The 123,274-nt window shown below is 52.1% G+C and overlaps 4 protein-coding genes and 1 non-coding gene across 20 annotated transcripts in view; all 5 read left to right on the top strand.

The window, feature by feature from the left end:
• Positions 1–11,883, top strand: part of FAM76A (family with sequence similarity 76 member A) — a 17,792-nt gene extending 5,909 nt beyond the window's left edge. For 2 of the 4 annotated variants that reach the window (XM_074807203.1, XM_074807205.1), the window contains 3 exons: positions 4,467–4,602; positions 5,065–5,166; positions 7,638–11,883. In XM_074807203.1, coding sequence (XP_074663304.1) covers positions 4,467–4,602; positions 5,065–5,166; positions 7,638–7,724 — 325 coding nt within the window. In that variant the 3' untranslated portion in view covers positions 7,725–11,883. The remainder of the gene's footprint in view (positions 1–4,466; positions 4,603–5,064; positions 5,167–7,637) is intronic. The other 2 variants (XR_012620979.1, XR_012620980.1) reach the window with 2 other exon arrangements.
• A 4,685-nt stretch (positions 11,884–16,568) lies between these two features.
• Positions 16,569–28,374, top strand: SESN2 (sestrin 2). Its single transcript, XM_074807197.1, has 10 exons — positions 16,569–16,720; positions 21,953–22,018; positions 22,895–23,092; positions 23,438–23,620; positions 24,211–24,420; positions 24,819–24,969; positions 25,154–25,269; positions 25,552–25,742; positions 26,792–26,936; positions 27,018–28,374. Exons 1-10 carry the CDS (start codon positions 16,661–16,663, stop codon positions 27,102–27,104), a joined length of 1,407 nt encoding a protein of 468 aa, XP_074663298.1. The 5' UTR covers positions 16,569–16,660; the 3' UTR covers positions 27,105–28,374.
• Positions 28,375–28,891: 517 nt separating this feature from the next.
• PHACTR4 (phosphatase and actin regulator 4) lies at positions 28,892–108,026 on the top strand. Of its 9 annotated transcripts, none has more exons than XM_074850652.1 (15): positions 39,344–39,373; positions 40,074–40,125; positions 64,372–64,418; positions 92,175–92,351; positions 92,775–92,855; positions 95,945–96,109; positions 96,227–96,586; positions 99,907–100,492; positions 101,176–101,396; positions 101,851–102,001; positions 102,690–102,745; positions 103,609–103,670; positions 104,448–104,585; positions 105,854–105,930; positions 106,538–108,026. In XM_074850652.1, exons 3-15 carry the CDS (start codon positions 64,403–64,405, stop codon positions 106,551–106,553), a joined length of 2,106 nt encoding a protein of 701 aa, XP_074706753.1. In that variant the 5' UTR covers positions 39,344–39,373; positions 40,074–40,125; positions 64,372–64,402; the 3' UTR covers positions 106,554–108,026. The 9 variants fall into 9 exon arrangements, with proteins under 9 accessions (XP_074706755.1, XP_074706752.1, XP_074706753.1 ...); XM_074850656.1 differs by lacking the exons at positions 39,344–39,373; positions 40,074–40,125 and adding exons at positions 41,519–41,607; positions 66,220–66,290; XM_074850654.1 differs by lacking the exons at positions 39,344–39,373; positions 40,074–40,125 and adding an exon at positions 28,892–28,986.
• A 303-nt stretch (positions 108,027–108,329) lies between these two features.
• RCC1 (regulator of chromosome condensation 1) lies at positions 108,330–120,871 on the top strand. 5 transcript variants are annotated; one of them, XM_074807199.1, is made up of 14 exons: positions 108,330–108,599; positions 109,023–109,065; positions 109,252–109,293; positions 112,558–112,642; positions 113,680–113,821; positions 113,908–113,992; positions 114,996–115,183; positions 115,476–115,655; positions 115,742–115,838; positions 116,896–117,018; positions 117,234–117,389; positions 117,774–117,893; positions 118,320–118,472; positions 119,371–120,871. In XM_074807199.1, the coding sequence occupies exons 6-14, from the start codon at positions 113,920–113,922 to the stop codon at positions 119,544–119,546; spliced, it is 1,266 nt and encodes a 421-aa protein (XP_074663300.1). In that variant the 5' UTR covers positions 108,330–108,599; positions 109,023–109,065; positions 109,252–109,293; positions 112,558–112,642; positions 113,680–113,821; positions 113,908–113,919; the 3' UTR covers positions 119,547–120,871. The 5 variants fall into 5 exon arrangements, with proteins under 5 accessions (XP_074663300.1, XP_074663299.1, XP_074663301.1 ...); XM_074807198.1 differs by lacking the exon at positions 113,680–113,821 and having other exon boundaries at positions 109,252–110,961; XM_074807200.1 differs by lacking the exon at positions 113,680–113,821.
• On the top strand, positions 108,690–108,894 carry LOC141915668 (small nucleolar RNA SNORA73 family). Its single transcript, XR_012621003.1, has one exon. It is a non-coding gene; the product is annotated as a small nucleolar RNA SNORA73 family (small nucleolar RNA).
• Positions 120,872–123,274: the final 2,403 nt, after the last annotated feature.

The raw sequence follows: 123,274 nt of genomic DNA on the forward strand, positions 1-123,274 counted from the left end.
CTCCTGTGCACCTACCGAAGCTGCTCTCCGGGCCGTAGGGCAGCACCAGGTATTTTTATCTGCCCACTAAAGCCTGGGCTGAGACCTAACAACTCATTGTAACCTGCCTGCTGGCTTGGAAGTAGCCAAGAAGCAAAAGGTCCCGTGCTCTGGCATCAATTCCTCAGGCATTCGTTTGCAAAACAGGAGTGTGTATTAGAAGAATCAAATGCCTTCACTTTGCTCTTGTGTCAGATGTTGTCAGGCTGGCTCCTGCCAAGGCTGTGGTCCTTGCCACAGACTTTTTTTGATGAATCCCAGTAACAAACTGTGTAATTTTAGCAACTACTGAAGAGCTCCAGCACTGTGCTGTAGAAAAGGCAAGCTGCAGCTGCCTTAAATAGATACATGGCTGTGTTTCTTGAGTAGAATAATAATGGTGGTTCGTTGCGTTGGTTTTTTAGAGTTGCTGGGGGGTTTTTTGTGAGGATGAACCCCCCAAACCCCTCCCCTCTTGCACCATTTTCTATGAGATTGGCCCCCCCAGAGTCAGCCTGCAGTCTGGCTCACAGCCCGAGTGTGGAGTTAGGGTCTGCCGCAGCGCAGGGCTGTTCTCAGCAGCAGCATAGTCTGGAGTGGGGTGATACACACCCAGCACCTCTTCGCTGCTGGCATCAGCCACAGTGTTCTGTACGGTGTGTCTTGGCTCCAGCCAAACTTCTGCTGCAGCCTTTAAGTGGGCAAAATTTGGGCATACTTGTGTTTTGCTGATTAAGGACACTAATTAAACTCGGAGCCCTAGCATTTCAACTTCAGCTCAGCTGACTTTGGCAACGCCTCCAACGGGGTCCTGCTTTTCTGAAATCATTGCTCCTTTTTGGATACAATAGGAATTCCTTTACCACGTCTCACTGAATTCCCTCTGTATGTTTTTGTTTACGTATTTCAGAGTGGCCGTTGCTCCCGATGACCGTGATAGGGGGACTGAGCCATTTCCAATGGTCACTTAATGGGTGGCATTGAGTGGTTCATTCTGGGTGAGCTCTATGAGGAGCTGACAGCACTGGCCCTGCTGCCCGTGGAGTAGTTTTCCCCCGCAGTGACTCTCAGCTCATCTTGCAGCAGACTTTGCCCTCCTAATCCCGCTGTCCCGCCAGTGCCCCTCAGTCCTGGGCTGCCCCTGCCTGTGTGAGCACCCCAGCTTCACCTCCAGCCTCTGGTGCTGCCCTGTCCTGATTCGGACAGCGCTGGGTATCGCCAACGCTGCCACAAGTGCTTTTATGTTACAGCCTCTGCAGATGAACACGCTGCAGTCCCTTCTGTGACTATAGACAAGGTGCTAAATTGTGCTTTTAACACCAGGCAGCGATGAGCTACTGACTGAGCTGGCTGGGGGAGGGCAGCGATGCTGGAGGATGCTAAGCTGCAAAGTTCATTTAGTAAAAAGATTCTCATTTGCATAGAAGAGTCCTGGCATACGCTTACAGCACTGGGACTTGGGCTGAACTGCGCCTGCTTTTGGTGGTGTTAGAGGGAGGGTAAGTCCAGATGCCTGGATGGATTTTTGCACATGGAGTATATTTTTTGTCTAGGGTGAAGCTTGGATGCAGGTTCAGTCAGCCTGGTCTGTGCCTCTTTACGCTGGCCTGACTTGAATAGCAAAATCTTTAAGCTTGGCATTTTTTTGCCTAATTTCAGCTATTTAACAGGTGTGGTGTTTAAGGTAGTCATTTTGGTTTCTTTTCCACTCAGTTGAGAGGCAGGTGTCTTTGGACGAGCTCCATCTTTCCTCTGTCTCCACTGAAAGCAATGGGAGCTCATCAGTTCACTTTAATTAGAGGCGTGCATTTTAGACTGTTCAAACATGGAGAGCACGTGCCCCCCTGACCTATCCCAAGGGGCTGGGGTCCTGGGTATGGAGTTTATATGTAGGGAAAATGGCTTTTTTTGTTGTCTGGTTGTTTTAATTTTTAATCTGTTTGTTAAAGGAATGGAGCGACTTGTATTTGGCAGTTTTCCTTCTAATTTTGGAGTCTCAGGCTGCTTCCTTAATGCAGGGTTAAAGACAGAGAAACCTTTCATTACTAACTTGTCAGTCTTTCAAAAAAAAGGGGGGGGGGAAAGCTGCTGCTTTAATTAGCACCTTGATCACATTTGAGGGTGCATTGTGCAGCAACTGGACAGGAAAATACCTGCCTGTGCTGACGTACCTGACAGAAGGGGGTGTCTGGGCACTCTGAGCCCACTGTTAGGACTTGGGGGTGCAGAGCCCAGGGGCAGGAGGAGGCCCCCGAAGCCCTGGGCTCGGTACTGGCCGCGCTGAGTGGCTCGGTGGGAGGCTGGTGGCCCGTCTGTCCCTTCTCCCCGCTGGGTGGCAGGGCTGGCTCTCACCTGCCCGGCTCCACAGTGTGCTCTGCAACAGGAGCTGCCAAGGAGGGAATTTTTCCTGCCAGAGCTGCTCAGAGAAGGAAATGTGCGCATCTCCCAGCACTCTTTATCACCCCAGGACACTGCAGGAGGGAAGCTTGCCTGGGCAAGGGAGTGGTGTAAGCGAGAGTTTGGGTTTAGCCAGAGGGAATCAGTGAAGAAGCCTTTTTTTTCCTCTGTGGAGGCTGCTTTTTTTTTTTCTTTTTTTCTTTCTTTCTTTCTCTCCTCCCCAGCATATTTGCACTGAGTGGGAAATTAAAGCTACTGTTAGGAACGTGCTTGCACACAGAAAGGTGCTGGAGCACCCACCATCATCTCGCACAGCTTCTACTTGGGCAAACCGTACTCAGGAACGGTTTTAAAATGGAGTTGTTCCCCCGTGTAGGAACCTCTTGTGCGCTCGCTTGCTGCCCAGTGTGACAAGCACAGTGCTCGATCCAGAGTACCCAGAGACCTGCCACGTTGTACGGTGTGGGCTCTGCTGTCAGCATGTTTTAACCACGCAAGACTCTTCCACCGTGGGCTGTCTCCTACAGACCCTCAGTTCTGAGTTTTCCTTTGCCAAGCTTTCTCTCCCAGTGCCGCAGGGCTATCCTGTGACTTTCAGATCTGTGAAGCTGCCTCTGCTTAGCTTCCCTCTGTAGATTCCCCAGCACAGTGGTGGAAAGAGCCTTTTCTTCTGCCGCATCCTTGCTAACCAGTCCAATCAATGCAGACTGCTTTTCATTAGAAAATAGATTATTTCCAGGCACTGAAGAGACCCCGGTGTGAGGTGAGCAGCCTGTCCTCTGCCTTGGTGTGCAGATGGGGGCTGGAAGGACGGAGGTGGCAGCGAACTTGAGAGGGGCAGTGGTTCGGGGTTCAGACCGTGCCTTCCCCAGTCCACTGCAGCTCCCAGCTTTAGAGCTGAATGCAGGCTTTAGGACATGTTGACCTACTCTGGAGGCTTTAAAAAAATGTCAGGCTTCAGGTAACCCTGGCTATTTATCTTTATAGCAGCAGTGCTGTCTGATAACAGCCAGACTTGAAGTAATCTTCTAGGTGAAGCTTTGTTGCCTTACTCCTGTTAAATTTTTATACAGCAATTTCAGGTGTGTGCGGCTGGGAGTGTGCTGCCCTTTTAGCACCAAGAGATAAAAACCAGGCTTACCATTACAGCAGTAAGGAACAGAAGGCAGGCAAAGATCAGGTGAGCTCCCTGGGCCTGTGGCTGCAGCTTAGTGTATCTTATGATCCAAAATACTCCTGTAGCGCAAGACTGTAGCGTGGCTGCCCGGATCACTGGGTATCTCGCAGGGAGATTGTGAATTACCAGCGTCCAGATAAGTTTTCAGCTGGTTGCTTAGGTTTAGAGTACCTGGTGCTGTACAAGTGGTGTGCTCAGCTATTTCTCTGTCCTCCTGGAGAGCCTTTCCTGCTCTGAAGTGATGATGAGGCTTCTTCCTAAATTGCTCTGTCGTGGTGGAATCAAAATACAAAAGTCCAGCATGTCTTTTTACCCCTTCTCCCTGCTGAGCAGTGCTGACTTTAATCGAGGTGTCTCCCTTTGCTTTGTTTTTTTAACTTGGAGGTTATTTGTTTCTCTTTCATGTTCCCTCCTTGCCAGAATGTTTGTTTACATTTAGTGAAAAGTTTTGCTGTACATCCAAGGACTGCCTGTGAGCAAAGAGAGTTCCTAAGTGCTTGCATAAAGTTTCGTTAGCTCTCTGATCGCTGTCCTCAGCGCTTTGGTTTGAAAAAGGATCCTTACTGTTTGAATGGTCACTGCAGACACTGGCCAGTGGTCACCCGTAGCCATTCCAGGTCCCTGCTGATCATGCAATAATACAACTTGATGTCACACGTGATCCCTGTTGTCTGTCATACCATGTGTTTCCCAAGTTCCATGTGGCATCCAGGGCAGGCATACAGGTAACACCTGCACTCAAGGAGCCTTTGGAGGACACAACATGTGTCGTGGAATGATTCCTATTCTCCTCTGAGTGCCATCTGTGGGAGTTCCCCTGCCTCGGTGAAGAGAAGGGGTCATGATGAGAGTGTTTCCCTCTTCTTTGCTGCAGTTTTTCTCCGGACCTCGCCCTGGACTCTCCTGGCACTGACCACTTCGTTATCATTGCCCAGCTGAAGGAGGAAGTGGCTACTTTAAAAAAGATGCTGCACCAGAAAGATCAGATGATTTTGGAGAAGGAGAAGAAGGTACAGCCCTTGGCTTGCTTCCCCTCACAGCATGCTGACATGTTCACACAGATCACACTCCAACGGAGCCTGGCTTTTTATCTTGAAGTGAGCAAGAGAGTCTCTGGCTGTTTCCAGGCTGCCTTCTTTCCAAAGTTAAAGAGACTTTCTGGACCCACCTAGGAGATCTCATTTCATAAAGTGTCATTTTCTGTCTCAGAGACCTCTATGTGGGGGCAAGACTGAGGAAAAAAAACATGCTGCTCCTTGCAGAAAGACAGTCCTGGCCGCTCCTGCTTCTCTGTGCTGCTCAGTGAGGTGGTTCTGGTCTTGCTGTGCTCCCCCAGCCCACCCCAGCATGTTTCTGAACTCATCCAGTCTCACACAACTTCTGCAGAGGCATTTTCTGTGGCAGGGTGCGTCTGGGGTGAAGGCATTAATTTCTTCTTCCAGCTCACTTGCTCCTTACTGGTTTATCTGCAGATCACAGAGCTGAAAGCCGACCTGCAGTACCAGGAGTCGCAGATGAGGGCAAAGATGAACCAAATGGAGAAGACACACAAGGAGGTCATGGAGCAGTTACAGGTGACAGCATTTTTGTTTTAATTTGCTGAGCTGTGCTGTACCCAGGAGTGACTGAGGACACTCCTGATCACAACACCCCATGAGCTTCTGCACTCACAGCTCTGCTAACGCTTCTCAGCCCTGTCCTACAGCCCCTCTGCTCTGCCAGGCCAGCACCTCCCCAGCTCTGTACCAGGCTGCAGTGCAGCTTAACCCCTCTTTATATCCTCCTTGCTGCTCTCTACCTGGGCTCAGACTTAACTGTATGGTCAAGTGCTGTGTTGTGTCCCCTACGGACTAGACAGGAACCATCAAAACTCATTTTACCTATTGCCAAAATCGAGTTTGAACCTGTTTCTCCAGACTGCAGAACTTTGTCAGCTCCCTGCGCCACGTAGCTCTTAATGTGATTTATGTGACCGGTAACTGGAGAGAACAAAGCTCAAGAAACAATTGGCAGTTCCTCTAGCACTGTATCTCTCTAGTCCAAATAAAGGAGTCCCTGAGCTCGAGGGAACAGGGAGAGCAGGATTCTTGTCATGGCCATGGAAACCCTGGGCATGAATACGCTCTGAGCCACTGAAGAGATCAGGTCAAAGAGGAGCTCGTTACAGGGAAGAAATCAGACACAAAAATGAACTTTGCACCCTTTGATTACTCTGGGGTATATAATGATCTAAAGCCCAAGCCATGAGAAGTGGGAGGGGATCAAACAAAAGGCTTATATTCCCCCTGAGAAAACAGCCCCTCCTCCATCAGCACACACCCAAGTTAATTCTCAGAGTGGAAGACGGGGTTTTGGAGACTCCAGCTGCTGTCAGAAAGCTGGTGCCTTTGTCACAGCGGGCATTCTTAAGCACTGTAAGCCTGCCTGAAGGTTGGAATATCTGTGGCGTGCAGCGGGCTGGATGCGCGTCCCACTCCTCGTGAGCGGTTGGTGTGCGAGGGGCTGACGACAGCCAGAGCCTTCTGTCTCTGTTCTGCTGTATTGCTCCCGCGCCGCCTCTGTCAGCCCAGAGCCGTTTCTATCTCGTAGCGCTGGGAGTCCTGCAAAGAACCAGGTGGTGTTTTGACTCCAGTTCTCAATAGACAATTTTCCGTTAGCGCAAACCACCGCTTTTTGGTTGCCTGGACAGCCTTGGCCGTGGGGTCAAGGGCTGAGTGGGAGACGCCCCCCCCTCCTCGCAGGGCAGAGCACGCTGGTTGCTGGGTGTGCGTGGGGACAGTGTTACCCTGCTGTAGCTCAAAGAGGACGTCCACCTTGAAAAGCTGTCGGACACCTTCCAACAGCCTTAAACTTGCTCAAATGGGAAAAGAAAGAGGAAGCGTCAGATCTGCGAGCAGGTTTGCCCGCAGCCACCTGCCTCTCCTGGCTGGAGAGGGTTTGCATGTCTGTGCTGTTCTGTACCTAGCTCGGACTGGGACTGCCCTGAACTCTTGCTCTCTGGTGTCCAAATGTTTTGGTATTGACTGAGGCTCTGGAAACTTTCTTCACTGATTCAAAAATAAAAGTTCAAATCCTCTCGGTGTATTGCAGGTGCCTTGAAGTGTTCATCTGGTTCACTTTTTCAACGTGCTCTTGGTTTTTATTATTTTGTCTTTGTCTTTTCATGGGGGGAAGCAGGGGTGCCTGTGTTCTTCCAGTCTGCAGGAGGCGAAAGAAGCTGCTTTACCACATGCAGCACTGGGGCAGAGGGTTTAATTCCTCTAATAACCCTTTGCGCATTCATTAATTCACTGGAAACTAATGCAGAAGACCTGTATCTGGCTTCACGTGGGTTTTACCCCATATCCTACAGCTGTAGCGTGATTTACTTCATAGGCTAGAGGAGAGTGAGCTCGGAAGTTTGGTAAAAGGGGCTACAGAGCCTTGTTCATAAGTTGCCATGATTGTTTAATTAGGTGCAAACCAGAGCGACTGTCAGTTGCTACGTGTTGGTGCTCTGATGGGTTTGGAAAACCCCTGGTAGAGGTGTGGGGTCAGTACAGAGCTGGAGCCGGGTAAAATGTTGGTGGCGCGTGAAGAAACCAAGGGTGAAGCAAAGCTGGAGAACGGTGAGCTGCTCCACCCTGCTTTTTGATATGTGAGAGCGTGGGGTAGGGGAAGTTGGCCTTCGACAAGAGTCAGGGTGGGGGCTTGAGGCACCAGAGCTGCTTCTCACGCTGCCAAAGCGTGGTGGCCGGTGAAAGGGGAAGGAAGTTTCCACAGTCCCCGCTGACTGTGGAGAGTGCCCTTGGCCGCTTTAATGCGAGTTGTGGAAGCTGTTCACTCTCAGCCCACTTCTCGGTTACAGCGGGGAGGGGGGGATGCGAGAGGGAGGGGACGGGCCCTTTTGAGGCGGTTAGAGGTGAGATGCCGGACTTGAGCTCGTGCTGCGATGCCGCGCAGCGACGTCTGCCTCCTGCTCTCACCTGCGCCAGCAGCTCCTGTCCAGGCAGGTCAACTAATGATGATCCCTGCCATTAAATACCCATTTTCACTGTGTTTCCAGGCCAAGAACAGAGAACTCCTGAAGCAAGCAGCTGCCCTATCGAAGGGCAAAAAGCCTGAGAAGTCGGGAGCAATAACCTCCCCTTAAAACCAAACCCCCACTCTGGGAGCTTTCCCCAGCATTAGCCAAGGAGTCTAGGAGGCCTGCCTGATCGCTGGAAGCCAAAACCTCAGTGTTGTCACTATCCCACTGCCGTGGACTCGATGGAAACGCCTGGTGTGTGTTGCTTTTCGACAGCAGGCTTGAGCATGTCTGGTTTCGATCTCAGTTGAATACCGGTCTGTATCACGGTGATCCACGGGGAGAGGTCCCAGCCATCCTAAATCCCCCCTGAAGTACTGCTTCCTGGAAGAAGGTGGTGGTTTTTTTTTTTTCCTAACCAGTTACTACCACTGCCAACCCTTTCTGTTAGCAAACAGGAACCTGCTGCATTAAAAGACTTCTTGCTGGTTCCCAACCTGCTGCTGTGAGGCAATAGCCGTGGCCAGTTGTTACGCAGATAAGACGGGAGCTGCGTGTGGTGGGAGCTTGATTTTTCTCGAACTGTTCCCTCTTCAAAAGGAAGCCGATAAATCACCAGCCCAACAGATGTTACTGGAAGGTTGTGCCACTGCTGAGAACGGTTGATCCAGCTTTTTGAAGATGCTTCCAAAATGGGGGCTATGTATTTATCTTGGAAGTTTTTTGTTTTGTTTTGTTTTGTTTCTTTTCTATGTCAACTTGGCAAACCCAACTGCCTGGTTTTGTGTTTTCTTGTTTTGTTATGATAGCTTTTGGGTTGGGAGCCAGAGGGGAACGATACAGACCCAAACCCACCCCCTATTCCCGCTGGTGCCCTGGTTACTTGGTGACCTCTGGGGCTTTGATGACTTCTGCAGCTTGATGTGATCAAGCGTCTCTTACTCCGTTTCTTTCCACGAGGAGAGTTCAAGGCTTGGATGTTCCCTCTGCTCCCCTCAGCCCCCGGATTGAGCTCGCCCTCTTCTCCCCAGAGCTCCCTTCCAGATGCAGAAGCAGGGGCCAGGTTGGCTCCAGGAAAGCACTTACTCAGGCAGCGCCCCAAGCCAGGGAGTGTTTCTTGGGGCTCTCCAGGGACATTTCTCACTGCTGATAAAAAGCCAGCAGAATAAAAGGGCTATGAAAGTTCCCTGTAACAGGGATGTGCTTCTCAGAAACAGCACAGAGACCACAGACCCTTCCAGCCAGACCAGCTGGGGTGGGCGCTCCCCAGGCTCTGTCTCTTGGGGTGAAGGGGGGGCAGGGGGGGGATAAAAAGCACTTGGCTGCTGCGGCGGGGGAAGCACCGCTCAGCTCTGGGCTGGCAGGAGCGTTCCTCGGCAGCCCGGCACCAAGCTCCTTTGAGGGGGGGGTGAAAAAACATCTCAGGGTTTGGAAACCCTCGGGGCGGAGGAGTAGGGGGTGAAACCTTAGTCTGGAGGGTTGGAAAGGTGGGTAGTGAAGAGGAGAAACCGCCCTTTTGAGGCAGGGCCAGCTGCTCTGTCAGGGTTTTTATTAAGATTTTAACTAGAGATTGTGATTTTTTTTTTTTTCATCCTTTTTTTTGTTACTAAAGATGACTTTACTCAAAGGCACTTTTTTTGATGATGTTGGCTTCCGGCATGGAAGGAGCACGCTGCAGCATCAGACACTCTGCCATGTGGTTTTTTGTTCTTTTTTTTTTTTTTTTTTTTAAGAGACTTCTCATGTGAAAACAAGAAAAAAAAAAAAGTTGTTACACTTTGCCAGAGTGTGACAGCAGAAAAATACTCACCTAATTTTATACTTCACACGTTTTTAGAAAATGAGGTGCATTGGTGGGATTTTTTTTTTAAATGGGGGCTTTGCTTTTTCGCTTCCCTCAAGATACAGAAATAAATAGAGGGAGAAAGGCCCTGTATATACTATTACGGGGGGTTTTTTTAATTGTGATAAATTGATTATGCAGTTGAGTAGCTGATAATTTGTAGTAATAACATTGTTTCTTTGTATGTTTGTAATAATGGAGATTTTAAAAGGGATGCTTTGATTTGTACAAAACTCTGACAACTGTAAAAGTGTTCTAAAAAATCCTCATCTGTGTCTGATACTATTTGCCTTAAAGAAAAAAAAAAAAAAAGCAACCAGAGCGCCCTTCCCCGCCTGGAACTGATTTATCTCCTGCTGGCTGGTCGAAGCATCCATCGCGCTGCTTCGGGGTCTGGTGCGTGTGAGAAGGAGACGGCATTTTTCTATTGTTTGGTTCGCTCCTACTTTTGTTTCTATCTTTAAATCCTCCCAATCAAGCCTGTTGCTAGGAGCCTCGTTACTTGGTTACATCCAGCTTCCCAGGACCCATCCGGCTGTATCCGACAAGATCTAGTCTCTGTTTTCTTCCCAACCACATGAATGAAGAGCAGAAACAATACGGTCTTGCTAGGAAAAAGACAAGAGGATGAGGGGGTTGTTTCTTTTAAGCTACAAATGAGGTGAGTAAACACCATTTGTGGCTCTGAAATCTTCCCCTTACCTTAGCCACGAGTCGGGAGCAAAAACAGGTTTGGGGTTGGGTTTGGTTTTTTTTTTTTTTAAAGCTTCTAATTTTCCAACAGAAATTTCATCGTGGAAAACTCTCCGCAGATTCCCATTTGGAAGTGCCCGGGTCCTCGGGGAGCGCTGTGCTCTCCTCGGGCGGCGCAGCTCCCCGGGGCACGCGCGGTGGCACGCCGTGCTTTCCTCACGTGGGGCGGAGGAGCTGCCCCGTCCTTGAACGTCTGTTCCCAACGCGCTGCCTGTAGTGCAGGGTGGGAAAAGGCAAACCCCAGCTCTGTTGGAACACCACAACAGCTTTTCCAGCTCAAAATTTATCTTTCCATGTTACATTTCTCAAAGCCTGGAGTTGCAGACAGAAAATAGTCAGTTTTCTGGGAATCATTAGTTGTGACAAACACCCAAATTCATAGTTAAATGCAGGGAAGAAAAATAGTTTCTATTAAATCTTTCTCCTCAGGGCTATTCTTCCACTCTATGGCTTCTCATGCTGGGAGGGCAGAGGCTGGTGTGCACTGGTCGGAGTTTCCATCCTGGCTTTGCCAGATTTCAGCCCCCTGACCTAGCTGAGAGCCCTGGCGGGGGAGGCACGTCCCGCTTCGAGCGCTGAAGCTGTTGCAGCCTCGCCGAATTTCTGCAATGCCCCATAACAGTGCCTGCGCTGGCTCAGACCAAAAACCTGGGCTAGCACCCTCGGCTCAGAGGGTGCCAAACCACGGTTTGTTCCATGTGCCCTCAGAGGCTCCCGGAGCTGAGCTTTGCCTCTGTGGCCTCAGGCAGCTCCTCGTCCCCCCTCTTTAGGCTCATTTTCAGCTGAAAGTGCCTAAATCACAAGCTCGCAGCCTGCCAAGGCCGGCCTGGTGCGCGAAGGTGAGCCTGGCACCTCTCCCCCGGGTAGCGCTGCCGAAGCGTGCGGGCGGTGCTTGGCGTTTACTGGGCGCTTTTTCTCTGCTGAGCGCAGCACAAACCTTGCCAGTCCCAGAACGTGCCCAGTTCGCCTCGTTTCCAGCATGTTCAGGAGAGAGGCGGGAGCTGAGCTACCAAAGGCTGGGCTCCCGGTCAGCGGGCAGAGCTGGAGCCAGCCGAAGATCCTCACACTCCTCCTCCTGTGCCGTGTCTCTGCCCCCGCAGAGCTGCAGGGAGGATTTCAAACAGGTCGTGGGCAATTTTTGCGTTTTCCAGCCAGACCTTGGGTAAGAAATGGCTGGCTCCTGCCTTTATCTACTAGCACATGCTTCCTTCTCTCTGTGGTTTATCCATACCTCTAAAGCAGTTTGAGTGTTTGCAGAAGGATATATATTTTTTAAATTTATTTTGGGTTGTGATTGCTTTATTTTAAAGCTTTAGGAAAATACGGTTTTGACAGTAACTGAACACACTTGAATATTACATACTGATCCCAGTCACCTGCTAGTAATGAAATCAAGGTCAAAAATGAGACTTCTTTTTTTTTTTTGTCAGTTTTTTTTCCCATTCCACTCGTTTCAGGTGAGCTGATGTTTGGCTGCCCCTTGCCTGCTTCCAACAGAAATCTCTCCTGAAGATGCAGAAGCTCAAAGTTTCCAGAGCGCTGACCTGGGAAGCTGGAGGCGGTGAGGTTTTCAGGGCACAATGAAAACCTCTTGCAAAGCATTTCCTGAGACCTACTAACCAAGAGGATTAGATTATTTTAATTTTTTTTAAGTAATTACTTGAATAAATATCTCTTTTCCATCTTGCAGGCCCCCTGGCAAGGATCTGAAACTTTAGTACGCAAATGAATATAAACTCTTTAGCAGCCTGACTGTGTGTACTCGCAGCTGAAGTAAACTGACTTAACCAGCCGGTGATTACCCACAAACATGCTCCCTTCCATTCCTCCCTAATTGCTGGGGCTTTCTGGGAGCACTGGCTGAGGCAGCACACCCTGGGGGCAACAGGCTTTAAAATTATCTTAAAGAAAAAAAAAAAAAACCTACTAAGGATCTTAAAATCCTTTAAAGCCTTAGTGGCCTGTGTTTTGTAGCTGAGCCAGGAGAGGTGAGCGCAGGCCTTGTTCCGGAGGGGAGGGCAGCAGGATGAGCTGGGCTGGGCAGAGAAGTGAAACGGGGAGATGGGGCTCCTTGTGAAGCCCGTGCAGAGCGTGGCGGGTGCTTCAGAGGCAGTTGGGAGCCCTGCAGAAAGCACGTGGGGGTTTAGGGCTGGGAAATGTTCAGCGTTGCCTACTGGTCTCAGGCATTTGCTACAGGGGTAAAACTGGTGCAGGCATTGAGACCTGCGCCTTTGGGATGGGGCTTTTCCCTTTTTCACGAGATTTCCATGAAGAAAACTTGGCTGCCCGTTGCCTTCTTCCAAAGGAAACCTCTAGAGGTCTGGGAGTCCAAAGGTGTTTTGGCTGTAACCCCCATCCTTATCGGGCTGCAATATTCAGTCCCTGCTCCTGGAGCACATGGGGATAGCAGCTCCCTCCTGCTATTCCCGGAGGCTCCAGAGCAAGGAGGGATCACTCACCAGTACAAACCAGTACAAACCATTGTTTCTAATGTGTTTACGCTGCTGAAGCCACATCCAGCTGCCTGTAGTGCAGAACCCCAGACGGAGCAGGGTGCTGAGCGTTGCAGCTCCCGCTGTCCCCGAGGCACGGGGAGGGGGGCGAGGACCTTCCCTGCAGCTCCAAACGATGCGGCTGCGGTGGAATCCCCTTCCCCACCCCACAAAGGCTCTGGGCTTCCCTTTTCCAGCCCACCAAGGCCAAGGGCTGGGGGGTTTTCCCACCGGAGGCTGTTAGTGGGGAGGTGGGGGGTGGGTGGCAATCCCGCTCCCTGATCTTCAGACAGGAGCAGGGCACGTAAAGAAAGGAAACGTTTAACGGTGCCCGTCTCCTCAGCGCCAGGGGCTCCTGCAGACAGTCCCTGCGTGGTCTCTGCTGCTTCCCTTTGTCCTCAGGGTCTGGGCTGGCCAAAACCACCGGGCTGGTGAATACCAGAAGGCTGGACAAGGCGACAGCTGTCCCCAGCCAACCTTGCTGTTTGCTCTAAGGTGACTTATCTTAAGCAATCGGCCTTGCCTTCCTGTTTAGCTTTCTTGCAGCGCACTGTTAAACTAAAGCAACAGACTTGTACAGTCAGCATCTTGATAACTAGGGCACTGTCAATCCCGAAGTAATTACTGAGCCGTTGCATGTTTCCCATGATTGGTGTTTCTGGAAACAGCGTGTTCGGGTTCAGCTCTTGGGTTCCTCTCTCGAGGAAATGTTGCCTCTCCTTTGCCGCCCTTTTTTCTGATGAATATTGTAATGAGCCCAGCTGCAACGCTGCTGTGTGCCCAAGTGAATCAGCCCGCACGGAGAAACCCTTCTGCACTTGTATTTCCTTGAAGAACAAGCTCTGCTGAGCTCAAGTTGGGACAAAAGGTGAGACCTCCAGCGCTCTGGGGTGAGGCTTGTGGGACGAAAGAACTTGAGATGCTGAAGCTGCCTGGTATCACCCAGCTCTGGCACGCAGCATGCGAGGGCACAAGCCCCGGGCGGCTCAGAGGTGGCGGCAGGTCACCTCCTTTTGCCAGGGAGCTGCTGCTGACAGCCCGAGCCAGCTGCCATGCAGGCAGGAGCGTTGCACACAGGCCAAGAAAAGTGCTGAGGCTGCGGGTAACGTGCCGGCTGCCTTTCACAGAATCCTTCAGGTTGGAAAAGACCCTCGTGATCAGCGAGTCCAACCCTCAGCCTGACTCTACAAAGTTCTCCCCTACACCACATCCCCCAACAGCTCACCCAAACGACCCTTAAACACACCCAGGGATGGGGACTCCACCCCCTCCCTGGGCAGCCTATTCCCCTCTCTGACCACTCTTTCTGGGAAAAATTTTTTCCTCATGTCCAGTCTGAACCTCCCCTGTTGCAGTTTAAAGCCGTTCCCTCTTGTTCTGTCACTAATCCCCTGGGAGAAGAGACCAGCACCAACCTCTCCACAACGTCCTTTCAGGGAGCTGTAGAGAGTGATGAGGTCTCCCCTCCCCTTCTCCTCCTCACACTGAACAGCCCCAGCTCCTTCAATCTCTCCTCACAGGATTTATTCTCCAGGCCCTTCCCCAGCTCGTTGCCCTCCTCTGCCCTCGCTCCAGCCCCTCGAGATCTCTCTCGTATTGAGGTGCCCAAAACTGGACACAACACTCCAGGTGTGGCCTCACCAGTGCAGAGCACAGGGGGACTGCCACCTCCCTGCTTCTGCTGGTCACACTATTTCTAATCCAAGCCAGGATGCCTCGGTGACCACCCAGCCATCCTCGGCCCCTCCTGGCCCTGCTCTGCACTCAGGGCCGTGGCACTGGCCAGCTCCGGGGCAAACAACCTCCTGGCGCAGCCCTCGGTGCCTTCCGATGGGATATTTTTATATTAAGTAGTTGGCAGCACGTCCAGCCCGTCTCTACAGCCGGGCCACTGCCTGACACACCCGCACAGCCCTGGGGTCCCCAGGTCCTTCTCAGCCTGTCCGGGGAGCAGAAAGGGGAGAACAGAAGCAGCCCCCCACCTCTGCTTTGCTTACACCACGTTGCCTTCGCTGCTGCAAAGCGAGAGACGGCTTTTCGTCTCCAGGCTGATGTGTTCAGCCAGAGCAAACACGGAGCTTGTGGCCTCAGGTAGCCACAGCGCCGGTGCTGGCCGGGGACCAGGCAGCCAGAGAGGCAGCTCCGGGCCTCTCTGTGGGGTGTGACAGGGGCGAAGGAGCAGGCGATGGAGTGGGGTGACAGGGGCTGAAACAGCAGCTCCAGGGGAGCGTGAGGCCGCGTTCCCCTTTGAGCAGATGCAATTAAAACCCCTAAATCCTTCCTCTCGAATGGCACGTGTCCAAGTTCAGAAGCGGACACCTCAGGGTAGCCAGAACCACCACAAACCCACACCCTCGGCGCAGAGCCGCGCTTGCAAAACACCCCTAAAAATAGCAGCGGGTGTTTGCAGGCTGCGCCGCAGCAGGAAGGGAACAAGGACAAGGGGCGGCCGACGCCGGGGCGGGGCGGGGGGGGACATCTGAAACGCTCTCTGTCCCTCTGTCCTCGCTCCCCCCGTGCTGGCCGCTGGTTCTGCTGCCGACGCAAAACCGGAGTTGTTTGTGCAGCGACTCCCGTTCGCTGGACTTTGCCACGCGCGGGCTGTCGAGCAGCACCGGGTTGTGATCAGCGCCGCTGGCTGGGGCTGCCTGTGCTTGTGGGATCGTTTTTATTTTTTTTAATTCTTTCTTTCACCTTCTTTTATTGGGTTTGGTGGTTGTTATTCCTAACGGCCGGGAGCTGGCCCAGGGCTGGTAGCGGGTGGGAGGGGAAAGCTGCTCTGGGGGCTCTGGTGCACCGGGTGAATCAAACGGCTCCGCGCAAAGCTGGGGGGAGCCTCGGGGAGCCGCGGGGCGGCGGGACAGGGGACACCGACTGCTCGTGGCCACGCTGGGGATGGGGACAGGCTCTGCGCACAGATGCCGCGGCCCGTAGGCGCACACGGGCCCCTCGCGGGCGTTTTCCATAAAGGTTCTTTTCCCCCTGGCCCCAGGAGCCGTGTCCTGGGTGTGGAGGCCCCGGCACAGCGTGCGCGGAAACCAGCGTTCGTCTGGGAGCAGAGGGGATGGCCAGGGGAGTGTGAGACCCCCACGGGAGTGTGAGACACACAGGGGAGTGTGAGACACACACAGACACACGGACACACAGACACAGAGACACACACACACAGACACACACAGACACACAGACACACAGACACCCCCCCTCCCCCATAGCACTCCCCAAACCCTGGGGTTGCTGGGCCGCCGGTGTGTGTGTCTGTGTGTGTGTGTGTGTGTGTGTGTGTGTGTGTGTGTGTGTCTGTCTGTCTGTCTGTGTGTGTGTCTGTGTGTCTGTGTGTGTGTGTGTCTGTGTGTGTGTCCGTGTGTCTGTGTGTGTGTGTGTCTGTGTGTCTGTGTGTCCGTGTGTCTGTGTGTGTCTGTGTGTGTCTGTGTGTGTGTCTGTGTGTCTGTGTGTGTGTGTGTATGTATGTATGTGTGTGTGTCTGTGTCTGTGTCTCTGTGTGTCTGAGTGTGTGTGTCTCTGTGTGTGTGTGCGTCTGTGTGTCCGTGTGACCGTGTGTCCGTGTCTGTCCGGGGTGTGTGTGTGTGTGTCTCTGTGTGTGTGTGTGTGTGTGTGTGTCCGTGTGTGTGTGTGTCCGTGTGTCCGTGTGTCCGTGTGTCCCGTTGCTGCCAGCCCGAGGTCCCGGCGCGGCCCCAGGGCCCCGCGGCGAACTACAACCCCCAGCATCCCCCGAGCCGCCGCTCTCTATTGGCTGACGGCCGCCGTGTTGGCCACGCCCCCGTGCTGCCACTGGTCGAGAGGCGGAGTGGGGGCGTGGCCTATCCCGGACCCGCCCTCCCGCCGCCGCGCTATGAGAGCGGGGCGGGCGCCGGCGGCCCCGGGCATGTCCGGGAGCCCGGGGGGGGCCGGGCACCCCCGTCCCGGCCGGGGGGGTCCCGGGGCCGTGCCCGCCGCTTAACCCCCGCGCTGCCATGCTGCTGGCCGGCTCGCCGTGCCGCCCCGCGGGGCCGGAGGAGTACCGGGGCTGTGAGGTAGGGGCTCGGCGCGGTGCTTCCCCCGCCGCTCCCCGGGATGGGATGGGTGCTGCCCGCCCGGGGGGGGCCCTCGGGGAGGGGCTGGTCGTGTCCCCTCGCCCAGGGCCACCCGCCCTTAGCCGCCTGCAGGGAGGGGAGAAGCCGGGACGTGCTGCAAAAATAACCGAAAAAAAAAAAAAAGGGTGGTGGGATGCGGGAGCGGGGCGGGGGGCTGGGAGCCCCCCCAGGGGGACATTGTGGGGGCTGGACGGGGAGATCGCGGGGTGTCCTGAACCTTCCATGTGCGGGGAGCGGGCAGGGCTCCTGCCTGCAGAAGCGAGCCGGGAGGTGACGGGAAACTGAGGCAGGGGCTGGCGATGGGACCTGCGATGGGGCTGGGGGCGAGGAGCTGGCGGGAGGCTGGGGGGGCGCCGGGGTCTCCAGCCAGTCCTGCAGCTCGTACTGCCCTTCCCGGGCCGGGTTTGGGATCTCTCTGATGTCCCCGTTAACCCAGAACTCTGGGAAACATCTCGCGTCACCCAGGGCTTTTGCATTTGGTGTCCAGTGTGTGAAAGTGGGGTCCTGAGGTGTCCGTGGAGCTTTGCGGGACCTCCCTGTCCCTCCCAGGCAACGTCAATCCACCAACCTGCTGAGTTCCCTGAAAAGTTGGGAATTGCCTCTATTTGTAAGACTTACTTTCCCCTCAAAAAAAAAAAAAAAAAATTGTAGTTTTTTCCCTGGCTCCTTCATTCCTGGGTTTCCCCCGGTGGGATTGCTCTGCAGCTCGGGGCTTTGCTTGTGGGGAGTTGCTGGCTCCCCAGATAGCTGTGCCACCTCGGTGTGGGTGCAGGGGTGGTTACCCCTGCCACGGGCTGGAAGCTGGAAAACCTGGGACAGCGGGTGGGAAAGGCCCCAAAGAGCCGAGCTGCTGGGAAATCCCCTCCGGCACTTGTCCAGGCATGAGCTGAAGCCTGAAATTGGTGCTTTGGAGCAGGCTGGGGGGAGGATGGCGGTGGTGGGGGTGCCACTGACCTCTAGCAGGTACCACGGAAATTCCTTCCGTGGGCTGGGACCTTCACACCCGCAGTGAAAGCACCTCGGTTTTGTTCCTGCGTGCTGTGGCCGTGGGGTTCGCACGGCGGCAGGGCTGTCTGCTCAGCGACAACTCCGCTCTTCTCCGTGAAACCTCTTCAGGTTTCCAGGATGAGGCAGGGAGTTGGGGTTTGGGGATCCCATTGTCCTTGCTGGAGTGTGGTGACCGCTGGGTTTGCTGCCCAGGAGCGGGTCTGGCTGGGGGGTGCAGCGGGGGCAGCTCATGCCAAGGGGGTTGCACTCACGCGTTGGCTCCCTGCGTCAGCGGGGCCGAGCCCCCCGTGCTGCGCTCGCCCCCCGGCACGGCCCAGGGACAACCTCGGTTACGAGGGGCAAACCCGTGATGGTGTTTGTTTAACCTCGCCTTATCAGGAATGATTTTCCAACACCTGACTAAGCACTGGCACCGGTGCAGGGGGCTCGGCACACCCGTCCTCCCGCTCCCGGGGGATTGACTCCTTCCCCCAGTGTCTCCGTCGAGACCCTCCGCCTGCCCTGTGCCCGCTGGAGCCTGGGAGCAGGTTGGGTGGCTGGTGTGGGTCAGAGCCTCGCCCCCGTGCCTCAGTTTCCCCTTCAGCAGAAGCAGGAGGTGATACCCTACGTGGTGGCGGTGCGGCGGGGGTTAACCACAGCGCCCCTGAGGATTGCTTAATGCAGCAAAACATAACGAGCCTCTGCTTAGTGATGATTAAAATGCACCTTCAAAGGTCACCCTGAGCTGTCACCAAAAAGCACGGGGCTGGGCTGGGCGTCGGGGTTGGAAGTCGTGCCGTGGAGTTGCTGTCCCCTCCCAGGGAGCCTCCTGGAGCCCCAAAGAAGCTCTTTCTCCCCAAACTGTGAGTCAGTGTGGAGCCAGCTCAGCACCCAGAGCAGCGATGGCATGAGCCTGCTCCCGCTGTCACCCTGTCTCGCTTCCGTGGTGACTCAGGGCAGGAGCATCCCTCACGCTCGGAGCCGTCGGAGCGTGCGGATGTGGCACTGCTGGCTTTGCCACGGTGGCTGCAGCCCAGTGCTGGCGAGAGCCCGCGGCGTGCCGTGACCCGACACGTGGGGAGCGTGTGGCCACGCTGCCGGCCACTGCGTGGTCCCCTCGTGCCATCCCGCACCCCTTCCCCGCTCGGGACAGGGTGCCAGGCTGCACCTCGGTGGTGATTTGAGGGCAGCCGGGAGAAGGCACCCGCCGTCACCTGGGCCGTGCCCAGCTCCAGCTCGCCGGTATCTCTCCCAGTGAAGCCCGGTGGCAGCCCTGGGGCTCATCCCTTCACCGGGCACCGCGGAAAAGTCCCCTGGGAGAAGCAGCTCCCTGCCCCGTTGCTGCACGGGTTGAGAGTGGGACGTACCGTCCTGCTGGTTGCGTGTGTCTGGGCACCTTCCTCCTCCTGCTGCTGCCACCCCCCCTGTGACGTGTCCCATCTCCCGCTCGCCACAGCCTCTCCTGCATGGTTGTGGGAGGCCGGGAGTGTGGTGCTGGGGATGCCACTGGGTGCTGAGCACGGGGGGAGAGCAGGTGTGGGGGCAAAGCTGCCCCTTAAGCTTCCCCATCATTAGTGTGTCCAACTGTGCCGTTGGGTTTGGAAGGCTCCTTGGGTTTGGAAAAGGCCACTGGGCACCGTGTTTGCTTTTCTCTACATTGGTGCTGTGGGTTTCACAGAATCTCAGAATCATCTCGGTTGGAAAAGCCCTTGAAGCTCCTCCAGTCCAACCATGAACCTCACCCTGACCGTTCCCAACTCCACCAGATCCCTCAGCGCTGGGTCAACGCGACTCTTCAACCCCTCCAGGGATGGGGACTCCCCCCCTGCCCTGGGCAGCCCATTCCAACGCCCAACAACCCCTTCTGCAAAGAAATCCTTCCTAAGAGCCAGTCTGACCCTGCCCTGGCGCAGCTTGAGGCCATTCCCTCTTGTCCTGGCGCTGGTTCCTTGGCTCAAGAGACTCATCCCCCCTCTCTGCACCCTCCTTTCAGGGAGCTGTAGAGGGCCATGAGGTCTCCCCTCAGCCTCCTCTTCTCCAGACTAAACCCCCCCAGTTCCCTCAGCCGCTCCCCATCAGACCTGTGCTCCAGACCCTTTTTTCCTGCGTTTCCAGCGCCTCCCCCAGTTGCAATGTGGGGAAAGGAGGAAGGGGGTCACTGGGAACTGCGGGAACTGCCCCCAGTGCAGCTCCTGCTCCGGCCAGTTCACCCAGTAACGGGGTGCTGTGGGAGCAAGCCTACCTGCTTCCAGCCATGCCGAGTGTGCAGGCAGCGCCCTGCCCTCCCTGCTGGGGATGAGCCATTTATTTTGGGGGCCGGGCATGCCTTGTGGCTTCGACTGGGCTGGCGCTGCCTTCACCTGCAGCCGCTGGGCCGGGGTGCCCGACTCCCTCCGTGTCCTCAGCAGTGCAGGTGGGGGTGACCGTTGCCATCGCTGTGTGTCCCTCCTTGCTGTGTCCCTCCCCGCACCCGGGGCAAAGCGGGGTGCAGCGCCGGCCGAGGTGTCCCTCCGGCGGGTGCTTTGCCGTGTCTGACCCCGCCGGTTCTCCGTGGCACCCCTGCTCCCCGCTGGGTTTGCACAGGGGCTGTGTGCCCTGGGATGGAGCCAGGGTGCTCGTGGGCATCCCGGGGGGCTCAGACCCTGCTCACTCCCTGGGCGGGCAGATCCAGACCCCGGGCTCGCATTCTGCCTGCACGGTTGGTGCTGGGCCCCTGTTCAAAAATCGCGGTGGAGCTGACCGAGGGGACAGGTCCCAGCCTCACGGTGCCACCCCAGCTCCCGCTGGCGGAGGGACGGGGCGGGGGGGGGCGGATTTCTACAGGGAATGGGAAGAGGAGGATGGTGCCCCCCAGCCTGGAGCGGGGTCCTGAGCCCCCACCCTGTGGCGGGTGCCACCGCTGGCACCTGTACCCAGAGCGTGGGTTAGAGGAAGCGATGCTGAGGGCATTTGTCTGCTGAACACCCTTTCTGCTACCGCCGCCCCGTCTCACTCCTGGTTTCACACAAACCCCCCCTGTATTTGGGGGGGACCATGCACTAGTCCCCCACCCCCTCACCTCCTTTCCAGGGCTGGGAGCGCTTGAACCTTTTCCCACCCTCTCTTCTCTCAGCCCCAAACCAGCTTCTGGGTTCTCTGTAGGTGTTCTGGAGGGATTATTTTAGCTCTTGGGGCTGGGTGCTGCGTGTGTGTCTCGCCCCCCCCCGTCTGCGGTTGACACCCGTGGGTGCTGCTGTGATGCAGGCAGAGAAATTTCCCCTGCACCACTGCAAACCTGCAAGCTGGTGGGATGCTGCGGTGCAAAAGTGGGTCGGGGGAGGATTCAGGTTCTGCTGCATCCCTGCGTTTCAGCTCTGGGGCTGGCTGGGGGGGTCTCTGTGAGCACCAGCAGGGCTGGGGGGGGTCCTGGTCCTGTTGTGCTCTGGACGGGGGGTCCCTGCTTGTGGCATCCCCATCACTGCCCCCCCGTGCACCCTCGTTGGGCGCAGCCGGCCCCCACCTGCCAGCGGAGAGGAGAAAAATATCTGCTTGGAGAAAATACAGCATAGAAACACTTGCTTTTGTTTGGGGAGCTGGGGGGGAGCTGAGGCATGGAAGGGGGGGGTCAGAAGGGAGCTGAACCCAGTGCAGAGAGCAGCAGCCGCCCTGTAACCGGGTGGCTCGTTCCTGTTTTAACTGCGTTAACGGATTTGGGGAGGGGGAAAAAGAAACTGGTGGAGATGTTTATGGGCATTTTGGGCCCCGGGGGGGTTAGTGGGAACCCTGGGCACCGTATTTATGCTGGTGATTGCAAACCGCAGTGCCCAGGGCCGTGGCTGGAGCCGTGCTGCTCCTGGGACCCGCCGCTGTCCTGTGGGACCCCCATGGAGGGGATAAACCGAGACCCCGGTGCCGGGGCTGCCTGCACTCTCCTGGCCCACGATGCCGCAGCTCCCGGTGTCCTGGCACGGTCCCAGCTCGTGTCTCAGCCCTCGGGGGTGCAGAGCAACACCCCTGCCTGATTTCATCAGGTGCTGCCAGGCCTGACGCAAGGGCGCGGGGGCGATGGCCGCGTGTCCCCGTGGCCCGTGTGGGGTGGCTGCCTGAGTCACCCTTTCCGGTGCCACCGCGCTCGTCCCGCGCCGCCGGTGGCTGCTTGGTGGCTCCCGGGGTGCCGGGCTAAAGCTGCTGCTCTTTCCTTCCTAGGACAGCGGGGTCAAGGTCCCCCGGCAGCTGGGGAAGGGCCCCAGCGCCTTTATCCCCCTCAGAGAGGTGAGAGTGGGGGGAATGGTCTTGGGTGGGTGCGTCCTGCCCTGCTGGGGGGCTCCTCTGCCTCTCCCTGCCCTGGGTGCGGGGCACAGGGGGCTGTTAAGGAAGGATTCCCACCCCCCACCCCAATTACTAGTGCCCAGCTGGGGTGGGATGCTGGGGGGGGGGAGGGTGGGATGGGGAAGGGTCACCCAGCCTGGGGGTACACCTGTGGCAGTGGGGGGGTGTCTTGTTTTGGAGAATGGGGGGGGCAGTTGTGTTGTTTCACCCTAGTGTTTTCCTGCCCCATGTCCCTGCCCTGCCCGTGCCTCAGTTTCCCCACTCATCCAAACGCAGCTCTGTCAAAGGCAGCCCCTGTGCTGCCCCCCCACCCCCCCAAAAAAAACTGTGCTCTGGAATCCCCGGGGCTCCCCATGCCGGGGCACCCTCAGCCCTATCTCGGCGCCCGGCGTCGGTGTCCCAGATGGTTCCTCCTTCGTCGGCGATAGCGCCTGGTTTCGTCACCGCCGGGGGTGGGGGGAGCTGAGCCCCATCTCCTCCCCGCTGCACACCAGCGCACAAACAAACAACCCAACCCGCAGGCTGAGGCGGCTGGGCTGTGCGGGGTCCGGCATGGAGACCCCCCATCACCCCCTGCCCCCCGGGGCCGGGAGGGGGGAGCAGGGCAGCAGGGGCTGCCGGCGGTGTCCGTACCGGGCGGCAGGGAGGAGGCTGGGCACCTCGGATGGGGTGAGCACCCAATACAGTGGGATGGGTGCTCCTGGATCCTGCTGGCCACCGCTGCTTGCCTGGGGGGGATCTCCCTCTAGCTTAGGGGGGGCTGTTGGGAAGAGTGGGGGGCTGCAGCGCACAGCCCTTCATCCCGTTCCTCTCCCCCAGGTCCCGCAGGAAGGTGCGGAGGGCAGCCTGCGCCAGCTCCTCATCGAGGCCTTCGTCTCGGCGGGCAGGGTGGACAACGTCGCCATGGTCATGGGGCTGCACCCCCAGTATCTCAGCAGCTTCTGGAAGACCCAGTACCTCCTGCTGCGCATGGACGGGCCCCTGCCCTACCACAAGCGTCACTACATCGCCATCATGGTGAGGATGGGGGTTACGGGGGGGTCCCAGCACCTCTGCTGGAGGCAGGAAGGTTTTTGGGACCCCAAAGATGAGCCCCCACTTCTGATCTGGGGTCCCAGAGGCTTGGAAGCTCCTTTGGGGTTGGTCCCACAGTGCCCACCCAGGGTACCCCAGCACCCCTGGGGCACCAGCATTAATTGGGGGGGGGCAGAGAGCCTCTTTGGACTCTCATCCCCAGGGGAAACCCTCCAAGAGCGATGTGGGGAGGGGGTGGCTCCCTGCCTTGACTTCTCCAAGGGCTTGGAGCAAGGTTGGGGGGCTCCTGGCTGGTGTTGGGGACTGACTGCCCGGCTCTCCCCACAGGCAGCAGCCCGGCACCAGTGCTCCTACCTGGTGGGCTTGCACATGGGGGAGTTCCTGAAGGTGGGGGGCAACCCAGCATGGCTGCAGGGGCTGCACTGTGCCCCCCAAAAACTCAGGAACCTCAACGAGATCAACAAACTGCTGGCGCATCGGCCCTGGCTCATCACCAAGGAGCACATCGAGGTGAGAGCTGATGCTGCTGGCACAGATCCCCCCCCTGTCCCCCAAACACTCTCTGGTTTTGGGGGCTTGACCCCAGGGGCCACATCCCTGCTTGCGCAAGCCCCCTCCCCGGTTTAACCCTTTCAGGGCTGAGGAATATTAGGATATTAGGAAGCATTTCTTTGCAGAAGGGGTTGTTGGGCGTTGGAATGGGCTGCCCAGGGCAGGGGGGGAGTCCCCATCCCTGGAGGGGTTGAAGAGTCGGGTTGACCCAGCGCTGAGGGATCTGGTGGAGTTGGGAACGGTCAGGGTGAGGTTCATGGTTGGGCTGGAGGAGCTTCAAGGGCTTTTCCAACTGAGATGATTCTGGGATTCTGTGAGTCTCTGGGCTGGAGGTCAGGGTCTGTGCTGCTCCTGGTGGGGAAGGGGTGATTTGTCCCCCGTGGCTGGGGACTGTCCTGCTGACAGTGGCTGGTCTGTGGGGGAGGCACATCCCAAACACCCTCCAGTCTCCCTGCCCTTGACTTCCCGCGGCTCTGGGGTGCAGTGGGGGGTACAGCACAGCGAGACGGGGGGCTGGGGGACTCCCTCCAACCCCATGTGCTTTGCAGGCCCTGCTGAAGACGGGGGAGAACAGCTGGTCACTGGCAGAGCTGGTGCAGGCCCTGGTGCTCCTCACGCACTACCACTCGCTCGCTTCCTTTGTCTTCGGCTGTGGCATCAACCCCGAGGAGGAGCAGGATGGGGGGCAGAGCTGCCAGCCCCCCTCGCCCCACAGCGACAGCAGCCCTGCCTCTGATGACAGCCTGGGGGGCTCTGGGGTAAGGAGTGGGGGGCTTTGCCTTGCAGGGGTGGGTGTATGGGGCGGGAAGAGAGGGCATGGTGGGGTGCTGGGCTGCCTTATGGTGCTTCCCTGGGAATTACCCCCAGGCTTATTGGGAACAGCAGATGCTTCAGGGCTGTGGAGTAGCATCCTCTGTGCAGTAGCATCATCCTCCGCAGGGCTTCCCCCTCCTCCTAGTCCCCAGGATGAGGCACAGGAGCAGCTCTGGGGGTCTGGGCAGGACAAACCCCGAGGCAAAATGCTCTTTAGAGCAGCCCTGTGGCTGCTCCAAGTGACAGCAGAGCTGAGAGCGGCTCTGTGCTGCTCTGAGCTTACAACCCCTCCGCAACCTTGCTGAGCCTGGGGCAGGGCTGACTCTGCCCTCTGCTTGGCCAGGGCAAAGATGCCATGCGGGAGGTGGAGGTGCTGATGGAGAGGATGAAGCTGCTGCAGGAGAGCCAGCTGGAGGAGGAGGGCGTCACGCAGGAGGAGATGGCAACGCGCTTTGAGCTGGAGAAGACGGAGAGCTTGCTGGTTGCTCCCGCGGGTGAGGAGGTGCAGGGGGTGCAGCCAGCTGGGGACGGGGTCCCTGTGGGCCAGGGATGTCACAGGGGAGGGGGTAGGAGCCAGCATCTGCCCAGGGCACAGCAGGATCAGGCACCCAGCTGCAGGGCTGGCTCTGTCCGGGGTCACACCGTGTCGCTCACGGCCGCTGCGGTGGTGCCTTGTAGATATTGCGGATCACTCCCTGCAGTCCAACGTCCTCTGCTTCGTGGAGGACCCCGAGTTCGGCTACAAGGACTTCACGCGGAGGGGCGAGCAGGCGCCCCCCACTTTCCGTGCGCAGGTGGGTGTTCGTGGTCCTGCGCCAGCCGGAGGGGAGGCAGGGTGCTGGGTGGCAGGTCCTGCTTGTCTCGGAGCGGGGATAGGGGCTCTTTCCAGGGTCTTGGCGCTGCAGGGGCAGTGTGGGTGCAGAGGGTGAAGGGCTGGGACCACGCTGGAGCTGTCTGAGCAGCGCAACCAGTTGTGGGGGTCAGCTTTGGGGGGAGACCCCAGTTTATGTCCCTGGCTTTGAAGGAACCCCGTGTTTCCCTGTCAAGCCCATACCCCAGCGTCCTTTCTCTGGCAGGATTACACCTGGGAGGACCACGGCTACTCGCTCATCAACCGCCTCTACCCTGATGTGGGGCAGCTCCTGGATGAGAAGTTCCAGGTCGTCTACAACCTGACGTACAACACCATCGCCATGCACTGCGGCGTGGACACCTCCATGCTGCGCCGGGCCATCTGGAACTACGTCCACTGCGTCTTCGGCATCCGGTACGTCCCCGAGCCACGGCCGGAGCCTGTTCTCTGCCCTGGGTAAAGTCTGGGAGCAACTCCAGCCTGGGAGCCTGCGACTTGGTCTTGCTGAGACTTGCTGTTGCTTAGAGCGAGGCAAAGCAAGGATCTGCTCTACAGAGAGATCTGGGCAGGCTGGAGCGATGGGCTGAGGGCAACTGGAGGAGTTTCAATAAGGCCAAATGCCGGGTGCTGCCCTTGGGCCACAATAACCCCCAGCAGCTACAGGCTTGGGGAGGAGTGGCTGGAGAGCTGCCAGTCAGAGAGGGACCTGGGGGGGATTGGTAATGAGCCAGCAGTGTGCCCAGGTGGCCAAGAAGGCCAATGGCATCCTGGCTTGTGTCAGCACTAGCATGGCCAGCAGGGACAGGGAAGGGATCTGACCCCTGTGCTCGGCACTGGTGAGGCCGCCCCTCGATGAGTGGGTTCAGTTTTGGGCCCCTCACTCCAAAAAGGCCATTGAATGACTCGAGCGTGTCCAGAGAAGGGCAACGGAGCTGGTGCAGGGTCTGGAGCACAGGTCTGATGGGGAGCGGCTGAGGGAACTGGGGGGGTTTAGTCTGGAGAAGAGGAGGCTGAGGGGAGACCTCCTGGCCCTCTACAACTCCCTGAAAGGAGGGTGCAGAGAGGGGGATGAGTCTCCTGACCCAAGGACCCAGCGCCAGGACAAGAGGGAATGGCCTCAAGCTGCGCCAGGGCAGGGTCAGACTGGCTCTTAGGAAGGATTTCTTTGCAGAAGGGGCTGTTGGGCGTTGGAATGGGCTGCCCAGGGCAGGGGGGGAGTCCCCATCCCTGGAGGGGTTGAAGAGTCGGGTTGACCCAGCGCTGAGGGATCTGGTGGAGTTGGGAACGGTCAGGGTGAGGTTCATGGTTGGACTGGAGGAACTTCAAGGGCTTTTCCAACCTTGATGATTCTGGGATTCTGTAAAAGCGATGCTGTTGGGCTCAGCTTAAGCCTGGAAAGACCCTGGGGTGTGCGAATGGGCAGGGGTTGTGCCCGCAGTAACGCACCCTCCTCTCTCCCCCAGCTATGACGACTACGACTACGGGGAGGTGAACCAGCTCCTGGAGCGCAGCTTGAAGATCTACATCAAGACGGTGGCTTGCTACCCAGAGAAGACAACCAAGCGGATGTACACGCAGTTCTGGAGACACTTCAAACACTCAGAGAAGGTGCTGCCCCATCCCTTCCCCTCCTGGCAGGGTGTGGGGGTAACTGAGCCCCCCAGGCCTGACCCCGCTCTCCCTGTGTAGGTGCACATCAACCTGCTCCTGCTGGAGGCTCGGATGCAGGCGGCTCTGCTCTACGCCCTGAGAGCCGTCACCCGCTACATGACCTGACCGGCCTCTGCTCCCTCCTCCTCCTCCTGCCCCAGGTTTGGGGGAAAGGCTGGGGGCAGCTGCTGCACTAAAGACTCTTCTGGAATATTGTCTCCCCCCTTAAGGGGCCTGGAGCTGTGGAAGGAAATGGGGAGCTTCCCTGCCCTCATCACGGGAGAGGGGACCCCAAAGAAGCCATCAGCGCCGGGAAGACCCCAGAGTGCTGCCCTGAGCTTGGCAGAGCTGGGGGTGCTCGTCTGCTCTGTGCCTTTCTTGGGATGAGCCCCAACAAAGCCAAAGCGGGGTGCCTGGGGGTGCTGCCTTCACCATGCAGTGCTGGTGTTACACCTCTGTGCCGCGTCCTGGCACCAAGGCTGCTGCCATGGAGGACTGTCCTCGTGCCAGAGATCACCAGAGGGTATCGTGGGCTTTGCCCCTGCTTCTTAGGGTCTGGACGACACGCAGCTGCTGCTGGGGATGCTGCCCTGGTGCCCCCTCCCCAGCTCTCTGCCTTGCACCCACCGCAGGAGTGGTGGGAAGGATCCGGCCATCCCCTCGCCCAGTCGGGCAGCCCCCAGTGCCACTCGTCTCCGAGCTCAGTCCCCCCACATCAGGGTCCGAATGGCTGGGGGAGAGGCTGCGGCTCCTTCCTGCCCTAGCCCGGGTGTTTCTGCTTTCAGTGCCTGCTGTGACACGGGGACGTCCCCTCCACGGCCCCTCGCTTCTCCCATGGACCCTGGCATGGCTGCACCCCAGCCCACCGCTCGGATGGGGGCTGGGGGGGCTGCAGAGGGGTTAAGCTCTGCCCCATCCTGCCCGCCCGAGCCCCCTGCAATTTGGGATGTGAAGTGCCTCTTAACCTGGGTCCTGGGGCAGGAGTAGCAGCGCCTGCGGTGTGTTTTACATCTTTTATTTGCGTCTTTTTCAGGCACTGGCACATCTGCACTGCCTCAGTGGCTGAGCGGGGAGCTGTGGCAGGGGGACAGGGTGGGACGTGGGGTGGCTGTAGCTTTCACCAGATGTGCCAGAGCATTTCCCAGCGGCGCGGGTCGCCGGGGAGGTGCTTGATTTGGGGAGCCCCTGCTCCCAGCTCTGCTGGAGTGTGGGTGCGGGTCCAGCAGCATCACGTGCCGCTCGGCCACTCTTGGTTTGTCTCTGCTGAACTGTAGCTCCAGTTAAGTTATTTCTATATTTTTTTGGGTGTATTTACTCCTGACTGGGCATGGAAGTGCCACTGACTTTGCTACAGATCTTGTTTGAAAAAATAAAATTGTTCTTTTTTTAGTTTTAATTCTTTTTTTCTTTTTCCAAATGCCTCCAAGCGAGCCGCTGTACGATCCAGTTTCCCTTTCCCCTTGCTCAGCCCCAGGGTCTGATCCTGTGTAGTGCAGTGGGGAGTGGGGGTGTCCCACTGCTCTGGGGGGTGGCTGGGAGCAGCCCTGGGTTGTCCAAGGGGACAAATGGGGGGGGCCATGCACTCCCCATTTTCCTGAGGGGGGTGGGCTCGGCTCCAGTGCACCCTCCTTGCAGTGACCATTCCCAGCCTCTCCTGGGTGTAGCACCCTCCTGGAAAGCCAGGATTTGGAGCACTGACACCCATCCCAGTGTGGGTGTCCAGTAGGATGCTCTGGTCCCGCTGCTGGGATGGAGCTGAGCAGGCTGCAGTGGAGCTGGGGGGTGAAGCAGCACTGGGGACACCCCGGCCCCATGATGTGGAGCCCAGCACTTATCAGGGTGCGGGCAGGAGCCCCTGGCAGCTGCCGATAAGATCCCTGAGGAGGGGCCAGCCCATCCCCCTGCTCCAGCAGATCGAGGTACATCCCTGCGCCGTGTGCCCAAGAAGCAGTGAGGAGCCTGATCCTGGCTCTGGGGCTGTCAGGGCCCCCCCAGCCCCTGCAGACAGGTAGGACCCTCTGTGCTGCCCCTCTGAGTGGGGACATGGAGCTGGGGACAGCGAGGCTGGATGGGGCTCGGGCACCACCGGTGTGGTAAGGGTTTGTGGGGGGATTTATAGGGTTTATTTGCACCATGCATGGGGGAAAAGTGCCCTTGGAGCGGCACAAGGGCACTGGGGAAACTGGGACAGGAGGGCGGGTCTCCTGTGGCTCTGCTGGTTGTGTCAAAGTCCCTGGGCTGGGGCCCCCATCCAGGCGTCTGTCCAGGTCCCCTCGCATAGCTGGTGACTGCAGGTGGGTTTAGCAAACATCTCGCAGAGGAGAGCTGCAAACCGCAGGTAAGGGTTAGCTCAACGCTTACAAGACACTGGAGAACCCCCTGGGGTGTGTGGGGGGCCCTGCCTGCGGGCTGAGCAGTTTTCCTACACTGAGTCACAACCTCCAAATATTTCCCAGCGTGTTTTTCCAGCCCTGGCCGAGGCAGCTGAGCCAACGGTGCTTTTGGCTGTGGAGAAAAGACACACACATCCCCCCCTCCCTGCAGAGGGTTGTATTTCCAGGGTGTCACCCTGTAACACCCAGCCAGCGAGGGGACAACACCATGCAGGGGCCTGTGGGTGCTTGGGGACCCCCAGCGTCCCTTGGGCAGCCCCAGGGTCCCTTGGGCAGCCCCCAGCCCCTGCCATGGTGACAGTTCCCCGCCCTGGGGGCTGGTGGATTTATTCCCTAAATATATTGGGAATGTCAACCATGAGCTTATTTTTAAGGGAGTGGCGTGATCTTAGGGAGGGGACTTTGAGATTTTTAATGCTGGTGGCTTTTCTACTTTATATATGGAGGGTCTTGGGGACCTGGCATGGCTGGAGGTCCCAGTGGGATGGCACCGGCCGATCAGCTGCAGAGAGGGGAAAATTGTGTCTGTGTGTTGTTTTTTTGAAAGAAGTGAGAAAATGTCATTTTTTTAGAGGCAGCTCAATGACAATCATTAGAAAAGGGTCAAGTCAAGGAGGAGATTCTGTCCAAGGAGGGATTTTTTTCCTGCTGCCTTCTGGCTCTCTTTAAGGCATACAAAATATTTTGTTCAAGTGGAAGAAATCCTCCAAGTAAAGGCGCTGTGTCTGATCACAAAGCCGTGGGGAGGGGCTGAGCCTTTGGGGGAAAAAAAAAAAAAAAAGAAAAGAAAAAAAATCCTTCTTTGCTGCAGTTTCACCCTGGCATGTCTGGTGAAATCATCACCATCTTGTGGGATCACCGCTCCGTGGCCCCACCCCGTCCCGCTTTTCCCAGTAATATCAAATAACTGGGATGAGACCGAGTCCAACCAGGTCCTGGGGCACCCAGGGAGCAGCGATGCCACCCCAGCACCCAACCTGCAACCCCAGGCCAGGCTCATGTTTAAACCCCTGCGCCTGGGTGATGCATCAGCGATTGCCAACCTGTCGGGGAGGGGGACGGGGGGAGGTTTTGGCGTGGACAGGGCTCCAAGCAGCCGGCTGGAGCTGGGTGCGTTGCTCACCCGTGAGGTGCAGGCTGGCGTGGTGGTTTTGGCTTGGGGAGCAGAAGGCACGAGCTCGGGTCACCTCCTCTGGTGCTTAAAAATACATTTGTACGTGTATTTTTACTTTTTTATATATATATAAATAAAATATATATACACACAGAGATATAGCTGTGCTTTTGGGGTGGCTGGCAGCAGCCTGAGCTCCAGCACCCCTCTGTACCCGCCTGGCATCCCCGGTTTTCTCCCCAGGAGAGGTTTGCAGCCCGTGGCATTGCCCACCCCGTGGCAAGGAAGGGATCGGGTGGGACGACTGCTCCATGCCCCTCATCCACCCCATCTTTGCTGCTCCTCTGCCCTTCTCCTCCAGCGAGGCCCTACTTAGGCAGCGTGAGGGGGGGTGTTACAGCCTCATGTTAAAGCAGATATTCAAGGGTGCTCGTGGACCCAAGGGCTGAGCCCACGGGCCGCCCAGGACCCAGCAGCTCCCCCCTCCTCAGGGTGCAGCCCAGGAGGGAGCTGGTGCCTGGAGCCAGCGCTGCTCTGAGCCTCACTTGGGAGCTGCAAAGCCGAAAGTCTTTTGAAAGTGTTATTTTTAATCCCTTTTTTTTCCCCCTCCCCTACAGTCTTGCAAAGCTCGGCCTTAGCAGCAAGTCCTGGGTTGGGCTCCAAATTTTCCTCCCTGGTTGCCCCAGGTTTATTTTAAATCCACAAAGGATTTACCACGGACATACAGCAATTCCTGTGCGTCTCCCAACAGACAGAACCCAGCAGAGAGGACACCTGGGAAGGACCTGTCTCCTGCTTTATTTTTCTCCCTCTTTATTTTTCTGTTATAGCATCAAAAAACTCACGGGTGAGCCGGTGCCATGGGCCTCCTTTAACTCATCGCCTGGGTCATTGTACCGGTTTAACGTCCTTCCTTTTTTCAGGCGGTCACAATTATAAACCAATAAATTCCTCACTCTGCGTTTAACCAAGGCCTGCAATTTGTATGCAGATATATAATTTATTGGCAGCTTTCACTGTCTGTCTTGCAGGGCAGAAGGAGCGTTAATAATCTCCCTACCTGTAGCTGATCGTTACGATCCCAATGTATGCAATTTTTTTGCACTGCAATTGCCCTCAATTTAAAAACATAACGTGTTAGCGGTGTTCAACATGCAGCAATGCAATGGGAAAATAATAATAATAATCGTGGGCTGTGCTGACTGAGCACTTGAAGGCTGATGGAGCCCAAAGTGCTTTGCAAAATGGGCATTTCTGGGGCTTGTCATCCCGTCATATGGGGAGGGGGCAGCGGTGGTGCCGGGCCGAGGGCTGTCTCTTGCCAAGCCCAGTGCCCAGAGCTGCAGGAGGGATTTGAGCTGCTGGGAAAGTCCCTACCCTGGAATTTGGCCGGGACAGGGCTCAGCACGTTCGAAGCTGGAGATGAGGAGGAATATCTGTGCCCTGAGCCCTGGCAGCTCGTTGCCCTACGGCTGCGAACAGCCACCTGGACCCACTTGCAGGGGCTGGAAATGGATAAATTCAGGCTGGAGACAAAGCAGCAATTCAAGGGTGAGGTGGAGGTGGAGGTCCAGCTCAAGCTGGTGGTGGTGGGTGCGGGCCTGTGCCTGGCTTTGCCCAGCACCCATGTCCACAGGACCTGCGCCATCCCCCGTGTCCCCCGTGGGATCACACATTTCCCAGCGATGAGCAGCTGCCTCGGCAAAGCCTCCCAGTCCCTCCCAGTCCCTTTTCAGCAGCGGAGCCCTGGAGCCACCCGGGGAGCCAGGTGAGGGTTTTGTGGGGCGGTGGGTGGGAGGGAAGGGACCGGCCCCCAGTCGCTGCCTTAGCTCATGGGAACAGAATGTGTCCTGCCCATGGAGCCCAAAATATCCCCTGGCACCCTCTGTGCCTGGCGCCAGCCCCGCTTCCTCATGTAACCCCCACCGTGCCCAGCCCCACCAGGGCTGCCAGCCCGTGGCCGGGCCACCGGGTCACCGCTGTGGGCCAGACACTGTCATCACGGAGCACACGCGGCGTCGCAGGGTCAGGACGCTGAGCACTGCTCTTGCAGCCGGGTTTTACCCAGACACGCAGGTTTTTCACCCGGTCAGCGCCCCGTTATGCACCGAGCTGGGCACCTCTGGGGCCCTGCAGTGCCAGGAGCCATCCTGCCGGTGGCTGGGAGCCAGAATCCCTCCACAAGCCCCTCCAAAATCAGCTCCATCCTCGCAGGCACAGAGGGAAAGCTTGGCAGGGTGGGGGTGGATAAACTCCCAGCCCTCTGCTCCTTCGCAGCACGTAATAATCTGGTTTTAAGAGTGACAATTTGGCTGTCACCGGGAAGTCGACTTGCTGTCCTTGCTGGGGACAAACTGGGCTTATCCCGGGGGAACTGCAGGCTCTGGGCACCGTGGGCTGTAAATCCCACCTGGCTGCTGGAATATTTTAGTCCTTGAAGAGCTGCCAGGCAGCAGGGATGGCGCGGTGGTGAGCGGAGGGCTGGGACCAGAGGCAGCTGTAATTCATGATGTGTCCCCGAGCTGCTGTCACCTCCCTCGCCCGGGCTCTGGGGTGCAATCCTGCACCCCCAGCTCAGAGCCAGCCGGGGGAGGAAGCACCCCAATGGGTGCAGAGGGGTCCCCATCACACGCCCGTGCAGCAGAGGGGACCGAACCAGCTCCCCCGGCACCGCTGCGGCTCAGCCCTCGGCGCTTTATTTCTTTGCCTGGCATCGGATTTTCAGCCCGAACGACCCGCGGCCGGCGGGGCCGGGGCTGGCAGGGGAGGGGCTGGGGGGGCCGGGGCCGGCGCTGGGGGGGCGCCGGGGCTGGCGGGGCAAGGGCTGTGGGGGGCCGGGACTCGCAGCTCCCGCTTGCCTGGATCGGCAGCGCCGCTCGCTGGGAGCCGAGAGCAGCGCTGAGAAACGGCCCTGCAGCCCCTCTGCAAACCAACCCCACTGCAACCCCCCACTGCAACCCCCCCACTGCAACCCAGCTCCACTGCAACCCCCCCCACTGCAAACCTGCCCCACTGCAACCCCCCCCTCTGCAAACCAACCCCACTGCAACCCCCCCACTGCAACCCAGCTCCACTGCAAGCCCCCCACTGCAAAACCCCCCACACTGCAAACCACCCCACTGCAAACCTGCCCCACTGCAACCCCCCTTCTGCAATCCAGCTCCACTGCAACCCCCACACTGCAACCCCCCCACACTGCAAACCATCCCACTGCAAACCATCCCACTGCAACCCCCCCACTGCAACCCCCCACTGCAAACCTGCCCTACTGCAAACGCCTCCACTGCAACCCCCCCCCCCCAACTGCAAACCATCCCACTGCAACCCAGCCCCACTGCAAGCCTGCCCTGCATCTCTGCTGCAAACCTGTCCTGCATCCAGGCTGCTAACCTGCCCCATTTCGAACCTGCCCGGCTGCAAACCTTCCCCACAGCCCCGCTGCTGGCCCCACTGTCCACCCTCCCTGTGTCCCTGCCACCCACCCCGCTGCAGACTGTCCCCATGTCCCTGCTGCCAGCCCCACTGCCAGCCCTGTCCTTGTTGCTGCCAGCTCCTCTGCGAAAAGCCCCCCTCACCCCATTTTCTTGCTGAGGGGCTGATCACAGGATGGCAGGAGACAAGGACCCACGCCGGGAAAGAGAAAATACAACTTGCAGTCTTCCTTCTCCCCTGAGGGATTTGGAGCATCCTCATCCCTCCTGGGAGATCAGCAGGAACTGGCTGCCCTCGCTGGGGGGGCAGTTTGGGTCTCAGAGCCCGTCCCCAGCACTCTCCCTGCTCTGCCCGTGCTGTGGCCGTTACACAAAGTGGGGACCAGAGCCAGGATGGCGACAGAGACCCCAACCTGCCCCTGCCAGTGGTGCCACGCGCCTGGCAGAGCCCACACTGTGCCTGCAGCCTGCCTGTTCCCTGTGTACCTGTTGGGGTACCTAGGGAAAGCGTGTTCTCCAAAGGCTGAAAGCTGAAGGCATGAAATCTTATCTAAAAACACCTGGAAGGAGAGGGGGAGCTCAAAGCAAAGGTGCTGGGCTCTGCAGAGGCTTCGCTGCTCCCCACAGGGGCCAGTTGCCTCCGAGCAAGCTCCAGAGCACACAGCGCTTTACAGGAGCAAAGCCTTTTCCTCTCATTATTTTCCTGACACCTCGAAAAGGTCCCTCTAACAGCCACGGGGTTTGGGGAGGAAGGTTTGACAGCCAGAGTCGGGGTTTTTAGCAGCTCCCACGGGCTGGAGGTGGGCTGCCACAGCAGCTTGTGCCTTGCTGGAGCCAGGACACAGCCCTTCAGCTCCGATTTTGCTCCTGCGAGGATGCTGCTCAGCATCCAGGAGCTGTTGTGGGGGTTTGTGCCCCCTGACCCCCTCGCAGGATAACGCCTCTGCTGTTTAATCACCCACCCGGTGGGCTCTGGGCACAACTCATAAAATATGGATGATCTTAAGCTGCTAATGCCAGCCAGCCCCTGGCTGAGTGGGGAAGGGGGGTGTGAGTGGGTGGCTCTGAGCACAGCACCCCAGGGTGGGCTCATCGCCTCCCCCCCCAGCACCTTTGCAGCGGTGGTGGCTCACCCACGAGTCACACGGGGACGGAGACACAAGGGTTTTCCCCGTGTGACAGACCCTTTTGGCATCATTGCCATCCCCATGTGCACGGGACGCTGCTCGTGCCGGTGCTGGGAAGGGCACATCGCCCGGCGGTGGCTTCTCTGGCTGATAAAAATCATTATTGCTGGCTGAGACATTACAGGAGGCTCCTTGTAAGCGCTGGCTTTGTCTTGCTTGCCCTCCAAGATGGTTTCTCCAGGGTTTCAAGGTGCTGTTGGAGCTGTTGGAGGAGGACGAACAGGCACAGGGAAGCTGATGATGTCCCTGGCCGTTCCTGCTGGGATGGAGGGCAAGCTGGTGAGCATCTCACCTCAGTCCTGGCGCGGCTGAAATCAGCAGGACTCCACCACGAGCTGCTTTATCATCCCTCATGTTTAATAAGGGTGTTTCGTGGCTTGACCCTCACTCCTGGGTCCATCCCAGGCAAGGCTGCCCTTGAGGTTTTGCTCCCCTGGGGCAAGCGGGGTGTTTGTGAGCACCCTCACCCCGTGCCACGAAGTCAGGCCGGTGCAGACACATGACAGCCATTTCCAGCCACCCCGGTGGCTTCTCTCTCCGTGGCTGAAATGGGAACCCCAACCATGACTGAAGGATGAGTCACATTTCCCAGCACCAGCTACGGAAGAAGGGAATTAAATACATATATTCACGCTGAAAAAGGGAAGAGGGAGCTCTGGGTTGCTTGGCGTGTTTCCAGAGGGGCTTAGCCAAAGATGTGACACCAAAAGTCTGGAGTTTGTCACGGAGGAAGGTGATCTGTGTGTCGTGAGGGGATGGCGGGAGCTGGGGCGGTGCGCTGACCCCCCCGCCTGGATGATGCAGCCTGATGGGGAGAAGTTGCTGAGCCGTGCCGGGATCTGCAGGAGTGATTTTGGTCACGGCTCCCACCGTTGTCTGCTTTCTCCCAGCATCCCGGTGGTGCGGGATGCCGGCACACTGCCTGCCCGGCTCCCAGCACTGGGATGCTCCTTGGCTCGCTTGGAGGGAGAGCTAATCCAAGTCAGGGAGCAGGAGAATGCAGCTCCAGGGTCGCCTTGTTGGCGTCCCACAGCTGCCAGGAGCACTGGTAAGACTTGAAAATAGTCTCAGCGTCACCAGGAGAGTAAAGGCTGCGGTTTCCCAGCTCAGGAGACAGCCCTGGTGCAGCTTTCCCTGCACAAAACCCTCACAGAGCCTTGAACATCCCAGGGTTTATTTGCCAGAGAGCTGGAGGTCACCAATTAACGAGCCTGCGATGGAAATGTTGCACAGAGGAACCCAAAGGTGGGGGAGAGGGGGGCTGGGGAAGGTGGGGGTGTCGCAGGAGATTGGAAATCCCTCGGAAACACCTGCCCTGTCCGGGTAAGCGACCTCAGCTCCCGCCCTGGCTGAGCTCCGCAGCGCGATCGATCGGGCAGGCAGCTGCCTGCAGCGCTGCCAGCACTGGGTGTCGCATGTGTGCGCGGTCGTGCCAGCAGCCCCCCAGGAACGCCGGGGTTTTGGGGGTGAGCTTTCCCTTGCCGGGGTGCTAAGGGCTAAATCCACCTCCCAGGTGACCCAGGCAACATCACCTCAGGCTTCTGCGGGCAAACCCCATCCCTCTCGCTGGGGCGTGGGAAGGCGAGTTCGGTGCTGGTCGAGGCAGAGATGCAGGGACGGGAGATTTCAGGTGGTTTTGCGATGATTTAGGGTTTGCATCACGGTGCTGGGAGGCAGGGACGATGGCTGGGTGCTGCCATGACCTGCGGGGCGAGGGCTCCCCACCCCAGGAGGGGTCTTAATGCCAACGGGAACCAACAGGCTTTGACATACGCCCCCGCTTCCAGCTCAGAAAACAGCAGAGAATAAAACAACCTGTGTTTTATTATTTGAAGGTTATGTTTTGCCTTAAGGGGATCTGACGCATGAGCCTCACCTCTGGATGGACATCAGGACCCACTAACAGGGGGGGAAGCTGAGAGAAACCAGCCCCACCGGGGCTCCCCGGAGAGGATTTAGGGCTGGGGTTTGGCACGGGAGCGCTCAGGGGTGCAGGGTGGGTGCCAGCGTGGGGAGATGCTGCGCCGGGGGGGGAACAGGGCAGCCAGACAAACAATGTGGCCAGAAAAACAACCGCTCACCAGGAATTGGACGAGCACATGGCTGGGCTCCCCCGGCACCGGGGTCTTGCTCATGCTGCAGCACCACCGGGTGTTGGGAAGTTGGTGTTAAGGTGTTGGTGAGAACGAGGGTTTTTTGGGTTTTTTTCAGTATAGCAAGTGTTTGTTTCTGTAATTTGATGTTTTACAGTGGTTGAAAACTTTATTATAAAAATTAATCCAAGGAAAACGGGGGTTTGTTGACATTTGAGCTTTCATTGGAGAGAAAGGAAATTAAAAATATATATATATTTAAAAATAAAAATTATTCTGTTTTGCTCGAGGACATTAAATACTCCCTCCCTCCAGCAGGTCAGATCTGAAGCCCTGCATTTCAAACCTGATTTTCTGTCCCTGGGCCAGCTCGTGGCCACATAAAAGCCCTTGCCCTGTGATTTAGGGCAATCACCCAGCAGGAAAGGGAAGGGGCAGTGGAGTTCGATGCCTCGTGGATGTACCGATGGCTCTGCCCCCGCCGCCCCGCGCCCCGGCTGTGCCCTGCTGCCTGAGAGCCTGTTTGGGGACGTGGATGTGTCACCCTGTTTCCCCAGGGGCTCCCATACAAGCTAACTTGAGCAATTAGAGAGTCAAATCTTCACCCCAGTAATTAGACAGACTCATGTGGCGGTTGGTGACAGTGTCAACAGTGTCACGTCTCTTTGGAGCCGGGCTATAGCCCCACCGGGGTTGGGGTGCAGGGAGGGGAGGAGGCCTGCCCAGCCTAGGTGGGAGATGCCTTCTGTAGGGTTTTCTCTTGCCCATCATCCCCAGCTCACCCCCAGTCTCTCCCCACTGCCCCCCAATACCCCACCCCACAGCACCCCATTGACATACTGGCCCCAGCTTCCCCCAGCCCCAAATCCCTCCATGCGATGCCCAAATTGATGTCAAGTCCCCACCCAGCAGTACCCCAAATCCCACCTGGCCCCCAATCCCCACCCCACAGCACCCTGCTATCCGGCTGACCCCCAATCCCCGTGTCACCCCTAATCCCTCCATCTGCAGTGCTGCAGTAACTGGCCCAAGACCCCACCCCACAATACCCCAACGCTGACCCCAAATCCCCACCCCACAGCACCCCGGCACCCTGCTTGAACCCAAATCCCTGCTGCACTCCTCACCCCTTCACAGCACCCCTGTACCCTGCTGACCCCAAAACTCCCTATTCCGAATCCCCACCCCACAGCACCCCAGCACCCTCTTGGCCCCCAGATCCCCCAACCCCAAGTCCCACAGCACCTGGTTACTGACCCTAACCCCAAATCCTTCCTGTGCGCAAATGCCCCCCCCCAGGGCACCCCATCACCCCCTGACCCCAAAGTCTCACTCACACCCCCTGGCACCCCATCATCCCCCACCCCAAACCCCCACAACCCGCCTCACCCCTGGACTCACTGCACCCCCCCCAGCACCCTACCACCCCTCACCCCAAATTCCCATGGACCGCCTCACCCCCATATCCTCACCCCCAACCTCCCCCAGCACCCCAACACCCCCCATCCCAACCCACCCCCAAATCTTGTCACTCTGTGACCCCAAATCCCCACCCCTAACCCCCCAGCACCCCAAAACCCGCACCCCAACCCCCCCAAACTCTGTCACTCTGTGACCCCAATTCCCCCCCAAGCCCCCCCCAGCACCCCAACACCCCCCCCAAATTCCCATGGACCTCTTCACCCCCAAATCCCCACCCCTACCCCCCCCCGAGCACCCAACACCCCCCATCCTGATCCACCCTCAAACCCTGTCACTCTGTGACCCCAAATACCCCCCCAACCCCCCCCAGCACCCCAACCCCCCTCCAAATTCCCACGGAACCCCTCACCCCCATATCCTCACCCTCAACCTCCCCCAGCACCCCAATACCCCCCACCCCAACCCCCCCCAAACCCTGTCACTCTGTGACCCCAAATCCCCACCCTAAGCCCCCCCAAATTCCCACGGACCCCCTCACCCCCAAATCCTCACCTCCACCCTCCATCTCCCTCCCACTGCCCCGTTCCACCGGGGGGGGGCGTGTCCTACCGGGGGGGGCGTGGCCTGTCGCGAGGGGGCGTGTCCTCCCGCGGGGCGGACTACAACTCCCGGCATGCTCCGCGCGCCCCTTCCCCCGAGGCTTCCGGCGGGGCCGGCCCGGGAGCGGCGGAGGAGCCGGCGGCCGCGGGCAGCAGGTGAGGGCGGGCGGCCCGGGGGGAGCCCCGCCGGGGGGTGCCCAGGCCCGGCCCGGCCCCTCTCCCCGGCGGCAGCGCTGCGGGTGGGGCGCGGAGTGTGAGCGCGGGGCTGTGAGGGGTGGCGGGGGGTGAGAGGGGCTGGGGGGGGCGGTGGCGGGGGGTGAGGGGTCAGTGAGGGGAAAGGGGGAGGCGAAGGGTCACTGCGGGCCGTGCTCGGCCCGGCTGGCCCGCAGGGGGCCCCCGGGGGTCCCTGGGGCTGGGGCTCTGCCCGCTGGGGCAGGCGGGCCGGGCCGGGCCTCCCGCGGCCGGGGGCTTGGGGGGCGGGGAGACCCGGCCGGGAGCCGGTCGCGGTTCAGACCCGCGTTATAAACCCGCGTTATAAACCCGCGTTATAAACCCGCGTTATAAACCCGCGTTATAAACCCGCGTTAAACCCCAACGCGCCGGCCGGAGCTTCAGCTTCTGGGCACCGCTGTCCTCTGAAGCGCCTGGGCTGTGACTAAAAGTAAAACCTGCTTTTTCATCTGTGTTGCCGTCCTGTTGCTTTCTGTGGGAGCGCTTTCACCTTTCTGTAATTTCTTTCTGAGGCAGCCCCTTTGGTATTTCTTTGTTTGATCTCTTGTCTTAATGTTGGCTGAAATTTGAAACGTCCCTGCTGTGCTTTCTCGTTTAATTGTTCTTTCCTTCTGTTTGCGTGCAGATGAATTATTTACCTCTTTGCCTTGCACTGGGTTGTGTTTGTCCAGGTGAAGGTAGGTGAGGCCTTGGTGCCCCTCTTTGGGGCTGAAGGTACTAAAAAAACAAAGTGAGTGATGTGAGAAGGTGCTTAATCGAGGCTGAAATGAAGTAAAAAGCTCCTCTCTCAAACGTTAGGATGTTTAAATGGGGCTTCCACAAGCTTGGAAAGAGAAGGGGGAGTGCTTGTGATCACTCCTCTAATGTGTAAAGAAACCTTGAATTGTATAGGAGTGAGTTTTAAACTTGAAGTTCACCTCTGAAAAAATAGGAACAGCAGCGAATCCTGGTCAGAATCAGGTTTGCTGGCAAAGGAAGGGGAATGATGAAGTTGCTGTGGTCGGTTCTTGGTGGGTAAAGGATTGGTTCAGCTGAATTAGCTTGATGTGACAGTGTTGTAGAAGTTGCTGGGAGTGTAATTAAATTCCCCTGCCTGCTCTGATTTCGGTATAAATGTCTGTTGCTCTTCAAACATACTGTTCACATGAATCCGAATTACTTTTAAGAGCAGACAAGACCTAAAATTGTACCTTTACATAGTTTAAATTCCTTTTGAAATGAGAGTGCAAAAAAGGGGTGAAATAAAGCCAAAATGAGGCCACGTCTGAGGGAATGTGGCTGGCACAGAGTTGACGTTAATACCTTGGATGGTGGTAACAAACCCCTTTTCCCGTTCAGAGTAGGTTTAAACTTGTTCTTCCCAACAGTGCTGGAAATGACAGCGCTGGTCTGTCCTCAATGACCGTGGTTTCAAGTGTGTCAGCTTGTACTTCACAGGGGTGGCTTTGTTATCGGATAATATCTCAAAGGGTGTTTTTGTAAGGAACGTTTCCTTTCTGGACTACCAAGAAATGGCTGGATGAGCTGTATCTGAGGCACAGAACATCTTCAAGTCCTGGAAGATGGGGAGGGGGAGTCCTGTTGGGAGTACGGGGCAGCGCAGAGAGGCTGCCACAAACAAGGGGAATGTGATTGCATCCTTGTGTTCATGCTGCTGGATCAGTAATCTGTGATTATACAGCCTTCTACTTCATTCAATCACTGGTTAATTTGATTTCCAGTTTAATTTGATGACAGTTTTGAGAGCCAAATCGCTTGTATTTAAACAAATGGCTTCTATTTTGATCAAATTTCATTGTGTTTGGCATGTGTTGGGGCATTATATGTATTAAAAATCGCTGACACTGCGGTTCCTGCAGGTCTATGAGTTGATGATGAATATTCAATTACGAGGGTACAAAACCTGTGTCTGGCAGGGAGTGGGGGGGGAGCTTAAAGCAAAACTCAGTGATGGAAGCTGCACTGATACTAGTTTTCTGTCACTGGTCTAAGTGATGCCACGCACGAAGCAAGCTGCAGATATCCTTGGGGTCATCAGGGTCACCTCAGAACATGTTCATTTTTCAGGCAAAACCAGAACTTTTGGCTACAGAGAGCGCGAGGAAGCTGGTACGGCTGTTGGGGGCAAAGATGTCATCTTGTTCCTGCTTCCATTAAAGGTGGGAGTGGAGTGTGCATAGTGAAGAGATGCTTCATGTCATTCAGAACTGGTTCCCGAATTTTGTTTAGTTCAGATTTTTCTCCATACAAATGCTGTGTGAGGTTTTTTTGTGAGTGTGAGAACTTTTTTTTTTTTGCTGGCGGGTTTGGAGCGCCCTGGAAAACTAATGGATGTGTGACTGCGGCAGTGTTAGGCCTCGGCTTTGTGTTGAGGGAAAAAAAGCCCTTTCAGAGATCTATTTTTATCATTTAATTAGTAGCTCTTGCTGACTTGTCAATGCTGTGGTGATAACTATTTCCAGTTTTTTCTGCGCAGTGGGGTCACGCATTAGTCAGGCAGTGAGCGCAGCAGCCAGCAGTCATACCCTTGGCTGGCTCTGGCTGGGGGGTTTTAACTCCTTCCAAACTGTGCCCCCAAATCCAAGGGCAGATTCCAGGTGAGGTGACAGCATATAGATATATACAGAATCTTGTGAATCTTCAGCTGAGGGTCTCAAAGTGCTTTCCAAATGGTGACTGTCCTTAATTTTTCTCTACCCTAGAGGACTTTTTGTATCTCCTAAGGAACTGAGGTGTGGAGGTTGGTGTGATTTGCTGATGGCTGAGTGACAGGCTTGGGATCTTAGGTAAAAGACTGCAGATTTCCTGATTCTGGCTCTTATCTGCTAGCTTTAAATGACTCGGGTAAATCTTTCGGGGTTGGAAGGTGACCATGCAAAACCTCTAGCGATGACTAATTATGCACTGGTATTTGTGCTCCTTGCAAATGAGGAATTGCTGTTTTCCTGATTTTTTAAATGACGAAGCCCTTTATCTATAGACACTGTTCTCATGTTGCTCGTTCTGTTGCTTGTGGTGCTGACTTGTTTTTGATTATCAGCTGTGCTGAGATATGGAGGTGAGAGGCAGCTTTCCTCCCCAGCTACGAGCCTGGTTGTCACACTGTTTGAATTTCTTTGTTTACTGATGACTGTATGCTCTTTCCACGTTGCACGGAGGAAGAGATGGGGGAGGGAGGACTAATTATCTCTAGAGAGAGGCTTTTAATGCTGTTAGTCAAAGGAACAGGCTTCATCTCATATCTGAATGAATTGTGTGAAATAACGTGAAGAACCGGTGGCAAAGATATGAAAATTGAGAGCAGTCCAAATGATTTCTCTCTGCTGAATCCTGGAAATAGATATTTTCCCCCCTCCCCAAGCCGTTGGCTAGCAGCAGCAATGGAGGAGGGGGGAATGGGTAAGCAGATTGTTAACTTTATTCTTTTGTATTTGTGCTTTTGGCATGCTGATTACAAAACACAGTTACGAACTGCTTACCTACCAGCCGCACAGCTAAGTTCAGAAGTCGTGATGGGCAATGCATTATCACGAACTAATTAACCATGTCTGCTGAATGTCATGGGGCAAAATAAGGTGCATACTGATGAGGTCAGTTTGTGCAAGCCTGGCACTTCTCTAGGTCCTGTGCTAAGCTCCTAGTCTACTCCAGCTGCGTGCCTTTTGAAACAGATTTGGTAAAGATCGTTGGACTTTGGTAAAGTCTAATGCACTTAAACGAGAGGTTTTGAACCTTTTCACTTTGTCGGCTCCAGAAAGCTTCTGCTACAAGTATGAACCTCTTTGTGGACAGGTCAGGTAGTGGCAGCCAGGTTTTCCTTTAGTTAACTAATCCACAGAAGTGAACCCCTTAATTAGAGATGTGTTGCCATAGATTTAGTTGTCTAAAATCAACCAACATTAATCCCCACCATCGATTTTAAACTGGAGGCAGCCCCTTTTGGGCTTCCTTCATTGCTTTACACTTGTCTGCAGGAGGGGTGAATCTCTGTGCCTACTTTTCTCCCCTAAAGACAGCTTTTAAGGGTGCAAGCAAGAAAAATTTGGCCCAAGTCCTACTGAGAAGCCTTGATTTGTAAACTCGGACCAAAGTCTGAGAGGCACTGTCTTGTTTGGTGTCTGCACAGTGTTTAGCACCAGGGTGTGCTCAGGGCTCCTGGTGTTAGAAACCCCATGGTGCAGAGGGTGTCTTAGCCAAAAAAAAAAAAAAAAAAAAAAGAGGTTATTGCTAGACATGGCCTTCAGGTAGGAGCTTAGGATCATAAGCCATGTCTCGGTGGGTTTGCAGAGATTGTGCTCGTGGAGGTGAAGTTTCCAGAGGCCCTTATGGATGGGGGAAAAGCCAGAGGTCGTTGCCTTCAGAGAATTTGAGCTTTGAACAAAGCATGTAACTGTCTAAGCCAATTTTAAGGGAACTTGGCATTTGCTGTACTCACATGCCTTTGAAGGTTGTGTTCTCTTGTCTAATTCTTGTCTCCTACTTAAAGTCAAATCAGCAATGTTTATGTCACGGACTAAATTTGCTGGTATAGGTCTGGGGTAATCGACTGTTCTAGCAGTGCCTGCTGGAAGTGTGATTTCTGTCAATATTATTTCTGCCTTGGCAAGAGCTCCCCTGCAGATGCATGAAAGTGCTGGTGGTGGTATGTTATTGATTACTGTCAGCTCCAGAGCTGTCTAAAAGTTTTTGCAGGTTTGCTGTGCTGCCAGGATCTGCAGGAAGCAGGTTTGCAGGTACCGCTATTACCAGCGAGCCTTTGTATCCTAGTGCAGGAGAGGCTTCAGTGGGTTTACACAGGGATAGAAGCAGGGTCAAGAGGGTTTGGACTGGTCTTTGCTGGCTGAACAGGCTCCTCAGCTTCAGTGGAAATGCATTTTTTTAAAGCTGCTCTGCTGCAATATTGACAATGGAAATCTGGGTGGACCCACTGAATTTCAGTTACTGATCTGTGCTCCTGTATGGAGTGGCCTTGTGCTGCTCATGTTATCAGCTGGGATGTAGAAAGAGGAGGATAATTACTGAAATAAGTGATAGGCTGTCTGATTTGTGCTAGCAAGGTTGGCCTTTTATTGTTGGGGATATTAAGTCTAGTCTGTCTTTTGCAAACCAGGGTGTAATTTACTGCTAGGTGGGAAATGAGAAAAGTAGGAAAAGGGCTGTTAAGTCCATTTGGGTTTGTTCCCCTGTAAAGGGTGTTTACGTGATGCCAAAAGAGAGAACAAATAATTAGAAGCAAAGTCTCTTTCGCTTACATTTTTTGAATTTTTTTTTTTTGATTAGTAGCAGGCGAGAAGTGGCATCTTCCCTGTAGGATCACTGAAGCTTCACTTACCTTGTGCTGAGAGTTAAATTAGTGCTTATATCCTGCTCCTAACTTGATCTGTATCCTGTTCCTCCTGGCTGTGGATCAGGGTCAGAGGTGAGCAAGGTCATAGAATTTTTGATCTTGTACTTCCAAATCAATTTTTGACATACAGTCCCACAATTATCAACAGAAAAAAGAGAGATTGCAGGCATGTTTAAACACGATTTCTCTTGGCTCAGCTGTGCCTGTTTAGAGTAATATCAGCCTTTGGGTGGAATTGTCAAATGAGTGCTGTCAGCCTCTCTTGGCTTGTGCTATTTTACAGCAGTTTTGAAATTAGCTATGGCTTTAGGCCATCTGGCTTTTCTGTTACCTGTTCAGAAGAAAGTGAAGACAGTTAATAGAGGGGCCAGCACTGTCAGAGAGGGGAAACTTGAGGAAAATTCATACCCGCCAACTCAACCTGACACCTAACGTTACAAGAAGTGTTTTTTACCGTTGTTAGGGTTCTGTTTCATTTGTCTTATAAATACTGGATTTTTTTTCTGAATATAAAGATAAATAGGGTTTGCAGGGAGGGAAGTTCCTGGGCTGGACCACTCTGCTCACGCATGGGCTGCTCATGCTGGTGCTGATACCTGAGTTCAGGCTGGCTCCTTCTGTACCTCGCCCAGCAAAGTTGTTGTTTGGGAGGGTTAGGAAAGTACCCAGCTTCTCTGGGGGGTGTTGGTGGGCTTACACAGAATGCATCTGCTGGAAGGAAACTGGGAAATTATCAAGATTAATTTATTAAGCAGGCTGAGGTGTCTTGAACGTGTTGCGGGGCGTGCAGTCCGGTCACCAGCGTTAGGCATGCAGAAACCTGTGTGAACACATCAGGCTTGGAAAGAAGAATGAAGGAGTGCTGCGAGACTGCTGGATCTCCAAACTCCATTTGACACTAGTGATTACATTAATTAGTACTACTTCTCATCTGCTTTTAGCTTCAAAATGAAGCCTTCAATTTATATTCTAATGACTGGGTTCCGTCTACCTATCAACTAGGCTGAGTACAGGGAAAATAAGGATGCTTGGCTGGACAGGAGGCCTGATTTAGCTCCCGGCTGTGTTGCTGCCGTGTTGTTTGATGTCAGGCAAGTCACTTTTTCCTGTACCTGTTTCATCCTCCTGTCTATCCTCTCTAATATTACATGTGTTTAGCGAGGGTGTAGTCATACTCGTGTTCATAGCTAGAGGGATCTATTAATGCATCTCAGCCTTAAGGGCTGTAATTAGCAGCCTGGTTATACTGGTCTGGGTCCCATCATACTACGTGTTGTACAGTGTGTAGATGGGGCCTTTAGTAAATAGAATATGAATAACAGGAGGAAGCATTTGTCTGAGTAGCAGGTATGCGTTGGGTAAGTCCGGCGATGCAGATGGGTATTGCTGTTGTGCTCTGGTTGAATCAGCAGGGTTCAAGTCATTTCTTAATTTGCCCCGTGTTCTGCATTTTGTGAACGTGTAATTTGAAGTTTTAGCTCCGCATTCGCTTTATTGGAATGGTTTTTCCAGGTTTCACACTGGGTTTTTCTGCCTGTGGATCTTGTTTTCTGTGTGAAGTTCCTTTGCAGGGGAGGATTTTTCAGAGCTTTCCTAATGTAATAGGAACAAGTTTGCCTTGATTCTTCAGTAAATTACTGCTGGTCTTGGAAAGTGGTATTTATAAAGCTGCTGTGCTACATTTCAGTGTGGAAAAGGAGGAGGGGGGAGAAACGAGCAGAAATCTGTTTCTCTTTTAATATAAAATTGTATAGGTGATGCTCTCGCATGGAGAGAGCAGCAGTCCTTGCATAAACACTGGGTATATTAACATTTTTAACTAGTAAATTTATGGATAATCTCTTCTTTTGGAGGATTTATTCTGATTTGAGAGCATTAGTCTCTGGGAAAATTAAACCTCCTTTAAATCCACTTTGTTCAGACTCTAGACTGGGGAACTGCAGGTAATCCCTGCCATCTTCCTCCAGCTTTTCTGCAAGCTTGATTGGAAATGCTGTGCAGGGAGACACAGCTGGTCCAGAGGCATCTGGGGTTTGGTTTTAGGTGCTTTATCCAGTTGTGTCAAAATGGATTTGGAAGCTGTTTGCTCTGTTCCTGTAATGAGCGCGCGCAGCTTTGAGCACTGCCAAAAAATAGAAAGGCCCTAAACCGAACAACCCCAAAGGTAAGAGAGGTTGTTCATGGGAACGGTGAAGTGTCTTAAAGCTGCTCGTCTGCATGGTGCTGCAGTTTTGGGATGCTGGGGGGTTGTTTTTGGTGCCCGAAGTGTCAGTCTGCCTGCTAGTGCTGGGCACGTCCATGGCTGCAGAGGTGTACCTTCATTTCAGGCAGCTGATTCATGGCCTCTATATTTAATCATAGTTTCTATAGCAGTTGAATCTTTAACGAGAGGGTGGAGTTCACTTTCAGTTCATTGCGGGTTTTTTCGTGAATATCATGGCCGATTCATTAATGTGTTCTGCTGATCAGAGTCATTTTTATAGGGGACTAATGTTGAAGGATATTCTGCATTTGTGGTGCGTATAATGAGTACTGAAACAACTCCAGCTTTTTTAATAATTGGCAGGAGCATTTCTTTAGGTTTGTTTGTACCGTGCTGTGTGGCTGCATTGCTAAGAACATGCAAATAGTAAGATTCCTTATGTAAATGAAATGGTGAGATTCCTTATGTTGGTGCGAGATGTTTAGCTTACTACCTTTTGATTATCACTTAAGATAGTAGAACTACCAGATCGTATGTATGTACGGGCGGAGGTGAGGCCTCCTGTGCTCTCCACAAATTGTTCCCTCAGGGTTTGACATTATCTCTTGTCTCATAACTTATTGGGACACTCTTTACAACTGCAGTGTAGTCCTGTCTTACTGAAAGCTCCAAGTCTTAGGTATTTCCAAGGTGACTTTGCTGCAGGAAGCTATTTGAGCCTTCATTCTTAATGCCAGTAGCAAGGGTTTTGATTTGCATAATCAAGATAATGCGGTGGATAGGGTTTCTCTGTGTGTTTAAAGCCACATGTCGTCTTGCTCTAGCGTCCTGTAAAAATATGGTGCGTTCTTGAACTTGGAGCACAACACAGATCCTGGAGAGGTGCGTGAGCTGAGTGGGTCCTCCGTGGGCAGCACTTCTGGGATGGCCCACCGTGCTGCTACTGAGCAGGGCTTCAGCAAAGCCTCGACTGAAGTTGGTGTTAGTGATTGCTCTCTAGAAAGTGTGATGCCTTGTGCCTGCATCGATCGTCCTTGTTCATCCTTGCACCCCTTTTGAGCATGAACGCTTTGAAAGCAAATATAAAGCTTTCTCGTCCAAAATTCTGGTTCTGATATGGCATGTGACTTGCCACTGAAAATGAGGGCAGTTGCAATGGGAGTCTGCTGGGAATGGATTTGTATCTGCATTAAACAGAAGGAGAACGTGTCCATTGCCAACAGTCTGTCAGGGAGATGCTGGTTAAAAAATCATTGAGCTTAACTTACTGTGTGCTGGGTTCACCAGCAGCGGGCTGACTTTTGCCCATGTCCCCAAGGTTGGGGATAAACTGCTGTTCAAAAATGGCCGGTAACGCGGTTGGGAATGTGGTGCACGAGGAGCTGGGTGGCACATGCCAGCATGCGGCTCGGCTCCATCAGTGACGTTAGTGTCTCACCCTCCGTGGTGATAGCTCCTGTGTTATTATTGTAGGTGTCCTTTCCACGCCTGTCCCTTGCAGGAGAAGATCAGAGAAGCTTTTCCTGCTACGCTGAAGCTGAGGTCCTGGATTATTTGCCTTTTCTGTTACAGCGTTGAAGGCAGAAACAGTTTGGTCCTTGCTTTCTGACTGTAGTAGTTGTGACATGAGATCTTCCAAACCTGCATTTATGGAGCTTTCTCGCAGTTACAGGCTTCAGTCTTAAATTCCCCACAGGCTCTGTCTTCCAAAAGAATTACTTGCCAGAAAGCTGTATTTCTGCTGGCTGATACTAACTGAGCTGCCTTGCGATTGCTGTTTGTGTTTGAAGTAGCCATTGTGGGGTGAAATGTTTGCAGTCTTTTATCAGAGTGCTTGTCAAATAGTTTCATTCAGTGCACTCAGCTTTTTAACAGATGGGATAGATTTTTGTGAGCCTGGGCAACCACAGCAATTGTTTTGCAAGGTGAGACATTTCTGTTTTGACGGGCGGGAGAAATAATAACGTTCTGTGATTCATAAGAGTGACGAGTCTTTGGTTTTGGATCAGTGAACCTTTTTTTAAAAGGATATTAACATTTGTCTTCAAAGAAATCTGAGTTGAAAGCCAAAAGTTAACAGAAACCATTTCTGAGCAGTGCTGATAGGATGGGGCTTGTGGATAGAGCTCCCAGAGTGCTTGAGGGGGCTGGAAGAGTTGGCGCTCAGGCAAGGTGAGGCGCACAGCACCACGCTCGCAAATTATTCCTTGGGGTGCAGAGAGGGAGGGTGGCACCCAGGGCAGCGCTGGGGGTGGATGAGGGCTCTGCCTGGATGCAGGGCCCGGGAGCTGTGGCGTGGCAGATCTGCTTCAGATCTGCTGGGGAAATGATTAACCACGCCAGGAATCCAGTCCTGTCAAGAGCCAGTGTTTCAAATGGAAGCGTACTGCTGATGGCCAGAGCCGCTGAGCAGCGTGTGGAGACCACAAGCAGGGGAGAAGGGAAGGAGATTTCAGTCTCCGGTGTGTGTTGTACTTGGTGTGCACTGCAGAGCTCTACAGGAGCGGCCTCTTGCACTGATTTTGTGTCTTGGCAAAGGCAGCGGCGAGTATCTGTTTGAATAATCGCCAGTCTCTGGTGGCTGGGAGCTCCATTTGCCTAGTGCAGCCCTGTTCCTGTTGAGAATCCAGGTCTAGCCTAAATACCTGCAGACTTGAGGGATGACGTGGTTGGGGGGCAGGTCCTGTGGGAGTGAGCAAGGCAGATCTGACTCCCATTTCAGCTTTTTATTGTCTGCCCTCAGGGCTATCACTTCCTTTGCAAAGGGGTTATTTCCTTCCTGTAACATGGTATTGAATGGGAGGAGGGTGTGCAAGAAAGTGAAAATCTGTAGCTGTCTGTGGTGGTGACTGAGCCATTGCACTTTAAATTTAGTCACAGTTACTATGTGGGGACATCTGGGGCAGGTAGTATGTCAGCTAGATTGCAGGGCCTGATCTGCCAGCTGAGAGTCCCCAGAAGTCAGAGAGAGTGCATGTGTGTTTTAGTGGATTGGAAGTTTAATTGGCCTGCATGTGAGTTTGAGCTGGTTTTGTGGCTGGAGGATTGCTGCTTTATGTTGTGATCCCTTAACAAAACAGTTCTTGTGGAGGCAGACTCTGCCATTAGGCTTTGTGTCTCGGACCGCTGCGGTACAAAGGCTTTTCTGGAAGCAGAGCGGGCTTTCTGTGCCCTGCGTGCCTGTTGTGTCCATCTGTCTGCGCTGGCTGAGGGAGAGCTGGAATTTGGAAATGCTTTTAATTGTGTGGGGGAGCAGGTGGCTTTCCATTGCATGGGTTTACAATGAATTGTTTATTCCGGTGTAGATTGGGGTAGGGTTTTGTAGCTGTTGTTCCAAACAGAAAATGGGAGGAATGAGGGACAGAAAGGGTGGAACTGGTTGAACTGGAATTCCCAGGTCATGCCTGGCCTTGGGCTATGAACAGCAAGGTCCTGCTCATTTCAAAACCTGGGGCTGGCAGGTCCTGGTGCATTGGGATCTGTTGGCATTTCAGGGTTTTGCTCCTAAGTGTATTGGAGGAGTTTAATAAGAGTTTTCCAGCAGAGGTCTCAAATAATACTATAAATATGAGTAAACAAGTTCTGTTTTGTCACAATATTAGATACTCTGAGAGTATGTAGCGTAGATACTCATGGCTTGGTGATCTAAGTGGCTCAAACAGCACGGAAAGATACGGATGGCACCTTTCCTTGGGTGTTTGCTGTGGGAAAAGGAATGATGATTCATGTTAGATTTTTGAAGCCTGTTTGTGATGATGAGGAGCCTGATTTGATGCCTTCCTAACCCAATCTTATTCCTTTCTCTGTAACAGCAGACCGCTCTCCAGTGCGAGACCTCTATTTTGGGCTGCAACTGTGTAAACACCCAAAACTGCTATAGCTGCTGAAGAAGAGGTCCTGTGTATTCACTCCCTTCCCTTATACTCAAACAACTGTTTGTGGGCCATGTGACAAACAAATTGAGGAACTGAATTGGATTTAAAGCAGCTGTTTCTGCACCAGGCTGGTTTTGTCTGGGGTCAGCTGCTGGATGAGATTCCTGATGCCAGCAGAGAGGAGGGCAGGCAGAGCTGCTCTGTGCGCTGCCAAGTGCCTGTGAAACTACAACTTTCATTGCCTTCTGCATGGAGCTGTCGTGGGGTTCAAGTGCAGTTGCTCTGGTCTGTGTTTGGTGGTTGTGCCTGCGTGCCCTTGCCCGGTGCTTGCCACTGAATTGCTCCCTCGAGGAAGCTTTCAGGTTTAGTTGTTTCTCCAGATTCGTTTTCAGTGCGAACTAACCCCAAAGAGCTGTGACGCTGCAGGCATAGAAGAGCTACACTCAACTCTACGGGTTTAGGGTGGTTTGTTACTGGGAGACTTTTACTTAGGCCTGTTATTTTTTGTGGGAAGCCTGTTCCTTCCTTTGGCTCACACAGATGAATGCTTTCTCCTGGAAAAAAAAAAGCTTATTTTATCCCAAATGCACTAGTGTTACATTTTTGCAAGACACCAGGCAAACTGGCCTGTTTTGGTTCTTTATGGTGCACTCCTTGCTGCAAATAGAGGTATGGGACATGGAGACTTCATTAGTGTGTGCTGCGGTAAAAGGCACTCAAAGCTTGACTCTGCAGCAAGATAGTTAATACCCAGACCTAACCTAAGACTGAAAGGAAGTCTTAGTGATGGGGAGGGCAGTTGAAAAAATCGGTCGCTTCATTCCCTTTGGCTGCTGAAACTGGGATGGAGGTAGGAAAGTGTTAGGGTTGAGTGGTCTGAGCTGGTCCCGGCTGCAGAGCAGTTACAGCTCTGTCCGTGAGCTGCCTTCCCCTGGAGCTCCCTGACCCATCTGGAGGGACAGGAGAGGCTGCAGAGAGGTGCAGTTACAGGTTCCAGCAAATAAATTTACAATGAAGCAGATGACTGGTAGTTGGCAGAGCTCCTGCAGCTTTCTGCATGCTCATTCCTCGCTGTTGGGATGCGAGAGTGCAAACCTGTTAGCTGAAGTCCCAGTGAAAGCTGCTGTAGGTTTGTGCTGGATTGTGTGTGGGCGTTTTACAGCTCAGTGTATTCTGGGGTAGCTGTTTTATTGCTGTTGTGTATCTAAACACTGTTTTTTGTGGACACCGCTTTGTGAATTGAAGTGTTCCTCAGATGAAGTCATTTAGGAAATCTCCATTTATAGGCAAACTCCAAAGCTGGCTTAAATACCCTCTGTGGCCTGCAAAGGAATTACATCATCTGTCCAACTTTGACTTATGTCAGAGGGGGAAAGAATATCTACTGATTCTGAAGATTGCTGTAGGCATCATTAATTTACAGAGTGAGGCTGGGTCAGATTGGATCAAGCTTCAGTTCCTTTTTACAACAAAATAGCTATTCTTCCATACCCTTTTTATTGCGGAACTGAGTTTCCCTTTAATAAACCTGTCACCGTAGGTCAGTGGAATCTGCACAAGCACTTCCTTTGGCCATCTTACTACGAGGTGTCCCCTTAGAACAGCTTGGCTTGACATTTGGAAGTGAGAAGTGACGGCGTGCTGAGCGTTCACATGCAGCGATGCAATCCCCACGTGCAGGGACCGAGCTCCTCGTCTCGCGTGGCAGCAAACCCCTTGAACGTGTGCCCTTGCCTGTGTGCCGAGTCGCAGTGTACGTGCTGGAGATGACTGTCAGCAGTGGCAAAGCGGTGGGTTTTGTTCCTTAGAAGGGCACGTTGTGCTGGGGTAGGGATGGAGAGGGCGTTTGGTGGTGTGGCTTTCTGTGGACACATCTAACAGGGTTAAGCGTTGAGCGTGAGTGGGGATGTGTTGGGCAGTCTCCCTGTGGCTGCCGACATCTCCTTGGAAGCATGGGCCATCGTGAAAAATCTTTCTTCTCCTTAAAATGGAGTATTTCACCACCTGCTACCTTCTGTAAGAACAGAACTAGGGTGTGTTTCGCACGACTGATGTCAGCTTCCGTTTAAAATGAGTACGTTTTCCAGCTGCAGGTAGGATACGATCCTAACATGATTTCAGCATATTTTTACATTTCCAGAAATGCTGTCAGCTTATACTTGTGGCTGCCTGATACAAATGCAGGTCCTTAACTCCTGGGGCTTACTCAGAGCTACCTTTGAAGTCTTAAAAGCGTAGCAAAGCACTTTTTGTTTATTTCTAGTTTATGTGGCTCAGCATGGATTTAGGTCCTGCTAGTGTTAACGTTTTTTAATATGTCTTTTCTATATTACATTTTGTAAGTAATCACATTCTCCTCCAGTTTCACTTCTTTTCATCTCTTTTGTTGTTCTGATAAGAGTTAAGTCCATTCCCAGAAAGCTGCTTGTTTTAAATTTGCTGGGAGCACTAGTGTAGGTGGAGGGAATGGGGGGTAATTTTGTAACCATTCCTCACGCTGGCACCTATCAAAAGGTCTTGTTTGCCGAGCAAACCAGCAGTTTCTGGCTGGTTGATAGCTGTGCTTGGGAGTGTGGGGGGGTCACGGGAGTGTGGTAACGAACCTGCTCTGATGGCCAAGGACACCGCAGTTGAACAGAACAGAAAGGCTGAAGCTGGCGTACAAGAGAGGTCATCAGAAAGTCATAACTTACAGTTCAAGTTGCTCAATTTTAAAGGATTTTTTTTGTTCGTGGGTTTTAATTCTCTTCTGAAGCTCCTAACAGGCTCTTTCTCATATTGGACTTCTCTTCTATAGCCTTGCAAGGTGGGTATCGTTCTCGCTTAGGTCTTGGATGGATTTATTCAAGGTGTTCCAGACTCAGGTGATCTGCCAAACCTCCCAGGTGTGCTGGTTCCTCAGGCAGGGCTGCTGGATGGGTCCTGAGCGCTCCTGGCCGAGGCACCTCTGGTGTGGGGGGGATCCTCCGCTTGTGACCCGGGACCTCGCTGTGCTGGGTACGCAGACCAGAGCGCCAGCTCTAGAGAGCTCCCAGTTAATACGCCCCCTCTTGAAGGCATTTCCTCAGCTAGCAGCTTCTGTGCCTCGGAAATGTGTTTGAGACACTTGATGCTTTCTCCGTCTGTGTCCTGTTTGGTCACTGATCTGCCCGTTGCTGTTGAAATTGATTCCTGGTGTTTAATTTTGCACAGTTGGTCAAAGAGCAGTTTTCACTGGGTTGACTTTGGTGCACCAGATCAGCTCACCCGCCTGCAGGGCATGATGTGAGATTTGCTTGTTCAGTTGGGTGTTTTTCTAGCTATTGTTATGGTAGAAGGTCCTTTTGTGACTGAAAAGAAGCCCTGATAGCTCGTTGAGCTCTTAATACAGCTAAGTGTTTTGGCTGGAAATTGTCATCTCTAAATTGAGAGTGTCAGGGGAGAATGAGAGCAGGCTCAGAGAAACATTCCTGTTCATGGTGGAGTTTAAGGAGATCACCAGCACCTTTTTTAAGATTATCCTTCCTGGGGTTTGGGGGAGTGTATCAGTCCAAAACCTCCACCAGGTCTGAAAGATGAATGGCCATGTGTGAATTAGCAGTGGTATTGATCCCTATCCAGAAGCGTTTGGATGAGTGTTAGGAAAGCCACAACTTTCTGCTGAGATTAGAATTAACTTGGGGCATGTTAGGTCAGACTGCTGTAGTAAGCACGATCCTCATGCAGTGTTGCTGCTTCATAAACTTTGTGCACAGCAATGAGAACTACAAATGATTTTTTTTTTTAAAGGAAATGTTCTTGTTCAGAAACTTTATGGGCTTATTTTCACGGTGGGATGCCTCGCTGCCTGTACTGATGTTATAAAGAGTTTGCCAGATCAGTAATGGGAATTAATTTCTCTGTTTTCCTAGTTATGGCTGGGGCACCTTTTTATTAAAGCTGGAGCTTTGGAACACAAGAAGAATAAATTGCCTGGGGAGGGTTTCTTTAAGGAAATTCGATATCTTAATCAGAAGTAATCAGAAATTACTGTAGTGAGGCTGTGAAGGAAAAAATAAGGCTACAACTGAATAACAAACTCTACCTGAACTGCTTACTCTTAGGCAAAATCTGAACCAAAAGACGGAATTTAAGGCTCCTGTAGATGTAGTGACGTGATTTCAGAGCGTCCATTCAGAAAGAGATTTAATTTTAAATAGCTGAGCTGTGTCCAGTTAACGAGTGTTGACTCGACTTTATACCTTAAGTTGATAAAGACACCTACACAGCACAGACTTCCTGTAGCTCACATTTTTTTCAAGTGGGAATATTGCATTGCCTTTCAGTATGGAATTTGATTAGAGGTTCCTGTTTTATGTACTTGAACGTGCACCCATGAAAGCGTGGGGTTTGATGAGATCGCACGTACCCTGCGGTCTGTTTATCCCAGGAAGCGCTCAGGCATGTGGCGGGGAACAAACGTGCGAGGTGCCGTGGGAAAGACCCGTATGGCAGGACTGCAAATTCAGCTACTGCCTCTGCTGCTCTTGGCTTTTTCGGAGTTCAGGTGAGCTTTCTGACAAATTCGTTTTAGTGCTTTATTAGTGGCTAAGCTCATTCCAGCCTCTTCTTAAAAAGAGGCAAAAAGAAACACTTTGCAAACTGGTTTTGCCCCGGCTGAGCCAGAGCGGCCTTATTTTGGTGAGGAAATGGTGGTTGCAAATAAAATCTTCTATCGAGTCATAATTACGGGGGTATTACCACAGCATTGCAGTGTGTACTCGGCTACTTTGTTTCCATTGAAAGTTTGACGAAAATGGAAACCACAAAAGTAAGGCAAAGGCGGTTTGTATTTTACCCTAGAAGCCAGAGGTAAATAAGTAACCCTGTTATTATGTGCCTTTTGGGTGCGCGTTACAGTGCAGTGCAGACACAGATTATATATAGCCCAGATGATATGTGCAACCCACAGTTCTCAACTGCACGCTGTAATGGTAGGTCGAGAATGGAGGGTTTTGTTGCTGATACATCCAAACAAGCTCATCCTTATGCGTCATAGCAGATGACTACAAGCAGAGGACCGGGTTCACATTTTCAGTAGCATCCGTCGGGTTAAAATGGATTTTGCTCATTAGATGCAGTTTTTCTTGGGAGGTCCCTTTGGGTCGTAGAAGCAGATTTTGCTGCTTCAAAAGCTGTAGGCTTCCTCGGAAACAGTGAAGCCTTGTCGCTGAATCAGTGCTGAGACCTAATGAATGCGATGATTATCTCTGATCAGTCTTTTGTGGCAGAGGTGTGAGACTCTTCATTGGTCTCTGTACAAATTCAAAAAGGGTGGAAAAATAATTGTTAAAATTGCGGGGAAAAATGTAACTCATGCATACGGCATGTCGGCAGGTGTATTTATTGCTATCGTGAGTGCTTGCTTTGCTCTGCAGTGTTGGGTCTTAGCTTCAGACAAGCTGTCCCACGCTTTCGGGCTGCTGCAGCTTCTTCACCCCAGAGTCATGAATCCTCTCATTTCTAATTGTGTCCATGGTTCTGTACGGATAGGGTTGGTTAGTGGTTTTTTTGAGTAAATTGAAATGCCCTGTGAGGTGTGGTACAAGAACAAACTGTTGTGAGAGCAGGTATGTACAGATCACAAAGGAATCTTAATTTCTGACAAGCCCTATTGTACTGAAATCAGTTGTGCAGAAAGACACGCTGGAAACATGCCAGTTCCAGAGTTGAAACAAGTGTGGTGCTGCTGGGGCTGGGATTTCACAGGAGCTGCAAGCTGACCTTTAGTTCCTTTTGGAAGGGAGACCTGCAGCCCTGTGTCTACCGTGTTTTCTCCCTTAAAAAAAGCTGGGGTTAGAGTTTTTGTGGCAATGCAACAAGCTGGAAAAGATCTGGGTGAGAAGGAGTGCTTTTATTTGTAGCCTGTGTTTAGGGTGGTTTAAGGCAGTCAGGCTGATTTTGAAGTTTGAGTCTTAGATGCTCAGTGTTTAATATGTTGTGTGTTGTTTTTATACCTTTAGAAGAAAAGGCATCTCAAGACTTTGTTCTTAATATTCACAGGTCTGAGGAATAGCGACCACGCTCCTGAATGCTTTCCCTTTACACTAGTATAACCTTCTCTGAAAGGTGAATTGGACTCTAGGCATTTCCCAATCTCCTGTGTGCTTCCTATTAGTGCACTAATTAGCTTATACAGACCTTGCTCTGGTGCAGAGATTGGGCTGTGGCCTAGGTTTGCAGAGGCTCAACTGGTATTTTTGTAGCTAGCTAGGGATGCTCTGGTGCTGTGGTGGCTCGAGCAGCAATAATGTTATTCCTAATATGAGACTTAAGTGGTCAAGAATTCAGTTTGTCATCTCATGCTTTTTGGAAAGAGGGAGAAATAGAAAGTGCAGCTTAGATTTTGGGCAAATGAGCTCTGCACTTCAGATATTCATTGTTTTTTGCTTGCAGTATGCTGAAGCAGGTGCTGGAGTTGGTTCATTTTCTTAAGTCCCACTGTGCAAAAATGAGTTGGGTACTCGGATAACTGGGATCCTCTGTGGGAACTACAAATACATCAGTTCTTTTCCTTCTTCCCTTTTGGTGTGCTCAGACTTCTGGGTTATAGCAAGATGTGTCAATTGTGTTCTTCAGTATAAGAATTTATTAATTCTCACATTTTAGGGGTTTGTATGTGTTGATAGATTAAGTAGTGGGTTTTGGTTTTGTGGATGTCTAGAACATCTTTAATATCCTGGTTTTAATTATCTCAAGCTTGGTCTTCTGGCTTTTTTAAAATTTCAGCCCTGGGTTGCTTTTAGTTCTCATCACCGATCTCTGCATATGGGCTATCTTGTTCATTCTGTGCTATAATTAAATGTACATCTTCCTCTATTGAAAAGGTTTCTGCAGCAGAACTGTTCTGCAGCTGTGGTGGGGGGGGTTGAGTGTTGTGGTTCAAGCGTTAGGTGTTGATCCTTCTTGCTGAGCCAAGCTAAAATCTTGTCTTTTATGAAACTTTTCCAAGCTGAAACCTGCATTGCTAAGTCTTGGGCAGAGAGCTGATGAAATGGAGTTTTGAGAGGATGGGGCACTAAATACCAGCTGCACACAGACGTGTGGTAACCTGCAGGTGATGAGTGCATCTGTCAAGCCTTCTAGGGAAATACTTCCATATCTACTCAACAGTAGAGGTAAATCAAAAGTTTTACAGTCTAGCTGTCAGTCAGGAATCCAGAGGGTAAATAGTCTCTTGTTCTTGGTGACTTAGGGCTTCCATCTTTTGGGAGGTCGATCGAGGAATAGCTATGCCTCGCTACCTCCCTTTGGATGCTCTTACTCCTGTGTCAGCTTCTGCGACAATAAGAACGAGAGCATCTGTCCTCTGCACAAATCGGCCATTCTGCTTTAATTTTACCCTCTGCTTTTATCGGGAAGATAATTTTGGTAGAGGCAAGCCCTTTGGCTGCTCGAAGGACAGTGAGTAGGGAAGCTAGTTTGCTATATTCATACTGCAGGTTTTTTCCCCATGCGTGCATCCACACCTCCAGAGTGGTTGATCACCTGCCAAAAGGTCTGGAGGGAAATTCTAAGTGTTTACCATACTGATAGCTAAATAGAAATAGCATTTGTCACTGGGAGCTGGCATAGAAGTCGTGCTGTGTTCATCTCTGTGCCATGCTTTCCTATAGGCTGCTGGCTTTTTGTTTAAGGTTTGGTAAATACGACTCATTCAGTGAACTGAAACACCTGGGTGAGGCTATAGTGGCTTTGTGAGACTTTGTATGATCTGTTTCAAGTAGAAATATGAAAACAGTTTGCTGTGCTTGGCTTGTTAGCTGAGTAAGGTGTCCAGGTGCTGCTGTGGGAATCCTCTATAAGGTCGCAGTTTCTAGAAAGTGGAGTATTGAAAGTTTAAATTTGGTTTTGAATTGCTTTACAAAAGTTAATCCCCTCTTGAAGAGGGGGAAACTGAGGCACAGGTAGACAAAGGGCCTTGTCCAGGGTCCAATGTGCTGGTCAGTAGCAGATCTGCGAGCGAAGGTGGGTCTGGAGTCCCACTTCAATGTTCTGCGCAGCGTGTCGATGAGTATTTTTAAGGTTTGCTTTGCACAAGTGATGAAAAAAACCCACTCGAGTTCCACATCTTGCAGCCACAGAGGATGCAGCTCCTTTCCCTTTCCAATTTCTCTCTGGTAATGTTATATTACTGTGCCACCCACAGGCAGCTACCACGCTGCTGAAAAATATTTGCTGTTTGCATGGGCAGGCAGTTATCAAATGTTAAATCTGTGACGGAAAGCCGCTGGTTTCGTTTGCTGTAACATCTACAGTATTTAGATTTCTCAAACCTAGTGATTCTAGTATTATATTTAAATTGCATTTATAGTTGTTATGGTATTTTCTGATTTTTTTTTTTCTGCTGTTTCCCACTTCTTCCACAAAACCTTTTCCTTGTGCTGAGCAGCTGCTCTGTTCCTGCTCGAAGCAATTGCTTTTCAACAAGTGAAGAAATGCAAGCCGTGTTCCAGTCTGAAGTGTTGGGATCCTTGAGAAGAGAGAGACACTGCAGGGCTGTTAATTATGGGTGTACCCTGTTCATTGATGTGTTGACAGATTAGGTTGTGAGAACGATTTGGTTTCATCTGTGTCATTTTATTGAGGGGGAATAGTCAGATTTACCTCCAGGATGCACAGGAGTTGACCTCTCCGTTGCTCTGTGCGTGATTAGCACAGAACAAGCTGGGTCAGCAGAGGCTACGTGGAGGATTTTGAAACCAGCATACCCATTTGTAGCGAATTATGTTCATACCATGATAACTGAAGGACATGAGCAAACCAAGATTTTTAGGTGGAGCTGATTTGTTATTAATGAAGTCAGAAAACCAGACAAGCTTTTTGGCTTCTGACCTAAAGAAGGGCTTGTGCATCTCTCTTACCCTCTGTACTGCTCGGTCCAACAGGAGGTTAACTTTACCTTCACACCTTGTCTTCTAATTTATAGTAGTGCATTTGGCATGCTTGATCTGTTTAGGTTTTTTAAGAATTTCCCTTGTGATATTTAAACTCTAGTCTGTGCCCCCATGCTATAAGCTGCCCCTTGGGAGAACTGTTCTGGGCTGTTGCGCTATTCTGCTTTGTAGAACAGAATTTTAATATTGTTTAGCATGCTCTTAATCTTAGGACTGGCAGATAAATTGAGTTACTTTAGCCCTTCCCCTGGGGACTTCATGGACAGCATACCCATAGCATTAGGTGGACTTATCTCAGCTTTGCAAAAATCCGCTCATCTGTCTTCCTGGAATGAGTAATTGATTGGTGAAAGAATAAAATGTTGAATTTTTTTTTTTAATTGCATTTATAAAAAGGGGTGGACAACCAGATCTGGTGGGGCAGTTGGGAAGTTTTTGCTGGGAGTTTAGCCTTTCCGAAATGTCTGCAGCTGGGTTTGATGCACTGAGAAGAGTCCTGATGGCTTGGTTCAACCGTTTGAGTGAAGGTTGGCAAGCCAGATGAAAACTCCCCGGATAAGCTGTGTGATGAAGAACAGGCTGCTCAGTGCCTGGCCTCGGTCTCCCAGCTAGCCTTATTCTCGCTCTTCACTTTTTCTTGTTATAATTGTGAGCTCTTGCAGGCAGGAGCAGCCCCTCACTAGGCTCATCTGTCATCCGAGCAGCGGGGACGTGCTCAGGATTTGGGCTTCTGGGTGCTGCTGTAGTAATATCATTTTTAAAATGGTGTAAAGCAAAGGACTGAACTAGCATAATGAATTATAATATTATATTTATTGATGGTTACTAGCACCATATTAAGTCACAATAAAATATCTTCTAGGAGGTTGTCAAGTGAGCTTGGTTTCATTTCATGGATATATCACTTGAGCGCTCGGTAATGGACTGTATTAATGCAGGACCTTGTTCCTCGGGCTGTTGGGTGTTTGTTAACACTTCCCTTTCCCTCTCCCTCCAGCTGATGGATATAGTTCAAGACTGTTATAAGAACATCCTTTCTCTCCCCCACATGCTTTTTTTCCAAGATAGCCTCCGGTTTTGTGTCTCATTACAGTAAGAGCCCTGTGGTAGCTGCCCAGCTGCTGTCGTGTCCCTCTCTGGAATGGTGATTTAGAGCTGAGCCAGCATGGAAACTGGCTTTCCACGCCTAAGGCAAGCCTGTTAGCAGACGCTGCAGAGAAGTAATGTGCCACTTCTGTTTGGAAGAGTTGTCAGTTTTCTAGTTTGGTTGGGAAAAACAACCAACATTGGCTTGTTTTTTAGTTGGACTTTTGGAAAGATCCCGTAGTCTTTTGAAGGAAGCTGTTCAGCGTTACTGGAGGAGATGAGCAGTCCTAGATCAGAAATGCCTGTGGGGACAGTGGTACAGCTAATGAGCTTCAGTGTGGAGGAAGCTGAAAGCGTAATGTTCAAGAGGTCTGGGTAAGGGTTGCTGAAAATGAGACCATGAGAAAGTGGGTAAGCTGGTAATCAGTAAAGCTCGTAGCTGAACTATGCGGATTGCCCGAGGCTGGAAAAAAACAGTGGCACCTTAGTGTGCAGCTTCGTGGTGACTTGGTGTTTGGAGCTGGGGCTGTTGGGGTCCCATCCTTCCCAACCCACTGTGGGCTCCTCAAAGTGCTGGATTTGCATCTGGGTCAGCTTTGAGTGCTCCCTGGGCCGCTGGATGTGTGCTGGTGCAAGGAAGGGGTGGGGTGGGAAGGCATGGCAGGACGGCCAGAGGCTGGACTTTGGTCGGGTTGTGTTGCTGTGGCACCACACCCTCAGGAGGATGCGGGGCTGAGCACATGGGCAAAGCTGGGACAGATGAAATTCCCTGCTTCAGCAGAGAGCGTGTTAAGACTGAAGAAACAGTAGAAAACAGCGTAGAAAACACTACAGCATGGCAGCAGAGCAGTCATTTTCTATTGTGTGTGGATTAGCTGCCTAGCTGGAAAAAAGCCATCACCTTGCTGCTGAGAGTTCAGAGACGGGTCAATGGAACAAGAATATATTGGAACAAGAATATATTCGTAGATTGGTATGAAGAGCTGGGGGGGGGGGCGGGGGGAACCCTAAGTGTTTGAACTAACAAGCCAGACAAAGGCCGTGCTTCTGCTCGCTGCGATGCTGTGCAGCAGCAAGGGGCAGGCAGCAGGGCTGCAAAGCGGTGTATCCCGAGCGGTGAAAGGAGCTGTGCTGGTACCAGAGGAATTTCACACAGCTGTCAGGCCCGGGGAATGTGTGAGCACTCCGAGGACATGAATATTCAGAGGAGCTGTAGCATGTGTCATGCTAAAGGAAATGCAAAATCCAAGTTTTCTCTGGCTTATGTACCTGGGAAACATCTGACAGTAGGGGATAAAAGGAATTTTCTGTTCTGTGGGGCAGGTTATCTCGAACTGTCCGTTGCAGAATGCAGCTTCCTAATTAGCCAGTCCTAGTTAATGCTGGCAGCAGGATCTGCACTGCTTAATCCATTGCTTTGGTGAGAAAGTGCCTGTTTCTTCACGCAGGCAGAGACATGCGCTCCTGCTTTGGCAGCCTTGTGGAAATGCTGTGAGTCCTGACTTTGCTCCCTCTTCCTCTAACCTGGCATCATTCTTTTTTTCCTCCAACGTGCCTTTTATGCTTGTTCTCTGAATAATTAGATGATTGTGGATTTCGTGTTTTGCTCAGAAGGATCCCTCCCCACGCAGGCTGCGGTGCTTCCAGCCGCGCTGTCAGGCGATGACAGATGTCCTTGGTGCGTACAGTGAGTGTCCAGCAGCGACGGGCTGCCGGGATTAGTATTCCAGGCACAAATGTGCCCCTTGTAATATGCAAAGCTCAGCGCAGCCTGCGCAGGAATGCCCTTGAAAGGCGAATTAAACTGAACTCCCTGGTGGCTCCGGGGGAGTAGGAGGGTTGCTGTCATCTACGCTGAGGTTCAAGTAGGTTTTGAGGTGTCTGCTTTTGTTTCTCTTCTGCTTTTCCTTCCCAGAAGGAAAGGGCAGACAGGGAGACCTTACTTGCAAACACCCTGTAGAGTTGCTACTAACTGGGGGTTTGGGTTTGTGTGAAGATGCTGACTTGATAATGATACTTGTAAAAATCATGATGGCTCTTGTGCCTTCAGTGGCGAGCATTCGTTCTAGTTTTTGCAAATGGTGTCCTTGATGCAGCCTTTAGGCACATCAAATGGATGTACCAAATCGTGCATCCAAAATGCATGTGAAAGTTAGCTGTATTTTAACAGTGTTAATGGATTAAGCTGGAGGGATTCTGAGGGTATTTCCCAAGTAACCCCCTGGTAATCTGCCTCTGAAATGAAGAACAACTGATGTTCTTGGGCAACTGACTTGCTGCCCAGAAGTCTGCACAGCTAGCGCTTCTCTGTGCTAAGCTGTTTAAATGTTGGGATTGCCAACGATGTTCTGAGAGTTTACTGGCTTTGTCGAGGTGTTCTCCCCATCTAAGAATATTGCTGCAACGGTATTCTAGCTGCAACAGAGAGAAGTAGCCTGGAGCATGGTTGTCTGATCAAAAGAAGTGTTTCGCCCACACAGTTCAGCAAAGCTTAAAAGCCCTGCTGGCGATGGCTTGTTCAGGCACACTTCCAGTGATGGTGTGGTAGGGTTATCTCCTCTGCCACCGCAGCCCCGTGATGCTCCGACGCTTTCGTGCAAGCTGAGCACGTGCTGTAAAGTCAGCAAATTATCAGATGGAGCCGATCCCTCTGATCTGATGTTGCATTACAGCCAAGAAAACTGGGCTTTGCTGGGAGGTAAGGTGGTGATGAGCTGTCCTAGACTTAGTGGTGAAGGGTTAGGCTGAAATGGGCTACACATAAAAGCTAGCTTTGACTTCTCAGTACTGGAAACCAGCTTGTTTGGTAGCTCTTTCCCAATCACCCCATGCTGTGCCTGTTGACATTTCCTATTGTGGTTGTCTTAGTTTCAACTGCAAGCTCCTCAGGACAGAAGCACCCTTTTTCTAAAACGCTGAGCATGTTTTTACTGTGCCACGTAATATATCAGAACCAAGATGTTTCTCCTGATTTCCCCAAACTTAGTTCCTCTTGCGCTTCTTTTCTCTGGAGAAAGTTCTGAAATGCCGGGTTTGCTACCAAAATCCCAGTTCCTCCTTTTTGTCTTTTTTCTCCGGTATGTTTGGAACTGTCTCGATGTTGTGTGACATCTGAAATACTTCCTGTGCTCTTCTGCCTTTGCTAGATAAGCATTAGCTGTTCCCTTTTACAGCAGGCACATGCTTTCTTGAAGAGGCAGATGTGGGACGTTTTCCCTGGGAACAAACATTTGATGCTTTGTAATTATTACACCTTAATTTTGTTTCCCTTTTCTTTCCAACACAGCATGTGTGTGATTAGAGGCTACTTCAAAGAGGGGTGAAGATGCCACACGCTCTCGTTCCTAGTTTGCTAGGGCAGGATTTCTGCTCTAGGTTCCCTCCACGCTGATTATGTGTCAACTCAGCAGAGCTGACAGAGAAGTGAAACTAAACCTGAGCTTTGGTCACGCTTGGAATTTTAATTTGTGTGTCAATTTTGTTTCCTGTTTTTGTAGGAATTGCTCAGAAAGCTAGTGTGCAAGAGGAATGGAAGAGAACACTGGTGAGTACACTCTTGGATATCTTACCAGAGGTTGTGGACCTGTTCTTTCCTCCTTGGTAAAGCATCATAAAGAACCTTATTTCTTTAAACTTTGTGTCTTTGATTCAAATGTAGAAGGTGATTAGAAAATAAGCTGGTTTGGCAGATGCATCAGTTGCAACTGTACTGCACTAGTGGTGTGGACCAGACCTGATCAAAGCTGTGGTGCACGTCTGGAAGATCTTTTTTGGAATCTCCCATCTGTGAAATCTGGAATACAAGTCTATTGGCTATCCCAAGCTCGTGAAAACAAATAACATCCCCTTTCTTAATAGGTGAGAGGCTAGAAGCGTTGAGCTGGTATGTGATTTGAACAAGGCACATGGCAAGCCATAAAGAAGGATCAGCTCATGGTAGCTCCTGACTTCTCTTTCTGTGTTTATTCCTTTAGGCTGCTCTGTCTTGCAGAAGATACAGGGTTTTTTTATTAAACAAAATGTGGCTTTAGAGCTCTTGCTTTAGGCACTGTGTAGTACTTGCCCTGAGGCAAGCAGACTCCTCACTGTTAGGTTTAACTGATGCAAGGTTGCAACTAGAACTCATAGATTTTTGGCTTAGAGATTGCCTTGAATAGCTTTTCCATCTGTTTGCCTAAAATGGCTATGGAAGACATGATTTAAATGGCCATTTTTTTCCTCCCGTTGAAATGAGATTTGCATGAAGGCTCTTGCCTGCCCCGTGGGAAGGCAGACTCTATTAAGCATATTGACCTCGCATCTTGTGGGCTGTGATGTTGCAGTTGGTGACTTCTAACTTGTAGTGAAGTGCAGCTCTGTAGCCATAATGTTATTTCTAGATTATTCCTGTGCAGCTAGGTGACGCCATCCTTAAAACTTGAGAATCGATGTATTTGTCAGCAGTGCGGTGTGCTTGGCGTGGCAGATGTACCGGGCCTGTCTGCTCAAGGCCGGTTTTTGGCTTCATACAAAGCTGGTCTGTTGGAGCCCAGTGGCCAGGTTGGAACAGCTACGAGCCAAGAACACATGCATAAAAACATGTCGTGCTTATAATCCTGGTGGCAAAAATTGCCTCTGTGCCCTCTAATTGTTAGCCTGCAAGGTGCACATTTAATTTGTGGTGATTGCTTTCCCTTATGATTTGCTTGTGGCAAACTAATCCCAAATGATGACTTTCGGAGGGGGAGGATGGGTAAAGGGAGTGTGGTGCTGGCAGCTGATGTTGAAGCAATGGCTGTGGAGATGACAGCTCCCTGCTCAACCCCAGGACAAAGCACAGACAGCAGCAGGGCGAGTTTTTCCATCTCTCCAGCCTGTATTAATAGGATGGCTTTGAGCAACACTGTGAGCTCTGCTTATTCACCAGGACTCGGCCTCTGCTGGGACTGCCAGCAGCCAGCTGTGTTTGTATCACAAAGCTTTTTGTCCCTTTTTACATGCAGCTGAACTCCATTTTTTAGGTAGATCAGTGAGACATGGGATTGGAGCCTGTTGAGGTTACTGAGAGCTTTGACTCCTGATTTGAGCAGTGCTGGTAGCCTGGGATGTTAAAGGCTTTATGTTCTGTTTGCATTTTGCCAACTTAAGTAAAATTACCTCCCCTTTCCCTCTGAACAAATTCAGCTGTGCAGTTTTAGGATGGAGTATCTGTACTTGATCTTTGCATGCACAGACACCCCACACAGCTGGTTGTGAAGCTTTATGTGTTGCCGCCTTAGTGCTGGGAGCTAAGAGCCCCATATGAAAGGCAAAATAAGCAGATGGGTCTTTCATTATTATTTCCTTAAAATTACTTTGCTTTTAAGGACGCTCATTCTCCAAGTGCTGCTAAGCTCAGGACTCCTGGGTTCTTCCCGGCACTGAGGCTGGAGATGAGGTAAGGCAGAGCTGCGTGCAGGAGCTGAGCTGAAGTTGATGCCCTTTGTTCCTTCAAAGCCTGGTGCTTTTTGATGTATTGCTGTCCTTAACTGGTTGTATATTAACTGCATTCACAATACTGCATGGCTGGCTTTTGTTTTAACTGCATTGGCACGTGTTCAGAGTTGGTGTGCTTCGAATGGCCACTGGGACTGCACAGTGAAGCATAAATCCTTTTTAGCTGTCAGGCTTCGCTAGTCATGGGTGGGGGAGCCCTCCTTGGCTGGCTGCCCTGGCTAATTAAAAATGAAATTTGCTGTTGTCTTCAGATTTTAATTCATGCTCATCCCTGAAGACTAGTGGAAGCATGGTCTCCAGGCAGCTGCAGTGAAGCGTCAGAGCTGTTTCTATACACAGTTATTTTAGAACAGGTATGCAACTTAAAATTTGCTCTCAACCCTACCTTGTGTTGTTTTTCAAGTATAGAGAAGAATATACAGAAACTTCTTGCAAGCCTTGGGACGTGGCCCTGAGCAAGCGACTATAGTTTAAGTAACCACATGTCAGTTATCTGCAGTAATTTGGATGTGTGTGTGTGTTGTAGGGCATCAGATGGTTTCATTTTTCACTCTAATGCTGGACTTAAGCAAAACTGAATTACTTTGCTGTAGGCTGTGCCTGTGTGATTGGTGTTGGCTTAGCAAATGCATAAACTGCTCAAGTCGCAGCAACTTGTCAGCCTGAGCCCTCAGCTACCGACTCGTGCTGTGAAACCTCCTGGAGACGGAAGAAGTTCTGAAGCGGTGGGAAGCTGCAAGGTTCTGTGTAGGAGCTGAGAGGTGGTGGCAATGGATTGTGCCTCGGTGTGAGGCCGGGGCACAGCCCTGCGTAGTCTGTGCTGGAGGGAGAGTGCTGCCCCGGAGTCGTCAGCGGAGCTGTGAGGTGGGTGGGAGGACGGAGGTTAGCGAGAGGAATAACTGAAATCTAAATATACACGCATTGTCAGGCCGAGTTTCCCTGCTTTCCAAGGTCCCACCTACACAAGTGATCTGCTGAAGGGAAGTGTCACGGGAATACCTTTCCCCTCTTCAGATCCTTCCTGCCGTGCGGGTGAAGGATCACACTCTATTTTCGGAGCCTATTTCCGCTGTTCCATCTACTGCCCACGCTGTGGCTGCCTAGACCCCCTCCCAAAGACCACTGGCTTATCTTAGCATGGTATGAGCTAGGTTTGAGCCTCTTAGTCAAAGGATTGTCTTATCTAGCATTTCATCTGCCTGTAAGTCTGCGAGATCTTAAAAAACAAAATATTGAAGAAGTGGGAGCTTTGTGCTTGGCTGGGCAAGTCTCACCTTGTGCCTGTGGTTCCTTGAAAGCTCTGCTGTGGCGTTGGATAGACCTGACATGGAAACGAGCCTGCAGTTCACTTGCCCAGTAATGTTTGAGCTGATAATTCGTGAATAGCTGTGGAGGGAGCATGGCAATGCCTTTCTTCAAGGGAAGTGTTTGCTCTTGGGTCCTTTGACCTCCCGTATTTCAGGGCTCTGTTTACAGTTTCTGCTTGTGGCTACACACTTCTTCTGCAAGGTATTGGGATAGGAACCTTTTGGTAGCTTCCCTAAAAGGTCTAAATCTCTGTGGGACAATTGTTGAAGCATTTTGGGAAATTAGTGAAGTAGCCTTTGAACACACAAGCCCTTACCCAAAGCTGCGTTTTTAGAATAGCACTTGAAATACTAAGTTTGTGGGTGTTTTAAGAATATTCTGCAGCGATTTCTTTATTCAGGGCTCTTTCATCCCCTTTGACTTTCATCCCCTTTATCTCCTGCTGTGCTACTTTTTTTCCAATTCTTTTCCTTCTAAAAATAGGAAATATTCTTTGAGTCCTCAACCTTTGTGCAAACAAAGAAGCAATTTGTTTTAGCATCTTTGCTGACTTCTGGGCTACATGCCTCATAAGGAAACCAGTGTGATATGAATCTGCTGCTTTTGGAGACTTGGACTCCAAATATAGTCTGAGCAGAGGAAACGGCTAGAAATGTGAGTACTTGCTTCTTATGCCACCAGTTCTGCTACTTGTTCCTGGCAAGATGCGTGGCTGGCTACCCGATTGCCATTTTTATCCCTAAAAATGAGAGCGATACCTTCAGATGCTCAGAGGTTCAAAACCATGATGGAAATGGGGGCGTGCTCATCACATGTGCATAGGGAATGGATTTTTGGATCACTTCTGGTTGAAAGCATGTCTGTAGAAGCAGTACCTTTTAGTATACATCCATTGCTGCCAACTTCCTAGCAGCCCTGCTGTCTGAAAGGAAGTTTGAGGTCAAAAAGACCTATCGAGCAGTTCCAGGGCTAGATTGTCCCAGCAGGTTCTGGCATGGCTGCCTTTCAAAAGACTAATGCTCAGAAGGGAGATGGCTGCAATGGTAAAGGTGCAGTGACCATGACCTGTCCCAAAGATGCTTTAGTCACTGACTTCAATCAGCCTTGGTATCTGAAAATAACATTTTGTTTTCATATGGCTGCTGGCAGATGTGTGGAACGTGTGTGGGATCCCTCTTGCCGGGGCCCCGTGCTGCTGCTCTTTACCAAGGCCCACCAAACTCAGCAGCTCCTCTGGGTAGGCACCATGTGCAAGTAGAAGACAGCAGAAGACTACGGCTGTGCAGTCTGTTATGAGAAAACAAAACCTGCTCAAAAAAAACAGTTTTGTGCTTCAAAGGTGTCTGCCAAGTGACTTTCTTCTTGCTATTCCTTTCTTTATAAATCCTTTTGTGTTTAGCAGCAGTGAAAGCGGAGGGAGTGGCTGCTAGGATGTAAAATGTTTTGCTTGTAGGTTGTTAGTTTGAACCTGAGGAGAGAGACCATGAGTTCCCATCATGTGCCTCTGGAGTGGATCGGAGACTGGTGGCAGAGACAAGGACTTTGCAAGGGCCACGGCTGCCAGGTGGAGCTGCCGGCGTAGGAAGAAGGTCTCCACCTGCACCTCCCTCTGATCTGATGGCGACTGCCACAGGGTGTCAGGGTTGAGGAGGAAATACGTCCTGCTCTCAATGTCTTCTGTTCCTCAGAAACCTAACGAGGCTTTAGGTCTCTGGGACAGTCATTCTGGTACTTTGGGTATCGCACTTCAAAAAGGGAAGGGTCCAAGTAGGGGCAGGAGGGGAGAGGGTGGGGTGGAGGGCACTTTGGTTCTTTGCATTTGCTGAAGAACTTGGATGAAAGGCCGGTCTCTGATTCCAGGGTTCCTCATCTGGCTGCCAGTGCTCGGGCCTGGCTGGGTGGGAATCCCCTTTTGATGACTAAGTTTCAACTGGAAATCAGCTGCTTGGAGGCTGCTGCCAGGCCAGACATTTAACCATTCAGCAGCATTTAGAGAAAACTTGTCAAATGTGCACTTTTATGTTGAACTGAAGTGTTTTGACGATGTGGTTCTTGGTTTAAACTAGGCTGCTGGAGATGGCATTTGTTGTTTTCTGGGTTTGATCTGCAGTCAAACAGCATTGCAGCGTTACGAGTGCTTCACTGTCACAGCTCTGAAGTCTGCCGAAGAACAGTTAATGTTAACTAGCCAGTGGAAATCTCTTTATAATGTCTGTTCCAGAACAAAAGAACAGGTTTTTCTTCCGGGAAGACACAGAAGCTGCAATTCCCTTATGAGATCCTGTATATTATGTATACAGCAATATAACTGCTTTGTGCAATACAATAGACAAACCAAAGTGGTCAAAGTGCCTGAGATTAAACATTTAATTACAGTTGATGTGTGCTAATTTGCAAGCATGCAGGAAGGCAAAATCCTACTGTTCCTTAGTCAGATTCACCAGATTGAACTGATCTCAGCGGAGACCGTTTGACTTTTAAACGAGGTGCTGTACATGACACTTGCTTACCTTCCTGGAGTGCAGTTTACAAGTTAGCAAAATACTTCGGGACATTATCCTGACAGCCTTTTGTTCTTAAATTTGTGATGAACATTCTCGTTCTTACTGTAATTAACGTGCTGAGTGGTGTCAGGGTGCTTGGGGCAGTTAATGGGATGCCAGGGCTGCTGTTCTCCTTGCTTGTATTTGCAAGTGATTCAGATCAGCTATCCAACTACTAGCTGGTGTGGCATTTAAGAAAATAAATACCCAACAATTCGCCTGCGAACAGGCCCCTTGTGATTTGAGTAGGTGTCTGAACTCTTGCTGCCTTCCCCTCCTGATCTACAAGCCAAGTGTTTTACAGAGATTATTTGCTGACCTGCCAGAGACCTTGTAATTCTGTGGTACCCCATTTCAAGTGAGTTTTAAAGCTGTTGAAGTAAATGGCCATGCAGTTTCTACAGAGAGCTCTGCCGGGAGGAAAGCGGAGGTTAATTTTGCTGGTTTTGTGGTTTAGTGGCTAAGCTGAGGATGTGCTGGGAATAAGATGCTTTGGCCTCCAGGCTGGCTGGGGCAAGATAGTAGCAAAGCCTGATGTTGAGTGAAAAATGTTGTATCTGCTGAAGTCCTTCATGATTGAATTGAATGATCTTACTCCTTGTATTAAGAGATAAGACCATGTAGGACATGTAATCAATCCTCCGGATAATTCAGGCCGACTCACTGTAAAATAGTGAGTGTGGAGTTCTTGTGGTTCAGTAAGTAGGGCATGGAGCAGAAGGGTCGGATTTTGAGAGTTTCTAGTTTTCATTCTCAACTTGTTGGACCTTAAATTCACCTTGTTTTCTGGAACGTGGCTGCCTGTAGATTCTGTCAAAGGATTTTAGTAGCTGATTTTATTGGGGTTGGGGGTAGAAGAGGAGCCTGCCTGGAACCAGAGGTAAGTGGGTTTGGTATAAATGAAGTGATTTCATTGCTGTTTTCCTTAGTTCACGCAGCAGCAATGTGTCCAGGCTGAACGGCAAACCTGGCCTTTGAAAAACAAAATACTGAATGTTCTCATTAATGTTGCTGCCCTTGTGAGTTGTAAATAGTGTTAGCTGAGCCGTGGCTTAACAAAGCTGCCTCTCAGGCCCCGCTGGGCTGCAGGGCTGGTGCCGATCTGCAGTCGGGCTGCTAACAGTTGTATGTTGTCACTGCTGACGTCACTGCTTTATCTATTTCTTTCTCATTTGTCTTGAAAAGGAGCCCGGCTCTGATTTCTATAGGTGTCTTTTTGTCTCCTAAAACACTTGAGTGCAACAAGAAACCAGAGATCTGGTGTGGGTTTTTTTACAGATTGGACCAATCCAGCTGCGATGGGACAAGTGATAACCACGACTCAGGAAGAATATTGCTCTTCAACCCAGCCTGGTTTTGTCTTGCTTTGTGAAGCACAGATTTTAAGATTTCTGAAGGACTTACTAGCTGGGTTATGATAAATTTTTACTTCTTTGTACGTGAAAAACAGTATTTATAGGAGTTACTAAATTCCACTTACAGATCTGTGTAGTCTGTTGGTACTCGGGCTGTTCTGTTCCTGAGCTGGGTTTTGCACATTCAGGATCTGCAATGGATCCTGGTGCTGATTAGAGCTTATCTGTGTAAGATGAAGCTTTGCACACTGGTGTAACTCAGCTGTACAATTTCCTTGCAGCATCTTGGTCCTTTTGTCGGTATCTTCCATCTCGGCCTGGAAAGCTGCTTTCACCTCGGGTGCGTGGGGTGTCACTGCTGCTAACCTGGGAGGTCCAGAGCGGTGGCTGGAGAAATCTAGAGATGGAAATGGAAGCAAATTGTGCTAAAGCCGTGTCAAATCGGTGCTGAGATCTGACCAGCTCCTCTCCTGCGAGGCTCCTCTCACGGGCTGACCGTGGGCCTGTGCTGCAAGGCAGCAAATCCCTCTCCCTGCCTCGGGGCCGTGCATGGGACCGAGTTTGCCCCTCCCGGGTGACCCGGCGGGTGCTGGCACCCACCGACACCGGCCCCGAGCCCCGCAAACCGTCACCCCCCCCTCCTCTTACCCGGGGAGGTTGGGGGGGCCCCGCCGCGGCCCTGCGCTGCAGCCGCCAGGGGGCGCGCGGCACCGGGCGGGCGGCGGGAGCCGGGGCGGCGGGGGGGGGGGGCGCTCAGCAGGGCCCCCCCCTTCCCACCCCGGTCGCTGCCCGCCGTGGCTTCACCCCCGAGAGGCTGGAATTTCGTGCCCGCAACCCCTGCCAGGGCGCTTTCCCGTAAAAGCTGCGTTTTGGTAGGGCACCCCGCCCCGCAAGAGCAGGGGCCAGGGGTTCCCCCTCTCTCTGTTATTGGGGACACCCCCCTACACACACACACCACCCCCCCCCAGACTCTGAAGGTGCAGCCAAGCCCTGGCCGTGGATGTCGACTTCCACCAGCGGGATGCCGTGAAATGGGGGGTGACTCGGCGGCATGCTGCGATTGCGTCAGGTTGGGGCAAAATAATAAGGGTGGCTGAATGGCTGTAGCGCGTCCACGCAAAAGCCTCCCCCTGCGCTTGAAAACGTGCAATTTAATAACTTTCCGTGCTCTGTATAAGAATCCTGTAGAAAAACACAGCCCCGGTTCCTGTGGTTCTCCCCAGCTCTCTCCCGCCGGCTGGGAAACGGCTCTTGTGTAGCGTTTGCTTTGTATGTTTTCCCCTTTACTTCCCCGGCAGGGCTGCAGTAAGGGACTCATTTCCAAGGCTGGGCGAGCAGTGAGTCATGGCTTGGCAAGGAAAATAACTCCTGGCGACTCGGTGGTGATCCTCGCTGGATGGATCTGCTCGTAGCTCCGTCCTCAAAGGCTCAATCAACACCCTCTCCCCATCTCAGGAAGGCAGAGTTAGGCAGACGTCTGAGGCTGACCCTTGATCATTGAGAGGACTATAACCAGCCCCTGCAATGATTTTTTTGTTGAAATTCAACCAAACTGTTGGAAAAGCTGCCTCCCCTCCCCAGCCCTTTGATCTTAAAGTTAAATCTTGGAGATGTTAGTGGTGATTAGGAAAGTAAACATTGTCCCTTCCTGGAGGGAAGACAGAAGTTTGTTCTGCTCAAGCACGGTGCGTTGCAGGGGTTAAGTTACATTTTGCTTTGGGGAGGAAAGGAAAAAATCTCTCAAAGTAATTAACTTAAGATGCTGACGCTAATGAACGGGCTTTCAAAGCAGGGGCTGGTGGGGGGTTGATGGGAATCCCCTGTTGAATCAATGACATTAGGGCCTTAGGAGTGATTCTGCAATTATTAGACTGAAATGATGTTGAACATGAAGTTAATCCTGTTATCTCTCAAATATTGAGCAAACTGCTTGCTCTGGATAACTCTATAATGGGATTATACTAGTCAGTCTGGCACCCTTGACACTCCCTATCTGTTCAGGGCTTTTTCTTATTTTCCTCTTCAGGATAAAGTATTGATCAGTCTTCTTAGAGTTAATTTTGGGAGATGGTGTCTAGGGCACTGTTTTGCAGTGATCCTGGATTTTCTCTTTCTTTTTTTAAAAATGAGTTTGATAATGAGCACCCTGTTGCCTTATGAAGCCATTCACTCCTCCACAGCAAAGATCCCTTGAGCCCATCCCTAAATAAATGTTTAGGAAAAGAACTGAAGAACAAGGACAAGTATAAAAAGAGACTTCCCTTCGTCATGCCTTCCTGGCATCAAAAATCTGCAGTTGGGTGAGTTCCTGTGCTGGAGACCATGCCCGGGCCATCATGTTTGCAGAGTATAATCAGTTCCGGTTTGAAAGCCTAATTTTGCATCTGTGATAGCCTGTAGCAATTGTTCTAAACAAAAGTAACTGGTGGGGTTTTTCAAAGGATTATCCTGAGTTTGTTTTTAAGCAGTCTGATAAATTGCAAGGTAACCAATGGCAGGAAAACACAAGCACCAAAATGATCATGTAGGGAGGAAAGAGAAAAACCCTAACGCATGTTCAGTCACTCGCCGACGTTCATTACAGACAGGATTGCTTTCCCGTTGGGCCCACACGCCTCCATGTTTTAGTGGCCTGACTTTTATGCAGGGTTTGTCATGAGCTGGAACAGTGGTGTTGTCACCGCCGGGTCAAGTTATGTCCTTGGTTGCAGCAGGGCCAAACATAGTGACTTACGGTTCTGTAGTTATGGGCAGAAATCAGACTACTGCGTATCGTGCGAGAGGTAAAGACCTACACCCTGGTGAGAATTACAATTTGAGTTTCAAAGTCAGAGAAAACAGTTTTTTCTCTGCTCTGTAGCCAGAGGCTCAATTAACAATAAAACGGGCCTCTTTCTTTCAGCATCACTACAGTATAGAAGTGATTTCTACAACACCCACTAAATGAGCAGATGTTTTTGTGCCAAACCAGAAATTTCCATAAATATGGGAAAGTTCCATTACAGGGTCAGTCAGCTTTTAGTTTCCAGGCTTTGGTTATTTTTTTTAAGGCTGATCTGAATCTCATTAAGAACTGCTTATTTTTTGGTGAGGGGTTTTTTTCCCATCCCCCCCCACTCCCTTGCCAAAGGTGAGAATTGCTTTGGAAGCTCCGAGGAGCTCCCTTACAGCAGAAATGGGCTTCAGCGTTGCTAATGACTCGTGTGTAGATGTGGGCTAGTGTAGCCAAGGGGCCATCTAGGATTTTGGACCAGCTGGGTTTCAGTTTAAGTGCCCAGGGGCCAGCTAGCCCTGCTGTTGATAAGGTAATGGATTTAGGTGGTGTTGTTGCGACCTGTAATTTCAGGGAGCTTGGGGGAAGCCTTGGGATGGCATTTTTACAGCAAGAGAGCTAGTGCCTTCTGCATGCTTCTTCAGATGGGAATCCAGCACAAGAACAAATTCCCTGTTTCAAACCTAAAGTACATGGAGAAATGGTTTAATGTTTGTTTGCACACCCTAAATTTTGTGCACCAATCCAGTTGCTTGCTCTGATGTATCCTTGCTATAACTACTGTTTGAAGAATGTGCTTACTTGGAGCCCTGGTTTTCAACTTCCCATTTGTGCACCTTTGAACATTGTCTGACAGGAGGCACGGACCCCTCTGAAGTTAGTTAATCCAGATGTACCTGGCTTTCTCGGTGGGTTCACTTTGGACCCCTTAAAGGTAGCTCTAGCTCATTCTTCCTGCGAGCTGAAAACCCCTGAACTTGAGTTTTGGTGCTGCTTAGTCTTGTGTGCTGTGGATCTTGAGGTGGGAACTCTTTGGTGCATGCTGTGGTGGGGAGTTTGTACTGATACTTGTAAGATCTTTCTCCCTAATGAGCAGCGTTGACCTCTTTGAGCATTGGGAAGTACGTTGTAACCTCACGGAGCCATGGGATGTAGCATGGAGCTCGGTGGCTGCCTAATCTCTGCCACGTCATTCTTTGATCCGAGCCCCTCTCTCAAGGTGTTTAACAGAGGTGTGAGGCTTACAAAGGCTGCCAGGGGCAGGAGCGAGGTGAATCACGCTGCTCTGTCTAGCCCACTGACTGGGGGGGGTTATCTGCATTTCAAGTGAAGGTAGGACTCCCACAAGCCCTCCTGGGTTGGCTGTAAGCTTGTTAGCTTACATACTTGAAATAGTAGTGTGCTATAACTCCTTATGCTGCAAAATTTGTCTGAGAAGGTGAGTAAATATTTGAGTAGCTTGCCCTTGCAGAGCTCACGGCTGTTGGCATTCGAGCTGGCTGCTTCAGAGCCAGGCCTGATGGACTGCAGTGGTCGTGCTGGGCTACAGTCTAACCTCTTACTGGCAGAAACAGTCTTGTTTCGATTTAACCACGTTTCCTCTCAGCAGCAGTGCTCAGAGACCGTCTGCAGCCCCACATGCGACCATGCTGAGCGTTGAGTAGATGGGAGCGTTATTTGATAGTGTCGGAAATGGTTTCCAGCCACTCTTTTGATATGGTGCTACTTGCTCCTAAACAAGGTCGCTGCTGGTGCTCGACAAATGCAGGAGCAAGGGAATGAGGTGAAATGAGGATTCTGGGAAAGTGTGGTCACATCTGCAAGAGGGGGAGCAGCTCTGGGAGAAGCGGCTTCTTACGAGGTTACAATCAGCCGTACCTTCTGAACTGTTGGTGTTATCTCATCTCTTGACATTTCCTTTAATTATCTGAAATGGCCTTGACACTATAAACAATTGCCATGGCATTGTCTCTGCAGCTTGTGTGAGTCAATGTGATGTGTAAACAGCGTTTGGTTTTGGGGACCCGATCTGTGTATGTCTTGGGACACGAGCTACCTGTTTGCAATTGTCACGTCTGCTTTTTGCGCCTTGGTCTGGGACGGCTCTTCGTGCTCATGTCTGCCACCGTCTTGTTTTCGCAAGAGCTCTTGGCGCTGGCAGAAAACAGAGGAGCATCAGGGCAGGGGCTGGGATTTCGGGAGGAGCTGAAGGGGGTTAGACAGGGTGCTCACATTTTGCTTTCAGCTCCTTTGGGCCTCCATCCTTCTCTCCCCAGCGAGCCAGTTCAAAAGGGGTAAGGAAGGGGATGATTCACAGCACAAACCCAAGCATTGCTTTCATCAAGCTAGCAGCAATCTTTTACTCGGCATGTTTCAATCTTCAGCCTCGGTGGTGCTTGGAGACACCTTGGTGCTTGAGCAATAGTAAATATTTGAGGAGTTGAGGTTGAGGTTGACTGTCTTGCTGATGGCCCTTGTCTGGGTGTGACCCGTGGTCTGGATGTGCCACTGTTTAGGGTGGCCCATGGTAGATCTGTGAAATGTATTTGACTAGATGAACTTCCTAAGCCTTATCTTGTTCCTTAAATAGAGAATAAAGCTTGTATCAACATGAATCACAAAGTTGATAAACTGGAATGGTTCCTCTTGGAGTTGTCTTCTTGTATTGGGCAAATATTTATCCACATTGTTTCAAAAGGCATATTTGTGCAATAGAAGGAGGTCAAACCTGTAATTACCTGTTAGATTCACTCAGGTAGAAATGGCTTGTAAAAACACAGTATGTTTGAAAGGAAGCTTTTAAACCTGATGTTTGTGTGTGAATCTAAAGTTGGGGTTTAAAATTTCAAATTTTAGGAGAGTGTTCAGTTGTATGGCTGCAAAAAGTATTCTTCTTGTTGAATTTAAGTGCCTTAAGCCAAATCTATCTGCCGTTTCTTTTAATTTCTGAACTGTGGCAGGGAATTTGGGTGTCTCTTCCAAATGTATCTGCTCGAGATGATCAGAAGCTGAGACTGTGTGCCAAACTTGCCTTGCATTTTAATAAGGAGCTTCTAGCCTAGTCAATAATTAAAGCAGAGCAGGTGCGGTGGGGAAGTTGGGTGTTCCCCAAAAGCTAAACCAAGGCGCTTTTGTAAGTCTCCCTGGGCAGAGCCAAGTGAGTGAAGGATGGTAGGATGCCCTGGCACTGGCTGGCTTTGTGCAGTAATTTGGAAAAAATGTAACTTCAGACTGAAGAGCTCTAGGTGTTGAAGGATAATTTGGCTTACTGGTGCGGTGTGCCTGCAATGAGCCCTTTGGGATGGCAGAGGAAATACTAAAATGTTTTGCTGCAGTTTCATCTTCAGATACAAAAGAGCAAGTACGCTTGCTGGGATTTTTGTGGAACGTTAAAAAGAGGAAACAAGGCTTTTACAGAGAAATCTTGCTGCCTTTTCAGCTAGCGCATAGGCAGAGAGGCTTTCAGCTTAAGCCGTGGTTTGGCATCTTGTAGGAAGAGAAATTTGGGATCATGAATCTTTTAATGGATCGGAGCCTGTGGACCTTGACCTATACATTGCAGACTAGTTTCTAGAGTTAAATACAGTGCTACCCCTGAGGGTTAATTTCAATTTAATCTAATCTGAGAGGTTTCATATTTACTGCTGCTATTGCTGTTAATTTGCAATCTCCAGGGCTTAACAGAGTTTGTCCCATCGGTTTTATAGGTGGCATAGATGGGTTTACCACTTGGCCAAAGGACTTGGTTAGTTTGAATAATATAAAGCTGTAAAATCTTGTGTGAGTTAGGTTTGTCCAGTAAGGTAGTTAACGTGGGGGATGTGACTAACACATCTGTACTGCAGCCACTGGCTTAGGAAGAGCACTGTGTACTTGTGCCAGTCCTAAAAGCACGTGCTGAGTAGTGGTTTGAAAGGAAGGGGATATATTTTTGATTTGTGCTGCAGCTCTGTTAGTTTTGTCACTCTTTATTTCCAGTGTTTTGCAGTGGGAAGCCTTAGCTAATGTCAGTTTATATGTTCTTCTCCGAGTATCTTCGTTTTTGCTGCGGGAGAAGGTTAAACAAGAGTTGAGCTAAATGCCATGCCTGTTTCTTCCCTAAACAATGGAATAATTAATGTAATTTTCTTCTCCATGTTTTTGCTTAATGTGTTCCTAATAATATAGCTGGAAGTGGCAGATGGGTATCCTGCCTCCGAGTGCTTCACTGTTGGGAATATGCTGATGCTTTGCTGATGCCTGATGCTTCGCTGGAATGTGTCCTATATCTGTGCTTCATTTGGCTTCTGACCAGTGTTTCTTTTAATGCTGCTTCAAGGTGCTCCAAAAAGTAGTTTGTCAGCTTTGGAGATTCCCTTGCCTCAAGATGGCATAGCCATGAATCACCACGGTGATCAAGTTAGCCAAGATGTGACTGAATCTTTAATTTTGTCAGGCTTACATTCCTTAGCATTCCCTCACTAGTAAACAAGAAAATATTTAGCATGTGTTATAATTACAGTGAATGGTGAGGAGGCATCGAAGATGATACGTTTTCAAAAACGTGCTCTCATTGAAAGTTGCACTTCCTCCGCTGGAAAACAAAGCTGGGGGATATTTTGGCCTTAAGCTTCTCTTGGCCCCAAGGCCTACTACGCAATTTTCTTTAGCCTGGTCTTTGAGACAATTAAGCGATTCCTTGTGTTCCAGCCACCCGCTGTGATCATGAGGCTTTTCAGGAGCACGTCCTCAGCTTTATTTTCCCTTCCTAAACGTGAGGCTGGACGTGCTGTCAGTCAGCTCGTTGGCAGAGCCTGCTGCTGACCCTAGAGCAATGCTCTTCCTCCAGCTGTGCTCCATCCCGGTCAACATCTGGGCTGCTGGAGCACATGGGTTGCTTTTCCCCCCTTTCCCCCCCCCACCAGTACATACGTGGTGGCACCAGGGCAGTCCCTGCTGTGCTAGATCCACTGCCCTTTGCTTTCTGAGATGGAGCAGGCGCTATCGCCATGCTGACTAATTGGTGGGGACAAGGGGACTGGAATGCTCTGGGAAATAGGAGTTTCCCTCTTGGAAATATCACAGGAAGCATGGAGGAAATCATGTGGTTTAGGAGTGGTTACCTCACTTTTCTGTCTCATCCGAACCAGCGCCCTTTCATCAAAGTATACAGAACCTAAACAATGCGATGCCAGCTGGCTTATAAATAAACCATTTTCCATTTCCACACCGGGTATCGGGCTGACTTTTGATACCATGTGAGGGGAAAGGAAGAGCGTCACGTTGTGTTGGCTTGTGACCTTTCAGATTGACTACCCGCACGCTTCCCCTTGGTCTGCTGTCGTAGTTAGACGTGGGAAAGAAGCAACTCTCCCACATGCTCTGTTTCAGAGCACAGCTCAGAAATGGTCATCTTTGTAGGCAGCCAGAGCTGTTAAGTATATATAATATATTTTTAATACTTTCCTTTCTCTGCCAAAGCTGCTGAGGATTGCTAGCAAACAGATTGTGGTGAAACGCATCCAGAGTGGTGGTGCTGCCACTTTTTCTTCTCCCTGCCAATCCTCCTGGTAAGGTGGTACCATGGGCCTGTGTTAGTGTTTCAGGTGGGTGCATCTCCAGCAGGGAAAGAGCCTTAAACGTCCTGTAGCTCCTGCTGACTTTTTTGCTGATGGGCTCTAAAGGAAAACGCCCAGTATCACTGGTTTTAAATAGACAGCTCCGTCTGCATGGATGGGATAATGCAAGAGTCCTTTTGAATGTTCCTGTGGCTGAATCATGGAACATAAATGTCTGAGTCACTGTAGATGAATGTGGTGTTTCACGTTGGTGTGAACTGAAATGTGAGCAACAGTGTTTTTATTAAAGGAGCTAATATTTGTGCTCATTATGGGTTTCATTAGATTTTAAAGTGAAACAATCTAGAAGAGTTCCTTTTACGATGTGTATAAACAGACTATTAACATGTGAATACTGGGTTTTTAATGGGATGCTGCTCTGGATGGAGAGGAAATGAAACTCCAGAGGAAAGTGATGTACCCCACTTCTTGGGCATTTGCTGCCCATAACCACTCCTCTTGTTCTGTTTTAGCCATCCGACTCTCCTGAAAATCTGTAAAATTTTCAAGTAACTGGGATTTTTTTGGTTACATTTTTAGAAGAAAATATTGAAGGGACTATCAGGCATATCCCTTTTTGCTTTCCTGTAGAAAGCTCTTTGCTGTTCTGAGCTCTTCCTTCTCATAAAGGTCTTCACCTGTCCCTGAGGAGTAAAGACTTTGCTCTGGTTTCTTCTGGTTGCTCTGCTGCTAAGTCAGATGGCTCTTCTGCGTTACGATGGGAATTTTGGACATTCATTACTTGTCCTTGCTTGAAACGTGGATTTTCCTTTATCCTAGATGTCCAATTGGATGGGGGCTGAGGTTTCGTCTCTCTGCTGTTGGTAGAGCTGAAGCAACCTTGCTAGACAGGGAGCTAAACCCTGTGCCAGTGCTCTGTGCTCTTCAGGTGCTGCTGGCAGGGACCTTGGCCAGGTTGCTTTGTCCCATATTTTTCCCCCACTGTGAAACAAATCACTATGGATGCAGAGGGTTACTTAAGAGCACAGTAAGTATGGCTGCTCTTATGCTTTATCCTTGGGCCGGAGTTGAGACAGGAACATTTTTTTGGGATGTGCAGAATTTTCACCTTTCTTTCCAGAGGTGGAACTGAAGGATGGACTAGCAGGTTTTTCTGGCCAGGAGTCCACCTTGAAAAGAATGATGTTGGTGGTACTTTTGTTTTGGTTTTCTGCAGTTTTCTGCATTTTGTCAGCCCTCTTCTGGTAGGGTTTTTGTTCTTTATACCCCAAAGCGGAGAGAGTTGTGGCTGATAGCCCTAAAGGATGTTTGAAGTCCAAAGCCAGTTGCAGTTTGAAATGTAGATTTGTATCTCTTGGCCCCTTGAGCACCACAGCCCTGTTTCAGAAGCAAATATTAATGCTTCTGGTACAAACTTGATTACAAGTGCCTTTGCCAAATAGCCTTGTTACTCTTTTCATGATGGTTCGTAAGGCCTGATCAATGATACGGAAATGTGAAAGGGCTTTATTTCATAACTGTGTTTCCACAGCCTAGTGAGTTACCGTGTGGCACCAGAGTAACTGCCCTGTGTGCTCCTGGACTGCAGCCGCTGTGAATTTAAATGCATTTGTTTAAATCTTTCATTGAAATTTAAGCTAATGTTTCATGATTTACTAATGTAGAAATAAGGGGTCAGGCATGTGATTGTGCTGCGGTGCTTTAACAACCTACCGTGTGTCATCTGTTCTGCAGCAGAGCTTTGTGCACTCTTAGTTCAGAGAAAATGCAATATAAAATGCAACGGCTTTAATCTCCTTGGAAGTCAGGCAAGTCTAGATGCAGTGTTTAGCGTTCTGTAGTGTTCCCAGATGCAGGGATATTTTTTCCAGACCTTCTTCCAAGCTGGACAGCTGATTTACAGACTTGGAGAAGTCTTCCAGCCTCTATCTCTGAACTTTGTGGGTCTCTGCCAGATGGCAGCATATTTAAATGGCTTTAAAATGGCTTTTTCTTTGTTTCAAAGCAAAGAGTCTTAAATGAGGTGGAGCATGCCTGTGAATCAGTATGTTAATTGCCCACAATGAAAATCAAAAGTACTTGGAAGACTGACTGCAGTGGCTGACCAGACAGAAACGCAGGCTCCTCTTCCGAGCGCAGAGATGTCTGGTGGTGGGAGGCTGAGAAGAGCAGCGCTTTCAGGAACGTCCCTGTGTTCTGCGCGAGGGAGGAGAGCGCTATTTGCTCCTCCACCCCCGTGTGTCTGCTGATCCCTTGCTCCTCCACCTGCTCCTGCCGCCGTGCTCTTGCTGTCCGTGGGGATGGTGGTTTATCTGCTCAGCACGTAGGGATAGGGACGAGCCGGGTGCAGGTGGAGAAGGTGCAGAGGTGTCCTGCTTCCTCCTGTGTTTTCACAGCTGTGCTTCGGAGGAGAGACATGGGTTTGCGAGTTGTCCGATGGCATGTCTAGTATGTTAATAGAGGAACTAAGAGCATCAATGTCTTCCAGGTGTGTTTGTGGCTTAGGTGGAGTTTTATTAGATTTCAAAACTACCCCCTTCCCTCTCCTGGGGTGTGTTGGCTGCAGAACTGCCTCCCACTGCGACACGTGGCTGTGAACGGCGATCTCCGCCGCTGCGAAGCGGGCGTTCGCTTTGGGGGTCTGTTCTGACTAATGTGCAGCATTGATTGTTCCCAGCTGCACCAGCCCAAATCGACAATCTTGGATTTTGTTGTTTCCCAGAATAGAAGATTTTTACTATTGGGACTGCTGCAGTAGTGAGCTTGTCCTGAAATCTTTCTGGCTGCCTGAGCGATATTCGGTGGTATTGAAGTACTGCGGCTGCTGGCCCAACAAGGACAGGGACCTTGAGAGCTGCAGCAAATCTTGGTGCGTTTAAAACCGCTTCTTCCTCCAGTAGGAGAGAGCAAACCTGGCTGGGTCAGATGGGTTCACTAGTGTGATGCTGCAGCAAATTCCTGTACGTTTTTGAAAATTGTTTTTCCTTTTCCTCGGAGTTAAAATTAAGCTTCTGGATGGTTAAAGGTTTTCCCGCTCCTCTGTGCTATGGTGTACAGGGGTTAGAAATGATCTGTAGGTTCACTGAAGTCCTGTAATAAATTTTGATGAAAAATTCAAGAATCCAAGTGGACATAAACTCTGGAAATCTTTGTTACTGTGATGCAAATGTTGAGGGGGATATTAGTTACCTCAACCAGCAAGATGTGACACATGAATAAACAAACTCTTACTTTCCTTGTTGAATTTAAATTTTCCTTTGTTAAATTTAATTTAAACAAGAAGACACGCTCCCTGCTCCTACTTTCTTCCTGGTAACCTTAGCAGAGAGAGGAATTGCTATGAAATTGTATTTTTATTACACGTCTGGCTAGATGCGTGTCAGCTCTGGCACTCTTCTTGAAATTCCCTTTACTCGGGATAGTGCAGCTCCTACAACAGTTAGAGTACCACGCTTTCTCATTCATGACGGCCTTGGTTTGTATTCTGCAGGCTCAGGTACGCTCTTACCTCCTTGATCCCGTTTGGGAGGTGAAACCTCTCCGTGCATTGGCGTGCGTGGTTTCTCCAAGCCCTTCCTTGAGCAAAACGCCCCGGTCTCCCTCTCTCCTCGCTCCCGGCTTTTCTCTCTTCTTGCTAAACTTGATGCGAGGAAGGAGCGAGGGGTGTTGATGATTTGGATTATGCAGCTAAGTGGCTGGAGCGTGGCTGGCTGTCTCCTCCCCTTCCTGAGCTTTGGCCCTAGCCAGCTCGGCTCTGGAATGACAGGCATTCCTGTGTGAAGGGAGCTGGCACGGCCGCCTATTTATGAGATTCAAGTGCCCGGCCATGGGGCACGGGGAGAGCAGGACCTGCGCTGGTCCGTCGGACACCCATGCCGTTGCCTGAGAGTTGGCAGCCGCCTCGCTCGCCGGGCTCTTTCCTAGTCCGAAGCGTGGATTTATCATTTTAAAGGACTAAAGTGCTCTCTCAGGGTAGACTTTTTTTTTTTCCCCCTCTCTTCCCCCTCCCGCCTTCTCCCGGAGAGCTGCTTAGAAAAGAATCTAATGGGGCAGCCGCACTTCTCGAGACCGGTAAATCCAGCTGCTTTTGGTGAGTAATGGAGGGCAGGGGAGAAGGAGGCAACTTTGGGGCTGCGGCAGGGCAGGATTGCAGGTGAAACGGAGGAGTTGGGAGGAGTGGAATGCGGAGCTTGTGTAACCTGCACCCAGCTCAGGAGCTGGGAAGAGAAACCAGAGAAATAACTCCATTTCCTTCCTTTCTCTTACTCATGTCACATGCAATCGCTGTGCAACACGTTCTGCTGATCTTCAGACAGGCTCCGAGCTGCCGTTTTTAGGGATAGCCTCTGCCTTGCCCGGCCAGGTTTAGGGACACTAGCTTTGCAAAGCGCTTGGACAGCGCTAAAATTCACCTGAGCGGGGTAGGAGCCAGCCCCGATAGTCTGCCCGGACCGGAGCTGCCCAGGATTGTCTCCTTGTGTGTAATGCCACCCAGCTTTTTGGGGCAGCTATAGTAGTTTTGGGGGGAGAAGGAGCTTGGCAGTCCTGCTTGTTTTCTCTCCCTGCTCTGCGAGGTATCTGAGTAACTGGCAGGCTGTAGCAAACACAACCTTGCTTTAAGTCCTGGCCGTAGCACTACTCCAGAGCACTGTGTGTAGGTCAGTGTTATTTCCAGGTCTCTGTCTTCGGTGCTGTTCGATGCCCTGACTATAAGAGGAGACTTTATGCATCGTGCTGTTCCCTTTTATCTCATACCGACTTGCTGTCAGCTGTCTGGGCTGAGTTACTCTCATCCGTAAAGTAGAATTATCTGATTTTGAGAAACACTTGCCATTTGCCCATGGAGAGCTCCCTGAGATACAGTGGGTTTTTGCATTCTTTTTCACTTTTATAACTTTGAACCTACCAAGTATTTTTAGGGCTCAGATAAAACCAGTCATTCTCCTTTCCCCACCCCCAGTTCACTCCAGCTAGTCTTGTTCAAGAGCTGCTAAAAATAAGTGGTATTGAGAGAGTGGAAGGGAGAAGTAAAACTTCAGTCGTCTTCATACTGTCCATGGGAGACTAACAGCATCTTCTCCTTGGATTTATGCGCTGCTAGAAGCTGGCCTGTTCAGTCTTGGGCTCTTTCTCTCATCAAGCACCCGAGACGGTGCTAATTTTCAGGGGAGTGGGCTCGCTTGGTGTAATGACATTGTCCTTTGCCAGAGACTGGAGGCCAGCAGACGTGGTGTTTCCTCAACTGGTCATTTGCTATCTGAAGTCGTTTTTCATGGCACAGCTTGCATAGTTCCTGCTGAATAAACTGTGAACTTGAAGAGGTGGTTCTCGCCTTAACTTTGGCAGGATGCTGTTGAAAAGTCTTGTGAAGATTATGGTGATTCCAAAGGTACAAAAGACAGGGAAGCCGAAGGCTGGGACTATTTGAGGCTGCTTTGTGACCACAGCCTTTTATTGCTTTAAAGTCAGGATTCATTTCTTCCCTGGACCATTCAGGAAATGCACATGAAGTTTTTAAAGCTATTATAGGAAGCTTAGAAACATTTACCTAAAGTGCTTTTTTGATACTTTAACAACATTTCCCTCAAAAGAGTCTTCGTTTGCTTTTTTGAATTGTAGCTGTTTGTTTGAAAGCTTTTTGGATTCTTAACTGCTCTGCCCGGCACAACAAAGCGACAAGGGAGCCGAATTATTCTCCAGCCTGTGCATCAACACTGTTTTGGCAACGGGCGGGTTTGTTAGCCGGCGAGGATCCCGCGCAGGCTCCATGTTGCGAGGCAGCGGGTCCCGCTGTAGCCTTAGGTCCAGGCTGTACCGTCAAACGTGCGGTGTTAGGTGTGTAGTGCGCAGCCACGTCCTCAGCAGAAGTTCCCGGTGCACCTTCAGAGCTGGTGTGATAGCAGAACTTCAGGTGTGTGTGTAACTTAAGAAGATAAAGGCGGTTAAGCAGAAGTGGTCAGAGTTGCTGCTGTGGCACTGAAGTGCCTCATTTGTCGGAGTGCTTTTTAGCTCTCAGCTAAGCATTTACACTGTCTTTTGCTGTAGCACAGTCTCACTGCTGCAGCTCTGTCTGGATGTGAGCCTTGAGGCTATGACTGTGAGACAGAAATGCCCAGTGAGCTCCTTATGAACAGAAACTCCTGGGATTTGTGGAAATCCTGTAGTAACTACTACGGTAAGAGATGGATCAGGTTCTGGGTGAACTGTGGCTTGCAGATGGAAAAAATCTGGCTCAAGCTCGTGATTTACATGCTATGCAAGTCTGGTTACAAAGCAAAATACTGATACTTTCTTGTTTCCTTTGTGAGGATGAGTCTTAGTGAAAATAGAATTTAACAGGTCTTACATCTCTGAGAAGGGCTGGGGCAGAGAGCCTGTTGTAGTCAGGCAGTGGTGAAACACATCTTCTTTTGGAGTTAGTCTGCTCTACCAACTCTTGGATGTCTGCAGAGATGTTTTAGGGAGAAAAGCAGCATGTTCTCAGTCTTTTCCTAACTGCTTCAATCTGCAGTCCTGTCCTGGGGCTCACTGACCCTTCATGCTTAAAGGATTGTGCCATTTTCTTCATGAACACTAGAAATCAGTAGTTTCCCTCCTAGGCATATAGCAATATAATGTGAATTGTCAGCATCTGGGATGCAATTCTTTGATTTCTTCACAGCCTTCAGTCTTGCTTTGTTAGGGTCTCAAACTTGGATCTTGAAGTGATTTTTAGCTTATGTAATGGTGTGCCAGTTAAAAACAAAATAAAACTTCTCCATAGCCATACTGGCTTTTGATGGTGTGTGGCCCGAGTTAAAATGATTTAAAAATTCACCAACACTAATTCTGCAATGACCTACACTTGATGCAGCTTGGGTTTAGGTTTTTTTTTAGAGTGCATCAGAGGTGCTGCTATCTCATGTGCTATTGCAGGTATCTTCCCTATGAGAGATGATCCTTAATGAAAGAAATGCTTTCTGTTTATTCGTGTTGGTGCCTGAACTCTCTACTGTGCCTTTTTCTAGGCTGGTTTCTGCATTGCTGTGCAGAAAGGTATTTTGGGGCTTGATCTCTGAAGATGGGGATTAACTGTATTTGCTCACGTGATGGCTTTTCCTCCCTTGGACCGTGGTGTGACCATTAAACCATTACATTTCTAGGCTGGTATTTCCTAAAGGTCAGCTAGATAGCTGCTTGCTGTTGTGAGTGTCCTGTGTGCACAGCAATGGTGTGAACACGTGTGGTATTTTTAATTGACCCCACAGATCCTGGCTCTGCAGGTTTGACCCATTGAGAGTAGCAGTAGAAGTGAAAGCTTTACCATCTTTAATGGGAATGGCAGCCCCAAGCCTGAGGAAAGTTTTGGGAGCAGATGACACATGCAGCACCGCAGCCACTTGCTGACTGCGTGACAAGCTTGGAGACCAACTGCGAGTCTCCATCTTCCACTGAAATGGTTTCTCTTCTCCGGAAAAAAACATTACAGCAGTAGATCACCACCCCCCGTGTTCTTGCACAACAGTTTGCACCTACCACAAGGTGCAGTGGGAGAAGAGGTTTTTTTTCTGCCTGGGTTTTAACTGCAAGACTGGAGTGTAAATGTGTGTAGCAGTCTGCAGGGGGAGGGTTTGAAAGACCAGCTGGCCAGGCGTACTGATGGAGAATTGCATCCTAGCTGCTTGGCACTGCTGGAGCTTTCTGCCTTCTTGTGTCTCCGGGCTGTGCCAATTTTGTGACGTTTCCCTAGACTATTTCAGTCTAAACATTTTGGGTTAACACAAATCTGCTGTTTAAACAGCTCAAATTCACCTGCTTGTTTTGATGGAACAGGATCAGGACATGTTAAGTGTTTCAGAGAGAAGATCTGAAATGGCAGCAGGCTCTGGATGGGAAGCTGGGAGGTAGCAGCCAGGGCACAACTCCCTCCCCAGACCTGCTGGGTCCCGGGGGTCTGTCCGAGGCCTGGCAGGCTGAGTGCTCCAGGCCATCTGCTCCAGGAGAAGCACCCGCGCTTGCCTGGGGCCATGTGCAGAAGTTGCAGTAGATGTTTTATTCTGGAGTTTTTCTCAACTGGGGCAGTGCGTTAGGCACGGTGTGCTGGTGCCAGGGTGGGCTCTGTCTGGCCCTCGCTGCTTCAGGGTCGCTTTTATGGAGTGGGTACTTCATGTAGCTCTTGTAGAAAGGTTAAACAAGGGTGTGCTTTGGCATGGGGGCACGTTAGGAACCTGCTGAATTGGAAAGCTCTTGACCTTCCAATTGAGGACTCCCCCGGGTTCACCTGCATGATCTTATTTAACCTTTTTCATAAATTTTAAAAGGTTTCTCTGGCCTGCGAAGAAGGTGAGGCTGGTCTCTTAGACAAGACTTGCCACACAGGTGAACAGTTGTGGTGCTGAGCAAGAGCTGGGTTGGGCGAGGGCATCAGCTTCCCGACGGTTCTCACCCCTCACTTAGTCCGGTTCATCTTTTTTTTCCCACTTTCTTTCCCCAAGCACTGTGCTGTTGTTCCTTAGCAGTTTTCCAGTGCATGACTCAGATAAGGAGGGGCTTCTGCCCTTCGTTGCAAGGTGGCTCAGGTACCCTCCTGTACCTTGTGGAACAAAGCAAGAGGAAGCAGAGAATCCACCTTGCCAAGGCTCACTTCACAGTGAAGGCAGGTCGGGCAAGAAATGTCCTTTCTGCACCATTTCATGGAAATTTGAGCTGGAAATGGAAGGCAAGGTCCTTTTCTGAGGGACTATGAGCATTATCTAATGTGAACAATCACTGAACAATGAGGTTATTTAAAATACAGATCAGTAAAGCACACCTACAGCTGCTGATCCACCTGCTAATTAGCAGTAAATGTAACTCATAATTGCATCACAACAGACTGTTTTAAATGTCTGTGTCCATGTGGTAATTATGGATGGTAGAAGGAAGAGTGCTGTGGAAGGGCATTACAAGCTCTCCTGTGAGCAGTCTGTGCTGCAGAACCAGACAGAATAGATCCCATTTTATATGAGGGAAATTTCTTTCATGGCATCAGTATTGCCCCGTGGGCTGTCGTCTTGGGTGTTCACACTGTTTAATAATGTGTGTCGAGTTTTATTCTACACAGAGCAGAAGGAATGGTGAAAATGATGTGGACTGTGGTTTCATGCTGTGAAGGGGTACATGGTATGCCTGTCTTCCCCTCTTGCGTGGCTGTTTTTAGATGCCGAACTGATTATAAAACAGCAAAACTGAGTGTTTTCATGTTGGACAAGACCTGATGCACAGCACAAGCCTACGAGCCGTTGGTAGCACGGCTGGTGGAGTAGCACGGCAGAGAAGCAAGAACTGAGTTATTCCATATCGATGCTGAAGGTCATTGTGAAACCTAGCTGTTGTATTAACCTGCATGATTGCAATTAATGGCAGTCAGGCACCTGGTGCGAAACTCCACCCTGAGATGGTATTTGGTTTGACAGCCAGACCTGGACTGCAGAAGCTGCTGAAAGGTTCTTCCTCCTGGAGTAAAACTTGCATGTGGGCTCTCCCGCACGCTCCCTGCGTTTAGCTGCTCCTGCTTTGGGGATATCGTGTGTCTCCTGCAGTTTCGGCTCATCCTTTCACGTCCACTGCTCCTCTGTGGCTGCTCGGAGGTGACTGTGGCGGGGGAATGCTTGTCGTTCTCCCTCTAATTGGAAATGGAGACATCACAGCTTGCTGAGGTCTCCGTTCATTAATCTGTGGTTGAGTTTTCTTTTAATAACTTATTTTGCTTAGTGCAGCACTCTGACACCTTGGGTGGCAGGCAGCACATAAGTTACATTCCTCAGAGCAATTGAGAGAAGGGATGTGTATGAAGTGAGTTGGTACGACTGCCTTCAGCGCTGTTACTGCTCTTGGAAAGGTGAGGGAAGTGCCTTTGTGTGGCACTTGGGATCCAAATTCAGTCCACAGCTTGTGCCTGGCAAGCGGTCTTGCCTGCCCCGTAAACTCTGGGAACGCTCTGTTGAACAAAGTGAATACTGCTTTTTAAAATTACATGTACAACTCCAGGGCTAATGTTCTAGTCTCTGAAGAAAGTGCCTCCAAACATCCAGACAATTCATCTTAGGTTTCTGGGAGCTTGAAATGCCTTTTTTTTTTTTTGTCCTCTCTTCCTCCCACCCACCCTCCCTCCCAGCAGAAAATCACAGAATAGAGCCACAGAAAATCACAGATCGGTGCTGACATCTTGTATGTTACTTTCCACCCAAATTCTCTCTGGTTATGAAGCCAGATTTTTTTAAGAAGCAGCTCAGATGCTGAGTTGATTTTGCTTTTTCAGATAATGTTGGCTGGCGTCAGCTTTTCACTGGTCCTGAGTGAACTTTCTGTTAGGGGGCTGATTTAAAAAAACAAAATACAGCCAACAACCAAACCCCATCAACCACCACTGTGTGAAATCTGGAGTCCTGTGACTGAGAGGAGAGAAACCTGTACAGAGCTGGAAGGGTCATGGATTTTAGGTAAAGTCTAAAATGGCCACAATCAGCTTTGAAAATCATTTTTTCCTGCTGTTTAGCACAATGGTGCTTCGTTGCCACTCCAGCCGCTTGGTAAACCTGAGTCCTGGGCTAGTTTCCTTCATCATTTGGTTGAAGAGCATGTGATCTAGGTCCTCCTACTGAAATACTCTCCAGTTTCCCTTGTGCTGCTAGCACGGTCTCTGTTCTCCCATATTATTCAGCGATCTTCCATTTCATTTGTGTTCAGACTGAAAAATTGGGGTCTGTCTGTCCCGCAGTGTTGCACAGTGACAGCCTGTCCCCAGCCCAGCTGGCCTGAGCCTGCTCGGGAGCCCGTGGCTGGGGCTCCCCGTGCTTTTGAGGCTTCCTGGGGTCTGAAATCTCACGCTAGGAAGCACCACGGGGTTGCAGGTAGAGCTCCACCAACACACAGCTATTTTTTCCTGGTTTTTTGCCCTGTGCTGAATCTGCTCTTCCCCGTTTTGATAGGAATCCGCTGTTTCAAATCTGGGTCTGTATCCTTGGTGGATATTTGTAGGATATGGCAGATACATTATTAGCTCTTTGTCCTATGTGCAAAATAGCTTTTCCCTAAAATTCCTTTCCCAATCTCCTAGCCTCAGGAGATGGGATTCTTGGCTGAACTTTCTGCGTGGCCTACGGGGTATTGTCTTTTCTGCAGGCACGTCATACAGGCTTGTCTGAAGTTGACTAAAAGGTCTTTTGTGACCCCAGAAGGCTTGCAAACTCCAGAACATTTGACTTAGAGGCTCAAAAATAAGACGCGCAAGTGCAGTTTGTAACGCGGCGCCTCGGCCTGTGGTATGCGGCGCTTGGCAGGACGGCGGCGTAGGCCTGTAGGAAGTCTCGAGGCTCTGTTCTCGGTACTGCGTGTTTTCGTGGAGTTCTGCAACACAGCTTGGGTGCTCCTCTCTTATGCAGTGCTGAAGCCAAGGGATTCTCAGTCTGTAAATTAAGACCACGAAGCAGGCCACCAGCTGGCTTCACTTAGGTTGTGTGCACTCTGATTTTTTTTTTTTTGCAGGCATTGCTAGATTCTGCTGATTGTAAGTGTTCCCTTATGTTTCATCAGATACCCAGAAAACAGCAACACCAGGCGAGCCAGAATTGACAGTCACCAGCTTAGTGTTTCATGCTCTGGTTCTGCTTTGCAAGTTGTTTCTTTATGAGCTTTTTTGTTGCGGCAAGTTGGGGGGTTTTTTTGCGTGTCCTTTCCCACCTCCGTGTCCTTCTTGTGTTGTTCTCCAAAGACTTTGAGTACAGTAGGTGGAGTGCAGGCCTGTATTGTGTTGCTTTCCTGTGTAGTTGTTGCTCTTGGCCAGCTTTGTTGGCCTTATTTATAGAGGGGAAAATCAGAGCAGCTGAGTTGTAGCACATACAGCTGTTGTGATGGTAATTTCGGTGTGTGTAGACAGTCATGCAAGTCTGTTCTGCAGGCTGGAAGGTATTTGTGTTCATGTAACTACTTGCGTCTAGCACCAGTTGCTTCCAACTGAAGATGAGAAACTGCAGCAAAGGGATTTGTGTTCCTTGGGCGAAGCTGTGACACCGCAAACTTCAACTAATGCTTGTTTTATTAGAAAACCTCTTATCGGTTACCCTGTGCACTGTTAACATTGGAAACCCCACTCTTGTCTCCCCAAGCTAATGTGAAATGCTGACGGGTTACGTGAAGGCATGGACTCTTGCTACCTTCTTTGCATGAACGTGCGCCACCGTTTCCCAGTGTGCAAGGGGCAGGCTGGTGGGAGATGGCAGCTGTTCTCCGCAGCCCAAAAGTAACTTTTTTTTATTCTTTTCCGTGCAGCCGAAGAGGTGGATCACCCCCCAACTGATGCTGGCATGGGGGTAGATGTTTTGGAATCAGGTGACACCACACCGCCTACAAAGAGGAAAAGCAAGTTCTCAAGCTTCGGGAAGATCTTCAAACCCTGGAAGTGGAGGAAAAAGAAAAGCAGTGACAAATTTAAGGAGACTTCGGAAGGTAATCGGGGCTGGGGGGGAGTCCCTTCCTGCCATTAGCCATCTGGCTAGCGAGAAGGGCTTGCTGTCACCAGCCTGAGTGCTGACAGGCGTAAGAACCAAAATGTGACTTTGGTGATGGGCTGGCACCTGCAATCTCTCCAGAAACACCTTGCCATGGAGCAGTAGTTTCAGACAAATAAATTCCTCTCTTGCAAGGAACCTCCCCAAGCAGCTGTGGGGAGGGAGGGTTTGCTCCACGATCACCAGTGTAGTGTGAAGTGCAGGCCTGAACGTGCAGTCCCTCCTCCCTCCTCTTAATCCATGCAAAAACACTGAAATTTGAAGCCCTTTTATTTCCTCCAGAGGATCCCTTTAAAAAAGTATCATCTTGAACTTCCAGTTTACCCTGTTTTCTGAGTGCTTTTTTTCAATTTAATATCAGTTTTAGAACGAAAGATTTCTATGCGAAAGCCAAGAGAGGAGCTGGTAAAAAGAGGGGTTCTGTTGGAAGACCCTGAGCAGGGTGAGTCTGCAAATGAACTTCTCCTCCTCCTGTCTGTGTTCTGTGTAATTGATCTTCCTCTGACAAAACCTCACCCTTGCAGCCACTCTCTTTTGGGAGACAAATTTAAGGGCTCTTTGCTAATGTGGTTCCTGTCTGTCTTGTGCTTTTCAATATGCTCTCTCGTCTGACTCTTACACCTGCCAGGGAAGGCAGCCTGTACAGTTAGGAAGATGTTGTTAAGAAAGCACAACGCCTGTCTTGGACATCTTCCTGTCTGCTGCCAGCGGGGAGGGGTGTTCTGTGTGTCACTGCCTATCCTCTCCCTCTTGTACATGTCCTGCTCCAGCCGCCTTGTCTTGTCCTGCTAAGTTCCTCTGTCACGCTTGCGCTCGCCATCTCCACCTTGTTCTGGTCACGCTCTGGACTGCACACCAACTGCTGCAGGAGCAGCACTGGCCTTGGGGCTCAGGCTTGGAAAAAAAACCCAACAATTGGTGACTTTTGAGCTGCCTGGGTAGGGGCATTTCCTCAAGGAGTTATAAATGAGATGCTTCATGGTATGGTGTCATAGTTAGTCACAGCTAAGATTATTGAAGCTTGCCCTGCTGTCAAAGAAGTCTTATCCCCTTTTCTGTCATCCCTGATGTCTCTGAGTTGGGGCCACTGTGTCAAAATAACTTTTCAGCCAGGTCAGTTCATCATCGAGTCACCTGGCTGCGTGTTGGGTGATGTGGGTACAAGGGAGGGGGCAGGAATGGGTGGTGGGATAGCAGCCCGCCTCTCTGGGTGACAGCGTGGCCTTTGGCTTAGGGCAATGGATAATTACACCTCAAAAGACATGCTGCGGAGGCAGCCTTAACCTTATGCAAATTTCAGGGTTCTTCTAAGAAAGACGCAGAGTGGAAAAGCGGAGGTGAAAAAGTGGTTTTCAGACCAAACCACTGAAAGCAAAACTGCGAGGAAAAGTCTTAACACAGTTGTTTGCAGCTACACTGTAATGAAATCCATCTACAACTACCCGAGGGTGTAAATGCTGGGCTGGAGGAAGAGTTCACTGGGGTACAAAAGTGTATGAGGTCACAGGATGAAACTGTGGAAGAGAGATCAAAGGCTTTGGGTAACAAACTTTCAACTGGAGATGACACAGGAGAGATCGTCCAAACTGTAAGGGTGTAACAGAAGCATGGCTGAGATGGAATTATTTTCTGCTTTGAGTCATCTGATCTGGCTTAAGAAACAGAAGATGGCTATAATGTGGACAAAGTGCAAACCCAAGGTATGAGGGAGCAGTCAGTTATTGTCAGGAGGGTTAGATTAGAACATTATCTTAATCCTCCCTTCTATGAGTTTAAGACACTTGGGCAGTCATAAGACGATGGTGGTAGGTTATTGTGTTTGCTTGCAATTTTAAACCCTGCTCTTTACAAGGTCAGTTAATTTTCTTAGGGAAAAAAAATGCTGGAAACCCTTTGAGATGAATAAGTGAGGAAGTAGGAAAGAGGTGTAGTGGAGGCTTTCAAATCCAGTGTAGCCGGGAGAGGAGGCCCTGCTGCTCTCTGGGCTGGCAGTCAGCAGGTTGTAAGGAGAGAAGATAGCCTTGGACTGGTTTGACCTTGAAGGAGGTCTCTGGAACTGAAGTCGGGGAGTGAGGTGGTGTGAGAAGCCCGTCAGGAGTGTTCTGCGTGTGCTGCAGCTCTGCCAGAGAGACCGTGCAAGGTTTGAATGGTGAGGAAAGATGGATCATACTGTTCTTATCCCCCTTGCTAAAAACTTCAGCTAGCCAGAGGCAATTGCTGCTATAAAAAACTCTGGCTCGTCTCTTGAGTTTCAGCCCTGGCTGGGGAGGAAACTCCCTCTTGTTGCTGTCTGAACTTCCTGCGTTCCAGGGAAGGGCAGCTAAGCAAGTGAGGCAGCGTAGTCTTCCATCGCCTCTCAGGAACCAAGGCTGGTTTTTGCAGAAAAGAAAGCCTGGGGAGCTTCTGGCTTCTTGGCATCTTTGCTTTCAACTTCTGAATAACACCAGGTTAGGGAAGGGGAGGTAGTACCTTGGCAGCGGGGAGAGCAGAGGTGAAGAGAACAGTGGAATAAATCATCAAAAATCAGAGAAACAGAGCATGCTGGGGTCTGACCCTGGGGAGCCCGTGATGCCATGCATGGCAATTGCTTGAGAAATGGTAGACTGAAAACACTAAGGATTTTTAATCAAATTGGTGATGTATTTATTCAAGTTTTCTTGCTGTGGAAAGCAGGCAAAATGGGCAACGCCCCATTAGAGTGGATGCTAAGTCTGATTTTGGGAATAATATTACCAAGAGTTTGTCCTGTCAGGGCAATTACAGAGGCAGAAAGTGATTATTTCCTCATTGTAACTAGGGCTTTAAGTGCTCTCAAAAGCGTGGGCTTAAAAGGGGATTTGGTTTTTCCAGAAGAGATTTTGATTCTAACGTTTGGGGAACTCCATGCTAGAATCTGTACAAGCAGAAATAGTCAAGATGAACTACATCAGATTCTGGAGATGTATCGTTACCTCTAATTAAAACAAAGGTAAAAAAGTGAGGAAATATGCCTTGCTGTTTTGGGTAGAGCAGTGATTTTTGTGCCAAATTCAGGGTCGAAATAGAAGGAAAATAGAGATGCTTCAACTAATTTTACGACTTTATCAAAATCTATTATTGCACGTCCAGTAGATTACTTGGCTAGTGTTGGAATTTGTATTGCAGAGGAGAATTTGTGAAGGCTCTGTAATGGTGGGTAGATACAAAAGCTTCTGGAGGTTTTTAACTGCAATTGCAGCTTCCTTGGGCTGTGGCACAGCATTGGGCATACTAGTCTTAAATGCAGTAGCATCCTTTCTAAAGGAGGTGGTAGATTTAAGAGGCTGCTGAAGAAGAAACACACTTGATGGGATACGGTGCTGTACTGCTTTGCTTGTTGATAATAAAATCAAGGGCTCTCAGCTTCAGCTAGTTGGTGGTGCTGTGGTAGACTGAAGACCAGCTGTTTCAGAAACCAGAGAGAAGTTGGTGTGGATCGATGGCCGTGTCTTCTCCATCTCCCGCTTTCTGAGTGTTTTCTGTTTGCTTCTCTCCCCTCCCGGCCCCTTGCAGATGGTGAAGAACCAGACAAGCTGAACCCACCTGCAATGAAGAATGGCCACACAGTCCCAATTGGTGGTCCCGGGGTTTGCAACCTGGCCAGCCAGGAGGAAGAGGCCCCAAAGTCATCCAGCCTTAGGAAGCCTGTTCCAGCTGAGGAACCAAAGAAAAGGCAGGGTAAGGAACCAGATGTGCACAAAAATCGGTTGCTTCAGATTCTCCCGGGACTGGTTTTGAATTCTCATCTGATTCTTCCCACTCCAGTCTCTTAAACCGAGCTGTCTCACTTTGCAGGCTCCTCCAGCAGCCACTCTGGGCCTGAACTGGAACCACCTCAGGAGCCGTATGTTCCCAGGCAGCCTTTGCTTCCTCCAAAAAGACCTCCCTCCACTTCCCAGGAGGCAAACGAAGCACAGGTGAAGGATCCAACGCCTGCCAGCAGCACTGCAAAAACTGCACCCTCCACCACAGCCCCTGTTGCAGCAAAGACAGTGAATTCCACAGCTGCCCCTTCCCCAGCCCCCAGGACTCTACCCCCTGCTCTTGCCAGTGCCAACACTACTGCTCCCACGAGTACAACCAGCACAGCTCCTGCCAAACAGCCTCCCGTCCCTCCGCCCAAACCCATCAACAGAAATAGCAACTCAGTAATAGGTAAGTGCCCCCATAAGCTGCTTTTTGTACCCTCGGATGTTCTGGAGCCCTTGTTCTGAGAGTCTCTTCGTAAGGGAATATTTTTAGTCCGATGTAGCAAATGTTGTAGCATGAGTATCTGACCATCTTTCCTGAATACAGCCCAGTTTGGACTCAGAAGATCTGTCAGTGTTTAGCCAGGGCACACGTGTGCTGAGAACAATGTAATTACTGGAGTCTTCTGCCGTGAGCCATCCAATCTGTCAGACATGCGTGTTTCCAACAGCTCCCTGCAGGAGGGAATCCCTGCCTGCTTTTGGCAGGAGTGGGGATGGTGCAAGGAGAGGGGAAGGCATTGCTCTGTTAACTGTCAGCCAGTGTCTTTGGATGTTGATGCTTCACTGAGGGCTGGGATTCAGCTGTGGACAGCCAGGATTGGGACTTGTGGGTGGTGTGTGAGATTTTTGCTTTGTGAAACTATGGTCAGTGAGAATTGATAATTTCAGCTGGTCTTTAGGGGGAAAAAAAAAAAATCCATGTCACACCAGTGTCTTTTATGGCTGTCACTGCTGGGCCATGAGGTTTCCCCTTAGTGCAGAGGGGCCAGGAGCTGGCAGAGATAATTCAGACTTCCCTGGTTATACCCTGGTACCTTCTAAAAGGTCTGTGGCTGGGGTAGTGTCGTATCAGTCTTGCCCTTAAGTCTTGTGCCATGGATAAATCAGCTGAACTGTAATTTGAGCTGAATCTTCCCACTTAATTAAATGTCTTTATCTCTTAGAAAAAAGCAGAAGATGTGGGGAGAGTTTCTTGAAGCTGAATGAGTCCCTGCTCTCTTTAGGAATTTTAGAGGTCTTAAAGATGCAACATTAGTGGAGTAAATGAGACAACTTCCACCCAGCCGATGGCCTGGTCATATTGCACAGACCACCTGCTAATCGTTGGATTGGATTAGCAGAGGCTAGTACGGATCAGGAGGGAGGTTCCTGGGAAGATCAATTGGACAGGTCTGCACTGTTATCACAGAAACTAGAGGCGTCACCCAGCCGTGGTTTGGGAGGCAGCGGTAGAAGCTTAGATCGTGTGCAAGTTACCATCTGAAGGCGCCTGGGCCGCTGCTTTCAGTACAAACTGCATCTCTGTTCTGCTTGGGGCTTCTCCTCGCTCTAGCAGGTTTTGCAAGTGACCTTGATACGGTGTTAAACGCTCCTGTACGCCAGACCAGCTTGATTAGTCTGACCATACCTGAAATACGTTCTTGTTTCCTTTAAGCTGCTTGCACACATCACAGATGGTATTTGAAATGCCCCAGCGCTAATTGCAGGAGGTACTTGTGGAACAAAAAATGTGGCTGGAGACAGCAGTTTGTCAAGCGTAGGTTCAGACCCAGCCGGTCTCTCTGCAGCAACGCAGGGCCGGGCTGTGCCCCTGCGGGTCCAGGGGTGTGGAGGGGAGGAGAGGAGAGCAGCCGGCCCCTCTTCTGTCTCTTGGATAAGAATGCAGATGCAGAGGGAGGCTTTGCAGCTCTCTGCTCGGCCATGTCATCGCGGCCATGGAGCTGTAGCTGCGGCACGCGCAGTCGTTGCCATGTGAGCCTTGTTCTGGTGCTGGGGATAAACAGCAGCAGTGGAATTGGCTCCGTGAGCTCTCCACAGGTCTTTGATGCATGTTCTGACTAGGGCCTGCGTGGGCTTTTGTGCTGCTATCCCAGCCTAAGGCGGGGAGGGCTGTTAACGTGCAGACTGCCCCTTTGTGCCCTCGGGAGGATGGTCCCTTATGTTCATTCTCGGAGCAGTTCTGGTGTGTTTGCAGTAGCTGAAAATAAAGCTCAGGAAACACTTGCTTTTGGGGAGTGGGGAATTTAATCCGCATCAGCTTGAAAAAGCAGGGCAAACCGTGCTGTCCCGGGCTTGCTGACAGGTTTCAGGAGCTGTGGTTACCGTAGCCTGTGCTGGAGCATTGAGTCTGGCACGTCACAAGAGGTTGTGCCAGTCGGTGTGCTGGGTTTATCGCACTGAAGGGAGCCGGGCTGGCTCGGGAAGATGCTCTGAGCAGCACCCAGCCCTCTTCTGTCTCTTCCTTCTGCCACTCCTTGGTCCCTTCTAAAATCTGTCACTGCCCAAAGGTGACTGGTCCTGCCAAGCTTTGAGCCCTGCTGAGGAGATACTGGAATCCCTCTGGGCTGAGTTGATGGGAGCTGAGGGCACTCAGTGTTTTGCACAATCTGGCCCTTAATCTACAAGGGGAAAGTCTGAAAATGCTAAACATCCCAAAAATGCACCCACCTCTCTCCAGTTATGCTGCCTTGTCTCGGTGAAACACTTGCAGCACCCTCTTGTGGTGTCTGGTCCTGCGGATTCCTCCCAGCCCCATACCGGGGCCACTGCTGTGTGACCATCACCCGCTCCAGGTGAAATGTGCAATAAATCTGATCCTCTTCAAGCAGGTGGGCGAAACCTTTCCAAGCTCAAGAAGCTGTTGATACATAAATGTTAAAGGCTACAAACTCCTAAAGCAAGAGCAGCCTTCACTGGTGCAACTGCTCCCCTAGGAACCAAGGGGTATGTGAGGAACCTGAGATTGTCTGCTGCAGGTGTGTCCAAATGGACAGTCTCCATTTCTCCCTCTCTTCTCCATCACACAACAGATAAACTCTGTGTAGACTCAAGGCTCTAAGGTTTTTGTAGATTTGATAGTTATTTTGTAGTTGCAGAGAATTTTATATGGGGCTTCAGGAGCAGAGTTGCAGAGGGAGCAGAGCAGAACCTCCTCCTGAAAGAGGCAGGAGCTGCTGGCAGCGAGGTGTTCCTGGGCTGGGTCTGGCAGATGAATGGAAATAGGGAGAGCACATTGCTGCTTGCAGTTTTGCCTTTGAGACTTCCCAGAAAGTTTTTTAATGTGCAAGGGAGCCGTTAACACAACTGGAGTCTGGGGTGTCCTGGATGTCTCAGATTCCTTTCCAAACTGATGCTGTAAATATAGCTATAAAGTGCCCTACATACCTGCATTCCTTGGCTGAGGCAGCGAGCTGGTCTGGGTGAGCTCCATCTGCTGACACTTGAGGGCTGGTGCTGTTTCTCTCTCTCCCAAGCAGCAGGATGCACAGACCTCTCCCAGCCTGCTTGTTTCTGGCTGCTCTCCCAAGTCTTACCTTTGCTGCAGGAAGGACAGACTAGAGGCTCGCAACCTGGTTATTTCTGGCACCGTGTTCTAGCAGAAAAGCAGCAGAGATTGCTCAGTCCAAGGCTCTGGAGTGCTTTGCCGTGCTTATTCCACACTGGTGAAGGATATCTGGAAAATGTCCTGTTTAACCACAAAAGCCACTATGTTTTTATTTTCAGCTGAACTTTCTCAAGCAATGAACAGTGGTACAGGCTTGTCCAAGCCTTCCCCTCCTCTCCCACCGAAGAGAGGCCTCCTGCCTAACAACATGTCAGAGGCAGCTCTCCCTTCCAAGCCCCTGAACGACAGGACAGTGACAGCGAACCGCCCCGCACTGCTGCCGATGCACATGACCTCTGCTTACCCACCGCCCTCGCCTTCACCGCCGCTGCCCACGCACGTACCCCCCGAGCCTCCGCGCATGCCCTTGCCTGCCTCCACCCCCATCTCGGACCCTCCGCGCTCCCTGGATCTACCCAAAGAGACTCTTCCTCCTCCTCCTCCTGAAGACTTCAGGTCCTTGGAAGTGTCGAAGAGGGCAGCAGAGCAAGGGTTCGGCGAACCTCACGTGCTGCCTCGCCTACCCCAAATCCCCCTGCACATCCGTATCCAGCAGGCTCTGGCCAGTCCTCTGCCTGTCACCCCACCTGCCGAGGGCTCACACAGGGCTCACTCGCTGCTCTTTGAGAACGATGGCTTTGGGGAAGACAATGGCACCCTGGGCAGGACGAGGTCCCTGCCTGTCACCATTGAGATGCTGAAAGTGTGAGTACCTCCTGGACTCGTGTGTAGTAAACAGCTAGTAGTGCTGGGGGTCACGCTGGGCTCCGACACGTTGGTGTAGTGCTCCCTGCTTCTGCGAGGCTGTGATGGTGAGGAAGGCCGTGGGCAGGGCTGGTTTTTGCAACAGCCTAGAAACCATTTTGCCTGTTGGCTGAATCTGGGTTTCAGCCTCTTAGGGGGCCAGGGCATCTTCCCTGTGAAGTTAGCCCTAGTTCTGGGATTTTATTGCTCACAAAGGAGAATGGGTTCCAGACTACAAACACGGGCCGATGCCAGGAATCCAGGCCTGCCTTTAATTGCACGGAGACAAAACAAGGTCCTGGATTTCATCCATTTGTGGCCATTCCTTAGCCTTTCATTTTGCAAAACAGAAGTGGGAAAAGGACTGTCTTGTATTATAGTTGAACCTACAAGTCCCAAAGTAGGGGGGTGAGAGGGCTGTTTTGGTTCTGCAAAGAACCTGCCTCTGGCATTTCCTCTGCCAGAGCTCCCTGTGCTTTGGAGAGAGGGGACGGTGCAGGATTGTGGGGCTGCTCTTGCGTCTCTGGTTCCTGGGCTACCCACAGACCTGCCTTCTGCAGGCTGAGGAGGAGGTGGTGATCTCAGGGGTGGTCCCCAGCCCCTGTAGCATGTGTTAAGAGATGTAATAGTGTGCTTCTCGTTAGTCCAGACGATGAGGAAGAGGAAGATGACCAGGAAGAGGAGCAGAATTCAGGCCCTCGTGTGTATATTGGAGATGTGCCATCTGTCACAGTCATCCCAAAACTGGTACCCCAGGTCCTGCCAGAGGAGCAGGAAGGAGATGAAGGGATGAGCGATTCTGACTCGGAGGGGCCCATCCTGTACAAAGATGACGAGGATGAGGAAGAAGATGAAAGCCATAACAGTAAGGCTTTGACATTGCAGCTGGCTTTTTTTCCTCTGCTGAACTTGTGCCTGGCTGTTTTGAGATCTGGATCAAAGAGCTAGTTCACACAGTGCTTTCAAAGCAGCTGGTTCTTGGTTTCATGATGTACCACATGTCCTCTTCCTCGCTTTTTCAAAGGCTCTACAGCCAAACTGGTATGCTCATCTGCTGAGATGCCCCCCCCTCCAGTTGCAGATGGCCCTTGCAACAGCTTGTGCTGTCCCACCCCTTCAGGTGGGATGGCGTTAGGTGAGCGTGTGGGCATCGTGCAGGAATGCTGGCGGCTGCTGTAGGGACTAGCTCTGGAGCTGTAGTGCAGAGCTTGGAAAGCAAACCTCAGGGGAGAGCACAACTGCCAGGGGCACGCGGCTGATACCGCTGTGCTCAGGCACTGCAGTCTTCAGTCGCATCCCGTTGCTCTTCCTCCCCACAGGCACGCTGGCTAACAAAGTGAAGAGGAAAGACACGCTCGCTATAAAGCTGGGGAACGCAACCGCGCCGCAGGAGGAGAAGATTGTCTTTCCTCGGAAGAGCAAGGAGGAGTGGAACGAAATTCGGCACCAGATTGGGACGACACTGATCAGGTATGAAGAATGGAGGGGGAGGGTGTTAGGTTTGAGCCTTTGGCACAGTGTGTGAGGGGTGGGAGTGGACAAAGCTGCTGCCTTGTCTGAGCAGCCTGTAATGGAATAGGAACGGTGGTTGGGCGCTGCTGCTGCCAGGCGAAGTGTTGCTTTTCCTATTTGGTTATAGAAGTTGGAAGTTCCTCCTGGAGTTGAGCAATATCCCCCTCTTGAGGGGGATAGGCCCCTGCTTCCAGGGGTTAAATGGGCTGGGAGGAGAAAATCTCAAGGACTACAGAAACGTTACTGTTGTAAAATACAGATGGTATTGGATAGATGGTATTGGATAGATTGAAAGGATGTGGATAGATGCAAGCTGGGTGCTGATGCATTAGGTGGTGGATTAAACTGGGGCTGCTGATAGTCCAGGCTCTGCCATTTCCTTGGGCTCCCTGCAAAGTTCCCTCTGAGCTTTTGAGAGGCTGCAGCGCTTTCCAAACCTGAGCTGTCACACTTTCCAAACCTGTGCCTGGGGTGAACAGCTGTTTGAGTGGAGGAGAGTGCAAAACAGGGCAGCAGTGATCTCCACTGGTGAATGAGGGGCGTCGAGGAGGCTTTCCAGTGCACTGAAAGCAAGCAGTTGTATTCTTCATCCCCTACTGATGAATGACTGGATAAAACATTACACACTTGTCACACTTTTCTTTAGGCGACTGAGTCAGAGGCCGACAGCGGAAGAACTGGAGCAGAGGAACATACTTCAGCGTGAGTAATGCTTCTCTAGTGGTCCTAAGTAATAAGTTGGCCTTTAACATCTTAGTCCAGGTGGACTGAGAATGTGCTTGAAATGTAGTGGTGGAGGACTGTGCTTTGGTAAAGCTGGAGTAGAGCAGTTTTGCTATTTTTTCCCCAGTATTTTCATTACCATCAGAAACTGGCTCTGGATAAAATCAGACCTTAGCAGCAGTACCAAGCGATACAGTTCAAAGCATCATATTATAGAAAGGGTACCTGTCCCCTGCCTGACACCTCAGGGAAAAATATCTGAACTGGTTAAAGCTCTGACGTTACACAGCAAGGACAGTTCAAGGTGTTTTTGTTTGGGCTGGACTTTTATTTGTGGTCCAGACATTACAGCATTGTACTGCATGATCCAAAAAGCAGCAGTTCATTGCTCAGTCAGTGGTGTTTCTCTTGGCCATACCTTGCTCTGTAAAAGTTTTAAATAAACATCTTGAGGAAAGGGAAATGTCAGTTCAGGAAGTTTCCATTTAAAATATTTATCTGTGCTGTTATTCTCTTTAAACTATTAGTATAATAGCTTTGGGGAGAAGCAATCTGCAAAGTGGCCTGGATGTATTTTGACAATATGGCCATTAATCTTTAACAGACACAGGGCTGGAGAGAATGACTCAATCGTGCTGTAAAGGCCCATATTGCCACTGTCAGGGGGTGCTTGGTGAGTTAAGGGGATTGAGTCGGACTGTGCTCTCTGCCTGTACCACAATGAGCTTTCAGATATGTAGATAATCTGAGAATAGCTCGATACTCTCCTTTGTTCAAGTCCAGAAAGCACTTTTCTAAAGGCTGTGATGCTTACAGGAAAAATTTATTTTTCCCCTTGGCAGCAAAAAATGAAGCTGACCGTCAAGCTGAGAAGCGAGAGATCAAACGCAGGCTCACCAGAAAGGTACTGCTGGCCTCCGTGCTGTGATGGCCATCTGGCAGAGCTGTCGGGGATGGTGGTGGCTATGAGCACATCGTAGGTACCTTGCTGTGGGTGAAGTCACGGGGCTATTGTGTAAGTGTCCCCAGTGCCCTCTGACTGCAGCGACTTTGGAACGTGGACTGTCACCAACGGTGAGCCGTTGGCACTGCAGCCCTTTGTCAGGGATAGATCTGAGCTGGCATCAAGCGTAACAAGCTAGATGAGAACTAAATTTGGCACCTGGCACTTGAAAGGTTTGCTGGCGCTGGCCTGGCTGTTTTAAAAGTCCTTCAGTGGCCACGACTTTCACACCAGGCTCCCCAAAATCCATTTCTAAAATAAACAGCAGCGTGGGAGAAGCTGAGCAGAGCAACAGCTGCTTTTAGCTGTTACGTGCAAGTGGTTGTTACTTGTGGCTGGAAGAAACTTCCCAAGGGCCTGTGGGTATGAACTGTGAGTGTTGCCATTGCTGAAGCGGGGAACGGGCTTGCTTGGGACAGGGGTGTCACACAGGGCTCACCCAAACGCCTCAGTGTCTTCCTTCTCCTTGGCGGCATGGCCTTGGTTCTGCCCTAGCCCGCCCTCGTGATCCAAACCATCTGTAAGAGGGTTTGCCTAGTCCCTTGCAGGCTGCGAGCAGGACCTCGTAGTATCTGTGGTTCGGGCCCAGTGAGGGGACTGGGTTTAGTTTTGCTTAGTCCTGAACTGCTTTGTGGACAAGACACAAACTTAAGTTTCTTTGCTCTTGCTGGTGTTCAGCTTAGCCAAAGGCCTACAGTGGCAGAGCTGCAGGCCAGGAAGATCCTGAGGTTTAACGAATATGTGGAAGTAACAGATGCTCAAGACTATGACCGGCGAGCGGATAAGCCATGGACAAAGCTAACGCCAGCTGACAAGGTAACAGGGAGTGTCCTGTCCCCAGGTGTGGGCTGGGGAGATCGGGGGGTCCCATGTGAAAGAGCATAAGCTGAGGAGATTTGCTCCGTTCCTTTTGCTTCACCTCTGCATCTTTCCCTCTGCACCCCAACAAGCACCACCAGCGTCCCTTCACCCCCGTGTGCTGTACCCAGCCCTGCGGTGACGTGGCCAAGAAGGCCAATGGCATCCTGGGTTGTATCAGCACTAGCATGGCCAGCGGGGACAGGGGAAGGGATCTGACCCCTGTGCTCGGCACTGGTGAGGCCGCCCCTCGATGAGTGGGTTCAGTTTTGGGCCCCTCACTCCAAAAAGGCCATTGAATGACTCGAGCGTGTCCAGAGAAGGGCAACGGAGCTGGTGCAGGGTCTGGAGCACAGGTCTGATGGGGAGCGGCTGAGGGAACTGGGGGGGTTTAGTCTGGAGAAGAGGAGGCTGAGGGGAGACCTCATGGCCCTCTGCAACTGCCTGAAAGGAGGGTGCAGAGAGGGGGGATGAGTCTCTTGAGCCAAGGAACCAGCGCCAGGACAAGAGGGAATGGCCTCAAGCTGCGCCACGGCAGGGTCAGACTGGCTCTTAGGAAGGATTTCTTTGCAGAAGGGGTTGTTGGGCGTTGGAATGGGCTGCCCAGGGCAGGGGGGGAGTCCCCATCCCTGGAGGGGTTGAAGAGTCGGGTTGACCCAGCGCTGAGGGATCTGGTGGAGTTGGGAACGGTCAGGGTGAGGTTCATGGTTGGACTGGAGGAGCTTCAAGGGCTTTTCCAACCGAGGTGATTCTGTGATTCTGTGACGTGGAGCCCAAGTGGGCATGGTCTGCACACCAGTGTGGGCTCTGCCTCCGCTTCTGAGGGAGGGAAGAGGATGAGGTGCAGGGCGTTGGTCAGAGGAGCGTTGTCCCTTGCGGGATGAGGCAGGCCTAGGCTAGAAGCTGGCAGGGAAGTGCCTGTTCTTGTGGGGACTGCCCAGCCCTCGGGGTGGAGGAGGGTGGAGCAGATTAAACTCAGCCTAGCATAAGCTGAGATGGTTGCTGCAGTCTGAGCTCCTTCCTTTACCAAAGGAGCTGTGGGACTCAGCCCTGCGTATCAAAACTGCTCTCAACTCTTCACCACCAAAAGTGGTGCAGATCAGCCCTGAGCTGATGTTGGAGGTACAGCAGCACCCTCTTGCCATGTCTGAGCTCACTTAAGGTGGGAGAGAGGGAAATGTATGTATGCCTTAGCAGGAGATAAAGGTCTCTCCCTCTTCCTGCAGGCTGCCATCCGGAAGGAGCTGAATGAGTTTAAGAGCTGTGAAATGGAAGTCCATGAGGACAGCAAGCAGTTCACAAGGTGAGCGAGAACACGTCACTCAGAGTTTCAGTCTTGTTGAGAGAGTTGTGCTGCAGGGAGGGGTAGTGCTGAGAGGCAGAGCATTAAAACCTTAGAAAAAACGACCAGCAGTTGGAGATGTAACGCCCCTTTCTGCCTTGGTGGTGTTGGGTGACTGGAGGAGTAGCAAACATGAAGTGGGTTGTTCTTCCTTAAACTGGGGTGTCGAGCCTGGAAACTCAAAATGACAGGCGGCTGGTTTGAGGTGTATCTGAAACCAGTGTGACCATGCAGCTGGAGCGTGGTTTTCTGGGGGTAGAGACGTGCGGCAGAGGCCACAGCCACAAAACACCTTGGTAGTTGGCTCTGGTGTTATCTACAAAGTGACCTGTGGACAATGGCCCCGGTGATTGTTTCCCTCCACCCCCAACAGTCGCTCTGTGGGGCTGAGTGTTTACAGAGCACAAGTGCTTTCTGAGGCAGAGGTGAAATCGTTTGTGAACAGCTTCACTGAGGGCTGGGAGTTTAGAGGTGGTTCAGTTTACTGGTTTTGGTCACGTGTAGTGTCTCAGTAACCATTTAACCTGAGTTCCAAGGAGGAGACTCAGATTTTTCACTTGGCTTTTAGGTACCATCGACCATAATCTTCCAAGAAAGGAGCAAAAGACCCGAGAGGACTGGAAGTTCTCTGCGTCCCTCTCCTAGGCAATACAGCGAGGGTAGAACCTCGGCTCTTCCAAGATTTGCCTTCAAAACATATCCAGAAAAGGGCTTTCGGCCAGGGAAGGGGAATCCTGTCTGAATGTAGCATTTCACTGGAACAAACACGTCTCGAGTGCCATCAGGCTGGAACTGAACACTATACCTCGCGCGGCTCAGCAATACGCCCCTGCTCCGGCGCCAGCACCCCTGCCAGGAGAGCATCCGCATGTGAATCAACGGGTCATTCCCCAGCTCCCTTTCTCAGCCCGGACAGGCCCAGTTTTCAGCTGTACATACTCCTTTCGGGGATGCAACTCCCTTGTTTCTTCCTCCTTACCTAGAGGGGGGGGGGGAAAAAAAAAAAGGCAGCTCTAGTGTTGGAAAGCTGAGGAATGGAGAGTGGATGTGCTGGGAAGCACGTGTGTATATTAGTTGTGTACAGAGGACCCTGTGCAGATGCTGACCTGGCAGACAACTGACATGTGACTTGTAATTTTTTGGTTTTGCTTGTGTCTCTGTCATGTCTTCAATGTCCTGAATCACTACTGACCAATGGTTTGTTGTCCTGGAAGGGAATTGTATAGATATTATTAACATATGCTGCATCTTTTTGTAAAAAAAAAAAAAAAACAAAAACAACTTAAAGGTGTAAAACATTCCCTCCCCACTCTCTCACACTTGCTGTGATGTTAACAGATCTTGAGATACCTAGGCTTGTTTAACAAATTACAGAACCGGGAAATGACTGTTGCCTTTTTAAAACTTTTTAATTTGGGGAAGCTGTGAGAGTAGTCAATTCTTTTTATTGTGGCTTCCTCCCAGATGTTTTTTACTCTCCCAAATCAGGGTGAAACTTGCCTTGTCTCATTTTTACAGCTAAACCTACTGGAAACTTGATCATTTCACTGTGTGGGTGGAAGGGGGAGGGGAAGAAGAGGTTTAAAAAGTGACCTTAAAAAGATAGTCTTTCTCTTTGGAGAATGAACGTGAGTTCTTCCTAAATGTGGGGGGTTTTTTTACAAAAATCTGGTATCTGCCACTGCTGTATCATGCACAAAACCTAACCCATGTGTGAGATGCCACTTCACGTGAAGAAGGGAGTATCAGAGGACGAGGAGGGTGTGGGAAGGGAGGGGGAGGACTTGCCGTGTTCACAAACCTGGCTCCTTGTTGCTCGGGGTGGGCCTCGCTGTGCTGCTGGTCTCTCCGCGCTGTGCCAACACCCGGGCCGGGGCCCAGCACCCCGGGCTGCCACTGCCCCAGCCCTGCGTGTGGGAGAGGGCGGGGGGGCTCTTCCCTCACAGCTTCCCCCTGTACATTATACCTGTAGACTAAATCGTTGCATTGTATATCAGTCTCCTCATCAACAGATTTTAATTATTGAATAAAAGTATTTTAGGATTTTTTTTTTTAAACTGCTTTGGTGGTGGTGTTTTAAATGCCTCAGCGGAAGAACTGAAGAGGATGGTGGTGCGTGGCTCCAGCTCAGGGGTGGCGCCGCCATGGCCGCCCCCCCCCCGCGCCGCGCTGTTCCCGCCTTTCCCACCGCGCATGCGTCAGCCTCCGCGCCCGCGCCTTCCCACTGCGCACGCGCTCTAGCTCTGCCTCCTGCGCGTGCGCGCTCTAGCCCCGCCCCCGCCCGCTCTATAAATACGGCGACGCGGGCGCGCTCGGTCTCTTTCTCTGCGCGGAGCGGTGGCGGCTGCAGGTAGGTCCGGGCGCGGCGGCGGCCTCCCCACTCTTTCTTCCCTCTTTTACCCCCTCCGCGCTGTGCGGTGGGGCCCCTACAGCCACGAAGGGCCATGCTGCTTGTAGCCCTTGTTCCCTTGTGGTAATAAGAGGCCGCGAGCGGCCTTCGCTGGGTGCTCGGCGCTGCTGAGGGGACACCCTGGGGCCGCGCCGCCCTCAGCTGCTCCTCAGCGTCTTCTCTTTCCTCAGGCTGTGCTGACGCCTAGCCCCGGCCTGGCCTCGTCCAGCTCGCTCCCGCCGTGAGTATCGCTCGTGGGGTCATATCTGAGCCGCGTGTAGGGGGAATGTGGGTTTGGGGGCGAAGCGCTGCAGCGCTTTTAATCGTTGATCCAACGTGGATATCCGGAGAAGTCGCTCTCTCTCGGCTCTGTCCGTGTGGCGCGTGGGAGCGTAGGCCTTCGGGCCCGTGACGTATGGTCCCTTTCCACGACGTTGGAGATTAAGCTGGGCCTCGAGTCTGCAGCCTGCATATTCCTACTGCTTCTCTGAGCCCTCGGGCGGTGACAGAGGAGATAAACCATGCAGGAAACAGCTCTGCCGCGCAAAATGGCGCCGGGGTGGGGGGGGGAGGACATGTGCCAGGCTGCATGGCTGGGGGGAGAAAGGGAAAAGGAGAAACTCTAGAGCAATTACTTAAAATACCTTTTCTTTATTTTTTCCAGTTCTAAACTTGGAAAGTTTTGGAGTGGAGCAGTGATTTGGAAGGTGAGTTATATTGCACTAATGTAATGTTGGCTGTGCGTAGTTACGTGGTTCTCCTAATAGTTTATACTTTAAATAAGCTTGAGGTATTTCTAAGTGGCTTACGGAAACTGAGTTGGATCGGCTTAAAGTAATTTAATACCAATGCAGATTTATGTGAGACTGAACTGTAGAACATTTGTCTCACAGATTGCTTGTCTAAGCAGAAAATTCCTCTGGCTGCTGAATACGGTAAGAACGGCTACAAGGCCACAGAGACCTCCGGTTTGTGAAAAACATCGCGGTAAGTCATGCGGCAGTTGGGTGAAACGTGTGCGGGAATGGGGAGACGTGCAAGTGCCTGGTGTTGTCACGGAAACTGCAGCCCTAGAAGGGGAAGAAAAAGGGCAGCTGAGACAAGCCCCGGTGCAATCACACACTGCTGAAGCACCGTGAGACTTGAACCCCCAGGACGCTGTGGATCCATGGTGGTGACTATTTCTGCAACTCTATACTGAATGCTTTCTTGATTTCTGCCTTTTTATTCTATCCTATCGCTACTAATTTTTTACTTTTGATAATAAAAGTTGGTTTGGGTTTATGGCATTTGGCCTCGTTTGTGTCTTAATCTCGCTCTTGGGATCATATCAGAAACCTCCCCTGACACTGGATTGGGGCAGATGGATGGGAAAAAGAGGTCGATGCCTGACTCTTCCTAAAGAGCCAGAAAAAAAATCACTGGTGAGGTGGAGGTGAACAGTATTTGTTGGAGTAGCTTGAGGCCTTATTTGTGCTGTAATGGAATTGGGGAAAGAGCAGAAACAAGCTTGGTGGAGAGTCAGGAAGGGCCTGGCTTAGACCCCTGTAATCCCCCGTTCTTTCACGTTAATCAGCCCCAGAGCAGACTTTACCCCTCTAAGGTGGGTGGTGGAGCACTGGGATAATACTGGGGGAAGGCACGTGGCACGCTGGCTTAGGACTGGGAACACGTGGCTGGACTTCATCAGCACATGGCTAAGGGCTTGTGAGCTGCTTGCCAAGCAGTAAGGTTTCTTAATTTTATTGGTTTTCTAAAGTGTTGCAAATATTGGTGAGTGATTGTGATGAGATGCTCACAACAGAAAAGAATCCACATGTCTAGTGGGGAGAGGGTGAGTACATTGAGAGTACCCAGCCCGAATAATTCATAGCTAAGGTTCAGTTCGTGCAGTATGTGCAGTGGAAATGTAGCCACAGAGATCAGAACGGGCAGGAAGCAGAAGATAATCTGCATTTGATAGCACGTGCTTCACACTGGGGACTGACCTGTACCTGGTTGCAGGGTGGGTTGTGTAGCTGCTGAATGTTGTGGTGCGATGAAGCAGGGCCTGGGGCTGAGCTACCCAGGAGGAAATGGGGGTAGAGCCGTGGGGAATTGTCCAGCGCACACCTGAAAGGTGCTGCAGAGTCACGGGCAGGACTGTGGGTGGCCTGGGGTGTAAGGAGTAAGGGAAAGGAGCCACATTGTCTCTGTGTGCACTTGGCCTTGGCATCAGCTGCCCTGTGGACCAACAGCCCTGGGCAGCTGCTGGGGAAGATGTGACTCAACCCCATGTGTGGTGAGGACGTTCGGGGGGGGGGGCTGGTAATAGAGGGGTGGCTCATAGGATGTGGGTGAGAGCAGTAATTTGTGCATCTTGTGTTACCTGGAATAATACCTTAAAGTATCAATACATTGTAAAACTGTAGCTGCAGTGGAGAACTAAATAAACTTGACTTTTTTTTTTGCTTGGTGTGCATTTCTTTGTGAGCCATCACTTGGATATTCTGGGACTGTGAAGGAAATCCCAGACACTCCTGTTGGTGCCTCTCGTGTGGAGACAGAAGTGGGATCCCTGTGTGTGCTCTTCATCTGTCCTCTGCAGGGTGTGATGGTGAAAGGTGCAGACACTCACTTAAAACCGCTGTTACTACCTGTTGGGGCTGGATTAGGGGCAGATGATACCCTTTTGTGTGGTTTTGAGTCATCTCGTGGCAGATTAACCTCTAGATCAGCCATTCAGGGTTAAACCCAGAAGGGTTAATGCAGCCTGGACCCCACGTGTGCTGCTGGGGGGGAGTGGCAAGGCCACTCTTGCACCCTTTGCAAAGGGGAAGGTTATGCTTAAAGGGTTAAAATGCCAACAGATTAATTAGTTGCCTCTTTCCACCCTCCAGCAGCTGGCTGGATATTCTGCCCTTGGCCCTGCTTGAATTCCAGAGGGAAAGGGTCAGGAAACAGGAGTTTGGAATAACGGGTTGTGCTGCTCCTGGAAGGGTTTTCTGATCACCTGGGCACCTCGGGAGCAGGGCCTGCTTAGGCTGGCCTATTTGTACATAATTGGGAACTTGATTTCTGTAAAAAAAATGGCTATCAACTGCCAAATGGATTATGTAGGCCTTTGGTCTTAATGAGGAGAACTGATGAGTGGAATAAGAAAGATCCATCCTGTCAGGTGAGCGGCAGGACACAGGCGTGGGCTGTTGGTTTGCTCCCTTGCCGTTGCCACGAGAAACTCAGTCTGGTTCCTGCTTGAAAAATAAAAGTGGCGTTTCCACTTCTAAAACAGTAGAATGATGGGAAAAGAGTCTGTAAAAAAGATGAGGGTGGAGAACTGTGGTGGGGTCGAACCCTGCGGCCAGCCCTGTGTGCCCTAAACAATCAGCAAACCCCCAGGGGAAGCCAAACAGGTAAAGCTTTTGGGTTTATCTTAAGATAATTGTAACTATGGTCATTGCAAGGACCAGAAAGTTCCAAAAGCCCAATAGCTGGACTCTGAGGAGTCTCTACACCTCCGAGGAGTCTAGCTGTGAGGATGAATCTGTAAATACAAGTGACACTTTTTTTAAACAAATGGACATTAATGGCACAAGGTGCCAAAAAAACTACAACTTCATCGGTCCTAATTCCACGTTACAACTGACAAAGTAACGGTGGAGTACTGACAGCAGTTGGGAAACCTGCTGTCCAGACAACGTTTGACCCCGTCGAACAGTCTGCTTGGGTCAAATATGCGTCATAAAATTCAGTTGCTCTTCAAAACCTGACAGTTTTTCAACTTGTGCAATCATTTCCGTAATGAGGCATTTCTGGGCTGGAGGAGGCCGCTACAACCTTCTCTGCTACGCTTGAAATGGTTCAAAACGCCACTGCAGATGCTTTGAGAGATTCACAGTTGGAAATCAACTCGCTCTCTGTTTAACTACCCAGAATCGGTGACTTCGGACTGTCTCCCCGCATCGCAAGGACCGTCTGTGCAACTAAACTTGTTGCTTTTACACAAAGCAATCCAGACAGATCAAAGAGGGTGTAAAGAAGTTAAATAAGTTTGTGTTTTCCATTAAATAGAGGCTTCTCTAACACCTCTGTTAGGTGGCATCTTGGCTGTGGTCCTGGCTACCAGACCTTGGGGTGTAGACCTGCCGGATTTTAATTGTCTTAATGATCATCATCCAATTAGTCTCTCCTTGTACTAAACACCGTATTTCCTGCTGCAGATCTGCGGCCTTGCTGCCGGACCCGGAGCTGCGCTGCCTGTAGGAATCGCTGGATGCAGGACGAGTTATTTACACAGTAACCGAGGCACGCGCTGACTGGGAATCTGAGCGGGGGCCTCCAAGGAGGCAGCTGCCTTCCCTCCCCTGCCTGCACTGGCCTGCCCTCCCTTGCCTGCCCTCCCCCCCTCTGCCTGCCCTCCCCTCCCCTCCCCTGCCTGCCCTTCCCTGCCTGCCCTTCCCTGCCTGCCCTCCATTGCCTGCACTCCCCTTCCTTGCCTGCCCTTCCCTGCCTGCCCTCCATTGCCTGCTCCTCCCTGCCTGCCCTCCTCTCTCCTGCCTGCCCTGCCCTGCCCTCCCCTCCCCTGCCCTCCTCTCCCCTCCCCTGCCTGCCCTTCCCTGCCCTCCCCTCCCCTCCCCTGCCCTCCCCTCCCCTGCCCTTCCCTGCCCTCCCCGCACTCCCCTGCCCTGCCCTGCCTGCTCTCCCCTCCCTTGCCTCCCCTGCCTGCCCTCCCCTCCCCTCCCCGGGGCGGCCGAGGGACCCCGCGGGCGGGCGTTGTCGCGGGCCGCCGACCGGCAGGGGCCGCTGTTCCCGGCCAGGCCCGGCGTGGCCCCGCGCATGCGCGGTGAGGGCGCGCGGCAGCGGCCGGCGGCGGAGCGGAGGTGGGAGCGCGGGGAGGCCCCGGGGGCGACGGGCGGGGAGGGGGGAGAGACGGGACCGGGGTGGGGGGGACACACGGAGAAGGGCGGGGGGTGTCCTGCCGAGCCTCGGGCCGCCTTCGGTGCGTCCGGCCGCTCTCGGCGAGCCGCAGCCGGCGGGGAGGAAAGGCCGGGCCGGGCCGCGGGCCTGCGCGGCTCCACGTGGGGCGGGGGGCGGCGGCGCGGGGAATTCAAACGGCGGGGGTGGGGGGGAGCCCCGGTGGGGCGGTGAGCCCGGCCCACGCGGGTCGTGGCGGTGGGACACGCGGCGTGGCGGCTCGGCTCGGGCCGGGGAGTGGAGCGAGCGGGGCGCTCCTTGCTGCGGCCTCCCCCGCGGGGCCGTGTTCCTGCGGGGGGGCCCAGGCAGGGGCTGGAGCCATCCCTGGCCCTGCCCGGTGTCATTCCCCGCGCTGCCTTGACCTGAAGGGTGGAGGCGTTCACGTCCGTGTGAGAGTGGGAACCGTGGATAAAACACGCGAGGAAAAAACCCCACAGCCTTTCCCCAACGCGGGAGCCGAGATCGGGGCTCAAACCTGAATTCAGTCACCGGTCCCGCAGGTGGTCCGAGGTGATTGTTAAAGCGGGGTGGGAGGGGGAAACCCCGAAGAGCTGACAGCCCCCTGGGTGACCCAGTGGGGTGTCTCTGGTGTTTAGGTCCGAGGCGCTATGCCAGGGAAACGCACTGCGAAGAGGAGCCCGGTGCCGGAGGAAGAGTCTCCTGGAAGGAAGAGGATTAAAGGTAAGAAAAACCCCTGGGAGTTTTCCCTCCCTATTCCCAGAGACCCACTTTAATGGAAGGGGTGTCCCCCCCATGTGTTATATACAGTATTTAGAATCACAGACAGGTTTGGGTTGGAAGGGACCTTAAAGACCATCCAGTTCCAACCCCCCTGCCACAGGCAGGGACACCTTCCACTAGCCCAGGTTGCCCAAAGCCCCGTCCAACCTGGCCTTGAACCCTTCCAGGGAGGGGGCAGCCACAGCTTCTCTGGGCAACCTGTGCCAGGGCCTCACCACCCTCACAGGAACAAATTTCCTTAGATCTAATCTAAATCTGCCTTCTTTCAGTTTAAAATCGTCACCCCTTGTACTATTCCTACAACCCCGACTCTTGTCCCTCCTCACCTTTCCTGTAGCCCCTTTCAGTCCTGGGAGGCTGCTCTAAGGTCTCCCCAGAGCCTTCTCTTCTCCAGCTCAGCCCCTCAATCCTCACAGGGGGGTGCTTCAGCCCCCCAAGCATCTTCGTGGCCTCCTCTGCTCTGCTCAAGCAGGTCCGTGTCCTTCTGATGTTGGTGCCCCCAGAGCTGGACCCAGCACTGCAGGGGGGTCTCACAAGAGCGGAGCAGAGGGGGAGAATTCCCCCCCCTCGCCCTGCTGCCCACACTGCTCTGGGTGCAGCCCAGCACACGGGTGGCTTTCTGGGCTGTGAGTGCACGCTGCTGGCTCACAGTCAGTTTTCCACCCACCAACACCCCCAGGTCCTTCTCCTTGGGGCTGCTCTCAACCCACCCATCACCCAGCCTGTGTTTGTGCTTGGGATTGCCCCTGCACATGGACCTTGCACTTGGCCTTGTTGAACTCCATGAGGTTGGCATGTCCCACCTCTCCAGCCTGTCCAGGTCCCTCTGGATGACATCCCTGCCCTCCAGCGTGTGACCGCACCACACAGCTCGGTGGTGTCAGCAAACGTGCTGAGGGTGCCTCGATCCCACTGTCAAATCTGTCTCCCTTCTGCCCTGCAGTCTGCCACCCGTCCCACCGCACGCAGCCCGGCCTGGTGCTGACGCTGGGGCAGGGGGATGTCGGCCAGCTGGGCCTGGGGGAGGACGTGATGGAGAGGAAGAAGCCGGCCCTGGTGCCACTGCCGGAGATGATGGTGCAGGTGGAAGCCGGAGGGATGCACACGGTGTGCCTCAGCCAGACGGGAAAAGTGAGTGCAGCGTGGAGGGGGCAGCACCCAGGGGATGTGGGGAGGCTGAGCTGCGCTTCCCCACAAGCTCTGGGACATGCCCTGGAGCTGGGGGGCTGAATCGGACCCTGCTCTGCCCAGACATGGAGCTGACTCCAGCTCTGGGGATGAGCGTGGTCTCCGTGCCACGGCCCACACACTTTTAGGTGGTCAAAGGGATAATTCAGCCAGTGGGTCTCTGTCCCCTGGCTTCACACTCAACCTGTTGCCCCTCCGGGTGCCCTCCTGACCAGTCCGCTCGCTCTCTCTGCAGATCTACACCTTTGGCTGCAACGATGAAGGCGCCCTCGGGCGCGACACCTCAGCAGAAGGGTCAGAGACCACCCCGGGGCTGGTGGAGCTGCAGGAAAAGGTGGTGCAGGTCTCTGCGGGGGACAGTCACACAGCCGCGCTGACGGACGATGGCAGGGTTTTTGTCTGGGGCTCCTTCCGGGTACGTTGGTTTCTCGGACGCTGGAAGCTCTGCTGATGGTTGCTGCTTCTGCCACTCATGTCCCTGCGTCTTGTCTCTCCACGCAGGATAACAACGGGGTGATCGGCTTGCTGGAGCCCATGAAGACGAGCTCCATCCCTGTGCTGCTCCAGCTCAGCGCACCCGTTGTTAAAATTGTCTCAGGTGAGCCCGGTCCCGGGGTGCGCGTGGGTCAGGGCTGGTGCACGGGGCTGTTGCAACCCTCGGGAGAAGGTAAAGGTCCAGAAGGTCCATGTCCTCCCTCTTGGCTGCTTTGAGCCAGGTACAAGGGTGTGCTTGCTTTCCTCTAGCTCCTGAGAGAACAGACCTTGTGTCTCTCCTCGCCTCAACGGTATTGTTAATATTTTACCCAATCCGACGGAAAATGCCTTACGAGAGTGCCCTGACCGCGACCCCGCAGGGTCAGAGCACTCACCCACTTCTAGACTTGGAGAAGCTGAGCAGAGCACCCAGGGAACTTGTCCAGGGTGAGCCTGGGGCAGGGGCTGTGCCCCTAAATCTCCCCAGAGCAACTTCTTTGAAGTTTCAGTTGGGGAACCAGGATCAGAAAGAGGGAGGTCCTGGGCTTTTAAGTTGTGCCAGAAGCTGGTGTCATGGTATTCAGTGCAGTAAACCCCACTGAATTCTAGAAAGCTGGACAGGTTTACATGGAATCCCAGAATCATCTCAGTTGGAAAAGCCCTTGAAGCTCCTCCAGCCCAACCATGAACCTCACCCTGACCGTTCCCAACTCCACCAGATCCCTCAGCGCTGGGTCAACACGACTCTTCAACCCCTCCAGGGATGGGGACTCCCCCCCTGCCCTGGGCAGCCCATTCCAACGCCCAACAGCCCCTTCTGCAAAGAAATCCTTCCTAAGAGCCAGTCTGACCCTGCCCTGGCGCAGCTTGAGGCCATTCCCTCTTGTCCTGGCGCTGGTTCCTTGGCTCAAGAGACTCCTCCCCCCTCTCTGCACCCTCCTTTCAGGGAGTTGGAGAGGGCCATGAGGTCTCCCCTCAGCCTCCTCTTCTCCAGACTAAACCCCCCAGTTCCCTCAGCCGCTCCCCATCAGACCTGTGCTCCAGACCCTGCACCAGCTCCGTTGCCCTTCTCTGGACACGCTCGAGTAATTAACTAGTACATGTAGGATCTCAGCCCCTGGGTCTTGCTGGGTTCCTGGCGCATGACTCCTGCTTCCCTCCTCTCCCTCATCTCCTCCCAGGGAACGACCACTTAGTGATGCTGACGATGGACGGTGACCTCTTCACGTGTGGCTGCGGCGAGCAGGGCCAGCTGGGGAGAGTGCCGGCGCTTTTTGCCAACCGAGGAGGAAGGAAGGGGCTGCGTGAGTTGCTTTGGTGCTCAGAGGCGCGTGGTGCTGCATCCTTTGGCCCCAGCTCTGCACTTTGCAGAGGAGCAAAGAGACCCAGACTTTTTTCCCCTGCTTCTCAAGGGCTCGTGTGTAAATCGGTTCCTTGAATTCAGTGAGCTGGATCTAAGGGGGAAGGAAAAGGGTGTAAATCATGAATCCTCATGTGACACCTTGTCTCCTACCCCCAGAGCGCCTGCTGGTCCCCCAGCGTGTCCCTGTCAGAGGCAAAGGCAACAGAGGCAAAATGCGCTTCCAGGACGCCTTTTGCGGGGCTTACTTCACCTTCGCTGTCACACAGGAGGGACACATCTATGGATTTGGTCTCTCCAACTACCACCAGCTGGGTGAGCTTCGCTTACATCCCTCCTGCTTTGGTCTGGCTGCAGACTCCTTCTTGGGCTGGCAGGAGGATGCTGCTGGGTGCCCCGGATCCTGAACACCAAGCACCCACTGGACACAGCAGAGCTAGAAATTGGGGTGGGGGTCACCCTGTATAGCTCTGAGCTAGAAATTGAGGTGGGGGGTCACCCTGTATAGCTCTGGGTTTAGATCCCAGCCCCTGCAGCTGGTGGGTTTGAGTAGAAATTTGATTTTGTGGGGGCTGGAGGGGGCTGTGTTAGTCTCTGGTGGGGTGAACCACAGCGGGGATGGCTCGGTGCCCCTGCCTGGCCTGGGCTGCCCGTGCCTGCGGACCTGACCTGCCTGGGTTTGTGTGTCCCACCCCGCAGGGACCCAGGGCACCGAGCCCTGCTTCTCCCCACAGAACCTGACGTGCTTCAAGAACTCCACCAAGTCCTGGGTTGGGTTCTCCGGTGGGCAGCACCACACCGTGTGCGTCGACTCAGAGGGTGAGCGCTGGCGTGACGGGCGGGCTGGGGGTTGCACAAAGGGGGATGCAGGGGACCCCCACGGCCCTCGCCGTGACTGGGGAGGTGTTGGGGTGATGTACTGGAGCCCTCCAAATCCTCAGTGTTCAAGGCAACAAGAGTGGCATGAATTTTCAGCAAAGGGCAGGGAGGATGACAGGAACCCAGGGTTACTTGTGAACTCTGCTCTTGCAGGCTCAGTCTGTCCAGGCACCCGCCCACCCTCTTGATTTTGGGGAGCTCAAGGGTCTCTGTCCCACCCTGCACCTCCTTTTTTGGGATCTAGGCTGTGGTAGGGAGGAGTGATGCTCCCCTAGGAGTCAGACCGGGGCAAGAGGGTCTGGCTATGGCCTTCTGTGGGCTTCTGCCCTCCTTGAGTCACCTCCTGTGCATCTTCTTGTGCTCCAGGTAAAGCCTACAGCCTGGGCAGGGCAGAGTACGGCCGGCTGGGCCTTGGGGCAGGGGCGGAGGAGAAGAGCACACCCACGGTCATCCCGGAGCTGCCCAACATCTCTTCTGTTGCGTGCGGCGCGTCGGTCGGCTACGCCGTCAGCAGTGACGGTGAGTGCGGGGGCAGGAACGCTGCCATGTCCCCTCCCCACCCCTCGTTTGTCCGGGACTGGAGCCAGGTCCTGGCGTTGATCAACCACCCAGCCCGGAGGCAGCTGGGCAGCAGCTGCTCAAATATTTTTGTGTTGGCGAGGTTCGTAACAGGGTGTTGATCAGGAGGGGGTCGTTGGCCTCCCGGTCCCCCTGACACCCTGAACTCTGCTGCTGCGAGACCTCTGTGCTCTGGTGCTGTGGGAAGGAGGGTTTGTGGTGGGACAATGAGGAGAGGCTGAGGGAACTGGGGGGGTTTAGTCTGGAGAAGAGGAGGCTGAGGGGAGACCTCATGGCCCTCTACAGCTCCCTGAAAGGAGGGTGCAGAGAGGGGGGATGAGTCTCCTGAGCCAAGGAACCAGCGCCAGGACAAGAGGGAATGGCCTCAAGCTGCGCCAGGGCAGGGTCAGACTGGCTCTTAGGAAGGATTTCTTTGCAGAAGGGGTTGTTGGGCGTTGGAATGGGCTGCCCAGGGCAGGGGGGGAGTCCCCATCCCTGGAGGGGTTGAAGAGTCGGGTTGACCCAGCGCTGAGGGATCTGGTGGAGTTGGGAACGGTCAAGGTGAGGTTCATGGTTGGACTGGAGGAGCTTCAAGGGCTTTTCCAACCGAGGTGATTCTGGAATTCTGTGAATGGGTTTGGTTTGCTCCCTGGGGCCAAAACACTGCCGTGGCTGTGTGGTGAAACGCTTCTGAGTTGCCAAGCGTGTCTCCTTGCCCCCCTGCCTGGCTCTCTGGCCCCCATCGCTCCCCCCCGCCGCTGCCCGGGCATGAAGTCCCCTCGGGTTTGGCTGCTGCGTCCCCTCCCCACCCCACCCCGCAGCCGTTTTGACCTCAAACCCCACATCGCCTCCGTTGCAGGACGAGCGTTTGCCTGGGGCATGGGCACCAACTACCAGCTGGGCACAGGGGAGGAGGACGACGTCTGGAGCCCCGTGGAGATGACGGGGAAGCAACTGGAAAACCGCACGGTCCTGGCCGTGTCCAGCGGCGGGCAACACACGGCGCTGCTGGTCAGGGACAAGGAGCAGAGTTGATGAAGCGACGCCGCGTAGCCGAGCCCAGCGGGATCGCGGGACCCGTGCACACACCCCCCCACCACCTTCTGCCTGCGGCAGGCGGCCGGTTTCCAGCTCTGGTCTCCTGCCGACAGCGGTGGGGAGGGCAGGAGGCTCCCGGAGCCGGGCCCCGGCGGCGTCGGTGAGGCTGGAGCAGGGCTCTTCAGGGATGCTCGTGGTTTTTTCTCCCTGCAAGTGTGTGTCTGTCTTCCCGTGGTGCCCGGTGCTCTGTTAGCTCCCCCGGGTTGGCTTCGTAAACTGATCTCAGTACCATTGCTGGATGGGTTTTCCACTTCTTCTTTGATTATTTTTGATATTTTCTGGCCCGGCAAAGCTGAGGGCCTTGTTCACGACGCAAAAGGCTTTCTGAGGTCCCCGTGTTCCCCATCTCTGGGCGCTCCTTCATCCCTGAACCTAAACATCTTTTACCTCTTGGTAAATTACCAAGGTTTACTCTTGGTTTACTCTTAATTGGACTTGGATTTCTCTGCTGCCACCCACCAAACCCCTCTGGGCTCGTTCTGGGGGAGCTCTCGGTCCAGCAGAAGCTCTCCCGGGAGCTCTCTCCTCTCACCCCCAGCGCTCGTGGCTGGGAGCCTGCGTGGGGGGGATGCTGCTGGACGATGCCCGGCCCGTGCTGCACACAGAGCTGTGGCTGCTGGAACAGGGGGGCTCCGGCCTCCCACCCGTCACCGCTTACAGATCTGAGCCAAAATCCCCCCGGCAGTGGCGCCGGGAGCAGGTTCCCTCACTCCCCTGTCCGGAGCAGCCGCTTCCAGCGCTGCTTTTTGCAGTCCCAGCCACTCTTGTTCTTTCCCGTTGCCTTTGGAAACCCAACAAAATCCATCCCACGGGTGGGGACTTTGTTATTTGAATTTTTCCCTCTTTCCTTTGTTGAGGAAGGAGCTTCATTTGCTGTTAGGGCCTCGCTGAGAAGACAACCAAAACCCAGCTATGCAGCAAATCGCTCGAAACAGTGGGACTCCCTCCCCAGCGTCTCCGGTCTTGGTCCAACTGGTCTGGCTCCCTGCGCCCGGCCTGCCCCGTTTTCTCTTTCCGTGCTGCCTGCCGGGTGCCTGGACTGAGAAAGGGGGGGTCTGCAAAGATTCAATTTTGTATGTTAAGTTACAGCAATAGGGGGAAGGGGGGGTGTGTGCAGGGCGGGGCGCTGGGACTTGTACAATGGCTCAGAATAGGTTAAATTTTTTTAAAAGAAAATGTAAAGTATTTTGGTTGATTGAGGAAGAGAGGAAAAAAAAAACTGTAATCTTTTAACGTTTGGAATAAACTGAGTTTTGATAAACCTCAGTGTTTCCTGTGGTTTGGAGGGGTGGGCAGCTCTCCCTCCGTGGGCACGGGTCTGCTCTGGGATCCTGTCTGAGGGTGGTGGGGCCAGAAAGGGCTGCGCGGGTCCCCTCCTGCCACCTCCCTCCATCAATCCTGACCCGTTCCTGTCCCCAAGCTGCCACGGGAGCCGCGGTGCTGGCCCTGGGGAGGGGAGCCCGGGGCTGAGGGAGGCTCATGGTGGGGAGATGGGGATGGACCGAGGACACCTCGACCTCCTGCCACCCCTAGACTGTGGTGTGGGACCAGTTCTCTGTGGCCACGGTGCTTGGGGACAGGTCGAGATGGGTGCCTGCTTTGTAGGGGTGCGGGGCCACCCTTGGGTGCTGCCGTGGCCCCAGCCGTGTGTATCTGGGTGCACGTGTGCAGTTGTGGGACGCGGCCGCGGGATGGCAGCAGGAGCAGGGGACAGCGGGACCGCTGGGCTGGGAGAAGTGGGGCAGGGAAAAGGGATGGTCCCCGTGGGACCCCCGCTGTCCCCGTGGGACCCCTATTCCTGGCAAATTTGTGTCTCCCGAGGCACAGCTGAGCCCACGGCCACGGCTGGAAGGTGTCCTGGCATGTCAGAGCTGAGCCGGACCCGTGTGTCTGCTCCAGCGCAGAAACTGGCACCGACAGAGCAAATTTCCACATCCTGGTGTGACCGGAGCCCCCGGTGTCTGTTTATTCTTAATTATTTTGGGAGGCAGCAGGTTCCTTAATAAGCCTCAGGCTGTGAATGGGCGGACGTTCACTAATACTGTGGCTGATGCTGCTCCCTGGGGACCATCACCCTCCGTTTGCTGCTCCTCCACCAAATGTGACCTGCTGGTGCTGGATACTGATGGGGAAATTCCTCGTTGTCTTGGGCCTGATTCCCAGCGACGAGCTCAACGTTCATGTCTTGTTTTCAAAAGCAGCGCCGGTATTTTTATATCCCTTCCAGGGAAATAACCCACCCCACTCTGAGTTGCTTTGCCACCCTTTTTCCAAGCCCATCGAGACCGCCGTGATGCAGAGGGCTGTGCCGGGCTCTGCAAAGCCCTGCTCTGGTGACCGCTTTCCATCCGTCTTCCTGCCCTTTGCTTTGAACCTCGCTGCCCTATTTATAGTTAAGGAAGGCAGAGAGACTTAAAAAAGGGAGATGGACTTCTCCGGCATCGGAGCGATGCTGTCAAGCCGCGGGGATGGAAGGAAGAGCTTCTCGCTCTGCGGGGCTCCCGGTGCCTGGGTGGGAGGAGGCGGCTCTGACCCCAGCTGGGGTTGAGGATGGATGCAAATGGGTTAAATTGCCAGTTAAACCGGGCTTGTGGTTTGGGATTTGGGTTTCGATGCAATTTCTGGGTGGTGTGAATGTCTCCCAAAGAAGTTGGAGGTGATGTGCTGTTCAAAACCCTGCGGAAAATGATTTTGGGAAGGGCGAAACTCACCCTGGTAAGGGCTGAAGCCCCCCCCCAAGGCATTGATGGCAGCACACAGGGGAAGGGGACACACAGAGCAGCCGGGGAGGGACCCGAGGGACCCAACCAGCCTGGTCGAGGCACCACATCCTGGCGACCACCCTGTCAGCAGCAACCTGGGGCTGGCTGGGGTTTGGCTGTCCCCTCCTCGTCACCCTTTTGGCTGCCACTCCCTGGAGCTGGTGTCCCCGGTGGGTGAAGCTCCGCTCCCAGCTTCTCTCTCAGCATCAGCTCGGCGCAGCTCTTCCCGATTCCTCCTTCTCAGTCCCACCGTTGGACAGGGAAGAGTTTCATGATGCAAAACTGAACCAAGAAAAGCCGGTGCGAGGGGCCAAGCTGGTACCTGGGGAGGCTTTTCCCCGGAGAGCCTGGCCTGGTTGCTCTGGTTGCACCAAGAAGCTCCTGTCCCTCCGGACCGGGATGTCCCCATCGGGGTGCAGCACCTTCGGGCACACAGCAGAAGGCCGGGAGGATGGAGAAGATTCCTCCTCCCTTTTGCCGAGCGGGATTTTCCTTCTTTCCTCAGCTGTCAAAAGCCTCCTGCTCGGTCATCCCCTATCACCTCGGCCTCTCGCAGTGGCCGGGCTCTGCTTCCTGAGGGCAGCTGATAAACTCTGAGAGGAAACACCTGCCCGGCATCTTGGCCAAGGGCTGGTTTGTCCCTTCTGCGTAACACCCACTCTGGGGCAGGGACACGCTTATGGAGGGGTTGGCTCGTGCTGGTCCTGCCCAACCTCCCAGGAATCCCTATCCCAGTGCTCCCAGTGCTCTCAGTAACTCCCCATCCCCTTAGCATGGGCAGATTTTTACATCCGTCCCCCAGGTTTGGGCAATTTCTTGCAGCACAAGCAGCACCTGGCTGGTGGCACCATCCTGCACGGTCCCCACAGGGCCAGATCCTGCCCTTCTCCATCTGCAGCTAGG

This window comes from Strix aluco, chromosome 26 (genome assembly GCF_031877795.1).
Source record: "Strix aluco isolate bStrAlu1 chromosome 26, bStrAlu1.hap1, whole genome shotgun sequence".
Taxonomy (NCBI): Eukaryota; Metazoa; Chordata; class Aves; order Strigiformes; family Strigidae; genus Strix; species Strix aluco.

What these genes read in the sequence shown, in the direction of transcription:
- SESN2 (XM_074807197.1), top strand. Translation starts at nt 16,661, where the DNA reads ATGCTGCTGGCCGGCTCGCCGTGCCGCCCCGCGGGGCCGGAGGAGTAC. An exon ending in CCCCCACTTTCCGTGCGCAG is followed by an intron (nt 25,270 to 25,551) that starts GTGGGTGTTCGT and finishes TTTCTCTGGCAG; the next exon opens with GATTACACCTGGGAGGACCA. An exon ending in ACTTCAAACACTCAGAGAAG is followed by an intron (nt 26,937 to 27,017) that starts GTGCTGCCCCAT and finishes CTCCCTGTGTAG; the next exon opens with GTGCACATCAACCTGCTCCT.
- PHACTR4 (XM_074850650.1), top strand. Translation starts at nt 83,931, where the DNA reads ATGGGGCAGCCGCACTTCTCGAGACCGGTAAATCCAGCTGCTTTTG. An exon ending in ACCATTGAGATGCTGAAAGT is followed by an intron (nt 100,493 to 101,175) that starts GTGAGTACCTCC and finishes GCTTCTCGTTAG; the next exon opens with TCCAGACGATGAGGAAGAGG. An exon ending in ATTGGGACGACACTGATCAG is followed by an intron (nt 102,002 to 102,689) that starts GTATGAAGAATG and finishes ACTTTTCTTTAG; the next exon opens with GCGACTGAGTCAGAGGCCGA.
- RCC1 (XM_074807198.1), top strand. Translation starts at nt 113,920, where the DNA reads ATGCCAGGGAAACGCACTGCGAAGAGGAGCCCGGTGCCGGAGGAAGAG. An exon ending in TGGAAGGAAGAGGATTAAAG is followed by an intron (nt 113,993 to 114,995) that starts GTAAGAAAAACC and finishes TCTGCCCTGCAG; the next exon opens with TCTGCCACCCGTCCCACCGC. An exon ending in AGGAGGAAGGAAGGGGCTGC is followed by an intron (nt 117,019 to 117,233) that starts GTGAGTTGCTTT and finishes TCCTACCCCCAG; the next exon opens with AGCGCCTGCTGGTCCCCCAG.